Genomic DNA, 144,179 nt, shown 5'->3' on the forward strand with positions numbered 1-144,179 from the left:
TGCTTTGACCTGATTTTTCTGTATCATGGCTAAATAACTCGGTAATGAATACCTATTTTCTTGAGTTTCATAACTGGAATTTACATTTACCTATCTATCATTTGCAAATATGTTTATTTTTTTTGTCTCTTTTGGAAGGGGGGTCGGGGGGGGCTGGGGTAGATCTATTGTGGCTTGCTGGAATTGAGTGTTAATTTTTCTCTTTTTAAGTATTGCGAACAAAGTAAAAGTAGAGAACCTATATTGTGTAAAAAAAAAAATACAATACACTTAAAGTTTCTGCCTATGCATGTTTTATAAAAATCAAACAAAGGAAATAGAAAATCTGAATACTTTGGCTGTGGAGGCCTGTTTTGAAACGTATTGCGCTTTAGTGAACATATACTGGAAACGTATACCTGCATCCTTTCAATTAACACCATGATGCTCTATGCCTACAACTTCTTTTGTAATTGAAGCATTTAATTATCTAAGATGGATGAGGAATCCTATTTTTAACCTGCGCTTGTAAGTGCACACAGTCCAATTAAGCATGTTTGACAATTCTTGTGAGGTGTGTGGTTACATGTGTAACTCAAAAATGCATGATTAGCTGTTTGTGTCATATAACAGGTAAATCGGTTTAGTTCTGTTTTGTAAATGTGCCACAGAAAGTGTAATTTGATTATTATTATTATTATTATTATTACTATTATTATTTGGAACTCTGCTTTGTATATCAGTTACAGGTTTGATACTGCTCAATACTTTAAGATGAAACAAAAAATAACTTTGATCTTTTTTAAGAACTGCTTAAGTGCCCAAGTAATTCACTACACGACATGAAGCCTTGCTTTTGTAATTTAACTTCAAAACTGTTGGCAGATGAGGCATGCACTTGCAACTATGAAAAGTATTTTATATAACTGTTCAATAAAATTGTGCATGAATTGCAACTTGAAATGAGTCCGCTTCTCGTGTGTGTGTGTGTGTGTGTGTGTGTGATATTATAGAGATAAGTGATTGTTTGTGTTTTCCAACAAGATTACAGGAAACACACTCTCCGTCACCCATAATTCTAACGTGCAAGGAAACCACCGACACAATAGAGTCACGATATTTCGTTTACACCTGTGACAACAACAGTTCCTGACACACCTCAGAGGTTGAAGGGGGGTGGATAGATGCCTGAAAAGAGCTTTAAGAATCCATACACTGCTAGGAGTTCAGCCTCTGTAAATGAGTCTTGGTGTTTTTGCTCTGCTGTTGCAGTTCCTCCCAACAATTTGGCATTGACTTGACAGAACTGGAGCTGGGAAAATGCTGTTTGGCTGTTTGGCAACAAAGGTGTTTCCTCTTCATCAACCTTATTGACTTCTTTGATTAAACTGTGAAGACCAAGCCAAGATTTCACAAGCTACACACAGCAGCCAAATGTCTGCAGGGTTCCTCCTTTTATACAAATATGGCATTTTCATATGTGGCTAAGATGTTTTAGATAATTTTTATTGGTTTAAATTTGTTTTTTATACAAAGGCACCTCTGCCTCTTAGAAATGAACATCCAATCTTTATGCACGGGAGTATACGTAAAGATCGATCAAGCTCTCATAGTTGGCCAAATAAATAAGATACTCAACATAAACTTACCTCTACAACTGAACTAAGCAGCCTACGTTTTCTTGTCCTTGGTCTCTGAAGTGTTTCTCTTCAGCTGAAATCAAACACAATGCTCAAATGAAAGGAAGTAAACTCTGGCATCCTGTTTTTTTCGGGAGGGCCTAAAACAACAGGAGCTAGATTTTGTAGCCCCAGAGGGATAATCTGAAGACTAACTAAAACAAAGACAGTGTCGAAGGGCGATTAACATAAGCTAATGCTCGGTGGCAGAAAACCCGTTGTTGGTGTCGTATCCACGGCGTCCAGAACTGAATCCAAATGCCATGACAGTCATGGACAGTCAAGAAATACCTCAGTCACATTCTCCAACTCATGAACAGAAACTCAGTGCACCAGTCGGCATGGAGACCCATCTGAGGTCATCTCCATGCTTTCTGGAGGCTCTGTCACATCAACAATGACTAATAGTAAAAAAATGTCCCGGCTGGTATTTGAGCCGGCCCCACTGTCACTCTGATGAAATCTGCACACACGTCACGTGGTACGCTCCATAGGGTTTGTCACGTAGTGGCCCCGTGCGCTGACGTGCACTGACATGTGCAAGTGGCACGGTAACTGGCCAATGAAACATGATCATTATAGCGTTTCAAGCGGGCTCTAAATCAAACACAACTATGCCACACAGCCGACGGACGGGACGCAGCGCTCCACAAAATACAAAATATATTGCATACTTATTGCGACATTTTCGATATATTGCGATGACGATATTGAGTCGATATATCTTGCACCCCTAAATCATTGTTAACAAAACAAACGCTTTGTAACATTTGTTTTGTTGATGAATGCATGGGACAGGGTGAATCTGAAATGTGTGGCTGTCAGCGTGTGTGTGTGTGTGCATGTGATACAAGTGGTTCCTTCTCCTGAATCCCTTATTCCAAAGTACTTTAATTGTTGCTTATCATATAATTACCCACATACAGTTCCTGGATGCCATTTTGTTTATTTAAAGCTTGGTTGACATCTTTCCCCTGAGTGATCACAAATGAAATTGTTTTTGTACCAGTGAGTACCAAGTCTCCCAACTGGTCAAGTGGTGTCAGAGCAGAAAAGAAAAAGAAGTGATGGCCATTACTCAGGACTGAAATTCCTGTTAAAAGGACATTGTACCCACTGGCTGCCTTGTGCTGGTCTCCACAGCCACCCACTTTTACGTCAGCAAGGGAAGCCATTGTATTTCCTCCCCTTCTTTATCTAAAGGAAGTGCCAAAATAAGCATCAGCAGCGGAGCGCCCAAGCACCTTTTCCACTGGCCACTTAGTTGGGGTCCGAGGAAGAAGTCGGGAGGTTAACAACCGCAGAATCACCATGAAGACCATCAGGGTTCTTGTCCTCCTCCTGCTAGCATCTGTCCATGTCTTCACACAAGGTAGGGGAACCATTGGGACTGCATTTGGCTGGGATACATGGCGTTAGATTTAACACAATCAGAGCTGAGGGCCCTTAATATTCCAAAAAAAAACAGAAGACTTTTACATCAGTGCTGCCCATGGATGTTTGTTTTTGATCTAAAGGAACAGTAGATGGTGGCGAGAATCTAAGCTCAAAGGTTCCCTTACTAATCATTCAAAGCTTTCAACTACAAGCTCTGAATTGTTAGGAAGTGCAACTTTGAGCTTAAATTTCATTCATCAAATTTTACTTAAGCAGTTTGTTGAAGAACTGTAGCGTGAAGAGCCTTTTGGTTGCCCCCTTAATTCAGCCAGAACTGACCAGGGCATTGAGAAGACTGGAATTTCTGCCAAAGGATTTAACATCCCACAGGAAAGAAATGCATACTCTAATCCTGAACAAGCACACTGGTGTTTACTTTTTAAAGGTCTTTGGTTTTCTTTAACTAAGATGAGCTTGTTTCAGTCTTGTTCTCTTTGCATTGTCAGTGAGGGGTGGTGGGGGATTGAAAAAGTAGATTCTATACTAATGTGTGAAACAAATGTATCTTTGTATCTAATATCTTATAGTGTCAAAACATTTCCTATCAAGCTGATTGGCCCCACTGTAAGACAATTACAGCACTTACTCATGTTTTATTCTCATGTAATATATTTTGTTTTGTTTTGGTATTTGCAAAGATAAAGATCACAGGGTTGTTCTAAGGACACTCTTCAAGTACCGTACCTTGGAAACATCCACTTGAAGAGTGTAATTTCCGTTAATTCAGTCTGAGATAAGCTCTCTGTGTGTGTGTGTGTGTGTGTGTGTGTGTCCGTCTGTCTGTCTGTCTGTACGTGTGTATGTGCATGCCTTTAGTTGTCCTTTGTACTAACAAGTAAGAAAAAAGTAGTTTATTATTTTGCCATATTTACTCAAAGTGAAGGTAGAATATATTTTATGAGCATAAGATAGCAAGCACAAATCAAAACCTCAGGAATGAAAAGACCCAAAGTGCCAAAGTGACATACGAGTGTCTCTACGTTGAAGGAAAGGGGGAAAAAAAGGGTGGCTCTTGATTCGTTTGTTTTCCTTGTGCGGGGGCAAAATAGCTTTTTATCTGTTCTGTGCCGGGCAGATAGGTGATCCAACAGCAGATAGCCAGTGGGAACCAAGCTGCCTTCTCTCTCACAGAGACAACAGATCATTGTCCTGAGACTGAAACGTCCCAACTGGCAACAAATCTACTTCCAGCGTTTAGCAGTAAACATCTGGAGGAAACACCCCCGCCCTGGCTACTTGTCACACGGCTGAGGCATTTTTCCGAACCTTTATGAGCTCTTTTTTTCCACAGCACATAAAGCAAAGCAATGACAAGAAAATTAACAAAGATTTCTCTTAAGACTGACATTTCAACACTGACTTGCAATACTACTCATGGAAAAAAACCAAAAAAAAGACATGCAACTTGACTTGAACTTGCCCTAAAGCTCGATGGTGTTTTAAGCCTCAAACGTCTCCGTCCAGGCAATGCTGCGACTGTTGACTTCAAGGCACCTAACCTCAACCCTAACCCTAACCATTGCCTAATCCTAGTGCAGTGCATTGGGGGGTTAAAACACTGATAAACTGCCCAAAAGGACTAAAGACATGACTTGAGGCTTTTATTCAAAGGACTTAAGTTGACTTGGAATCATCTCTATGACTTACACGGCAGGACTTGTGACTGACTAAGATTTGCTTCAAGACTTCCCGGTCAAATTACGTGAAGGACTTGAGACTTGACTTGTGACTTGCTCCAAAATACTTAAGGCATGGCTCGAAGACTTGTCTGGAATGATTTAAAGGACTTGTGACTTGACTCGAGACATGCTCCATAAAACTGGAGACTTAACTTGGACTTGTCTCTATGGCTTAAAGGACTTGTGACTGACTTGAAATTTGCTTCAACATTTCACTATCAAATTAATGAAGGACTTAACTTGCTCTGAAATACTTGAGGCTTGACGACTTGTCGAATTATAGGACTTGTGGCTTGATTTGTGACTTGACCTGACATACTGAGGACTTTGTTTGGCAAACTCAATTTCACTAAGGGCCACAGTGGAAAAAGAGAATCACATCAAGGGCCAGACATGTATAGTTTATTGACATGCTTTTATTTCATCGAAAAAGTAAAATATCTTTGACTCAATTATTGCATGTCTCATATAGTCATCTCACTTACAGTTTGGTCCACATAAAGCCCTAAAAAAGTGAGCAAAAATGTTCCAAAGCCATCCTAGAATTTAGCAAATCAAGCAAAACAATGATTACATTTTCTAAGTAGGCTACCCCACAGCTGACCCACAACAAGCTGTTTCACAGCCTGAATATGCAAACTCTCTGCTTCTGAGTCAGCAAATTGGCAAGTTTCCCATGTTTTTGGTTTGGCGCACAACTAGGTGGGCCAAAATATATTGTGATCCTAGATTGATATGCGGGCCGGATCAGAATTAGCGAGGTGGAGGATGGGGGTGTGGCCTTGACCAACTGCCACTTTGCTTGTTTGAAAGCCATGATGTCTTTCTCTCATGGGTGGGCCAAATTCTCTGGGTGGGCAAAGCAGAGAAAGGGGAGGTAACCTTGCTCCTTATGACCTCATAAGGAGAAGATTCCAGATCAGCCCATCGGAGCTTTCATTTTCTCAAAGGTAGAGCAGGATACCCAGGGCTTGGTTTACACCTATCACCATTTCTAGCCACTGGGGGACCATAGGCTCATAAAGTGACATTTTCATGGCATGGGACCTTTTAAGGATATCGTCTTAAGAAGGGCTGCTTTTTCTTCCTGATGACTCTGATGACTGCCAGACAGAGCAGCATGTGGTCGGTGCTTTCGGCCATTGGTCTGGGGAGAAATATGTTGAATGGGATCATAATTGGCAGCAATGAAGACAGGATGCTTGGCAGCTTAGGTCAGGGGACAACAATAGTATGTCAGGGACAGGATGCAGCTTTCACACTCTTGCAGTGTTTTAAGAAGAGGATATCCACCTCAACACACCGCGACCCCCAACACCTTCTTGACTTCTTATCCCTAGTCTGACACTTGGAGCGATACGCTAGGCTTTAAAGCCGTGCCAAACAGGAATGATGCACATATGCAACTGTGAACCTAAAATAGAGTATCTGTCTGAAGAAATATTTTACGTAGACAAACTGATTGTGGTGTTTTCGTGATGAAAGCATTCTGAATTCCTAGACAGCACATTTGGGATTTTTTTATATTGCGCTCTCACCTCAGACAGTGAGCGTGTAAAGCGTAAAGTGTGGTTTAGTGATCGTTGGACAGTATCTTCTGGTTACTGATTTACCCTGTCACAAACAAAAAAAGAGTGCTCAAATAGTTGTGTTTCTGCTTTAAATTTTCATCATCAGATCAGCAAAATCCGACGACAGCAACAGCAAACGCAAGTAAGTATAGCATTAAAGTAATCCTTCTACAATTGGGGAAATACATTTATTTGCCTTCTGGCTGAGAGTAAGATGAGAAGATTGATACCACTGTCCTGGAGCAGTAGGCTATCGATCTTCTCATCTAACGCTCCGCCAGAAAGCAAGTTGGTTTTAAGCAGTAGACAAACAGCTCCAAGGGAACTTTGGGCTGGGTCAAATTGTAAATTGAGATCTCTACAGATCTTATGCAATTCAAATGCCAATGCAAATGCAATTTAGATGTCAATGTCTCTCCTTTTTGTATATCAACAGTAACACCAACTGCACCAACAAAAACACCAGCAGCATCAGCCTCAACAACATCACCAGCAGCCACATCAACAACCCAAAAGTCCTCAGCAGCATCAACAGCAACACCAACAGCAACACCAAAAGCAACATCAGCAGCAACATCAGCAGCAACATCAGTAGCAACATCAGCAGCAACATCAGCAGCCAATGTATCTACCCCTGCTCTTACTGATGCCACCAGCCAAACTACTTACAGTGAGTGTGTTAAGTGGACTGCAAAATAGATGGATAGATGGATAGAAAGGGTAAGTTAGGTTTATAACCAAAATAAGTCCTAAACTCACATTGAAACTTAGAAGACTTTGAAGACCGGGTGCTGGATTCTTATTGTGGATAATAGCATGTAAAGGTAATTTGGACAGCACTCCAATTATAACTTTTTAAATTTTTTTCTACACACACGCTTTGGCACAGAGATGATGTAAATGAGCGGTTTATTGAACTCTGTTTACGTCAACAACACAAAAAGAGTTGGTGCAATAGTGGCCGAGTGAAACATGTCTTTGTTGCACCATTGGGTTCATTTTGGTAAAATTAGTTCATCTAACGTCCATCCATACATCTAATTATGCCTTACATCCTGTTGGGAAGATACAGGATATAGCCTATATACTAAAGTTTTCATTATAATGAAAACTTTACAAAATGTTGCAGACCAGTCAAAAATTACAACAACAAAACAAATGCCTGAGATTTGTTATATTTACATGAGATTTTTTTCTTTTGTCCTAGCCCCAGAAAATAAATCTTTGGACCCAAGCTCTAACCACTCTGAGTCAAGAAACCACTCTGGGACCCAAACTAATTATAAAGGTAAGAGGAGATTTAGTAGGCTACAAGTAGTACATCATCAGTAATGAACAAGCTTTTTATTTTTTTTAATGAGACAGATGATTACAGTTTGTTAAACGTAATACATTATGTATTTTTCGGGCATGAGAGCAAGGCTGGATGCAATCTCTTTTCAAATCACAACTGAACTAAAGCGTATTGAAACTGGTTTGAATTTTGTCAGGACCTGAGGACACTGAGAAACCAAACATTACATGTACATTAAATTCAAATGAACTTCTTGTTTTCATGACCGCCCTTAAAACCATACCAAGTGATTAAAGAAGTTGTTTTTAAGAAATGAATGTATACATAAACAGCAAGTTTGACAGGGAAAAAGGCAGTAGCCGGCGGTGGAGGTAGAACACAAAAACACGATGAGAAAAAAAAAGGCTAAACTATGGGAAACTCAGGACAATAACTAGAACTGGAGATAGCTGAATAATGTACAGGAACGCAAGTGATAATTATGTGGCTGAAACAATCATCTGGCGAGGACCGAAAGCAGACCTCTCCCTAATATAGGGAGGGTGGCAATCAGCCCCAGGTGCGTGGACTGGTGCAGGTGTAGTAGATCGTAGTGATTGCAGCTGCCTTGGTGCCGGGGTGCCTTCAGTGGTAGTGGGAACTCAGGAAACCGAGGAACAAAAAGAGACGGACGGAGACAAACAACACAGACACAAAAAAGGGGCAGAGGTAAGGGAGACACACAAAAGGGAAGGGGAGACAGCTCAGGGAGGTGGGGCCCTGACACTACTCCTGCCTCAGGGACATTATATTATTAGTAAACATTTTGTCTTATATAGGACAAGCACTTCTCTTTCTTATTCATCTTTTATTCTTTATATTTATGCATTTACATCCATATATACAAATGAAATGCCAACATTACATGATATATACAGTACATATAAATATACATATATAAATAATAATATAAATATATATATATATATATATATATATTTTATATACATATATTATAACATATTTTATAGGATAATGAAAACTGCAGACCTGTCAAAAAATACAACAACAAAACAAATGAATGAGATTTGTTATATTTACATGAGATTTTTTTCTTTTGCCAGAAAATGAATCTTTGGAACCAAGCTCTAACCACTCTGAGTCAGGAAACCATGATTCTGAAGGTAAGAGGAGATTTAGTAGGCTACAAGTAGTACATCATCAGTAATGAGCAAGCTTTTTTTTAAGTTTAATCAGACAGATGATTACAGTATGTAAAATGTAATAAATTATGTATTTTTCAGGCATGAAAGCAAGGCTGGATGCAATCTCTTTTTAAATGACAACTGTATTTTATTTATTTCATTTAAAAAATTAAACAACACAAAAAGAGTTGGCCTAATGGCGGCAGAGTGAAAACTGTCAAGATGTGCTTTGTTGCACCATTGGGTTCATTTTTGTAAAATTAGTTCATCTAACATCCATCCATACATCTAATTATGCCTTACATTCTGTTGAGAAGATACAGGATAGGGACAACTTTACAAAATGTTGCAGACCAGTCAAAAATAACAACAACAACAAAACAAATGACTGAGATTTGTTATATTTACATGAGATTTTTTTCTTTTGTCTTAGCTCACGAAAATGAATCTTTGGACGGAAGCTCTAACCACTTTGAGTCAGGAAACCACAATGAGACCCCAACTAATCCTGAAGGTAAGAGGAGATTTAGTAGGCTACAAGTAGTACATCATCAGTAATGAGCAAGCTTTTCATTTTCTTTTTATCAGACAGATGATTACAGTTTGTAAAACGTAATAAATGATGTATTTTTCGGGCATGAGAGCAAGGTTGGATGCAATCTCTTTTCAAATGACAACTGTATTTAAAGCGTACTGAAACTGGTTTGAATTTTGTTAGGACATGAAGCCAATGAAACACAAAACAAAGGCAAAGGTATCTACATTCAATTCAAATGAACTTCTTGTTTTCCTGACCGCCCTTAAAACCATATCAAGTGATTAAAGTAGTTGTTTTTAAGAAATGAATGTATACATAAACAGCAAGTTTGACTCAAATGAAGGTACTGTCTTCATTTTATAATTGTCTGCAGGTCCAACTACTCCTGCCTCAGGGACAATATATTATTAGTACACATCATCTTATTCTTCTTTTATTATTTATATTTATGCATTTTCATCCATATATACAAATGAAATGCCAACATAACATGATGTATAGATATACATATATATATATATATATATATATATATATATATATATATATATACACACATATATTTCTATATACATATATTATAACATATATAGTTTTTAGTTGATACACTGTTTTTGAGGAGGATACTTGTACTCAAACTGTTTCACATTTCCATGAATATCTATATTTTAAAGTGCATCATAACTTAGAGCTGGTACCCTTAAAGTATTTTGGTGAATACATTTATCTTCTCTATCTCATCTTATCTGGGTGGATAGTATTTGGATTGTGAAATAATTAAACCCGCAGATTTACAATCTTTGTAGACTCCTTCTGATGTGTTGATGTCATTTGACTTGTTTTATTTAAGTAATTAATTCATTCATTTCAACATCATAGAACCGCATCAAACCAATGAACCCGCAGTGACGCAAAATGGTAAGTTATACTGTACTACCATTCTGTACTGTATATGGTTATAATGAAGCCATGAATGAATGAAATTTCATTTATTCCATTTCATTTAATGTTTATTTGACAGGGACAAATGCATAGAACATTGCTTTATAAAGAATACAAAGTAGATGCCATGCCTACAGGTTTCTAGCCATGACTAATTTGCAACCCCTGTCCCTGGTTAGGCTTTTAAAATTAATTAGGCTTTTAAAATTAATCATAATCAATTAATCATAATCATAAGCCATTTGAAATCATACTGTTTAGAATCAAGAGGCAGCAAACTAATCCAAAAACACATTGTTTTGAAAGGTCGTCATGCCGGCAGTGAGGAAGTCTCCCCCAAAACAGGTAATGTACTGTACTGAACTGTACTGAACTTGTCAGTCATACCCCACAAACCATTCGACTAACACGTATTGGTGATTTAAAGCAGCACTATGTAACTTTTAGCTGCAGCTGTAGTTCCGATGAGACAACCTGTAGGGGAACCAAAGTGGGAAAAGTTACATAGTGTTGCTTTAAAGACAGATGAGGCTAACAACGCACACTGTTGACAATATGAACATGAAACCTTTCGACGTGGCGGGTTTTGACACTACAATGTGGAGGGTTTAAAGTCACTGGACTTGATTGTGAAATGGTCCTTTAAAGTTAACTTTGGGGTGCTGTGACTGCTGCAGTGCCCTGCTACGCCATGAACTACTACAACTACTATTTCTAATCATAGTTCCATTATCTTTATTGTGACTATTATTGCCACTGTTCATCGTACCCCCAATCGGCACCGCCAGACACCTGCCCATCAAGAGCCTCGGTGTTACCGAGGTTTCTCCCTAAAAGAACGTTTTTCCTCGCCACTGTCGCACTAAATGCTTGCTCTTGAGGGAATTATTGGAATTGTTGGGTCTATGTGAATTAGAGAGTGTGGTCTAGGCCTACTCTATCTGTAAAGTCTTGAGATAACACTTGTTATGATGTGATACTACAAATAAAATGGAATTGAATTGAATATATCACTGGTCTGCCAAATGAATCTTTCAGAGAAAAGTCTGAAGTTGATGATGAATTTGACCCTCAGACAAAAGGCTGTGGTGGATTGCGTTGCCTGCCCTCCTGGTTGGAGCTGCTGCTGCCATTGTGCTCAAATTCAAAAGCAAGAAGATCCATGATCACACAGGTACGTACGTAAAGGCTGGACAATGTGCTCACATTTATCATGCAGGTCATGTAAATATCCTGTCAACTCTGATTAATGTTGATATTGTTTGATTTTGAAATGAGAAGATTTCTGACATTGAATGAGATCAGCAGAACAAATAAGTTGTCTTCTCTTCAACAGAAACCATTGACACTGGAACTGAGAAGTAAGTCTGAACTTTGTAGCTATGGACTGTATTTGAAAAGGCGTGTGAACAACTAAAGTATCCATCCCTTTGTCTCTCTAACTCTCCACAGCGCATCTTTCCAGAGCAGACCCGAAAGCACTAAAGATGGTGTCATGCTCCTCGGAGTGAAGTCATCAGACGGAGACAGGGCCTGCCAGATAGATTTTTGCGAGAATGTTGAACATTAAACACTTATTTCCTGCATTCAGGTGAATTTGTATGCACCTATTTCTACCTTTTTCTGAATCAATTTATGCTGGAAATATCTTTATGTAAAGGGAAACATAGATTACAATCCAAATATAAAAACATAATAGAATATATTGCAGTAAGGCTCTCAGGCATTCTGTATTGCTTTCATCTATTTATTCTCCTGTAGATCAGCTTAATTATATCTGAGTCAGCACACATGTAGCCTAAAATCATTTAGTCCTCCCTCCTCTTTTGCATCTTTTGTTGAGGAAATGTTCTCTGAGATTTGGAGGAGTCATGATATTTCGAGAAAAATAAAGTGATAATAGGCTATTACAAGAATAAAGTCACCATATTTCAGAAAATAATCCACTTGCACCGTAGCCTGCTGTGCATTAGGTTATTGCTCTGCTGATACGGTAGATCTCAGACCTTCTGACAGACACAGAGCCCTACAGAACTAAATCATTAGTTTGAAGTTGTCCCCCAATTAGGAAATGATCGACAATAATCATCAATTCAATCTAATAATCAGGTTGACAAGTAAACGTGCGGCTGAGGGGGCGTCCTAGGATGATAATTTTTAATAACCATGTTTTATTTCACTTGTTATTCTAATTCTATTATTAATGGGAAGTAGACCTAAGTGTGACACGGCGCCCCCAGCACGTTTGACGCCCAATTGGGCAATCGCCTAGTTCGCCTATAGCAATCGCCGGCCCTGGGCGGAGAAGAAAATGGTGAACTACCCTTCCGTCTATTTCCTGCGAGAGCCGCTTCCAACTTCATTCTGTTTGTTCACTATTCCATCACTTGGTAAATCTGTTTCTCCAGACACAGACTTACAATGATTCCAGGGAAGTTACAGGCTTTTAATATCTCATTGTACTCTACTGGCTTTTGGGGCTTTGCTGGGCAACAGAAGGTGTTTCCTGTGATTTTGCGTCCCCCCTCCCTCTAACAAGCAGCAGGGCTTGAAAGATAGGGACTTCCCAACATAAACACAGATTATTTTGGACAGGAGCTATTGTTTGGTCAGTAAATGTCAGTGTGGGCCAGACGTTTGTCTGTCCGGTTTTTTGGTGGGGTGAATGCATGTGCGCATGTGTCATATATGGTTTGTACACAGACTGAGTACCCCTTCACCCCACCCATGAAAAAAATAAATAATCTGGGCACTAAATGTCCTACCTTCCTTCCCTCATAATCAGGCCTGGATGACTTGGCTGCAAGGGTCAGAGGGAAATGGAGTCATGCTTTAGGAATTTTGCTGAGGAAGAGCGTGTTTATGTTGTTACAACTACTGGAGATTTCTTTGGATTGTAGCTTTACAAATTCTTATCTGAGTGCAAAACGTGTTACTCATACATACCACACTGCGCAGATAATCCCACACTCAAAGCTCATTAACTTTTTTTTTTCTGACTTAATAAAGAGAAATCAATATCAGCAAGTATCACCATAAAAGTCCTACATCTAATGTATAATGACTTAACAAAAGTTTGGCTTCAAGAAAATGTACAAATGGTTTTCTTATGGGTCAGAGAGCAAGTGGGAAAGTGTAGCTACATTACGTTGGTACCTCTTCCTGTATGTATGTATGTATGTGTGTATGTATGTATGGTAACATGCTGTCCTGTTCTGTACAAAGTCAGTGCAGCACCACCGTCCGGTGTTGCCTTAACAAAAAGGCACAAATGATATTCTCAAAACAAAATTAAGAGCATTTTTTAAATCATTTTTCAAGTTGAAGTCTATTTTCTTTGATCACACAGATGTGGTTTCATCACTTGCCTCTGTTGTTATCTATGTTTCAGCTGCTGCGAGATAAAAAAAAAAATAAAGAAGAAGAAGGGCAGCAACATCAAGATCAGCCAGCTGATGAGTCACACCTGTCGCCCACACACGGAAGGTCTGGAGGAACTGTTTAGATGTTTGTGAATTCTGTGTAACATTTTGTGAGGCAGAAAAGTATGATGATGTATGTTAAAAGCTGTTTTGTTTGCAACATCATAAATCTCAAAGTAAGTGAACATATTTTCAACCCAAATAGGTTCCTACAGGCTTAATAAGTACATCTCTTTGAATTGATAGCATAGGCTACATTCTGTAAGGAGATGAAGCATTGTCTGTGGAATATATTTAATGAACCTAGTCTATGCACCCTTTTTTTCAGTATACTGTTGACAAATAGACAAACCTAATTACAGCTGCATAGCTCATCTCCATGTTGGGCCAAACATGTTCTCTGTACAGTGCACTGACCTCAGATATTTATCACTGTTCATTTCATAGTTTTATAATTATCCTTTGGTTGTGTTGTTACCAGGGGTGTAAATCACAAGTTGTATCACGATACGATTTTAAATCAATTCTTTGGACAACGATATGATATTTGCTGATGTCACAAAGTCTGCCACGATAACATTATGATTTGAAAACAGTTCAGGGGCCTGCGATCGAGATGAGCCGATATATCATACGTCCATTTAACACATTCAGTTACATTTATATCAACTCACAAAACGCAACTAAAATATGATTTGACAATTGGAATACTGAGCTGAGCTTGCATTTAAAGGAAAAACAAACTATTCTTTTTAATAAAAAATAATAAATATAAAGTTGGAATTTTAAAATAAAATTGATATTTTCACTTTGTATCGATATTGGATCGTTGATCATTGAATCGATATATGGATCCAGATCGATGTATTATTACACCCCTAGTTGTTACTCACCATTTATGTGCCTTGAACTATTTTGTAGAATGTGATGTTTTCTTTTTGGGGGGCTTAAAGGGGGGGGGGGTATAAGAACAGGCTCTTTTGTACTCATTTTTACTTTTCATGTATCTCAGTTAAGTATTTCTTAAAAGATTGTTAAATATTCTTCTACACTTTTTCAAACCAACAATCTTTCCTTGCATGACAGTACTGTACATCCACATGCATATAAAGGAGGATTTCTTTTTTGTTTGTTTTTTGTTTTAGTAAATATAACATCCAAGCACAATAAATAAGTAAAGGAGATGTATTGAAAGACACTGGACCTGCTTTATGGCTGATGTGTTGCTCTCAACCTCAATTTCCTCAATAAATCACTAGAAAACAGTTTGGTTGTAGCAGCTTCACTTCATCAATATTATATATATTATTTTGAGTTTTGAAAGCTTCACTCTACAAGACATTGTAGTAAAATCATCCGTCAACAGCTTCAAAATCGTTATTTTCAGCCTCTATATTTATCATTAGAAGTTTTTCTTATGGTACGCCACTGAATTCAGTATTTTTGCCAGATTTAAACTGAGAAAGTTTTGCCATGTTGTTCTTCTTATTGCTTGTAAAGGTGGTATAATGTACTGTACTGTACTGTACTGTATATGCAACATGGATCAGCACCAACAGTGTCAGTTCAGTGATTCACCACTAGAGGGAGCAGAAGTGCAACACAAAGCAAAGAAAGGAACCATGGTCCCCACTTTGTATGCTAGTTTGTTGCAGAGAGGTTACATGAGGTTTATATGACAGAGGAGTGAGATGTGGGAAACCGGTGTCAAAATCACACTCTGCTCGATAGTCATAACAGCGTTCATACAGTGCTGGACAGATACGCTCATAACCAAGATCTGTTGATCACTAATTAATTAAATGTCATTAATTCCAACGACTTTTGCCATTTTGTAGTCATGAGTCATGACCTCCATTTTGAATTGATTCACACATGCAGGTCCGGCTCTATCTGTGGCCTTTGTAAGCTGAGACTGGGCAACAGCTTTGACTGTGGGCACATTTCCCTCAAAGAGACAGTGAGCAGATTGGCAGAAGGCCCATCGCACACAACTCCAATGTCAGCTGTGGCATTGGACTGAGTTACATTCAGGATGCCTTTCTCCTTCAGCTTCACTCAACAACTCACTCGCATTTACTCTCCCTCTTCAGGTCATCTTCATTTTCTATTTTAAAGTGGATCTTAAAGTGTTTGATGGTGAAAAATCAATATAAGAATTCATTTTATTTGAGTGCCTTTTTCTGTTGTTAGTGAGGGAGCCTCGCTGAATATTGCCTTAGTAAGGCAGTAGCCTTATTTATTGACAACTACTGCATGTTTCAGAGAACTAATGACTGGGTAAGTTCCACATATTAAATCTCTGAATCAGTAATATTTGCAGCACAGCAAACATTACATATTAAGAACATTAAGGGAAAAACATAAATGACTTATTTAACAATTTCCATCAGAAAATGGGATCCTCAGATTGTCTTGAACTCATGAAGTGACTAATAGGATCAAATGAAAGCTGAACATTAATATTTTAGTACTACGTATTCACTTACTTATTTTCATTCGTTTTTACTTACGGAAGTCCTAAATTAGACATTTCATTAAATGTGGTATTATTGCAAAGAAAATGTCTCTAAATGGAGCCCTTGTGTTTGTCAATTAAACATAGTCCACGGGCTTCAGGTGGCCTTTGGTCTATTCTATTGCCTCATGCTGCTCATGTGTGCCAAAAATACACAGCTGTATCAGCTTCCAAAGTTTAATTATTCCAACTGTAAGATATCATTACACCAAAGCTGCATTAAAGCCAGCTGTTAACAAAAGCAGGGTAGGGTTGCAGGGACATCTTTGTACAATCAAGTAACAGTAGATGCTCCTTTTCACAATTTAGGTTATGAATAAATGATGACTAGGTGAATATTTTGGGTGTTGACTGTAACAAAGGAAAACAAATTATTTTTACTTTTACTTGAGTGAACTTCATGTCAGCTGTGTGCAAGGCTCTAACATGCACGAAGAATACTCCTGCACATGCAGCCAGCTATCTCCTGTAGAGAAGTGCAACTCTCTCTAAGTGCAAAAGATTTTATGGGAGGAGGGTTGCGGCAAGAGGCACGTTTCACTGAGCGGAGATTGGTGCCAGCCTGGCATACCGGGCGTCATGAAGGGGATAACAGAAGGTTTATGGATGGCTTAGTAACCTGAGACCCAACACGTCTTATCTTTTGCCTCACTAAGGGAAAGGAGTTGGCACATGGGAGAAATTCACAAGCAGATACTGGTTGACTGCCTTACAAAGAGGGAGTGACACATGCTTCACACATTAGTCTGGTCTCATCTCTTTTACTATCTGTCTATATGTTACTGTCATGGCAAAGATTTATTTTACTTTTATTAACAGGTGAAATCCAACTGAGATTAAAAGTTTTTGCCAGTGTGACGGGAGCACAGAAAACCACAGACAGATCGGGCCACACATAAAAAAAAAAAGCAAAGTTAGTATAGAGGCAGAATGTAATACATCTGAAGCACTGATAACAACAAATGGATTGATCTTCCAGAGATCTGACAGTTGCTGTACACATATTGGGTCTCTGGAGCTTTTAGCTGCAGAGTATTATTTCATGCATGAGTTCAGAGATCATGAAGACTTTCTTTCTGTTTGAGCTGTAAGGACAGTCAGAAATATGGGACCCTTAAACAGTACTGAGCTCCGTACTCTCAATTGTAACTTTCTCATTCTGCACACTTGACTTATTCTCAAGATAGCATGTTGATCATTTCCCAAATGGCTTTTAGTTGTATGAATCTGCTGCTGCAGTCTTTCACTTCTTAACATTGGGAGTAATGTTGCTCCCACATCTAAATAAGGTCATTTAATTGCCCTGCATTTATTGCTTTATAAATGATTGTATGCATGTTGCAAATTACGACAGCATCTGCAGATAAGAGTTGGACACTTTAAAGACAGGTTTCAGGCATTGTCTCTACTATAAAAAAGTACTTTTAAATGTTGCAGTGGAGCTAACTCTCACGATATTATTATCAACTTCACTTCACTGTCCTGCATAAATGTAATTTTAAACACATTTTAAAGACAACAGTTTTTATGATACAGGGTAAAATGTAGGTCAAAACCTCATGGAAACCACATGATAATGAGAGCTAATGACATGCATTTTGAGCTGTGGCCTCACCACCTGATGACCAATCAGCTAGTCAGTATGGTATTATTGATTTTTCAAACAGAATACTTTTGAGGAAACTGGGTGTAAAAATTGTGTCTTGAGCTTTCATGCCTAAACCCTTGATTTCTTGGCAACAGCAAATGTAAAAGCTTTTTCAAGTGTAGTAACATGACAAAATATCCCAACAAAAATGTCAACAAACTTTTTCATATTTTACATTTAAACTTTTTTCAAAAATAAACTATTAAGATAAAGAAATATATTCACATTAAAAGCTGCTCAGAGACCCACACTATGATAAAATGTATCAAACAACCTGCTTCCTTTTATTCCCGGCTGCTAATATCGAAGCCTTTTGCACGTAATTTAAACAAAGCCTTGCTTATCCCGCACTTTACACAGTATAGGCCTGCTGCATCCACAAAGGCAGTAACACTAGCTAAAGCATGTGACTTTTTTTTCTGAAGCATATCTAGTTCTCCCCATGTGACTGGAGGAAAGCACTCTCTCTCACTCTCTCGCCCACTGGATTCCATTACCCTTTAGCCAGCAGAACTGCTGGGGGTAAGAGGGGCAGCTCCAGTTACTGGGAGAAAACGTCTGTTGAGACAGTAGATGATGAGGGATAAACTACTGATGAGCTGAACAACTGTGCTCAGTGTTTACCTGCCAAATGTACAAACGCATACACATGCAGTAAAATCAGACATCTTGGCTTAGTACAGCTGGTCAAGCAGAGGCTTCCTCCTTCTATATGTAAAATAGGCAACAAATGTCTGTTTTGATTTGTTTTAGATGTTCATTTGGGGAAATTTTTTGCTTACTTTACACATAATTAGATGCCTTTCTGAGGTAAAAGCCACTCAGAATAGATTTAATTATCTGAGTTTCTATTTGGGAGTATTTTTTCATATGACAACTGCTTATAATGCTTGATTTTGCTGCAGATCCCTTGGCCCATGAGGTTTCAAGACCAGTACCATGTTTTCATCTGCTGAAAATGCTGTAATGCTGAAAATGGAGATTGTTGTTTTCAACAATTCAGTTGGAAGAATAACAGCATTTTGTGTATGAGGATAGTTGTCTAAGCAAAGGTGCAGGTAGGAAATATGAACAGTTTGGTTTAAAAATAAAAACAATTCTATCAGCAAGGCTGAAATATATTTTTGAGGGTTTTGTCTATAATAAACCCTAATAGATAGTAAAAAAAAATACTAAAAAACAACATGACTCCTGAAAGTGACACAAGATTAAAATGTTTCTTTGGCCATCATTCCATTAAAATCATGGTCAAAATTGTATATTCTAGGTGGATGTTGCATGCATGAAAATAAAAAGCAGGGTCAAAGTGGATTAATCCACAAAATCCGTTTTTTCAAAGCAGATACCAAACTTCACTTCACAAACTTCATCTAGTATGTTACCTCGTCCGTGTAGCAACACAAATATTCTCCGCAAGTATTGGTCAATTATTTAATTCAACCACTATTTCACAGCCAATCAGGAAAGTTTTACGTCGATAGGCGTGTTTTTATTGGTCAAACCCTCGGGTCAGCTGAGTTGAGTAAGGTATAAATAACCCTCAGAAGTTTGTCAGCTCAGCTGCAGAGTGTATGTCTGAGTACGTGTGTTATTCTTGGAGATAAAACGGCGTGTGTGTGTGTACATTTATGAGTAAACGTCTAAAACTAAATTAGTTTGCACAAATTCATATTTAAGGTAAGTCATTTGATATTCCGAACAAATTGCTGTTCGCTAGAACTCAACATCTAAAGTAACGTCAGTTAACTTCTGTTTAGTAGGGGGCGGGTAAGTTGTGTTCTTAATGGCTAACGTTAGCTATCTACATTTGACAGTTTAAGCGTTCACATCATAACTCTCTTAATAAGCCACCAGTCTCTTAATGAGCTAGCTAAACACAACCCGCTTCGACTGTTGCCCTGACGCTGCTACGTCGTTTTTCAGTCAGCATTGCCTTTAAACCAGAAGAAAACAGCCTGGAGAACTCAAGACTGTCACCATGGTCGCCACAAGCACATTGAAGACTAAAAGCAGCGAATGTATTTCCGAATTGGTTGACCGAAGATATGATCAGGCTTGCATTGAGAAAGGTAAGCGTACTGGCTTTTTCGGTGTGTTTTTGTCAGTGTAGATAACCTGCTAGTTGCTGGATACTTCCAGGTGTGTGCTTGTTTATTACCCGTGTGGTGCATGGCTGCAGCACTGGAGGGGAGGGGTGCGGGGAGAGGGAAGTCAACAGAGGATGAAGTCATCCCTTCAGCCTGTCTTCACAATAGCAGCCTGTGTATAATAGCCAATCTAACAGCAGTTTTTTTTTTCATAGCAAAATTATTGTATGGCAAAACTTATATTGTGATTGGTATGATTCATATCTTAAGGTTTTGGACAGTTGAGCAGTTTGTGTGATGACACTGCAACCAGAAGGGATGCAAAAGCAGATTCCCTCACTTAATCATTCAACCCTTTATTTAAAGGTCCCATGACATGGTGCTCTTTGGATGCTTTTATATAGGCCTTAGTGGTCCCCTAATACTGTATCTGAAGTCTCTTTTATATAGGCCTTAGTGGTCCCCTAATACTGTATCTGAAGTCTCTTTTATATAGACCTTAGTGGTCCCCTAATACTGTATCTGAAGTCTCTTTTATATAGACCTTAGGAGCAGGATACCCAGGGCTCGGTTTACGCCTATCACCATTTCTAGCCACTGGGGGGACCATAGGCAGGCTGGGGGAACTCATTAATGTTAAAAAAAAAGAACTCATAGTGACATTTTCAAGCTATGGGACCTTTAAGCCTCAAATAATTGAAGTTTCCCTCATTTGCAATGATGTCAAGATGCAGAGAAATTCCGGTAAACAATTTAATTATTCATTTGTAGTTTAGGACTGGTCAAAACTAAAAAACTAAAAAAAACACATGTGCTTCGTGCATGTTTTTTCAGACTGAAATGGCCATTTATTGCCCTGCTGAATTGATCCCTAAATGTTCAACTTCCATCGTTTTCCCAGAACTGGATTTCTGGGATCACTGTGTGGCTGAACCCCAAAGGAATGCAGATGTTACTGAAGACAGAACCTCTCAACAGCTGGCCAAGATGTTTGAAAACTGCCTGTCACGAGCCAAGAAGACAACGCTGCACTGCTCCTCTGTGCTGGTACCAGAGAAGCTCACAAGGAGAATAGCTCGCGAGGTCCTGCGGCTGGCATCTTGCGAGCCCTGCGGCCTGCGCGGCTGCGTACTCTACATCCACCTGGAGCTGGACAAGGGCTGCAAGCAGCTGGAGCGCATCGTGTACGATGCCACCGTGGTGCCCACATTTGAACTGACTCTTGTTTTCAAGCAGGATGGCACCGCCTGGCCCAGCCTACGGGACTTTCTTTTTATGGGAACCTGCTTTGCCCCGACTTTCAGGCATGTACTTAAACTGAGTCCAGGTTTCCGGCTTGTCAAGAAAAAACTGTACTCCTCCTCGGCTGGTACCGTGGTAGAGGAGTGCTGAACTATGGGAGGGATTAAAGTGGGATATGGGGTTTCCTGTGGTCAAACGCACTTCTGCCCAAATGTAAGTGACACTCCAATGGTGTCATTTTTGACCGTGTTTTTGCACAATACAGTTTTGTCAATTCAACTAATTGTAGCCAGTCAGTTCAGTTTGGAACTTGGGATGTAAAGTTAAAAGCTGTTGAATAAATTACCCTTATTGTTCTGGGTTTGGCTTCAGTGTTTCGAAGTGAATTTTTTTTATTGGCAAAATTGTACAATTCTGGAGGGGTTTTTGTAATCGAAGAGTTTGTTGCTCAGACACAATTTTAAATTGTACATTTTAAAGATGAATGTAAAACCATGTTCACAATCAACATGTTTGAGGGACATACTGTGGGTACACGTTGGTTAAAGACACTAGCCACTTTGATGCATCTGTGTTTCCAGATGTGTTCAGCAGCAGTAAACCTACCTGGGCTTGAATAGGAGACTGGAACATAGTCTTTGGGGGCCATATGTAGCTTGTTGTGGAATGCTGTATTTAGGGCTGTGGATGTTTAAAGACTTGAAGACTTAATGTCTTGGGAAGATGCTTCTGTGATGATGTGGGCTTCTCACACTAGGGGAATTTGGATGCCTTAAATGTCATATTTTTTTTTTTTTTTTTTTTTCCACTCTGAGCGATGCTTTTAGTGTAAACGTTTTACATTTTTATACCCTCTTCCCAAACACACCTTTTCAATGCAGAGCCTTTGTAGATTATTAAAGGGATGGTTCACTAAAATGTAAAAGCTTTTTGTTTTTTTATTTTTAAATGTAATTTTGTTAACTCAGACATGCAAAGAAATGTTACATCTAGTCATTTGAGAAGTTTTTGTTTTTTAAATGCCATCAACTTTCTTTTGAAGGAAACTAGGTCTTGTCTATTAGACAATAAAAAACTGAAACTTTTATTTTATGTTTTGTAGATTTGATTCAGTGCAATTTGCTCAAAGTCAAAATAATTGTTTGTTCAGTCACAGAACATTACGGTGTCCAGTCTGGAGCCATGACCAAGACTGGAGTGGGCAGACAACAGTGGTAAAATGCAGGCTTTCTAAACTGGGACAACAAGATCTCCACAAGAAAGTGATGTGGTTATTATGCATGGTCCTGGCTAGTCTGACAAAACAAACTTCAGCGTGACCTCATGGATGCCACCAGCAATCAACTCTAGTACAACTTTGTAGGCATCCTGTTATTTAGCATAACTACTAGAACTTAAGATGATTCAATTACTGCTCTTGGCACTATCCTTTTGATTTTGTGAGTCATTACACTTGTATTTATTGATCCCATCTGCTCCTCCAGGCCTGTAAGATTGCATATAACTAGCAGTTTGTGCACTGCACACACACTGCTGTAGTGTTTATATAAGCTCATTAGCTGCTTGTGGTGCAACCCTGCACAGTGTGTGTGACATTTCTCTCACGGTCTTTAATGGAGGTGTCTCCATAGTGATTGTGTAGGCCTTGGTTTGTCTGCTACACAAATGAGATACAAATGAACTAAAGAATGTAGCGCTTGCGTGGGACATTCAAGGGATGACGTTTTATGCTGGTTACCTTTTATCTTCAAGTTAGCCGCTTATCTTTTTTTGTAAATGCATGATTTAAAGTACCTAGGCTATTGATATAATGGTGTGTACTACATGTTGATTGCATAAAGGTTTTTCTCTTTTACCAGTTCTACTGTCATTCATGCACAAACAATTGAACAGGGTCATGTGGTTACAGTAGTTTAATGACCGAAGCACATGATCTTGTGTAAGATGCATCACTGTCATTGTGAAGGCACAAAGCACCAGTGATCCTTTACTTGGCGTCGCACGTACAGCACAAAACCCGGCCTGACCCCTTTCCCTTGCTGTGCTAATGTGGGCCAGCAATACCACCTCTAGTTGAGAATGTACAAATAAACTATTCCTTTTAAAAAGCACTTGAGTGTTTAACCCAATCTTCCAGTTTCTGCAGCCAGTAAAGAAAAATTGGTGTAGACTCATTGACACCCACGCTAAGCCTTCTGATAATTGCTGAATTTTATCAGCCTACTAAACCTTATAATCTTTGTTAATAAAGTCCCTTTTTTAAATGGGACATTCACAGTATGTTAGAGCCTAAGTTCCAAATGCTCCTCCCGAAGGACACCGACATGATTAATCTAGCCTCTTGGAAAAATACTGAAGGCCTTTGGACACTGCTACAACCAAAAGTATCTGAGCTGCGCTGTACTTGCTAGGCAGCTCATTCACTGGAGCTCATAATCTGTTGGCGGTACTTGAGATTCTCAGTGTCAACATGATTCATCTCGAGCCGCACAGTGTGGGTTTCAGTGACAGGAGCGTGTTGTGAAAGGGGGTGCGTGCCTCCCTGCCACAGCTGCAGAGTCAGTCACACTGATCAGAGTGATCGCACATTCCCACTGCCTACACATCACATTCTGCAGCCTTGACAGCCTACAGATGTTTGCCAGCTTTGAGTCCCTCTCCATCCCCAGGGGAGTGTCCGAGTCACTGGATAGGCCTGTTTGTTGCCGAGATGAACTGGCCGTGATTCCATGTTTCCTCCTGACCAACAACCTCTTTCTGGGAAGGTGGAAATCTGATAAACATGGCTTAAGGGTGCATGGGTGTCACACTGGGATCAAGTGTGATCCAGATACCATGTTTATCTGTCTCCCGAGTGTTTGTATATGATCTATGTAAACTATGTTTTTTTTTGGCTTTGCATTATCATCTTCTCTTAATTTTAATTTACAAGATATTCCCAGCCAGTGTCAGACTTGGCTGTGTATCTATCTACTGTAGTATATGTATGGTAAAAAAAAAAAAAGTATAGTGGATATAAATGGATATAGAAATTAGATCCTTGTTTACCCAATTCACTATTTCCATTTGGCATCAGGAAACAATAAGGGACTGATTTTGGACAGTCTATTGATATGCCAGCTGCCCTGTGAGACTGTAATGCTCATTTCACAACAGAGAAACAATTTTTTTTATGTAATTGAAATCCAAATTAAAATGTATTTTTTTTCGTCAGGTCACTGACAAATCAATACACATACACACAGACCCCTAAACAGCAGAGAATGAAGTCTCCATCCAGACAGAATGGTGGGGTTGTTAAATATGAGCTTGCTGTTTGCTCTTTACTGATGTTATTCCTGGGTATTGAAATTCAAATCTTTCTAAAGACTGTTGCAGTTGAGCTGGCACCATGCAATGTTGGTGAGTGGAATTTAAAATCTTCTTTGCAAAGCCAAGCAGCAGAGAAGCACGTAGGTAAACACTTTAGCACCAAGGACAGTCTGATAGAAGACACAAGCTGAGGGACAGTGCAGTGTATCACTGTAGTCATCAGTAATAATTTAAACAGGAACACATGCTAAACGTAAAATATTGTATTTCTGCTAATGTTAGCATGATAGTCACATGAGGCTGGTTCTGTGCCATTGGTAACAAATGTTACCAAACATGCTGATATGTTTTAGTAACTGTAGGCTATGTTCACAATCTAAGTTTAGGGTGAAGGCTAACATTTCAAAAAGGAACAAAAATATATCTAAAAGAAATACAATTCTACAGTATTTTACGTTATGCTTGTGTTAATATGCTTGCATAAAAAAAAACACCTGTTGATGTTATGCAATACAAGGAAATACCTTTGCAATAAAGCTAGCCTACTACAGTGAAGTGTGTTTTTAGGCTGAGTTAACTAAGTGTTACAAGTTTACATACACGTAGCTTCTGATTGGATAACATAACATCTCTGACACACCCACCATGCGAGAGAAAGCATACGAACTTGTTGCACACATACACACCGTTTCACAACGTAGTAAAACGGTGAACCGCTGAGGTTGAACGCGCCCCATACCTCAAAGTCCGTTGCGCGGTTGGACACCGTTTCACACCGTTCCGTTTTGAGATTGAACGTGCCCCGATAATGTTAAGGCCAATTTATTGCTGACAAGTTGGACATCAAGCCGGGCGGCACTTTTACCCTTCACAACAACAATAACCTCTGAGCTAGCAAAGCTAACTTTAAATGCTGAAAATGGCAAGTTTTGACAAAAGTTTGAATTGTGCAATTAGGCAGGTCTGGTTCTTTCGGTGAAGGATTGTAAAGATTTACAAAGAATATATTTATGGCATTTAACTGGGACGATATGGGGACCGATTGACCGGCGGGAATTGCTATGGACGAAGTAGGCTAACCAACGTTACGCGCAGCAATGCACTGGTAAGAGCACATTACATTTAACCATTTACCGTTATCCAGCTAATTTATAACAGCTCATGTAACTTACTAGCCTGGATGCCAGCCGAACTTAGCCCCGCCCACAAAATTCGAGGACTAGAATCTGAGTATGACCACGTCAGGCTAGTAACTTACTGTATTGTGTGAACATTTAACTTTTACATTTTAACTTTTAATTTCTTCTTCTTCTTCTTCTTCTTCTTCTTCTTCTTCTTCTTCTTCTTCTTGTTATGGCAGATTATTACTTTTGTATTATACCGCCACCAACTGTACAGGAGTGTATACCATGAACTTTTAATTTCATGTGGCGTTTTTCTTTTACGGGCTGCAAAATGCTCCACCAAAACAAAGTTACTTCTTTGACCAAAACAATTTCCATCCGGTTCCATCCAGGTTCCATCCGGTTCCATCCCGAGGTTGCTACATCCGGAACTCTCCGCCCAAGACGATTGTGATTGGTTTAAAGAAATGCAAAAAAAAGAAATGTTTTTTTTTCCTCCTATCCCAGAATGTATCCCAGAATGTATCCAGACCAAGGGGATAAGCTTCGCTTCAGAACTCGAGCCATCTATGGCGCCATTTTGTTGCTAACTGGCCATCACCTCCTGTTAGCATTCCACTGACCGCCATTTTTTTTTTACATCACTTGACTGCGAATAACTTTACATCAGAAATGTTTGAAGACTCTATTTGTCCGTTGTTTAGTTCCAAAGAAACACGACAATGTATTAAAGGCTCCATTACCTTGTACCTCACGTTATGGCTCCGTAGCAGACGTTTTTGTAAAAATAAGCTAACGATTGTGTCATAACCAAGTGACTTACTGTCGCATAGTAGAGGAATTACCGTATAGTACAGGAGAAGTTCGCAGGCAGTTTCGACTTACATGAGCTGTTTAGGTTTAATTACTAATGTTAACTAGCATGTTAATTAGCCTGTGCCCATGTTATCTCCTTACATACACCTACAGTCTCCGTATCTGTAAGATTGGGAATGATTGAGATTTCTCTTGGCACAGCTACCAGAAGACTTCCAACTTTCAGACACGTTGCTCACGTCACATTCTCTCAGTTGGAGGCTGCGCAGTAAAGCTGGCCATCACCGGAAAAGTGCTTCTAATAGCCTTCACTGGTCTCCGTCCAGAGCAACGGGGTCTATTGGTCCATTATATACTGTCCATGATCCAGACCCAACTCCACAGTGCGGTGTGAAGATAGGTCTAGCATTGTACAGTAGCCTACATGAGATACAATACAAAATCAGTGTGCTTTCCTCACAGCCTCTTGCACTTAACAGCCAATGCAGCACTTTCAAATGATGCTTCATGAGCTGTTGATCAACTTGATATTTGAAAGAAGTCTGACTACCCAGCATCTAAATTTACAGCATTCAAATGTTTAGGAGCACATGATTTAAAATTGATTGCTGCATGTGGTCATAGATGCCTTGAGGTCCTGAGCGTAACAGAGTGTAAAGTACAGGCAGTGCCTTCCCAAGAACTTGGTGTCTCTTTTTATTTTCCGTTTCATTGGCTCAAGTAGTATGTTTTGGTTTTGAGGGTTGATCGTATAATAATAACTTGAGTAGGACACATTATTTTGAGTAACTAAGTCAACAAGTGGATGACGTTTTTAAATAAACCATTACGTCTGTGTGGAATGGAACAAAATAGCCCTAACAGACACATGATGCACATGTTTAACAGAAGTGTATTCCTAAAAGAAATAAGGATATTTTGAGATGTTGCTATGCTATTCGCAGCAGTGTGGATAGAGTTTAGTTTAAGTGTCACTGCAGTGTTTAACTGGCTGGTGTGTGACCTTCGCAGGACGCTGCCTCTGGAAGATTTGGAGCTGACAACTCCTCCATAACTAATGCACTGCTGGCTACAAACACGGATTTCTCTGGCATCTGACAAGTGGGCGTTGTCTCACTTTTGACCTTTTTATGGCGAGCTGCTGGAAGTAGGTTGTTGCCTGGGTGAAATCACCTTCGTGACAATGGGCCCCTTGCATTAGTAGAACTGCTCCAATGGGTTTGGTTGGAAATCTGTGCCAAATCATGACTTTGGTGCAGATATATGGCGCATGACATTATTTCTAATAAGCGCTAATGAAAAGAGCAAGAAGCTTTAGCATTCCATAAATTCAGTGCCATTGAGTCATTGTTAACAGAGGCCCAGTGTACTGTATTGAGTCATTCATTTTGAAATGGAGCATCTTTTCTGGCTCAAAAAGACCTCATTGTGACAACTCTGCACAGTCCAAAAAAGCCTCTATCATGCAAAGGGAATGTTTGTATTAAGTGTATGTGCCAAGACGAATCCCTCAGGAAAACATCAAAATAAGCAGCCGGTTTGACCCTTGATGTTAAAGCAGATTACTGGTGTCAATCTCGCTGATCATTTCAGCTGGGGTGCACAGAAACTCTGTAACTAAAACAGGAAGTGCTTTAGGATGACTGACCACGTTTCTTTTGCACTTTATTTTCCAGTGACATGTCAAAATATAGTCATGAAACTGTCTTTGTCTTCCCCTGTAAAGCATGATAACAGCTCTGTGGAAACTGTGACCTTTTATGACAAATTGACTACAAACAGGGCACCAAAGGAAGAGGCACATTTTGTTATGTTTACAGTTAGAAGATTAAGTTGCAATGCTTATTCCACCACTTAAAGGTGCTCTAAGTGATGTGACGTGTTTTTTAGGCTACAACATTTTTTGTCACATACAGGAAATATCTCCTCGCTATCCGCTAGCTGCCTGTCCCCTGAACACACTGTAAAAAAACACGGTCTCTGTAGACAACCCAGGCTCCGCAAACAGCAACAAAAACAAACTGCGCCAACCTGCCCCAAAAACCATAACAAACAGTGTTCCAGCCAATAACCGACAAGAAGGAGGTGGTTGTGTCATGAATACGCATTGTGGAAGTAGCCTACGTGCTAGCGCTGCTGCAGTGATGGCTCAACCAGCTCCTTCTTGTCGGTTATTGTCTGGAACACTGTTTGTTATGGTTCGTGGGGCAGGTTGGCACAGTTTGTTTTTGTTGCCGTTTGTGGAGCCCGGGCTGTCTTCAGATACCGTGTTTTTTTACAATGTGTTCAGGGGACAGGCAGCTAGCGGAAAAATGTTGTAGCCTAAAATAGGCGTCAAAACACTTAGAGCACCTTTAACTTGAAACAGCATCTGCAGCACTGGATAACTCATTGTGACTAAATTGTAATTGCAGACTTGATTGCAAAGAATATAAATTATCATTATGAAGATATGTAAAAGCTCATTTAATTGTTGCATGAGTGGTGAAGTGGCCATGACCCATTTAACACTTCACTCTTCATTATCATTAATTTAGTATCTATATTTATTCCACTTCAGTATTCGCCTAATTAACATTCCAAATATCCCACGTTCATTCATTATACAGAAGAAATGACACTGAATGTGTTCCAAATTGCCATTCTTAGGATGCTCTGGATCATTTTTTCACTGATTATGGCACTATAATCAAACCAGATGTCTTTTACAGTGTCAGTCACAGTGTTGTGGCTCAAGTCCTTCATTTAATGACTGGACAACTGGTTAATTTTTGAAAAACCAGATGGCTGCAATTTATTGATTGCAACCTTGTGGAATGGCTGCACAGTGTACTCTTGATTTCCAGGGATGGCGGTTTGGAGTCTCACAGCCCAGAGATACCACTGACATCTAGTGGAGAAAAGGAATACTTGACATGTTACCTACAAAAAAACAATTTCCGTTTGTTGATACGGGTACTAAAAAGGAGAACTCATTTTACTACAGATAATTCAAATGTGTTTTATTTTTTGTCAAACAATTTGGAAACCGAAATGCTTTTGTTTTGAAAGTTAACAGGAAGAGTAATTTATCACTTTGGGAAACTTGACGCTGGTCATAGATATAAACACATGGACGCTGTTGTAGTTGCGGTTGCCAGGGGCAACACAAGCTCAAGGCGACGCTGGCCGACGATTAACTTGCCGTTTTAACTAACGTTAGCTTAAAAAGATTGTTACCTTGATAACTTTAAGACTATTTTCAATGTTATATATATATATATTTTTAATGTAGATAATTGTCACTAAGTGGAAATGCCACCGAAAGCAGCTAAAAAGGGCTCAGCCAAAACTGGAGCCGCAGTTGTCAACAAGAACTGGGAGGCTGGTCTCACCAGGGCACAGTTTGAAGAGGTTTGTTAACTTACTGACGTCTTTCTTCGCTTTAACTTTATTCGTGTGTTCAAAGCACATCTTTCATCACACAGAGTTAAACTTAAGAGCTCTTATTGCCTGGCACACGGTAGAGCCAACTTCTAGCTAAAGGTTGCCAGTAGCTAGCTAGCTAGATAACGTTAGCGAACGTTACAGTGTTTTACTCTTAATTTCAGGTAACATTAAGTGCTTAACGTTAAAAAAGATTTAAAATTGGGTGTTATCCTCCAAACTGCTCATTAAGGCAATTTCAGTTAGCTAGCTACGTCAACAAGGTCACTAGCTAGCTAGCTAGGTTATTCGGTGAAAATGTGTTGCCAAACGTACTTCCTGCGTAATTAGTCACCATCATTTTTAGACATGTAAAAAAATTGCATTAAAAAAGTAAACATTTATTTTGAAGGTAAGACGTCCAAACCGGAAGTCTTAGTTAATTGTTGATGGCACCTCTCCAAGTAAAACTTGATAGATTGTACTGTGACGTTGCAGCTTCCTTACATTGCAACATGTTAACGGTATTTCTGCGAGTAACGTTTATTTTTCTTCTTGACCTAGCTAGATACATAGACAGTAAGCAAACTAGATATGATGTGATGTGTAGGGGTTTCCTGAAGCCTTTTTTTTTTAGTCCACGTAAATTCACCTGTCAATTAACTGTAATGGAAAAAGTGAGAAGCGTGATGTGAAACCTGTGGTTGTCTACTTGGATTATGTACCTGTACTAGTATATTATCCGATATTGTAATGCCATTTCCAGGAGTCATGGCAAGTCTGTGTGTCTTTGGTGGTTGGAAGAAGTCCAGAGGATGAGGAACTGACCCAGGCTTTGTCTTTGGCCGTACAGAAACCACTTCGCAAAATTTTTAACTTGTTGACCTGGGAAAGCACCATTGCCAAGGTATTCTTAGTTTGGTTTAAGTTCTTTTTATTAATAGGTTTTCCTTTATTTTTGTAGAGCTCTTATTGCAATCATACATTGCCTAAACTGTAAAAAAGTTTACTAGTTCATATGAAATGAACTGAACTTGGCACTGTTGTAATTACTCTGTTGTTTATCTATGTAGCTTTCACATCTTTAAAATATTGAATAAACAAGAAAGGGTGTACAATCTTGTGCACAAAGTTGGAAACTAATGTTAGTCACAATCTAAATATCTCCATGTATTAGGCCTAAGTATTCCTTAACTATCTTTTTCTCCTAGATCTCAGATTTTATGGTAATTACCATCTTTGGTTGTCCTTCTCACTGTATTGACAATAGCATGAATGGCCAATTTATAAATACTCTATATTATTTGTCACAAATTGATCTACTGAATGAATTACCGGAAATAGTGTCAGTGCCGCTCTAATGCCTTGTATTTTGTATTCTGTCCGACCTTATTACAGATCCATGAACTGGGGAACCCAAAAGCAAAAAGACCTGATGACGTCCCCATGTATTATGAGGTAGGCCTGGGAATGAGTTTTTTTTTATATATATATGTCATGTGTCATTCTATCAGTGTCTTCTAAATGTCTTTGTGGTTTATTCTTCCTGTGTAGGCGTTGTGTCTCTCAGCTGGCTTTGTTCTCTGTGTTTGTGTCTCCTCTAGGTTACAGAGTCTGCTAAGGTTCTGCTGGATGCAGGAGAGGAGATTCCTTGTGACCTGATGGCTAAAATACTGAAGTTCCAGCTGCTACAGATCAAAGCCAATGATCAGCAGAGGAGGGAAGCTGAGGTGAGTGTTTCTTCATACATCTCATTCTTTGTGTGAATGATTAGAATTTAAGAACCGTGTTGAACTAGAGTGGATTTTCACTCGGGTTGCAGTATAATGACATGTTTTGCATTGAATTGAACTTTTGAATTAGTTATAATGTCACTCATAGTTGAATAGAAAAGTTAATGGGATAATGAGTAGGAAGAGTTAATGGGACTTTTCTAAGGTTTCTTTTTGTGCAATTTTGTCATTTTTTAAAGGATGAGGAGGAGAAGGCAAAGGGCGGTCCTCCCTCTGCCAGCAAGAACAAAGAAGGGGCCAAGGTCTCTGACAAAAAAGGAAAGAGTCCGCCCCCACCTGTGGCACCTTCCAAGGAGAAGAAGACCAAGCTCCAACGCAGGGATGATGTTGAGCCACCAAAGTTCATAGGTAAAGACTCAAATTAAAGCCAACTCTGTCTGTGGGCTATGGAGTTTAAAAAGTTCAAATAGTGATAAAAACTGTTAATGCACACAGAATGGTAGTGTGTCTGGGTGAGAGAGAGAGAGAGAGAGAGAGAGAGAGAGAGAGAGAGAGAGAGAGAGAGAGAGAGAGAGAGAGAGAGAGAGAGAGAGAGAGAGAGAGAGAGGGGCATTTCAACAATGGAGATTATTCGTGGAGTGCTAAACCCAAAATTCAATAGGCATGTTCCAAAAAAAGTGAAGAAAAGGTAGCACATTTCAGGTTCCCAAGTTAAGGAGGACAAAATACTGTCATTGCACTTTTTCAATTAGGCTCACATCACAATAAATCAACGCAGATCAAAATCCAAGCCTTTTTCAGAGCGTTTGTGCCGTTACGCGTCAGCATTGATTTATTGTGATGTGTACCTAATTCAAAAAGTGCAATGACAGTATTTTGTCCTCCTTAACTTGGGAACCTGAGATGTGCTACCTTTTCTTCACAAGTTAGACATTGTATTAGATTCATTCACTCTGTGTGTTTTGTGTTACGTGTCTGCACATAGATGACGAACCGCAGGACGGTCCTCAACACTACATCCTGCTGCTGGGCTTCTACCAGCCCCACCTGATTGGGGAGCTCGATGCCATAGGGGTACATGTTGCCAATGTCATTAAATTGTGTTCGGAGCGCACACAAACGCCTGAGGGACAGCAGCAACAACACCCCTGTGAGGGAAATGAGCAGAATCTGAAAGCTTCTCCTGTTTTGGATGCAGGTAACAGGCCTTCAGTATACAGCATGCACTTAATGAGGCAAATCCAAACTAATTAATAGCTTTTACATAGATTCAATCTCATCAGTATACCCTTATTTTTTTTAAATATGTATTGTATGTTGTTATTAACATTACGTCATCCTTTGTGTGTGCCAGAAGCAGAGGTTCATGGTAGTGTAGAGCTGGCCAGGACGTTGGATCTATTCTGGTCAGGTCTGAGACCAGTTTTGGACAGCGGACCATCACACTCCAAGCTTCATGATGTAGTTCAGCTCAGCTACACTGTCCCAGATCTCTGGCCTCCGTTCCACACCCAGTACCCTGAGGCTGAGGCGAGTTGGGCCTGACAGATTGGTTTCGTAGATCTATTCTCATTGAAGCCTGCTCTGTGCCTCTGATCTTGCACTGTTTCCTGGAACCAGTCTGTGTGCGTGTTGTGAGCGTGGGTGTGTAATGTGTGGTCGGATAAATATTTAGAAGTTTTGAAATTTGGCCCTTATTATCTCATTGTGGATTTTCTTGTGTATTGTTATTTTGTCTGTTTGAAAATTCTTAAGGTCCTTCTCTGTCTGTCTTTCTCACTGTCTCTGCCTAGTAATGTTTGCTTATCACTAAGATTCACATTTCTGTGACTGGATTTTGAATTTGAATCCTAATCTGTGTGTGGGTGTACTGTGTGTCCAGCTGGAGATGGGAAGCCGAATCTTTAAGGGTGTGGCCAATATCATCTATGAATGTCTGAGCTGGCGCAGGCAACATCAGCACTACCTGGACAACATCAGACTCATCTGTGTACCCACTGTGCACTCACCGGTGGATCCACAGCCTGCAGAGGTACGCATGCATGCATGTCAGTCAGTATAACGGCACAATTATTCTTCACCATCGTAGTGATTGGTACATGAAATTATAACCAAGTGTATTCATTTTCATACAGCATGGAATATCATAAACTATCCAACAACATATTCTGTCGCCAAAGAATAGTTAGAACTTACCAAGCGTTGGAAAGCCCAACAGTGACTCCTAGTGGACCCAAACAGAAGTGGCACATTTAGAGTGCCTGTTACCTCACTCTTTTGGGTATATCAATTAAATATCTTAAAAATGTGTGTATGTTTCTTGTGCCAGGTTTTGCCGATGCCTCTCTCCATGACTCCAGGCTCCAAGAAGAAATCAGTGCGGGAGGAAAGCCCACCAGACCAAGGTAAAACCTTTTTTTCTTTTATCATGTATTTTTGGGACATCATTGTGTGTGTTTGTTTGAAATGCAAACTCAAGACTAGGATGACAAACCTAACCTCCTTTCCTTTCTGTCTTCTCTACTTTGTGGACAGAGGTCGAGCAGCCTTCTCTCTCTACAGATATGGACATGCGTTACTATAGCAACCTACTTAACCTGGTTCCCCCTGAAGCCTGCTCTGTGTCTCTAATCATGCACTGTATGCTGGAACAGGTCTGTATGCGCATTGAGAGTGTGAATAAGTAGTGCGTGGTCAGGCTGAGAAGATGGGTACATTTTTACATAAAAAACCTGGGTGGGTCAACACTTTTGTCACATGTGCGTTTGTGTTGTTTAGGTGGGGATTTCAACAGAGCAGTCTTTGTCCGCACTGTCCCATGTGGCTGAGGAGCCCAAACCTCATAACGGTGCTGGGTTAGACTATGAGCTGGTCAGCTTTATGCTCCAGAGCTTCCTGCCTCTGGTATACACACAAGAGGAGAGAAGCCACATGTTAAAGAGCTTGCTGACTACAGCACAGAATGAAGAAGACAAGAAGGTATAGTGGCCACACCACACACACACACACACACACACACACACACACACACACACACACACACACACACACACACACACACACACACACACACACACACACACACACACACACACACACACACACACACACACACACACACACACACACACACACACCTACCTTTAGAAATGTACCGTTTAACATGTGCTGTGTATATGATAGCCAACAGAAAATAATATTGAAACACATACTGTTTTCCAGGACTCACTTACAAAAATGTAGATGGTGTAGGGGTACATATATGCAGCATTGGTGGTTCAGTGGTAGAATTCTCGCCTGCCACGCGGGAGGCCCGGGTTCGATTCCCGGCCAATGCAGCACAATCTTTTAGGCAGGAGAGGGTGAAAGGAGTGGCTTGTATTTCAGCAGGCTGGGCTAGTCCCTTTCAGCCAATCCCTGCCTTCTCCGCTGTCACGCTGAGAGTGTGCTAAAACACAGACTGGAGGATGGGCTTAGATGTGACGTGGCCGGGGGAGGGTGTAATTCTTTCTTTCATGAGCGCTGAGAAAGCATGTAAGAGGAGATGGGTTTGTCCTTTCGTTTGCTGTTTTTTTTTTCTTCATATTTCATCATACAACCCCAATGACTGTTTTCCACCATAAAGAGCATGATTTTTAAACATGAGACATGCTGTATATTTTAGTGATAAAGTTCCTGATTAAGTTAGTTCAGCACAGAGAAGCCTGAGTGAAAAGAGAGAACACGGAGAGAACAAAGTGAAAAGAGAGAATGCTTGTGGGACACAAAGCATATTAGCAGAGGGCTAGAGAGATGCAACGCAAATGATTGAGTTGTGTCAAAAGCAGCACTGAGGTCCAGTAATAGAAGCACAGAAGTGGACTCTGAATCTATAGTAAGCGGAAGAGCATTCGCCACTTTAGTGAGTGCAGTTTCAGCAGAGTGACAGGCCCTGGAAACAGATCAAAAAGGTTCAAAAACATTACTGTTGTGTTTACTATGTGGCCCGAAAGTTGCTGTGACACAACTCTTTCTAGTCCTCTTGAAAAGAATGGAACTTTAGATCATTATTTACAGCCCCTGGATTTAGGTGTGGTTTCTTGAGTAGAGGTTTAACCCCAGCAGTCTTAAAGTTAGTGGTGTTGGTGCCAGTTGGACGTGATAAATTAATTATTATCCGCATTGGAGGTCCCAGAAATGTTTAGCTGGTAGGGGGTTGCAGAGGCAAGTAGTTGGTTTAGAAGAATATTTCAAGACAATGTTTCAAGAGAGAGTCTAAACATTTGTAAGGACAGAGACTAACCAGGATTCAACATATGAATATTGCACAACTTATATTACAGAAGTAGCTGGAGATGAGAACTTTCAGTCTGTTTCTTGGCAAAAAAAAAATAATTGTAAAACAAATCATGAGCTGTAAAGGTCCACAGGTAATCCCTCACCAAGTGCAGGTAAAGTTGGCGGACCAGTGTGGTGAGTAGTGAGTAAGGACAAACTAGTGTCGCTTCGTAATGTATTTAGAAAGGGATCTGACACCACGGATGTGACAGGAGAGAAGATCAGAAACAGAAAAACTAAAATCTCATCATGAAATGCTTGTTTCCCACTTTTTTGGTTTGTAGCGTTATTGTGAAGAATAATATGATTTTATTGCATACTACCACATTACCTACATATACTGTGTAGCTGTAACAATTCCATTTTGCTGTACAGTTGTCTCAGAAATTATTGCGATTAACAATATAATTGCCTCTTTCAGTCACATTTAAAAATATGTATTTCTGTATTACTTTGTTTAAACAAAGTTTTAAATGAATTTCAGATACATCTTTTGGTTATTCCACTGTTATGTGACCCATAAAATGTAACAACACAAATACACAGCCTATGAAGTAAACTACGCCTCTTTATTATCATAAAACTGATATAACTGTATTCCCCCTTGCTATGAACGTGTATAGGCTTAAGTACCAACAACTGAATTAATAATACACATTTATAGTCCCACTAATCATCACTTATATAATTACAATATGGCACATCTAAACAAAATCAACAATTACCAGTCATACACCTTAAGACCTAAGCTAATGTTAGCAATTAATTGCAGTTAAACAAAGAAACTGCGATTATGTAAAATAATTGACAATTAGACAAGTATGCAATAGCTGTTACAGACCTAGACCCCTGGAATAAAGCGTAGCTGGGCCAAAATACAAGTCCAGCAGATGGTGCTATAATCACAGGAGAGTAGCTAAAATACTGTACAGTAAAGTCCTACAAAATGTGTGAACATGTGAATCACTGAATGGGATTTCCTAAATATGTATGTAATTTCCTTACAATGATCAATGGATTATGACTGGGTTTGGAGACTGCGAGGGTTTCAGTACTGTAAATGTTATGGTGTGTATGTGTGTGCACCCTGTGACTCCTGAGCGTTCGGACACACGCTTCACAAAATGAATTATTCACTCATTAGTCTCTGTTTTATTCTCTTTTGTGTCAGAGGCTAGTCGAGAAGTTTGGAGCAGAGGAGATGCAGAAGAAGTCTGAGCACCCTCTAGTCATCAGATGCCATGATGAGATGGCACTGCGCTTGAAGGATATCAGTGCAAGTAGATTTCTTTTATTTTTACAGTTGTGTATAATTGATTTTTTTTTTTAAGTGGAATTGTGCCAAGTGCCAATTTCTGTCAAGTATACTGTATAGTTTCTCTAATCTTGGCCCCATTCTGACCTATTTTTTATTTGTGTGTGTGTGTGTGTGTGTGTGTGTGTGTGTGTGTGTGTGTGTCCATGTGTCCATGTGTCCCTCTTAGGCGGTTCAGGGTTTTGATCCAGCCGAGGTGGAGTTGTCCATGATGAGGCGGTCTCCAGTGTGGGAGCTGATCCACTCTGTAGCCCAGCGGAGGAACAGCAACTCCTGCTGGATGGCAACCAAACAGCAGCTCCAACACTACTGCACAGATGGTCAGAAACCAGCGGCCTTTTGGAGGCACACACCTTAGCTCAATATACTGTATACATGCAGTGGTGGAATGTAACTAAGTACATTTACTCAAGTACTGTACTTAGCAGCTTTAGTTACTAGTTACTTTTACAAATTAAGATTTTTGCACACAAAACACATGTAGTTTATAAGATATGATGTTCTATTATAAATGAAACAACCCAACAATATATAGGCCTACAAGTCCAGCTGAAATGATTAGACGGTTAAACACTTAGTTGATTGACAGAACTGTTTTGATCCTTTCCAGTTTCTAAAATGTGATGATTTTTCTCCATGGAGTACTTTTACTTTTAAAACTTTAGGTACATTTTCCTGATGACACTTACATACTTTTACTTAGGGCGTTTTCACACATACCTCGTTTGGTCCGGACTTTCGGACTTTTTAGTTTGATCCGAACCAAAATTACAGGTGTGAAACCTGTGTGACCGCGGTCCGGATCAAAAGACCAAAATTTGGTCCGATAAAAAGAGGTGGTCTCGGTCCGGACCAAACTGAACCATGGTCCAGTTCGTCTTGTGGGCGGGTTGGTTAGTCTATGTTTCTTGGGAAAAAGCTCTTGATTTATCAGCATTAAGACGATATTATGATGCCATGATATCCCACAGATGTTGTGTCATGGCTGGAGGTGGAGAGATTAATTCATCAGAGCGTGTTTGAGAGTATGCCACTGACCAGGCTGGACCAAAAGGGTGTACTACTGAATGCTCATGGACAACTGGGAACACTGGAACCAGCAGAGCAACAGACACCCACAATCATCCCCTGGGACAACCCGCTATCCTACGCTAAACAGCAGCTTAATAACCTACGGACTAAAGGTCTGTTACTACGTTGGTTAATTTCATTACTGTGATGTTGTGTGCTTACATAAAGTATATTACACAATACAAATGACTTAAGAAACTTGATTGCCTCTCTCAACAGTATGATGTTATACAATTTACTCAACTTAAGTGCCATACCTCATAATTTATTTCAACTTTAGGTCTGACATTTCTTACTGAAGATCCTGGTAACACAGAGGTATTGTTTCTATGTTCATACCACTGTAGCTGCTTACATTTTTGTATGCTATAATAAAAGAATGACAACCATTTGTTCTTATTTTCTTCCCAATAATGTTGCATGTTATTTTTTTTCTCCAGCAGATCAGTGGGAGAGTGTGTTGCCAACTGGACTTATCTGACATTCAGAGTTGTAGGCTGAGATCTCTGTTTGACTGGCACTATGCCGAACACCACAATGCCTCTATCTTCCCACAGGTGACCTGACTAATCTTGTCTATTAAGGTTAAAACATCATGACGATCCTTTTTTAGCTAAAATATATGAATTGTTATATTGAAACCCCTTTATATATTTTATGTTCTTTCAATTTTACACATACAAATTACTTCTTTTTGTTTCTTTTTTTAATTTTTTATGTGTAGGTACTCCAGTTAGCCTCAGAAGACTACTGCTGCTTTGACACCTTCAGAGGAAGTCATAACAACATCCTGTACATATTTTGTCACAATCCAATGAGCCCCTATCGCCAGTGCAAGGACTTCTGGGATGTAGCCCTTCACACTGATGTCAAGTTCAGGTGAGAATGCAAGCTCACATTTTTAGGCATTTCCTTTCCACAGGATATGAATAGTAATATGTTTTTATTCTATGTGAGAAAGCAAAAGAGTGTTGCATAGACTTTATTTGTCATTATTACCTTCTGATAGGACGTACCTGGAGCATGTGGCAGATAGAATTTCAGATTGGACAAAAGAGGAAGAATTAAAGAGAGAGGCAATGCAACTCAGAAATCTCAGCCCAGCTGAGTCTCCAACAGGTAATGTGGTTTGTCAACATAAAGCACTGGCAACATGAGTGTATTTATCACCATACAAATACAATGTTTTTTGTTTTGTTCCTGGACTAGATGAAAAGGCTACAAATTCTGCAGAGGAGAAGAACACTCTGGAACCGGTTATCAGAAAAAGCTCCCTTAAAGTTAGTACCATCTAAAACATGAACCTTCACTTTCACAGTCGGCTCTGTTCTGGCCTTTCGGCAGCATTGCAGTAACTCTTTGGACCCTTTACAGAAATCTGTAAAACTACCATAAACCTGATCCCTCCTTACCTGGTGATTTGATTTCCTCACAGAGCTGTGGAGATTTTGTTTTGTCAGTAGTTACAGAATCACATACCCAAGCATAATTTATAGAGCAAGCCACTGAATGCATCCATCCATTATCTATAACTGTTTATCCTAGAGGGCTGGAGCCTATTCCAGTTGACATTGGGCAACAGGTCAGCAATGGTACAGCAATGACTCTGGTGTATAGTAATGTGTGCATGATGTTACAGGCCTGGAAGTTGGAGCAGGAACAGCTAATGGAGGAAGACATGGCCAAGAAATCAAAGCAGGACAATACACCGAAAGGCAAGCAGCCAAAGGAGGAGGTTATATCGAAGGACATCAAGAAAACTTTGAAGAAGAGCAGAGCAGAGACAGCAGGCAGCTCAGCCAAGACTCCCTCAGAGTCCATTACTACCACAGCGCCCCCTGTGGAGGAAAACAAAGAACTGCATTCGACAGAGGAGCTCTTCAATGTGAGGAAACGCACACAAAACCATGAATAAACTGAGTTTACGTTTGCTTTGGAAAATGACCTGCAAAACCTAGATAGCAGATGATCAGTTCGTTCAGACAGTATACAGTGTAGGAGGTGTAACATAAGTCCATTAATACCGGCACATCCAATCAAAGAGGGATGCTGAAATAGAATCCTTGGGGTGTGTGTGTGTGTGTGTGTGTGTGTGTGTGTGTGTGTGTGTGTGTGTGTGTGTGTGTGTGTGTGTGTGTGTGTGTGTGTGTGTGTGTGTGTGTGTGTGTGTGTGTGTGTGTGTGTGTGTGTGTGTGTGTGTGTGTGTGTGTGTGTGTGTGTGTGTGTGTGTGTGTGTGTGTGATTTTGTAGGGTTTCACAGGCTACAGTATGGATGGAAAGTTGATCCATGTGTCAGGTCGTTGCCAGTACCTTTTCCCTTCAGATGGAGGACGCATCACTGTGGAGAACGTCAGCTACATTGAAGGTATTGAGACAAAGTTGAAATTTCAACATTTACTTACTTACATTTGCCGTGCTGTGTAAGTGGGAAAGTCAGTCATTGTAAGTTCATGAAAAAGCAAAATGCAACTCAGCTATTTTTCACTGATACTTAGTGAGTTATTTTTCCCCTGCGCCCATGCATTTTGTACTGTTTTTGCTCCAGGTTCCAGCCTAATGAAACTGGCTGTGAAGAAGGATGGGCATCATTTCAACACATACATCGACCAAATTGTTGTTGATCCAGCAAAACCTCTCCCTCAGCCCCAAGACAAAGAAACCAATGGCAGAAAAGAAGATTTTAAAAGTAAAGATGCTGATCATACCACAGACATTAAGCAGCACCCTCTGTCCATAGGGCCCGTTGTGTAATTTTAGGATTCTTTTTATCCATTTTGTGTGTGTGTGTGTGTGTGTCCGTCCGTCCGTCCGTCCGTCCTTTTCAGTGTCAGAGCCTGTGGAGATGAAAAGAGTGAAACATGGATCCCTCTCAGCAGTGTTAGACAATGGAATCCACCTCTCATACAGTTTCTATGGTCCCACAGGAGAATACAGAGGTGTTGCACTTAAAACACATACGACTTTCAGCCTTTGTGAAGTTTTAATTTCTATAAATTATTATAAATCTTTACTTAGCTTTGAAAACCGGTTGATTGTGCTTATAGACTGACCGATCTCAGTGCTTTGGATATTCTTATTATTTTGTCTGGATTAAACAAGCTACAAATGTCTTTAATGTGCAGGCAGTTTTAACTGTGTTTCTGTTTGGTGATGTTCTAGTGAGTCCCCAGGAAACAGAGCAAGGGACCCATGAGACCTCTACCTTTGCCCCCATCCCTCTCTCCTCCTCCACCCACCACTCCAAGGGGACAGACCTGGTGTCAATTCCCTCCAAGACACACAGCTCAGCTCCAGAGTCCCAGGTTCCACAAGACGCACAAAAGCATACAGTGGGGGAAGTAAGTACTCAAACAAAGGGTCCTCCATTAAGTACTAAATACATTTCAGTTAGCATGTCATTCCACTTTATTGCGCATAACTTTTTTTATGGATTGGAATGTTACGATGCATTTCTCTGTGTAGTTTTATTGAGTTAATACTAGAGATGCACCGATAGACCAGCCGGTGACCGGAATTGGAGGGTTTTCACGTGCTCGGCCATGACCGGTGACGGCAGGTCAGTCTGACATATGCAGATTTCATGCCGGTCAATGCTACAATTAACTGACAATATAAGTTATACGAGTTACAGTTCTCAAGGACGCACACACACACGGACGCGACGGCTCTTTTTCCTTTCTCTCAACTTCTCCGCAGTGTGTCACGTGTACCCGCTCGCGGTGTGAAGCGCGTGTCCGCACTATTCTCGCACATGTAGGGAACCTCGTGAATTAAACTGCAACATGTCAGCTGTTTGGAAATTCTTCAGCGTGTGTGCAGAAGATAATAAGTTTGCAATATGCAACACCTGCAAGGAAAAAGTAGGGCGTGGAGGGACGACACCAAAATCCAAAATCACATTTTTTTTGTTGGATATTGGATGTGAAAAGAAGGAAATGGTTCTAACACTGCACTTTAGATGTGTGTGAATTTCCCACCCCAGGAGTAGTTTATATAGTTCTATATTATAGTGATCCATTATCTCTTAAAAAAAGTGTTCTATGTTCTGTGCAAAATGTTCTATTAAAGAAAAGATAGAAAATAAATATTTGCGTGTGTAAAGTGGTTAGAAAAAATGAAATCGGTATCGGCTGGCCTAACTCAATGGAAATCGGAAATCGGAATCCGCCTATAAAGTTGTAATCGGTGCATCTCTAGTTAATACCATTGTCTGGCCTAAATTGCAAGTGAATAGCTGCATTGGAAATATGTTTGATGAAATAAATGTTGACGTGTTGAATAATTATTTCCACCACTGTACATGTTAACATTAGGGCTGTCAAAATTGCTCAAAAATGACGTTCGAATATTCCCTCTAAAAAAAAACACCGAATATTCGAACTATTTGAACATCTGGTAGCGCATGGATGCGCATTTTGTCAATGACGCGCATTACGTCAATAACAGGACAAATTAATACAAAGAGACATAACTACTTGTATAGGTAGTCTATTTAAGTTCAAACATATTTGACAACGTATTACCTACACAAAAACAAGACGATGCAAGATGTCCTCCAGCAATGCTGGAAGAGGACCCGATGTCGCCGCAGCTGCACTTAACGTTGCCGTGTCCAGTATTACGGCAGCAGCAGCGCGGACGGCGCCTTCGAGCAGCCCTCACCGGCCAGCTACAGCGCTACTGCGCCGCCGGGGAGCTTCAACACGTTAAACAGGGCCAATGAAACCACTCATGAACTATAAGTTGTGTTTAATGTCGTTCAAGAGGATGGCAACGTAGCAAGCAAACACGATCAAATGAAAGGTAAACACCCTTGAGAGTGCTCTAACGTTACAGCAAGTCCCGTGGCTAAGCGGAGGTGGCTAACAGCAGTGAAGCTAATGACAACTTCACAAAACAATTCATTTGGATACAAGTGTTACATTATGGAAGATAGACAGGATTTTGAACTGCGATGCCCACGCTAAACCCCCCCACACACACACACACACACACAGCAGAGCCGATGTGTGTGCGTTACTTCACGCAGCACATGCAACTGATTTGAAACGATAGCTACAGATTATACCTTATTTACTTCTGCTGTCGGATAAACTAACGCTACACTCGTTACTGTAAGTAGCCTACAATAAACTCTCAATGATTAGCTAATTAGTCAATACTTATCAGTATACCCACCTACCTGTTGTACAGGCATAAACATGTAGAAACCGATATTTCAGTCTGCTTTGTCTGCGCTGTCCACTCGCAAAGCAGACAGCCTCTGCTACCGTGAGCGTTTTTTTCCCACTTTTTTTTTTTATTTGAATATTCATTTTTACCTTCGAAATTCGTTTTTTAAAAACTATTCGAATACATATTCGAATTTAGAATATTTGTTGACAGCCCTAGTTAACATATACAACATTTTAAGCATAACACATTGTTGAACTGTTCTTAAACCTCAATATGAAATAACAAAAACCATGTGGGGCCAAAAGTACCTGTAGTTTTAAGCTTATGGTGTTTATTGTGATGTTGATATTACTGTTATTAGTGTATTGCTCATACATATGTTCATTTTTGTGTATGATTGTTTGTAGTCTAAGGTGTGTGAAGGCCGGCCAGCATTGCTATCAAGTCCATTCAACAGTCTGAACCTGTCTGTTCCTAATGGCCTGCTGCTGCAATTTCTGAGAGAAGATACACAAGGTCAGTGATGATGCACTTTCTTGGGAATGTACAAACATGCTCATGCACAAGTGCAGTTTAACAAAACTGCATGTGTGTTTTGAAGTGAGAATAACAATCAACTGATGACCTTTGACACTCATCTGTACATCATACACTCAAATTTAGCTGCTCACACACGTAGGCAGAGGAGGATCTTGCCACTTTGTTAAGAATCTAGCTGCAGGCAGGAAGAAATGAATGAACCCTCTTTGAAATTTGCGAATGGTTTTTGTGTTTTGTGTCCAGGAGTGTCCTCAGAAGAGCAGGGTATGTTGGTGAAACAGGGCTTTCCTCTTCATGGTAGGGGAGTTGTAGGGCAGCTTCAGGACCCTTCCCTCTCCAAAGAACTGTCCCGCATTGTCACCAGCAAGGGAACTGTGATCCGGTACATGAGAGACGGGTCCACAGAGGTGAACATTCCGTACACACACGTTCGTATAGAGGATACGTGCAGGATACATGCGTGCCACCAAATTCATGACTTCTTACTCGAAAATGGAGACTCAAACTCTAAAGACACACAAATCCCATGTGCACTGCAGGTTCTGTTTGCAGATGGCTCAGTCAGTTTCAGCCAGGATTCTGGTCCGGTGTGGGTTCCTGACTCTGAGATTGAGGAGGAGAACACCTCTCAAGAAACTGAGGACAACAAGAAAGGTTAGAGTGCAGCACCACTGAATACAAAACACCTTCTGATGCAAATTCTCAATCTTTTTTAGTCAACCCCATCATTTATGTTCCTTTTGGAATGATTTGACATAGCCTATTTTTACACCTCACATAGTCTTAGGTATGTGAAACAACACCATAGAGAAATGTATAAGAAATTATATTAGACATGTATTAAACATATTTTCAGATTCTAAGGGTTATAGATTTGTTAGATTAGAACATAATCTGTGAACTGTTATAGATTAATATTTTAAATGAATGAATCTGACCACTTTTGACGGAGCCCCTGGCAGAGTGCCCGGGCCCAACCTTGAGAAGCACTAGTGATGGGCGAATAAAGCATTAAGCTTTGGAGTTTTTGTTGTTTTTGTGCCGACATTTTTTTTATGCTTTGGGGCTTTAAACTCCAGCAAAAACAGTGACATCTGGTGGTTTGCAAAACGTAAGAGCAGCCCTTCAAGATGGGCCGAAGCACTACAACACCTCTCTGATTTGAATAGTTTTAGTCTTGTATTTGTGCAATTAAAGTTCAACAAGCCTGCGTGTATTATTAATCTGTAATACTTTTAATTAGCAGTGCTGCATTAGGCATGGGGGTGGTGATGGCCCAGTGGATATGTCACATGCCTTTGGTGTGGGAGACCTGGGTTCGATTCCCACCGTGATACATCTACCAACATGTCTCTGAACAAGGCACTTAACCCCTAGTAGCTCCAGAGGAGTGCGACCTCTGACATATATAGCAATTGTAAGTCGCTTTGGATAAAAGCGTCAGCTAAATGTAATGTAAATGTAGATACTATTGTGCAATATGTTACAGTACTTAATTAATTAATGCACTATCCAAAAATCCTACACCTTTTTGCTGAAACAAACCTTAATGGTATACCTTATTGGCATAGTTTAGTCTCAGTATCACTGTGGGCTCACGTGTTTTGACTTCAGGGTGGATATTTATGTAACATTTCATATGAATGACAATGTGATATGATTTGAGAATGCTATTCAATACATTAGCTTATTAATTTTATTACCTTTTTTACTTGGTATCAAGGGGAAATGTTCTCATACTTATGATTATGTCTTTAGAGTACATCGACCTATTGGTTAGTTATTCTATTTAGCACAGTAACATAGTTTAGCAGCACAACTTTAAAAACAGTCAAACTGAATAAAGTGCTTTCCGAAGCCACGTGGTTTTCCTCATTTGATACAAGCATGACAGCATATTGAAACAGTGCGCTTCACCAGAGTGAAACAAGCTCTGGAGCTTCAATATAATTTGCCCAACTCTATGAATAACTGTTTTAATGAACACGATGGGCCCCATGCTGTAAAGACCATTAAGTATCACTTTCAGTGACGCACAGTGTCCACCTGTGTGTGTCTATTTACAGAGCAGAGCTCAGAGAAGGAAGCTGATGCTCATAAAGGCTGTTGGTTAACCACGACTCCATCTGGAGCTCGCATCTACACTGTGGGGACCACACATAAACACATACCCACCACGCCTCTTCTGGCCTTCAAGGCTACAGACCCCATCACCCATGAGGTAAGAGAGCCGTATTACTCCTGACTGTACACAGGTTACCTGTTTTCTCCACTATAGAGTTATTTAGGTTTCACAACTAATTTGACAATTATATTTTGATGTTAACATTTCAATATATTGTCATTGTCAGAGCATCTCAAAGTTTGTGATAGAGTCTCAACAATGAGTGAATTGGTCCCATTTTGAAAACGCTTGTTATTACTGGGAGTAACCTCCTAAGTTTGGCGTATGTTGCTGTATCAGGTGATGTTGAACCGGGAGGATCTGGTGGTTTCTGTCCAGAACCCAGACAGATCTATAAGTGTAGAACATGCAGACGGAACCAGGATCACCAGTCTGTACCAAGACAGACCAGCAAGCACACAGCAACACATACTGCTGCACACAGGTGAGCAGCATACAGTGCACAGATGTTATGGTAAATTCTTTGTTCACATGCACACACGGCAACCAGACAGTTAGATCTGCACGTGTTCTGGCATAGCCTCGGGTGTAGCACAACATTCTGGGCCCTGTAGAAAGGCATTATCTATGGGCCCCTCCCTGCATCCACAGCTATTCATTCTAGCATCTTTCTGGGCCCTCCTCACATGAGGGCCCTGGGTTCTCAGTCCCTTTTCCACCTCCAGTCCAACACCCCTGCATAGCCTTGGACAACACACAAGCATGTACACATGGACTTCATCTTTGAATTAAGTTGATTTTTTGGTTATCTTATCTGAGTTCATGTGTCTGTTACCTTTCCAGGGGAGCAGTCTGAAAGTGTGACCCTTAAATCAACTCCTGAATGTGCATGCGGCTGCACTGAGTGTGTGTGTGTCACGCGCTGTGCAGACAGCTTTAATGAGAACGTGCACATCCAGGACACTTGTGACAATGGAGAAGAGCTTAGCGGGGACAGTGCATGCAACAAGGAGGGTGCTGGACATGCTTGTACAGCGTTGAGTGAGTGTGAGCATGAAAGAGAAACTAGTGTGTATAAGAATGGCGAGGAGAGCATGTTTGCAGAAGACACGGCGGCTGACAATGGTAAGAGGAGTGGATATGAGAGCGATAAGGGGAGTGTGTTTACCAGAGAGCGGGTGGTGTTGGTGGAGAAGGAGGGCTGCGCCACAGTGGTGATGTACCCAGAGCGACACACAGCTCACGTCTTTTTAGCAGATGGAACTGTCATCACTGGAAACAACCAAGGAGCCTATCAGGTGGGTGGTAACAGCAAATATTGCATCTGTGTTTTAAGTTATGTGTAGGGTTTTTATGTGATTACAGTATCTTTGAAATTTGTCTTCCAAGGTGTTCCCATCCAGTGTGGGTCTCCTACATATCCAAAGTGATGGAACATGTGTGTACTCTTCCGACCCACTTGTAACCCCCAGTCCAAAGTGTGGCACTCTAACAAACCAACCAGGAAGCTACACCATGAGTCACACAGACACAGTGGCCTGTGATATTACAGACCCTGATGGGAACCACTTCCAGGTTAGGATTATAAGAAGATGGGTTAGTGTTATAATGAAAGTTTTCGTAGAGGGCAATGAGAGACTGAGAATTCATGAGAGACAGTCCATAGTCTCAAAGAAGCAAGCGCACAGGGAGATGTTGACACGGTTTACCATTTTGTAAAAAAGTCCAGATAAAACTTCAGTGTCAGGTTTTCTGGTGATAAATAGATCAAATGAGTCCTTAAATAGTCTCTGAACTTTGTGTCTGTGCGCGTTACAGGTGATGGAAGATGGGCAGTTATCAGTTTTCAACTGTAGCCCTGCTCCAAGCACACCTAAACTGGACGAGGAGGAGCCAGAGGAGGAGGAGGATAGAGCAATGGCCAGGATTCATGTAAAACACAGAGAACATTGTCCCAGGTGAGCCTATTTCCACATTTACAGTACTGCACTATTTATTTGTTATTGTTTAATACAGGAAACTGAAAATGTCTTTGAGCTGTATTGTCAAATGTTGATGTATGTACAAAATAATATTTGCTCTGCATGAATACAGAGTCAGTAGTATTGCAACAATATTTAAACATTAACTGCTGTTGTGGATGGCCACATCACAGAAACTCTGTAAACATCATCTTGTGTTCCAGGCTGTTTCTGGTGCATGAGAACGGCTCAGGTACTGAACTACTGAGCTCTCAAACTGTAAAGGAAGTGCTCTACCAGGCGTATTCTGACCCTACCATAGCAGTGCTGAAGGAACCACTGCCAGATGCACAAGGTGCCCTGTTGAATATCTTCAAAATCAAGAAACATAATACTCATTAAATATAATTTTAGAGGGGCTGACTCAAATACAACCAGGGTGCGATTTGCTGGGGGGATGCATGGGATTTTCCCCTTTCTGGTCTACATATCCCTGCCTATGCTGAATTATTTTTATCCCTGGTGGGGACAAAATGTACCCCCCCCACCCTCAAAATGATCTATGCTATTTCACCAATAGACCATTATATACCTAAAATTGAAGTATTTTAAACTAAGAAAAGAGCTATAACGTGAACAGTCTAAACTGCGATAGAACGATAAAATCCGAGCAGCAGTTGCTGATTGTATTTAGCTGCTACAGAGCTACAGAGCTCCAGCTACCGGCTACCAGCGGCAGTTGTTTAGCCGCCAACAGGTGACTGTGAGCCGGCTACAGGCACCACCTGATGACGGTCCTTTCAGGGGCCGTGGTAGTGGAGTTAAGCCAGAAACAGTTAGCGTCATGCGGTGATGACAGTTAAGTTTAGGCAACATAACGGCTGGTTAAGTTTAGGGAAAAGATTGTGGTTTGGATTAAGAGATTCCAGAGGAATGAACAAGCGTTTCCTGGGTAAAAGTATTTTGTTTTTGCCGCAAAGTGAACTGAGGCTTGAAAGCGCTGTATTTTCCATTGAATATTGAAGTGCATATTTAAGTGTTTGGCATGCCTGGCCGAGTGGCACTATATCGATGGTTTTGCAAGGGGGATTTAATTCTTAATGTTTTGTTTTGTTGTGCATGATCAAAAAACATCCCCCCCTTCTGCTTTTTTCACAAATCACACCCTGAATACAACCATCTCATTATTTGATCTAGCCACATCTTAGTTAAAAGCATAATATTTCTCCATTATATATACTTAATTAACTGACCCTTGAGTTGAGCACATTTTTCTCATTCTATTTTTGAATGAGGTAGAGAAAGCCATCTGATTCTACAAAAAAATATAAAGTTTGTGACTGTTTCAGATAAGTTTGGCATTACCATCCTAAAGCCCAGCCACCAGAGTGTGTCGTCCCAGTGGTTGCTCGGGAAACAGAAGCCTGACATCACCCCTCCCAACCTCAGAAACCGCAGCTGGCATGACTTCCCTAGACTAGAGGTACAGGTGTGCACATATACACACATAAACAACTCACTCAGGGCCAAACCCTGCCATTTTCCTCCCTCTGCCTTTCCCTCTATTCCAGAAAAAGAGCCCAGGTCCTCCGTTTGGTACTGATATTGGACGAGGTTTGAGTCTGAGAGAGAGGTCTGGTGGTTCTGAAGCACAGCGTCAACCTGTCAGGAGCTGCCCTAAAGTCGTGGAGATGAGGGAACTGTACCAGCACCGACCATTCACCACACCAATCAAAAATACTGTAGACACACGACTGAAGGTAAAACAAACCCACGTCTGTGGTTATATGGGTTACTGTGTCATACAGTCATATGTCTGTCAATGTTTTGCTAAAATAAGCACTGTTATCTCTTTTACGGTAAATAGTAATGGGGGAAATGAAGCTTTCTGAAGTACTGAAACACTATGAAGCAATGGAGTTGAAAATGGTTCACTGTTTCAAAGCATTTGATACAGGGCCAAGCCCTTGTTATTGCATTTGTATGGCTGGATTAAATGAAATGAAACAAAAATGACCATCATTATTTTTTATTGCATTTATTTATTTTCAATAAAGCTTGTATTATAAAAATGGATCACTTGAAATCAGAGTCTTCAGCTCTGCTTGTAAAAACATAGGCAGATTGACATCTCGTATTCAAAACCAGCGCAACACCTCTCTGAAACGAGCGCGACGTAATAAGGCCCCATTGTGGCGGTTATTTGATTTTGGGCATGGTGAAGCAAGGCATCGTACACATCTTGCTGCGATGCCTCTGCTTTGAAAGGTCAATGCTGTGTCAACAGGTAGTCTACTCTGTGTGTAACATTACATTTCTGAATGATCCCGACAAATGTTGGCATGTGGCTTTGACTGCAGGAATACAACGAGACTTTGATGGAGAGGGAGCAGCGATCAGAGGAGATGAAAGTCAAAGACCCGCGCACGGAGGAGGAGAGTGTTAATGCCAGTGATCTACTCAATCTGGTCCTGGTCAGCGCACACACACACACACACACACACACACACACACACACACACACACACACACACACACACACACACACACACACACACACACACACACACACACACACAAAGAAGATATTCTTGATGGATCTTTACCCACTGCACACTGGAATAGGAACTTTGTTAAATAATACAATTATGTTACAATATTAATGTAAATTATTAATGGTTTATTTTAAAGTCTTTTGCAGAAGAAGAGGATGCAGGTCACACCTTTGACAAGAGGACTTCAGGTCGGTGACTGCTTTTTACAGTTGTATAGGCTACAAGTCCACTGAAATAAAAGTTCCATTTGCAGTTCCCTGTTTTCTTTTATTCCAGTTTAACTAATTAAGCATACATTTAATTTTAATTATTTTGTCAAAATAAAATTCACTCAGTTTGTGGGAATGTTAACATCAAGATCAGATTCACACTAAAAGTGACATGACTTTTAGTGTGAATCTGATCTGCATGAGGTTATTATTATTGTTTGAAAAAGCATGTATCAGATGCTGTACCCAACTAACATACAATTATTTATTTTTTTATTAATGTTTCAAGTAAAATATTTAGTAGTTAAAGTTAAGTACAATAGTACATGTATTTTAGTTTTGGTTTGTTGTTAGGGGGTTGAATGTAAACTTCTTCCTTCTGTGTGTATCCACAGTGGACATAGCCAATCAGTACAGCCAAGGAATTGGAGCCCTAATTGAGCAGTCAGACGTTTCAGAAGACACAGCCACAGTAGCTAGTGACAGGTTGGAGAGATGAAAATGGCATGCATTAATAGATAATGTAACGCTCTCTAAAGTGACTGTTCCAAGCATTTAAATAAGTATGTATTAATATCCTTTTTTTCATTCCCCTATCCAGTTTTACTAAGGGAAAGGAGTCAAAATGGACTGAAAGACTTGAACAGTATAGGTAAATATAGGTCTCTTTCTCACACGATTTTGTGATTCTGTGTGAAGAACTAATGACTACCTTGACAAGTGTACTGATTCGATTTATTCCACCAGGATAACATTTAAACTAAGTGTTTTATGAGTTTTACACCGCACGCTTGCCTGTCACATTGGTGTGTGTTAATTGTGGAAATTGCTTTTAACCCGTCATTTTCTGTATGGCTGCTGCAGTGCTTCTCCTTGTGAAGGGAATTATTTGGAATGAAATTACAGCAATTACTGCAGCAAGACTAAAAGAAGGGTGTAGGATAGATACAGGACAAAAGTGTCATGTTGTATTTGCTTTGTATGCTTATGTAATGCACTTTGAATTGCCTTTGTGTATGAACTGTGCTATATAAATAAATTGCAAAAAGTGGGAAATGATGACCACAAGTACAGTACATTACATTTGCACTGATAGCCATCAACTCATCAGTAATTTTCTCTGTGTGCATGTGTATGCCAGCCAGGAGATGTGTGAGGAGCAGGCTTATAGAGAAGCTCTGAGGAAGAACAACATTGTTCCTTTTTTCCACCCAGAAAATATTCTATTATACCAGGTACTGTATGTGTTCACTTCAATATACTATACATGTATTTAAATAAATGTTCTTACATTTTCGAAACAGTATTATTACGGGAAAAAGGCTTAAATTTTAAACACACATGGAGTCACCATTTCTGACTTTACATAGAAAAATACACAATGTACAGCAAGAGCACTGTTGCTTGTTTTCCAGAATCTGCTACAGCACCAAACACCAGACATGAGGAGCCTATCCATGGATCTCCCTCCGATCCCCAAGTCAGACAGTGCTGAGGCCTTCTTGAAAGATGCCCCACAGGAGAACAGTAAGTTATCTTACTGTCAGTATTAACTAGGAGCTACTAAGATGAAACTCATTTTAAAGGGTCTCCTGTTGGGAATCCGTACAGAGAAACTGAGGCTTAATAGACATGTTTCTACAGCAGACATTTTGGCTTGTCATAGTAGGAAAAGCAGAGGTGTAATTGATAACATTGCCATGTCTCTTTCGATAATGAGATTTTGATCTCAATGGACTTCCTGGTTAAATTAAGGTTTAAAAAAACCCTGACTGCATTTCATTCAGGTGCTAGCTCCATGTGAAGTCTTACTGAAACCGAGCCATTGTTAACAAAATTGGTTCTACCTCTATTTTTCCAAAACAAAAGTCAAAATGTCTTAACTTAGTAACTGTAGAGGTGCATACAAACCATTAACTGTAGATTCAGTAACATGCATTCTGTATAATATGCCGTATTTGTGTTTGTAACTGCAGCCCCACGGCCCTTAAACCCAACACCCTCTAAATCTGCAAGGTAACGAAGAGGATGCTATGACCTGCTTTTTCCTGTGTTTTATTCTGCTTTTAACTTAGTTGTTGTGAATCACAAAACCTCTGTGAACATACATTTGTTATCTAAATTATGTTTACATTTGCTGTTGGAACACAGCTTGACCTCTGTTGGTGTTTTTGCTCTCAGTCATGCAGGAGGAAGTGACAGGATGCTTAAGAAAAGGCCCACCAACCCCACGCCTCAGACTGCTGGTTTGTTCCCCACCTTCCTCTGTTTTATATTCAAATGAATTCCCTCATCAGTGACCTCAGCAATAATGTAAATGGCAGAATGAACTCAAAACACTATTTTTGAGATTAGCAAGAAGCACAGGGAACAGCATAATCAATCAGGAACACCATCTGAATATTACAGGGCCATTTAAATAGGGACATTCTATTTAAAGCATCATCAGGCAATAGAGTAAATTAACATGTCCCATTTCTTGGTGGCATGGTATAAAAACCTACAGTACTAGCAAAACCTACTCTCCTGGTCCGTTTGAGGGTGTTGATCATGATCCCAAAGAATAGTATATGATTCACTGTCATTGATTTCCAGATAATTTCCAATCTGGTTGATATTCCGGTTAGAGAGATTGAGGTGTGTGTTTGTGTGTGTGTGCCAGTGCCAGTGCCAGTGCCAGTGCCAGATGAAAGCAGTCCTAGGGATTCATCTGGGCAATGTAAGTCAGTCCAGGTGGATGTGACTGGAAAACTCAGGAGGACTAAAGTCAGACTACCAACCTCTATCCTCAGCTCTAAGCCTCGCAGCGTACCAAATCAACAGGTACCCGATCATTCACATGACAAAATGATTCTGCAATATATCATTGCATGGAAAAACTTGCCTAACAAAAACGAGATTGCTTATGAAAAACCTGTTTGAGAAAATGCAGTGGATTAATTTGATTCTAATTTCTTAAACTAATCTATTTAAAATGTCTTATATACAGTATTTACCAATGAGTAGTGTGATTATCATGGAAATAACTTCCTACCCCAAAAGTTTCTTTTAATCCACTGTTTGCATTTAAAGTGTACCTGGTCAATATAAGGAAACGTTATTTACATTAAACATAATGTAAAAAAAAAAATGAAATTGTGTTTTGCTTTATCTATGTAAAATGTTGTGTTGAAATGTTCCTAGGTTTGACATGTTATCTATTAAAACATGTTATATATTAAAAAGTATCCTAAGTCAATTCTAGAGGTAGTGTTATGCCACTTTAGAACATGTTGGAAGAATTCAGTGAGTTCATTGTATTTCTGCTGTTCAGCACATTATTAATGATGTGACCTATTTTGCCCTGAATATCCTGTAATCATGCCATTTTTTTTGAAAAATGTGGGTTCCTGTTCCACATACGGACAGAAGATTTATTTATTTATATTAGGACAATGCACATTAATCAACATTTCTGTAAATGCGCCAGTGTTAGCCAGTTGGCTAATTTTCAACTGTAGTCCTAGTTGCATGCAGCAACTACCTACTACCTACCTATACAGCTACCTATACACATGCTTCTCTCTGCCGCACACATACTGTTCTCACCTCACTCTGTCTGTGGCACCTATTCCAGTACCTGTCAGTGGAAGAGCCAGTGAGGAGGAAGTGTCGAACAATTTCTCAGACTGATCCAAATGTCATAGTGAGGGGATTCCAGCTCCTACCGTCCAGTGTTGACTTTGGCACACTGCAGGAGGGCACCTCCTCGGCCATTACTGTGGTGATGAAGAATGTGGGTGTTGACACCTGCAGGTAAGACACCAGAAGAGGGATAGATGAAGGCGTGGATAAATAGATGCAGAGGCAAATGTAGGCTTCAAAACCAGGAAATAATGAAAATAATGAATAGTTTAGTTGCAGCTTAACAACTGGTTTCAAATGTCCTTTAATATGTCGGAAAGAAATGAGAAAATAGTGCTTTGGATAGGTGCAGGTGACATGTGGGTCACCTTCAAGTCCAAAGGGAAAACTTTGACCTGAAACTAAAGTATGTGTGGTTTGTTTCGATCTGTCTCTCTGCAAGGTTCCATGTGAAACAGCCTCCTCCTGCTACAGGCCTCCGTGTCATCTACAATCCTGGGCCTGTAAGTTCCCAGCTGGATGTAATGATGTTAATATTTACATTTTTAAAGTTATCTCCCCCTTAGTTGTTAAGAAACTATATTTAGTGTACTGTATGTCTGTCTAGGTGGCTGCAGGTTTGCATGTTAAACTGCAGATTCAGCTGTTTGCCATGTGTGAAGTCCAAGCAGGAGAGGTAGAGCCAAAGAAGTACAGGTCCCAGGATATCATCATTCACACTGAGACAGACATCCTCTACCTTCCTGTCACTGCTAATATCCTTTCAACACCTCAAGAAGGGTTTCACTTTTGAAGGCACATTTTGCTTTATAGCCTTAGTTTTTAGAAGCAAGTATTCTTAATCATCACTTCTTTCGATACAACTCACATCAGCTAGTAATTAGCCTGTTTGCATTGCCTTTGTATGCCAATATTGTTTGCCAATATTGAGGCGTAAATACTTTATGAAATCAAATGTCAGCATACCTTCATGTAGTCTGGCACAAAAATAAATGTGGGTAAAGATTTAGGCAGGTTAACGACTGGTGACATAATAGAGATGATGATATTTCCTCAGAGGAAGGAAACCGTGAATGAATAATGTGTAATTGAAGACAAAGTGCAGTTGTTGTAAGATGTATTAGGTCTGAGTGTCTCACTCCGCTCTTTTTTGAGGAAACGTACAGTAATGTTTGTCCTTAAATAAATTCACCCATCCTTTCTGAGAGGTTATATGACATTTGGCACAAGGACCACACCAGCACACACAACAAGAAACACTCCAGGGTCCGTCAACTGTCTTCCAGCCTACCAGTTGGACGGGGGCGCGGTACAGCCACACAGACGACTCAGGCCACTCTTGACCAGTCCATCAGCAAACATGGGTCGGTATCTTGTACTCGTACTACTCATAAACATACAATTTCACATTTGGATAGAAGGCAGTCACAATACTGAACCAGTATTTGTTTGTAAATTTCAGGACACGCTAAATCGTACCACTCTTCTGTGTGGAATCATCCTCATCCTATCACACTCCTCTTTTATTCCACAAACATTCAATATTTTAATGGATTTTTATATTCGCCTCTGTTCCAAATAAAATCTTTATCAACACTGAAATTAAGGCTTTAGTGAATTGTGTGTGTGTGTGTGTGTGTGTGTGTGTGTGTGTGTGTGTGTGTGTGTGTGTGTGTGTGTGTGTGTGTGTGTTTTAAAGACAGCACACCAGACATATTTAAAAATACCAGTTGTGTGTTGCGGGGTTGGATCAGTTGGTAGAGCAGGCGCACATCTATAGAGGTTTACTCCTCGACGCAGTGGCCGCGACTCCGACCTGTGGCCTTTTGCTACATGCCATTCCCCTTCTCTCTCCCTTTCATGTCTTCATCTGTCATGTGGAATTAAAGGCCTAAAATGCCCCAAAAAAATAATCTTTATGAAAAAAATAAAATAAAATACCAGTTGTGCCCATTTTAATTTGGCAGGAGTTTTTAAGAAACGTGCCTGAGAGTGTGTGCGCGTGTCTCTCCACAAGGGGGACTCGTGCGTGTGCTGTGCTCAGGTGTATACATGATGTTGGTAAATGACGTCAACGGAGACCCAATGCAAGGTGCAACAATGGCCAAAACAAAGTTGAATAACGACGGTCATCCTCGCTGTCGTTGTATTTCGATGCCTTGTCATCGACGTATCTCACACAAACCTAATACCACGCTTATTAGGTTTGGGCTCACGAGCGTCTCCCTTCATTTGTGTAGCTGCAGCATGTGAAATCCTTGGTTGGCTCTCCTGCGCTGTCGGTGACGCGCGCCCACGTGCACATACGCACACTCGTAGCAGAGCATCATAGAGGGAGAAGCAGCGAAAAGCGGTTTGGAGGGGAGGGCGACGGGCTTCGACTTTGGATGCTTAGTCACATCTTGCCTTGCCCTGAGAGGCGAGGGATGGAGCGGGTAGAAGAGAAACACTGAGCGGGTCAGCGGGAGAAGAAGATACGGAAGAAAGCAGGGGGTGCCGCTAAATCTGGAGTAGATGATGCTTAAATGCCGCAGGCCCCGCCATCGTGAAATTGGATACCGACTTGCGGCGGATGGGGTGACCGAGCTTGCTGCTCCGCCGGGGAGGTCCCTGCCTTCGGACGTTACCGGGGTGGGAGCTGCCTGTGCCCGGTTCTAAGGAAGGAAGGATTGGCAAGCGGGAAAATGCAGACGGAGGAGGAGACGGCCACCGCAGAAGAGCCCATTTTGGACGAAGGGTCAGGACGAGACCAGGTAAGGAAGGACATTATTTTTTGTCTCCCTTTACTAGTATACAAGGTTGTTTATGCGTGGATAGAAAGAGTTCAGTTAGCGTGAAGTTGCGCATATCGTCATTTTGCCCCTACAAGAACCTGCCTCTATATGTCATTGCTGGTCGTTCCCAAACAACCCGTGACTTCTACATCATGTATGCCATTCTGTAGACTATGTCGAGTGACTCCTGGTCTTTCATTGACAAAAAAAAAATGCCTGTTGTTAATGCTTTGTACAAGAGCAAGGACACGGGACAGGACCTTGGCTTTAATATGAATGGAGATGAGGCTGTGTTTTGGGTAAACAGAGAGGGGAGGGAACACTAAAGCCCTGTCTAGAAAAGAGAGCCACAGATGTGATAGGCTTCGTCTCTCAACGCTGTGGTGTGTTTCTCATGGGAGAGATGGTTTAGTCTTTTTCAGTATAGTAGCGTATGTTCATTTACCAGCTGACACCACAGAAATACACTAGAGGGTGACATCACAGTTTAGCCACACACCCACCTTTCAGCCAAAATTACGCTGACACAACGTGATTGCTGAGAACACAGTATAACACCTCCGGACAGTAAGTTTGTTTATTTTTAACAAACAATGTTTTACAGGGATTTACTAGTTATAATAATAGGATATACCCACTTAGCAGTGTGTTTTTCTTTTTATGTGGCAAACTCCTTGATAATATAGGCTACCCATCTCCTTAGCGGATATGACTGTCCTTATACACATCTCCCCAACAGTACATCTGCTATACCTCCTCAGAAGTCCTTCTCTGTTTCCTGAACCAATATAATGAAAGACCTTACACAGTGAAAGTGCATCTTGTTTACACATAGGCTACAGTATGATGCCATGAATCTGACTTAGTTTAAACCTTGCTTTCCCACCCCATCCGCCACACTCGCACACATCTTTAGCATGTAACCTCTTATCCTAAGCAATTCACCACTTCCTCTATCTGGGGCGGAACCAGATGTTTCTGCAGCTATTTGGACTATTTTTCAAGATTTTTTTGATAATACAATGCCTATAAAAACATGATAGCTGCCAAGGTAAAGAATCATCATGAAGAGCATACATCTTATTATGTATCTAATTGTTCTCCGACTGTCTTCATCATTCTGAAACCAACACACAAATGTTGAGAATGACTCATTTTTTATTCATGCCATCTAAAGAGAGGTTAAACTTGATGTTACTATTCTTAAATTGCATAACATAGGTAGGGTAGGACTTTGGCGTAAACGGCATTACTAATCTTCAAACCTTTTTGTTACACTATGCTGGAGTAGGGTTCACAGAATGAATGTTTAATTGACAAATTTGCTATTCTGCTAATTTGATTCCATTCCATAATAATCTGATACACTTAGGAAAGCCTGCATGGTTTTTGCCCCATACTGCATGGGATTATCATGATGTGGGCATATCTGTAAAGGTCCTCTACTACCACTCTTGGGAAGCAGCATCATTTATTCGAACACATCATCTGTATAGTAAAAAAACAAGAAAAATAGAGTAGAGCTTTGCATGACAAAACAGTACTTGAGTCAGTTGCCAGGAAAAAATAACCATGGATAACTATTCTCACCACCATTTCCGCCACTTAACATGATAACAGTCCATACCCCCTAGAGAAAGCGAAGAGTTGTGTGTTCATGTGGTGTAATGGTATATAAGGACCGGGCTATACTGCTAATGAGGAAGTGAGCAATATCTATACAGGTGTAATTTACCCCGTTAGTTTGACGACGCAAGTACCAGTGGCAATGGGTTGGTGTCACACTAGGTACCTGTTCTGTAGGCTAGAGACTTGGTCACACCTTAACATCTGCTAAATGTGAGCTTTAGGGCTGCAACTAACTTTTCATTGTTTTGTTATATATTTTTATTTTCGATGAATTTCTTGTGTATGGAATGTCAGAAAATGGTGAGCAATGCCCATCACAATTTTATTCAACTCATTGAAAGTGTTGAGGGGAGTTTTATATCTTTATTGCCCGACTACCTTTTTTTTTTTTTTTTTTTTTTTTTTTTTAGAACATATGCAACTGGTTTAAAACTGACAGAATTAAGCATTTGGCAATTGGCTAGTGGTCATTTAAAGACCTGGGCACATACTATGTAGAGTTCACTTTATTCCACCTCTCTCATCTGTCTTTTTATCCATGCCTGCAGTGCAGACAATGCAATGTAATGCAATGAATTCAGTGATCTGTTCTCTTCTTCCATTACTCTCTCTCATCTTGCCCTCTTGGTCTCCTTTTTAGATTTGCCTGCCATGGAGTATACAGCGCTCTTTCTCTTTCTCTCGCTCTCTCTCTCTCAAACATTTGCACACTCATGTCTTACTTAACTTTATTCACTCTCTGGCCCACATTGGTAGGCATGCACACTCACACAAGCATTATCACAAATAAAGTAGAGCCACTTGATTAATATTAATTTATTTAATTTATTCATACCTACCTCCATGCATGTATTTCCATTAGCAGAGAGGTCTGTTGCATCAGAGCAAGTAATCCAAATTGGAATCTGTGTGAGCGAGACGTTATGCAAGTTTCAAAGATTAACCAGAACAAAATCAGAATCAAGAAAAAAAACATCTGGTGATGGAAGAAGAAATAAATGTATCAAACCTTCATTCTGACAGAAATTCATCATCAACTGTACAAATGAACTCCTAATTCTATCTCTTAATTGCGCTTGACTCTCACTGTTATGGCTGTTTTTGTCATGAGATGTAAATGAGATGCAAAAATGTACCTACCAGTGTGACTTTCTTTTGCCATATTATTTGGTAAAACAATGACTTCTCACACAGACGGACAGTAGACTAATAGATTATGCTGCAGGAGTTGTTTGAGAGTTTTTTTTGTGGATGTTTTGGTCCTTTTTTTCCACTTGTCACCATTGGCCTCTATAGTAATGTAACTGGCATGAATTCAAGCTGACATGTAGGCTGACTGCTGCTTTCAATGATATATGTCACGGCAAAACTCAATATTATCGTTATGTGTCTAGGCTTCCAAAGTCTGGCTGTCCATGCATTTTAGTGCTTCGGCACTCATTACTCGGTAAGGATGGGTACCAAATTCAATACTTTTTAGGTACCGACTGAATTGCCTCTATTTAAGTATCGAGTATCGAAAAATGCCTCGTCATTCAGTACCCAATTTCAATACCTAAGGAGTAAATCTCATCAGCGTCAGTGAGCCAATCCGCATGCAGCATGCTGATACCAAGATCTTATAATGTTTGTGATTGGCTGTCTAACGTTACATGTCGCAGAGGCAGGCAGGAAAAACACCACGTTCCGCACAGAGACGGGGCTCACGTAGTAGGAGCTGAAAAATAAATAAAAATATTTTTATTGTAATTTCTTTTTAAGGTAAAATTGGTATCAAAAAAAGTATAGGAACCGGTATTGAAGTCACGGTATTTGTATCAGTACCGGTATCAAACCTTTTTGAACGATACCTAGCCCTATTAGTCGGTGTTCCGTTGACAGTTCATTTGTAGACATTTAAGATGCGGACAAAATGTTAACATAACTTGATGGGGAAAAAACTAAATTAAAATCTTCCTCACAAGATTCAGAAACACGTTTCTCTTTCAAAACCGCCTGTCCCCCTCAGTCTTCTTTACTTCCGCTTTGTAAGCTCTGACACAGGTAAGCCTCAGCCACGTCAGCCTGGCAGTAGGCCAAACAGCCAATGGGAAAAAGATTGTGCCTTGACATTTATATCATTTATAAATGAATGCAATATCTTACCTGCTGATAATTGGTGTTGGTGGACAATTAGTCTTAATTGAACACTCTAAAACTAATTATTTGTAATAGAGGAATAATGTTTTTAGCATAGTGACCATATAATAACACATGCATACACTTATATTTCCTAACACACCAAGTGCTAATGATTTATTTGTTGTTGCAGCATAGGTAATAGAAACATGACTTCCTAAATGACTCCCTCCAATCATGTTGAAATGACAGATCAATTTTAACAGTGTACTGCAGTCATCAACAGCACATTTTCCTGTTCTCACTTCATTTGCCACCCACATGCTGGGATTGCTAATTATAGCTGCTCCAGTCATACCTAACCAGCTGAATCAGTATGGGCAGAGACCGAGGGAGAGAGAGGAATGCACGTTTTCTACTAGACACATTAGTTCTGTACAGAAAAAGCATCTCTGCAATTCTGTTTATTATAAAGTGTTTATGTATAGGTAGGTAAGGTAGGAGGGATTAAAAGTTTCACGTTGTACTGTAGACAAAATGCAGCCCTAGCTACTTCTACTATTGAGGCATATGTTGTCGAGTGAAACAGTGAATAAGAGAATCAAATTTGACCTGTGCGCGCACATAAATACAGTAACTAAGTACAGTATGTGGCAGAATTGCTCCGTTGCAGCACCATATTACAGCAAATGCTACAAGACCATTAACCTGACTCCGCCAGATGGATTGCTTTGCATTTGCTTGGCATATCCATCTGGGAACTTTCCGTTGGAGAACTTTTGGGAAGGGGCGGAATACTGGTTATTTGATTGGATGAACCATCTGTCTATCACCTATGTTGGTGATAGACGGGCCAAATCAACCAATCAGATCCACGAAGCGTATGAAAATACAACCACAAGCCCGCCCCTGCTGCTGCAGGCAAAGCATAGCTCGTAAGCTCAGCATGCAAGCAACATGTCGGTAAAGGATATTTGCCATTTGTGTAACGAGAATTTAGGAATAAAAGTCACCATTTCAGGTTCCCGGACCATATTCCAAAAGAAGGATCCAAGAGAAAAAAAGCATTAGCGAGCGGCTAACAGAATTAGGGCTACCGCTGGCTGATGATACTGGTTAGCTGATCGGATAAACCATCGGTCTATCACCACCTAACCCACCTCAAAACCAACGCTGATTGGCCTGGTCGTTTGGCTAACGGCTCCAAATTTTCTCTGCCTCAAGATGCCAGACTGATCTGCGAGTGGAAAACTGGAGCTCGCGAGATCAGGACGGTCTCACGAGGCTACAAGACCATATTATAGATCAATGATTGAATTTGGAGACATTAACGTACCGAAGCAAATCCTATTAATAAAAAAGCTCTGTCAGTCGCAGTTTCAGTAGCGGCAGGAAATAACCACAGCATGGCCAGGATCTTCAGAATCCAAGCAATGCTCTAAAAATGTCTCTTTGAAAACAAAGGTGTGTGATGTGTGTCCAAAAAAACAAAACCTGTGGTCCATGCCAGCTTTGTGGGCTCTTCTTCAGATGGTTGTCTCTAGTGAGTGTTGTTGCATAGATAGATAGATAGATAGATAGATAGATAGATAGATAGATAGAGATATAGAGAGAGACAATAAGTTAAAGTACAAGCATTTTTTAGCCCAGCAAAATCTTGTTGGTTGAATGCTGTGTTTTATGCAAATGCAGGCAGAGTTTTAGTCATTAATGAAACATTAATGAAGAATGTGTCATGTAAGTACCACCCTGTATCAACCCTCTCCAAAAAGAGCTTGCAATAAGGGTGGTGAAAGCTTTAAGTATGACAAAAATGAAAGCGGACACCCTCCAGGCTAGGCTATATAGATTTCTTTTCATTATGATTTCAAGGAGAGTGAGCTTTGCCTTTGATCTGTTGCCGTCTCGGCTCAACAGAGGCAGCTGAAACAGAAAGAGAGGATAAAAAGACAACCAATAAGCTGCAGAGTTTTGCACCAGGAGGTGTTGTGTTTACTAGAAGCTACTTATTCGGCTCAAAGTGCATCTCCATTGGTCACTAGTTGTGGTCACACCTTTAAAGAGGCGTTGTGATCAGATCAAAACTAGACTGGCACACACTATTCCAGATGCTGAGCTTGATGTAGACACGAGGGAGTCCAGAGCCAGGAGCTGACACTAGCAGGGTAACCTGAACAAGAGATGGTTTCTGGTAGGGTTCCACACAGCGAAACACCACACAAATTTCGGCCAGCGAAAGTTTGCCTCGGGGGCATGGTCGCGAAAACAACATGCAACACCGCAACATTCTTTTAAATGTCCCGGCCTGTCAGAAGACAGAGGGCGGTAAAAATGCACAGCAACAAACCATCGGTAAAATGTTAGCTCATAAATGCTCTGGTAACCTGGCTATGTAGCCTAGCTGCCTTGCTATGCTTACAATGAAATGCAATGTCCAAACATGCTAGCTGTTGACCTGTTGGCTAGCTGAATAATTTTGAGTGTTTAAATCTACAGTGGTCTATTTGGTGGTGTGTTTGCCCTGTGGTGTGCGACATATAAACAACAATCCGTGTTGCTACAAGTGTCAATGTTCGTGTAGAAACATTTTAATCACATAAAATTTTTCATTCATTCTACAGCGCTGATAACCTCCACCATCTTTGTCAGACTTTTTTTGTAAATCCCGCTTCCAAACACGCAAACCTGATTGGTTCTCGAGTGGCCCTCATTTGAATAAAGTTAAACTTTCGTCAACTTTATTTCGCTCCCCTCGGCGATTCGCTCTCATCTCGCTCAATCAGGGCAAATTTCGTCTCCATTCAACCTCAACGAGAGTAGAAACCTACCGTAATGATAAACCACCACAAATCTCAGTTGCGGCCCCCTGTTGATGCTTCAAAACTCGGGCTGAACGATTAATCGTTTTCAAATCGGAATCGAGATTTAAAAGAATGCGATTAGCTGTTCGTGAAGACCATGATTACTCAAATGTGCGATATTTAGTTGATGTACATTTTTTATTCCTCTTTTTACTGTTATTTTTCATAAGATAAATGCTGGAATAATGTTACATATCACAGATTGTTAACAGAAATGTCCTATTTTCAGTGGAGTTTTCATTTATTTTTTTATTTCTTTATTAACATGATCGTAGAAGGTGCAACATGTAGATGCTGCTATTAAACTGAAGCATATCAGAAAGTTCAGTTTACAAGAGAGTACCAATATTTTTTTTAATTGGAATAGTTTTTGTTATTATAACTTTAGCTTTTGTGATAAATATTCTGTTTGTCTGTTCAATGTTCCATGCTTATTAAAAGAATAACACTTTATTTCTGGCAATTCATATCGATGTTCTCATCCTTGCATAAGAATATAGAGCAGTTTTGATGGTGTCTCATGTTATAATGCTCCATGACATGTTTTATCTGTTGCACAGTGAATATTTAACTAATTTTTTCCCCCCAAAATCATCACTGGTCAAGACGTTCTTTACTTTCTCACACGTCTTGTACTAATTGTTAATACTGATCTCATTAAGCGGACTATTGGCCATGACATGACCAATCCACAGTTTCTTTGTCAATCCCTTTATGGGAATTCTGTGCTTTCGTTTTCAGTTACATTCATTCACTCGGAGCGGGCTGCCAATTCAGTTTTTAGTGCAACAGCAACCCCTGGACTTATGTAAAAATGATTCCAGTGTGTACCACTCAGTGACGTATAGAGATCATACAGTAGACAAAATCTGGGAAAAAGAGAGCACTGGTATTGGCAGATACTGAGTTGAGGTATCAGGATGAAAAAAAGTTGGATCAGCACATCCCCTAAGAAATAATAATAATGACATGATCAAAAGAAGGTTTTGGTGGGATTCTTTCTTATTTCTGAGTTGCTTCTGCTCCATTATTGAGATTCAGTCTCTTGAGCAAAACAGATCAGTCTGCTGTTTACTATACCATTTGATTATGCTGTATGTGTGCATTGTTACTGGATGTGGAACTTGACCTTCTACAGTATTAGCTACTAGGCAATAAACCAAATGGCCCGTTAGTCTCTATCATCTAGCAAAGTCCTATTATAGTAAACTTCCAGCATCATTTAGAGTTGAGGTTGGGCATGTATGTGGTAGCGTGTGGTATCTCTGTAGGCCCACTAGTTTATGAGCATCTCCAGGCTCCATCTCTCAGTGACGGAACATTTTAGTCTGGTCTTTACCTGTGGGAGAGAAAACTGCTCGTGTTGACAAATTGGCGTAAGTGCATGCAGAAATCATTTGACTCCTGTCTTAGGGCTGATTTCCTCTCACTGGGCACACAACAGCTGCAGAGTCTTGATGAAAATGTCAGCCGAGACCCATGCAGGTTTTTTTTTTTTTTTTTTTTTATCGCTAGAATAACCTCTTTTTTTGGCAACATTTATTTGCACAAGGTAAGAGGAAAAGGACAGGAGAGAATTGGAGCCAGCAAGACAAAATGGGACAGACAGAGCGGGAGGGCAGGAGAGGAATGAGCCGGATGGATTTTGGCAGTGGAGTTCCCTGGAGAAAGGTGCAGTCCGTCACTGCTGCTCTCTCTCTCTCTCTCTCTCTCTCTCTCTCTCTCTCTCTCTCTCTCTCTCTGTCTCTGTCTCTCTCTCTCTCATTTTGCTTCCTTTCATACTTGCATTCATGAAAAGTTCATGACCGTTACTCTGTCTCTCTCACGCTCCTCATCCCCTCTTTCCCTCTCTTTCTACACTACACTTTTAGCCCAATCAATCCACTTACAGACAGACTTTCAGAGAGGATGTAACCGAGGAGACGTGGGGGTGAGGACGAAAGGAAAGGAAAGGGAAGGGGAGACTGATATGGGATTGGAGAGTAAATGCTTCGAAGGTGGGAGGGAAGATTCAGGGAAGGAGAAATAAGATTACGAAAGGAAAGGATGGAGGATGTGGTGAGAAAAGGCAAACAGAAAGCAAAAAAAAAATCAAATTTTTGGATGTGTGCAGTTGGATGTTTTGCTCTTGCAGAGAGATGCTGGACTGGTGGCGTGTAGGTGCCCTTCACGCTGCCTTTGACTACTTGCCCGTAAAGGAACAGTAGTAAAAAAAAAAAAAAAAAAAAAGAGAGAAGCAGTGTGTGTCGCAGCCAGCCAAATATGCAAGTGGAAAGCAAATTGGGGCTGCATTGAAGGAGTAAGAGATAAAGAGGGGGGCAAAGGGGGGGGGGGCGGTGATGTGCTGACAGGACAGGCAGACTTGGTTAAACGAGGAGAGACACTGGTGTCATCCCATTTTTTTTGTCATCAGCTTTGTTGCAAGTGTAGACACAAATAAACACACAAAACAGTACAGGTGTATGTTAACTCCCTCTCTTTTCCTGTTTCTATGATATACACAATTTTTTTTTACACACAAGCCCTCTATCCATCCCTTCCTTATTCACACACACAAATTGAAGCAGCAGTGTTACGCTGCTGATGTTGGAGCGGAGTTAGCAAGAGAACAGTCTAGAAGTATCGTTCTCATCTAAATTATTCACATACTCTCCGCTGGCTGCATTACGATGCTGAGAAGGTGCATGATGGTGTGTTGCGTGGATAGAGCGAGATGACAAGAGAGAAGAGGGGCACGTTACACCATCTATGTCTGCGCTTCTAATGCATATGTGTATGTTTGAGTGCACTGTAATATGATGTCTTCTTCACAGTGCAAGGGAGGCTGGGCTGTGTCAAAGTGTGCACTTAGAGAGAGGCAAAGGCTGTGTCTGTGTAGCACTTATCCTGTGATGGGTAAGGGCTGGTTTAATGCACTTCTTTGTTCAAGACCTCAGCTTACTCATTTGCACTGAAATACAACACTGTTTACCAAACAGGATGATTATGATTATCAAAAACTCACATGGCGGGGGGGTTACCAGGTATACAACATCTGTCGCTTCCTTAACAAACATTTTCTATTACCATCATAGCTGCAATCATTTTCACCTGTCAGACATTATTAAATATTAACATTGTGAGGCATACTGTATTATTTATTATAATCTTGACTGTCAACATGAGAATGTAGAAATTTGTCAAATCTAGGGGCACAGCTCAGACTGGTTTCACCACATTTGTGGCCAAGTTTAGTATTAAAATAGCTACATGTTACACATCTCTTATAGCCTTAGGATAGGATAGAATTAGCTCAGGACCGACTATTAAAGATATTTAATCATGGCATTAAGAGCTTAAAACAGAACTCTAATGGGAAGGAACATTTAAAGTCATAATATAAACCTGTACCCAAGTAACCTAACAAGTATCATTCAAATGAGGCAAACTAGTTAGCGCTCAAAAGAGTGTTCTGGTGATTTAATGTTGCACTTCCATAATGTTGGGGGCACAGAATGAACGTCTATAAAGGTCTACAGCCATGCTAGCGACTCTGTGGGGCTGTACTTAGACAGAGTTATACTTCAAGCTAAATGTTAACATCCACATGCTAACATTCTCACAATAACAATTAGGGTGATATGCTTTTGCCCCGATTTGATTCTTTCACGATACATGGGTTTGATTCAATTTGTGTTGCGATTTTCATTTATTGCGATTCTATAAGTTTTGCGAGGATGTCTACCATCTTAGCTTAGGGCGTGGGTCTTCAACGTTTTTGAGGCCAAGGACCCCTTAGCTGAAAGAGAAACCGAGCAGGAACCCCCTACTACATATATTGTATAAAAAATAAAATGTTGCAAAGTAAACTGGGCCAGATGGATGAATATGGATGGATGGATGGATATTTATATATTATTTAAACATCATGTTTTAATTTTAAACATACATGTGGAAGGCACAGTGTATCCTTAAGCTTAACTGTATCTGTGGATGGCTACCTAATGGCTACCTTACTTAGTAAGAGTATCATCGTTGTGTAAATTCAATGTTTTTTAGTTTTTTTTTTTTTTTACAAATAGGCTGATTCATCTTTGCTAATAATGTTGTATTTATGTTAATGTATGTTTTCAGACATATTTACATTTTTGAAAGACAACAACTTTCAAACAATAATTTGGCACCCCCCCGCAGTAACTCTGAGGATCCCTGAGGGGTTACGGACCCCCTGTTGAAGATCTCTGGGTGTTAGCATGCTAACATTTGTTAATAGCAAAGACTGTATATAAAGATGGACAACACGTCTCAACTTCCTCCCACTGTACAAAAGTGAAGCCAAAATATCCCGGCTATGGGCACTGCTGCCATCCTGTAATTTTAAAACCAGAGTCTGCGCAGTAGTGATCGGGCGGTGGAGCCGCGGTATCGAAGCCCCGCCCATACACCCACCTGATCATGATAATGCATGCTTAGATTTTTGTCCATGTCCTCTCCGCCAACTTGGAGAGGGCAGGATTTATGACCTATACTGCAGCCAGCCACCAGGGGGCGATGGAGATGTTTTGGCTTCACTGCATCTGAATCAGCCGCCGGTTAATGAGCATAACCATACAAAGTACTAAGCCTAGTAGTGCTAAGTAAGCAGTGCTGAGGATGATGGGAATGCCATTAGTTTTGCAGGTATTTGGTCCAAAACCAAAGTATTTTGACCTAATGAGGGGGGGGGATCACCAAAGTCATTAGGATTCATCCTGTAAGGCATGTGATTGTCTGTAACAAATTTCATGGCAATTCATCCAACATGTGTTGAGACATTTCACAAAAACTCAAAGGCTTGACATTCATGGTCATGAATGTCCGTGCCGAATGTTATGGCAATCCATCCCGCTGTTGCCTTTTTTTTACAGGTTTTCTAATCTTTTAAAATGTCTCATTGGTTGCATGTTTCTTAATGGCCTCCTCTGTGCGGGCAGTAGCATCTTAACATGTATTCTCTCCTCTCCCTTTGGCTCCACAGCAACGGCCAGTCCAACAGTCTCTGGGCTCCTCCCTGTGTCGGGAGTCCCATTGGAAGTGCCTCCTCCTGACCCTCCTCATGTACGGCTGCTTTGCCACGCTCGCCTGGTGCGCTCTCTGTCGCGTATCCGTTCTCAGCTCTTCCATACCTCACGGCGCTGACGGCGATGCCACCTCGGCGGCCTACTATAATGACATCCTGCACCTGGAGAGTCCGTGCTCTAGCGGCTACGTCTACATCCCACTGGCCTTCCTGGCAATGCTGTATGTGGTTTATTTGGTGGAGTGTTGGCACTGCTTCTCCAAGACGGCAATGCTGGCTCATGCTGAATTCCAGGTCTGTGTGAAAAACAGTATTAGCATTGCCGTGATGATTGCCGTATATGAATTTAGCATTGAGCAAGAGGGTCTAATAGCTTGAAAAAAGCCCTACCTAAAGCCGACACCTTACAGACTGTGGAGTCTACTGCTGCAATTGGAGTCTATGAATAGCTGTGTGACCTTGGCTAAACAGCAGGATCTGTTTACTCATTGAAATCTGTTCATTATGATAGTGTCAGCAAAAGGCTTTTAAATAAAAAGGGTTCAGAAAATAAAATTTAAAATCAGCGATGTTTTTTATTTATTTTTGGGGCATTTTCAGCCTTTATTTTTAATAGGACAGCAGAAGACATGAAAGGGGAGAGAGAGGGGGGAATGACATGCAGCAAAGGGCCGCAGGTCAGAATCAAACCCGGGCCTGCTGCGTCAAGGAGTAAACCTCTATATATGGGCGCCCGCTCTACCAACTGAGCTATCTGGGCGCCCCAGTGATGTTATAAATGTCTGCACAGGAGAAATACTAGATAAGTTTCATGCAGTTTAATAAGAAGTATTAACATTTCATGAGGAGAGAACACTGTTGTACTCTTAATTTCCTTCTTTCCTAAAATAACACTTATCCTCTCATATGGAAATGAGCTGACCTGCAGGCATCAGTCTATCTTTTGTCTATTCTGGTATGCTCTGTCTATTATCAGGAATTCCATGAGCACATTGCTCCAAAAGCACAGTGGCAACTGTTCATCTTAGCTAATGAATGTAGAACTGCCAAAAACTAAATAGTTTTTACATTAGTCCAGACTGCCAAGGGCCCATATCCTATGATTAAGACAGCCGTAAATAGAGATAAAAATAAAACAAAATCAAAACACCATAAACAAACCTTGGCAGGGCCGGACTTGCACCAGATTGCACAGACTTAACTATGCTGTATGCACATAATAGGAACTTAATTGTGTGTTATTGCTTGTACCGCCAAGAACTGCTCAGGCAATGTTGCATCTTTATATTTTAGACTGTTGACCCTCGTTTTAACAGGTTTTAACAAGGAAATCTTTACAAAAAAGTTCTTCAAATAATCTAAGTCAGGTGTAGAAACTGACATTTAAATGTGACATTGATGAAATGATTTCATTATTCCTTCATTCTTGGACACAGGAAGTGTATGAGCGTGTGCAGAGACTTCAGCAGGCCACACCCTGCATTTGGTGGAAGGCCATCAGCTATCACTACGTGAGGAGGACCAGACAGGTGACAAGATACCGCAACGGAGATGCATATACCACCACACAGGTGAGGGGAGCTCTTCTTAACATCCATACTAACACTTTCTCTCACGTTCACTTGTTATTTTGTTCATAGCTACACTGTAAGACATATTTATTATTTATTTATTTAGTTATTTTAAACTTTTAAATGTACTTTAAACTTTTAAAGTGCTCATATTATGCTTTTGGGCTTTTCCCCTTTCCTTTATTGTGTTATATATCTTTTTTTGTGCACGTAATAGGTTTACAAAGTGAAAAAGCCCAAAGTCCACCCCAAAGGGAGTTACCATCTCCAACAGAAAACACTGTTCACAAACTGCTCCAAACAGCTCTGTTGTAGTCCAGCCTTTACTTCAGAGACAAACATGAGTCATTTTGCGTCACTTTGTAGCACACGTTATAATGCTCGCCTAGCTGCTAGTGTGGCACGACCTCGAACCAAGCTAGTTAGAGCGGAGGCCTGAAGATACTAGCTACTGCGCATGTGCGACTCCCAACAAAGATGGAATATAAGTGAGATGCCTCACTCTGTAGCTAAAACGGAGAGCTCAACACACAGGGTGAAAAGAGGAGCCGCAGCAAATATTGCGGGGCTGTGTGCAAGTTAGAAAAATATTCTCTTTAGTAACCATGCTTTATTGATGATGAAACATACTATATGAAATGTCTTCCGAATAAGTTGATTCTTCCTTTCTCAAACATCCTATCTGTTCTCTTTCCTCCTCTCCCATCTCCCCTCCATCACACTCTTTCCCTCCATCCATGCCCTGCTCCTTCCTCTCTGCAGGTCTACCATGAGCGGGTGAACACTCATGCCTCCAGTTCAGAGTTTGACTATGCCCGCTATGGTGTCAAAGACGTGTCGAAGGTGCTGCTGGACCTGCAACTGCACCCTGCTGTTCGCCTCCGTTTCACCAAGTGTTTCAGGTTCGACACCCATCCCCAACACCCAAACAACAACTGGCCAAAAGACATGCTAGGGAAGATTATTATTTTGGATGGTAATCGAGTTATTAACTAACATTTGTGCTCTTTAGCTTCTCCAGTGCACGTGCTGAAGCTGCCTACCTCACCCAGGTAAGATATAATATAAGAAAATAACATATTTAATAAAGGTAATTCTGTTATAGCAATGCCATCATTTGAATGTTTTATATGTGAAAAATGAATTAAGCTTTTCTAGTCACTGCACATATGCAGTTATTAATGAAAAGGATGGCAGGTTTACCACTCAAATTTCTTTGTCATTTTTGAAACAGTCAGTATTTCATTTGAGGTAGAGATGGAGGAATACAGGTTTCTTATTTCTAGCCACTAAGCATTGATTTTACTGTCTGAAATGACAACTGTCGCTGGCAGATTGACCTGTAGCTAGTAGGGGTGGGAATCACCAGAGGTACCACGATACGATATTATCACGATACTTAGGTCACGATACGATATTATTGCGATTTTAAACATATTGCGATATTCTGCAATATATTGCAATTTATTACCTTTTTTCCAACTTCATTATTATGTCCCCAAAGGAAAACTTTGTCAACATCTGTTTGTTCATCTCACATGAATTTTATTGCTGTAAAATGTGACTGTCAAGCTGACTAACTAACCAGCACTTTAATGAATATGTTATAAATGTTGTATACACCTGGCAAACTGAACTGTTTGCATTTTTAATTAAGGTGGACTAGACTGTAATACCAACAGGTATGCACTGCTGTGCTACTACAGGTATTTTTTACAATTAAAATGAGTACAAAAACGGCGCGACGGAGTCATGTACCTTGGTTCCGGTGTTTTTAGCAAGTGACAAAATCCTTCATTTTCCACAACGTTGTATGGACGCAGGTCTTTGCACATGAAGTAGGCGATGGCTTGAGTTATTTTCTTAGCTCGCTCTGAATTGGGAGGTAGCTTTGTCAAGCTAAGTGTGTCCAGTGTTGGTTGGTTTTTCGGCGGAGCTGGTTTAGCATTAGCTTTACCGTCCTCGGCTAACGCTAACTCTGGATGGTGGCGTGTGAGATGAGCCCTCATGTTTGTGGTATTCCCTGAGTATTTTATTTGCATACGACACTCCTTGCAAATCCCATGTCTCATGTCCATCTCAGTTGTCCCCTCCTTGTTAAAAATCCGAAAAAAGTCCAAACACTTGATTTAAACGCAGATGGTGCATTTCTGATTTCTTTCTCTGACGCTGCCATGTTTATTTTATCTACATCCTCCTGCACGCTGACAGTCACCCCGCTGACCTCACCAGAAAACAAACAGCGCCATCTGGTGGACTGAATAAGCAATTGATTTCATTATTATACTACCAAAAAGTTAAATTCTGATGTGCAATTTAAATAATAAAAGATCGATACTTGGCGCCTGTGTATCGATACAGTATTGCCACGAGAAATATCGCGATACTATGCTGTATCGATTTTTTCCCCCACCCCTAGTAGCTAGCTAGCTAATAAAAAAACAAAACGTCAGCCCCATGAGTTTCTTGAAAACGCTGTCTCCAGCTGACTTTTCACTGTTTACAGCCAACTTATTTTTTTTAATGAGAACTCCTTAAAGGACCAGTGTGTAGGATTTAGTGGCATCTAGCAATGAGGTTACACATTGCAACCAACTGAATACCCCCTCCCTTTCTAAGTCTGGCCTTTAGGTAACATTTCTGCCAATAGATGCCCCTAAATCCTACCCACTGCTCCTTTTTAAATATACTTGATGGCAGGCAAAAAGTTATGCTCCTCACCAGCTGATGATCCATTGTTGTCGCTGTCCAGGTCCGGCTTCCACACTGTGGGGTAATAAAACACAATGGATGTACTAATTGGGAATGGCACTTTCTTAACATGTACTGTAACCCCACACACTTACGTAGTTAGTTAAAGATATGCTCCTTGGCTTTGGAAGTAATGCTCTGTCAATTGTTTTTCGGTTCTAATACTTGCATATTCCCTTTCCGTTGTTCCAAGCGAGCGCGCTTCTTCGGAGAGAACGAGGGGCTTGACGACTACATGGAGGCCAGAGAGGGGATGCACCTGAAGAACGTAGATTTCCGTGAACACATCCTGGCGTTCCCAGATCCTGCCCACCAGCCCTGGTTTTCTCGGCACAGGGTCTTCTGGCTGGCTTCTGCTCTCCTCTTGTCATGGCCGCTGCGGGTTGTGTCCGAATATCGCACAGCGTACGTCCACTACCATGTGGAGAAGCTGTTTGGGGAGGACGAGGACGGCGGCGGAGGAGGAGGTGGCGGAGGACGAGGGGACGGGGTTGAAGGAGGGACAGAGAATGGAATCCACCCTGGGACTGGTCTAAATGGGAGTTACAGAGCCATCTCTCGCGTCAACACGGTGGACATGACAGAATTGGAGTGGCACATCCGCTGTAACCAACAGATGGTCCCGAGCTACTCCGAAGCCCTCCTTATGGACTTGGACATAAGCGTGGGGACTAACCCTACCGCGTCTACGCCCATCTCTGGGCCTACGAGCTCCACCCCCAGCCAGGGCACTAACCCTCCTCCTCTAGCTCTGCCTGTTGTCTTCAACTCGGCTTACCTCCTCCAGAGCTGCCCCCGATGCCGGAGGACCACGTCCAGTTCCAGTCTTCCCTCCAGGCTAAGGGCCCCCATGGGAACCACAGCCCTCCTGAACGCTACCGTGGCAGGGATCAGGGCAGTGGGGCAGGGGGGTGGGGGTATAGGAGGAAGGCTGGTGCTCAGTCGGAGCGGATTCTCTCTGGGGAGACTGGGAGGAGTGCGCCAGAACAGCCTGTTTCATTCGAGAAGCATGGGAGGAGGGCTGGGAGGAAGTAGGGAAGATGGAGGAGGAAGTGGTGGAGGTGGGGGAGGTAGCGGAGGAGGAGGTGGAGGATTCCTTGGGTTAGGTTCAAGACAGGACAACGAGGAGACCAGAGGAGTGCTAGAAGGAGAAGGGGAGGAGGAGGAGGAGGAAGAGGAGCAGCAGCAGCAGGAGGAGGTGACGAGGAGGGAACAGGGAAGAGGAGGCAGAGAGAGGGACGAAGAAGCAGAGCAAGACGGTGGAGGGTTAGGCGAGGTGAGGGAGGGTGACGGGGGAGGGAGGGAACGTCCGCCGTCCTACCAGGACGCATTCTTCTTCCCCGTCCTCATCGTACACGGAGAGGAGAGCTGCCACGCTGGAGACGACATGTGACGGTCAAAAGAGTAAACGCACCGCAAGCGAGAACGTCGGGGCAGAGGCCGAGGGAGATGAAAGAAGACGCCGAACACACAGAACAGAGTGGATCAGAGAGGAAGTGGATGAGTCCAAATTAGATATAATAGGCCTGAACGATGATCTACCAACCACAGAACAGAAGAGAGGATTCAGTCAGAACAAAGCATAAGAGGTAAGAACAGTTTTGTGACCGACAGAATTACCAAGGAAAGACCAAGGGCATGATGGAGTCAATAGGGAAAAGAGAATGTGCTGTAAGAGGAGAGGAGTGCATACCGTAAAAAGCCAGGAAACACACTGGTTCAGAAGGAGATGAGGGCTGATAGGGAGTACAGCAGCAAAATAATATGGAGTCTGAAAATATGACACTTGTAGACTTTGCTACATTGCGAGAGAGAGGGGGACCAATCCAATACTGAAAACATGGGAATGACTATTTCCAGATATATCTATGCAAGAACAGGAGTGGGAGGAGTGTCAAGTGTAAAGATAGCAGATTGGAGAGCAGCGGAGAGACTCCAAACCAGCTGAGTGGTAGTGGGTATTTTTTTTTTTCTCTCAAAAGAAACAGAGGTGGAGGATTTTGCAAAAGAGTATTTTAAAGGCCTGAAGCTTTGGTTTTGCTAAAATATAAAATGCCTAGTGGAGGACTAAAAGATATGGCTCATTAAAAAAGATGAAATGCAGGAAGAGGAACTCCTAAATATTTCAGACGAGGGAAGAAACCAATGAGATCACAAAGAATTACAAGATGCGATGTAGAGAGGTAGAGGGGGAGAAATAATGACACGCTTTTGGCAATGTGGAAGAATGGCAAGGGAGGAGAGTGTAAGTGTCAGAGCACAGCATAGAAACAATAGACAAAGGGAAGAAGTAGAATACAAAACTGACCATGACAGACAAGATTACCCTAAATCCTGTTTTCCACTTGACAGATAATTCATGTAGGTTCCTTTTAAAAGAAATCAAAACAGAGTTATCAAAAAGATCAACTCAAGAGGAGGAGGGAAATAAAGAAGAGACAGGATTTTATCACAGAGACAAAACACCTTAAATCTAATCAGGGAATCAAATTCAAATTTTCAAACCGGTCCCAATAACAAATGAGGTCTTTCTCAGGTCTTTTAAAATTGACTATACACACACTTAAGGATTGGGCATCGAGAACCGGTTCCAACTTGGAATTGTTTCAAAAATTGAGATTTCATTGGATGTTTTTTTTATTGGAATCGTTTGCTAAATTTGGTTTTGAATACGATCATCGGCTAAAAAAAATGAACCCACCCTTTTTTCTTTTACTTCCAGGCGCTTGGTTGTGTTGCAGCCATGGGGCACAGTAAGCGCCGCTCTAAAGTGTGGCTTTGTCATACATTGAAAAAAACAGGTAAATCACTGTTGAATCAAAATGAAATGTTCCTCTTATCTGTGATATAAGCATGAGAACCGGAATCGAAAGGGAGAATCGGCATTGGGATCAGAATTGTTAGAATTAAAACGATGCCCAACCCTACACACACTGCATCTGGCCAGCAACCGTTAACAGCATAATAAACATTGATTTCCTCCCTCCTCTTCATGCTGTCTTACTACTCCTTTCACATTAGCGTATGCACCACTCTATCCATTACTGATATGGAGCTGATAGAAAAAAACTCCATAAGAGGAGCAATTGCTTCCTTTACCTCTCCTCTTTTCTTATGCTCATCTCGCCAATTTGTCACCTCTTCTGTTCTCCTTCCTCCACCCTCACCGCTCCGTGCACTGAAGTTACAGGTGCAGAGGTCTAATTTGGAGCAACACATCTATTGCTTTTTAAAAACACGACTAGTTAGTAGGCCTGTAACAATTATTACATAATTGTCTAGTTGTCGATCTTTTTACTTAATCGCGCATTCTTTGTTTAACCATAATTAATTGCTAACATTAGCTAAGGTCTTACGGGCTAAGCCTGTTGATGGTAATTGTTGATTTTGGTTAGATATGCCAAATTGTAATTATATAACTAATTATTGGTCGGACCGTTGAGCTAAAGCGATGTTAGTTGTTGGCACTTGACCCTCCCTATGTATACAGGTTCATAGCAACAAAAATGACAAGGGGGACTACAGTAAGAAAAACTGTTTTATGATAATAAAGAGGTGTAGTTTACTTCCTAGGCTGTCTACTTTATTTGGGTCACATAGCAGTGTTCCCCCCCAATCCTAAATAAATATATTTAAATTTGACTGAGAGACACTTATATTGTTAATCGCTGTTATTTCTGAGGCAATTAATTGTACGGCAAAATTTGGAATTGTTATTGCTCTACCAGTCAGCTGCAACATCTTTTGCAATTAGCACGTGTTATAAGTGAAGTGAGAGGCTGTTAATAGATAGATAGACCAAAATAGATTTCACTGCATCCATCATTAACTTCTCCGTCCTCTATTGCTCTGCCATCTTCTCTCTTCCGCTCCTCCCTTTCCTCTTTTTTTAAAGTGGTGGTTATGTGATGCGCCTCTCTCTGCTCAGATCACATTTCATCTCCGCTCACTCCGCATATCACATCGCTTCTAGGCGCAGGTTTCTCCTCCAAGATCAGATTTTATGAACCAGATATTACCTACTCATTTTTTTTATGACCTCTCGCTATGTCTGTATATTGTCAAAGAAACAGAATGAGCAAATAATGTGGGTGCTTTGATCAGTGGATTTACCCAATGCGTAGAGGAGCAAAAGATAGACAAAATGGACCTTTAAGGATATTGAAAGGTTGCTAACACAGTAAAATGTTTAGAAATGTTCCACCAGTTATGCCTGTGTAGTTGTGCTCTAGTTTTAAACGTTTGTACCCAAAGATAGGCTAGCGCAATATAAAGGGAAAAAAATTACAATAACCAGTAAACCTTACTCGAATATCAATATACTATATATCACATTATTCTGTCTTCAGGCATGAAAAATCACCTCTTTATCTCATTTATGTCCATAATATTGGACTGCATGGGAAGTAAAACTTGAGCTGTCAAGCTCAGCTGGCATTCTCCTAATAAAAATATAAAAAATCTGACTTTTGCTTTACAATATTAAAATAAAAGCAACTAAATGATCACAATGATCAATAACGCCCAGCCCTGTGGTAGACCAAGTCTGGCCACATTGTGCCATACTGCTACCTCCTCTTGAAGAATCACCTGCAAATAAGTACCAGTGCTCTCTGAAACATCGCCTCCCTATAAAATGTGTAAAAGGTAGCTGGCATAGAGATGCATGTAACTTAATAACAGCTATTGTGCAGGAGCTACTAATTTAGACATTTTTAGACACACGTTGGCAAGGGGACAGACAAGAATCCATAAGGATTCCTAGGACTCTCTGTCCTACTTTGTGAGTTGGTATGTTTTTGTGGAGGATCAGTCCAGGGAGAGACAACACAACCATCAGTGCATATATTTTACAAAGCACACAAACACTGCTACAGTAGCAAGAAGCAGTTTTGAGTAGTTAGCCGAAAACTTTCTTAACCTTTCCTGCATAGTGAGAACGGTCACTTCAGCCACTTCAGTGATGTTGGAAGGGTCTCCCTCGTTCTTTATCTGCTTATTTTGGACACAATACTGAGAAGCACACTTAAATAATGAAGTTGGAGAGAAATCTAAAACAAGAGGAGTTTCCTGAAAATAGAGCAAAAATGATACTTGGAACACTTCATAAATGATAGAGATAATAATGGACATGGTAATCAGCGTGCACTCAAATACGGATACTGTAACTCCAAACAGCCAACCTGGATTCAGCAGAGGCAGCAGGGAACGTTCTTTGAATGAAACTTTCTGAAGGGACAAAGTAGAGCACGAGTGCTGACCTGGTTTGGTGTACAGGACACACACGCACACACTCTGACACACATTCACACACGCCGATTCTGGCTCGCAGATCTTCTGTAGCTTTGGGGGACATCAAGCTGAAGTGGGCACAAGGAAACGAATGGACGGAAATAATTAACGGAAGAAAAGTGACGGAGAAAATGAACAGCAACATGGACAGGTGTTTCTGTATGACTGGAGAACTGGACAAATGACAAAGAAGAAGAAAATGTGAGATTAAAAGACAATTCTTTTTTTACAGCTATTTATCATCTCAGTCTCTTGACTTGTGGATAAAATTGTCTCCATTCATGTCCCTTCATGAGAAGAAGAAGCACTGACCACACTTCTGCGTTAATTTGATTGAGTTGCTTTCCCAAATTTTCAATCGCTCACTTTGTTATTTGTATGTATTTTTTTGTTCATATCGCCAGTCAGACACTTAAATTTGAAATCACATGTAGTGAGCTCTAATTTTAAACATGTAGTGAGCTCTAATTTAAAATGTAAATGCTTTGTCACCAAAAGTGACAAACCAAGGAAACACAATTCAGTCTGTAATTTGCTACTTTTATATCATCTGCATACTTGAGTAGCCATTATTTCAGGTTGTTGTTGTTATTATTATTATTATTTCAAATGCCTTTGTAAGCTTCAGAAATTTCTCATGTCTTAGCTGCTGTTGTTTTTTTGTATTTTTTTTTTTTTTTTTTTTTTTGTAAAACGGACAATTGGCTTCCCAATGAGCTTTGATTGGCGAGCCTCTGGTTCTGATTTGCGTAGGGTGCTTGGACCCAGTTCTACTTTATTTTATTTATTTTTTATTTTAAATAGACAAGTGTATTTCACTCATGTGTGTTGGTACTGGATATTTATACTGTGTTTTATTATCTCAGAGTGTGTCAAAAGCGTGTCCTCAGCCGCTTCAGGTGTGCCAAGAGAACTTTGTGCCCATGATGTCTTACACACACACACACACACACACACACTCACTTACTCATGTGCGCTTGCATGTTTAGCCACAGCGGTAAAGCAGCCATTATAAACAGCTTCTTTTAGACTAGAGTTACATTCATCCAATACCCATAATAGCCTAACACATGCAGATTTTTAACATGACCATGCACACACAAACTAAAAGCATGGGACTGTCCTGCTATGTTGCCTTCGTGTCCGACGTTGCCAACCTTTTTGCTCAGGATTTCAGTTTTTGCTGCATTCCTGCTTCAACACGAGCTGTCTTTCACACATAAACATCCGTCATGCCAAAGCAAGAAGCATCACAGAGAAAATGCCTGAGCTTACACACACATGCACATAGACAATTAGCAGCTGGTACAGGTGGTCTACACAATGTGCAATAGTACAATCTGTGCTGGTGGACTGCTCCAGCACCAAACATTTACACGAGGTGACAAAAGGGTGGGTTTACTCAGGAGCAGAAATAACAAATGCCTGTCAAGTGACCTTTATCGGCAAAATGCACAGGTGCGGCTCGCGTAAATCCACCCAGAATGTGTCTTTTACATTGTGGTATGTTTGGCTAAACCCTGCAGGCTGTGTTTTTGCCCACTAGGTAGCAGCAAAGCCTTATATATTGTGACAACACAGATGTGGTGTTCTGTATTCAGAGGGTAAAAAAACAAATTGAACAGGGTAGAAAACAGCTGCTGTCCTGCTCTCCGTGGGTTCCACATCTGCACACACCCCAGTCAGTTATCTCAGACAAGGTACGTTGTCTTCAGCAGCTGATGAAGAGCCCCTGCTATGACATCACTGATAGAGGTCTGGGCAGAGGTGCAACAAACCCAAAAGTTATAACCTGTGGAAAGCAGTGCAGTTGTGTATGTGATTGTGCATTTATCTTCATTGATCTTATGATTTTCCTTTACCTGTGACTGAATGTGTTGCCAAGCATTATTGCCCACATCCCTGCTTCGTGGCTGGACTTGTAGATGTTGCTAAGCAGCTTTCTGAACTTATAACCACAACCAATGGGTGCTTCAGTCATCGAAATGGCAGCACTGTTAGATTAAGGCAATTTTGTGACCGAGCCTCCATTTCCACTGCGTAACTCATTATCCGGCTGTGTTGCTCTATATGACACAAACTACAAACTGATAGAAAGGAACAGGGTTTGGTCTGTAATGAACATGCTCTATCTTGAAAAGACCACCCTAAAATACACATCTGTTTACTTGTGCCCACATCCAGTTTGATTGTTCTGCTCTCATTTTCCACTCTTTTTATCAACATCATCACGTGACGATCTTATGAAATGCTCTAGCTATTATGACCGATGTATTGTTGTCAATACTGTTACTGTTTCTCTTGTGGTCATGGGAGGAGTGGACTAGTCATAACAAGTTTGTCAAACACTGTAAAGAAGAAAAAAACATGTTTAGAATTGGTTTGACTTGAAATCACATGAATTCCAGCTGCATATTTATTTTTTTTTTTTTGATTTCCAGAAGTACTTGGGTTAGTCTAATGTGGATACTACAAACTATCAGGTAACAAATAGAAACGTGTGATCCAGTGACTGTTTCACACAGTTATTCTAATTTATACGTAAGTAAAAGAAATTGACCAAAAATAGAATCCAGGGTATTCCGTTGACCTCAGACACTTTAATATGAATTTGTGTGCATTAACAAGTCTCCCTCAGAACTATAAACAGCAGCTAATATTTCTGTCTGTTATTATCCACAGACATGTTAAATGCTGCTCTTTTAATAATGCATAGTAGCAGTTTCCCATTGTGCAAAAACTGTATTGTAGCTATACTGAGCCTTGTATGATACACTTACCACCGCCCTTTGTTTTTGCACTGAAATAATGAGCAGCTGTGTGTTGCCGCGTATCCTTGATGCAACATGACATGATGACTGTATGTAAAAACTCACAGCATTCTATATGACTGTAATGTGTCAGAAAGAACTCTAAGTTTAGGGCAATACATTAGCGTCAGTATAATAAGCCTACTGATATTCAGTGTCTGGGTCAAGGCTTATTTTATGATCCGGGTCAGAGTCGCTGTTGATTTAAAAAAAATAATATATATATATAAATAAAGAACAAAAAAATTGTGGAGATGCAGGAACTAATCAAGTAACGCCTTTGCTTAAATATGTGCTGTGTCGCCTGATTGTTAGTAGAGTATCACCATTGGACAGTAAAGCTATAAAAGCTATATCCATGTTAAAACCTTGAGTCCACAAAGTGTGACTCGGCTTGTCAACGCAGCGGGAGCCCCAGCTCTCTCAGTTCCAGAGATGATCACGTCACATTGACATTTCAGGATACTCGTTTTCTTTCCTGCTAAATATTTAATGCTGCTGGATTACCTGTGAGCTGTCAAACACATGGAACTGTTACCACAATGTAGTTGTTATGTACATGCAGCCTCTATGGGGACAATAATGTCACATACAATGCATTATTGTCTCTTACACAGCGATGTGTAAAGCCAGGAATGGGCTTTCTGTTCAAGCACCGTCGAGCAAAACGTCCTCAGTATTTAAGCTAATTAATATGTAACTGATAATGAGATTGTCAATATCACACCAGATTATAGCTGTTGTCACTGGCCTGTTTAAGATAATGTAATTATTTCATTTGAGTGGATAATGACAGTGAAGGTAAAGGAGCTGGTGGCAATAACACTGTTAACTGATGCGGTCCTGGCGATGATGATGACGATTCATTATCATGGAAGATACAAATAAAGTCAATCTGCTTGGTATACCAGGGTTTGGTCTTGTGGGATTTTTTTCTTTTCAACCTAATGATGTCTTCACAATTTTAAAGATATTATTGGGCAAAAATATATTGTTTTGTTTGTCTGACCTCTTCAGCTCTTTTGGTTAACCATTTGTGATATATTTGTTGCTTGCTGAAGCAGTTTATGTTAGCTTATATTTTTTTAGACAACCAGGATATGTATGAAATAGCTTGATTACACAACTAATGTGCTATTTAATCAAGATTTAAAATGTTTAGTGTCACTGGTTATACAAGTACAAACATGTGAAATGCTTATGCTTGGAGGCTCCATTTAAGAAAAACAGGTAAGTAGTAAAGGTGTTTGTGTGTGTGTGTGTGTGTGTGTGTGTGTGTGTGTGTGTGTGTGTGTGTGTGTGTGTGTGTGTGTGTGTGTGTGTGTGTGTGTGTGTGTGTGTGTTTTATTTAGAAGAGAGCTCATGACCGGGAGGTTGTCGGTTCAATCCCCAGACCGACAGGAAAAAGTCTGGGTGGGGAAAGTGAAAAAGCAGCATATTGTCCCTCCCTCATTACCACCACTGAGGTGCCCTTGAGCAAGGCAACTGCTCCAGTGGAGCTGCTCAGTGGCCAGCAGATCAGACTGTGGTTGTACTGGGCAGCTTCCAGGTATGAAGGTGTGCAACTGTGTGAATGTGATCAGGGCAAAGAGAGAGGCTGCCTCTCAGTGAACCTCCCCTGAATAAATAAAGGTTACATAAAAACAATATTCATTGGTGATACACTTTTGACAGCTAAAGCATTTTTCTAGATTGAAATAATGCAAGCCTGCTGTTAGAAAAATTGAAGGTTTAGAGGTTATTAAATATATTAGGTATTTCTGTTAATTCCAGACCTTAAAGGGGCCCTCCACCAATTTTAGACATCCAGTCATTATTTTTACCCAGACTGTGAAAACAGTTGTATATGTCTTCTCTTGCTCTGGGGGGAGCTCCCCAAAGATTGAAAAAAAAATGACGAGTGATATCTTCACAGCTTGGACTTGGTGGCTACATATTGTTTTGATGGATAACGTTACAAAGTGAAATGAATGTGGGCGTTTACTAGGCAGGCTTATTATTATCCGTGTCAGGACTTAAAACATATCCGGCAGAGTTTAGTAACTTAGTTACTTAGCTTCAAATACTTAAAATGCTTGGAGGCAAATTCTAATGTGACTAAAATGTTCATAGAGTAATTAATATCTCTCTGTTGAATTTACAGCTTGTGATTTAGCCAGCATTACTGTAACATCTTAGTTTAACAGTAATTTATCGTCATATTGCAACAACAAAGGACACTATAGAGTTGCATTATGGGAAGGGTAGGATCCGGGATTTTTGGAGCCTGACTTCATAGTCGTGAGAATGAATCACGATCATTAGGTACTACAGCTGACCTTTCTCAGTCTAGTAAGTTAATCTGCTGCACAATAGATCATCTAAAGGGACACCATAGATAGATAGATAGATAGATAGATAGATAGATAGATAGATAGATAGATAGATAGATATATGCTTTATTGTCTGGCCCAGGAGTGTGCCATCAGCGTGTCCTTGTGTTGGTAATTTTGGGTGTCTCATATATTGTCAAGCATCAATCTCAGGTGGGTTTACTGCACATGCAATATTCATAGAGATTATTACAATTTCTGTCATTCACAGGCTGTGATATACAATATATTGATGTTGTTGTAAAGGCATGTGTTGTGTTTTGTTTTCTTCTCTTTGGCCTGCATATGTGTGTTTAGGGAGAACTCATCCGAGATGGATTGAGTCTTCCCACACATGCTTCTTGTATTTGTTTCATCATCTTCACAGAACCGCTAACACTACTGAGAGCAGGAACTCAGGAGGGAGAGGAGTTCAAAGCACCGTTCGGCTACATTTAAAGTACCTGTTTACCCCTAGTGGTTATGCACTTGTCATCTGATTTGTATTCTATAGGTATTGACAACAAAGTAATTCCAGCAAAAGCGTACGTCAACTCAGTTATGTAGGGAGTCAGAGGACATTTTAGTAGATTTTACTCATCCCATGGGGACCGTCTACACGCTACACTTCATGGTTCCTCTGTTTTCTCATAGGAATAATCAAAACAATGTTCTGTCATGTTTGTTGAAGTCAGGAGTTGAGCCCTGGATCAATAAACATCAGAAATGTATTGTTTCAGACTCTGTATCCTATGTAAGCCAAACTTCACATCAAATTTTCTGCTGCTATACAGGACTGCAGTGCTTCCATCTGATCTCACAGTGCAGGCTAGTAGGTTAGACACTAGATGGCAGCAGAGCATTTGCATCACAGTGCTTGTTTCTATATCAGGTGAATTTAAAGTCCCCCATCCATTTAAAATGGGTTATAATATCTGTATTATACCTGTGCAGATTGCACATCGACATCACAGCCAGTTTGGAAGCCAGTCGGGGTCCAACGTGCAACTTGGAAAACTTGAAACTTCCCCTTGAAATACACTGAGAATGGACTTTTCACTTAAGTAGACAACACCTTGCATTTAAAATGTTTGAAATTAAACACATTTGCCTATTCAATGCATATACAGTCTAGAGTTTTCAAAGAGGGAGGAGTAGACATGCTTTTAAGAATCTGTAAGTCGAATTTTGTGTGGTGGATCAGTCAAATATCAAGTGAATATTAAAGGTCCCATGACATGAAAATGTCACTTTATGAGGTTTTGTAACATTAATATGCGTTCCCCCAGCCTGCCTATGGTCCCCCAGTGGCTAGAAATGGCGATAGGTGTAAACCGAGCCCTGGGTATCCTGCTCTGCCTTTGAGAAAATGAAAGCTCAGATGGGCCGATCTGGAATCTTGCCCCTTTAATTATGTTCTAATGATAAAATACAAAATGTGTGTTTTGAGATTTCCTGCTACATTGGATTGATGGGTTTTCGGACCACTTTGTAATTAGCATTTAAATAGTGATACGTTTCTTGTACATGACTGAGCAGGACTATTACAGAATAAATTGCACGATGGTCTTGTGTTTCAACCAGCTTGGACTCCTTTGACCACTTGGTGGCACAGTACATCCACTGCTTTAAACAAAGCCCCTAACTCAGTTTAAATCAAAAACAAGAAAAACCACCGGAGCTCCACATCAAGGCTACAGCTCTTGATTTCTCAGAAATACCCATAAGAGAAGACAGATTAGCAGACATTTGGAAAAGTTTATTTGAATAAAGCTCACTTATAATTGGTAAAATGAAGCCCCGTTTTACAGGCCTGGATCATAACAGTACCCAGTAAATAGGGTGGAAAGGATGTGTGTGTGTGTGTGTCTGTCAAAATCTCACCTACAATATTCTCTGTGAATTATGTAATTCAGGGGGGGGGATCAGAATATGTGTCTGAAATGTATAGTGCAGAGCCTAAGAGCGCTTTTTAAGAAATTAGGACTTAATTGCATTGAATCTGTCTGTGGTGAATGTTAAGCCGAGCATTTGGAGTTTGGGGAATGTTCCTCAGTTTCCAGAGGGGGGTCTTTCAACTTTGGTGAAAAAAAGTAATTGGCGCAAATGGGATCTGGATTTAATGCCATGTTGAAAATACAGTCAAGCTGGTTTCCAGACACATCTCTCCTTCTTTCTGTACTCTGAACTTTCATTCAAAATGCATCCAATGCATTAGGTAGCAGTGGAATTAGTCTGCAGTCACAGAACAGCAGTCAGTCTTGGAAAGAGGAGAGAAAAGAGTGGAGGCAATGGAGAGGAAAAAAGGTGTTGGATGGAGAATCGTACTTTTAGCCTCACACACACACACACACACAGACAGACTGGCGGCAGCAGCTGCTGTGGAGTCTCTTGCTGAGCAGAGCCGAAGACAGTCGAGCGAAGGATGAGGTGGATGGAAGGAGTGAGGGAGTGAAAAAGTGAGGAATACATAACAAATCTGAAGTGGCAAAACTGGACATGCTTTGGCTCACCTCGAAATAACACACTGATCTCTCCCTCCTTTTTATCCCATCTGTCTGCCCCAACCCCCCCCTCTTGCTTTCCTCACTGCCATCCCTGTCTTGCCCCAGCAGTTTCTTTACCTCTTCTTTTTTCTTTCTTTCCTTCATTTCCTTACCTTTTCTTTCCTTAGCTACCCCATAAAAATAATTTTCTCCTTTAATATATCACTCCATTGAATATAAGTTTGCAAGTATCCATGCAGGCATTCAAGCAAATATTCTCATCCTCAAGCTTGGTATTGGTACTACCCCCCCTCTCCCTCCCTTCTCTCCTCTCCCTACTCCTCTCTCCATTCCTCCCGCAGGCCCCCCCGGTCTACCTCTCCTCTCTGTCTAATAATAGCCATAATATGTTATGAGTATGCGGCCTGTCTCGCTCGCAGCAGATCTGCACTCCCCTCTCTGTCCCCCCCATCTTTTCACTCCTGCAGCTGGTCCTGTATGTTATCTTTCTCGCCTCCCCTTCCATCACTTCTCTTTCTCACATTTCTCTTTCCCTTGTCTTTCCATATGATCTTAGCTGTTGTTGTGCTGTGATGGTGTTATCTCACCCCCTTTCCCTTCATTTCCCCCCCATTTCTTCACTTGCTTATCCTTCTCTTCCTCTCATTTCCGTATGAACATGGTGTGAACATATGTCGTCTTCCTCACCCTCCCCACTCTTTGGCGTCTACCTCTTTCACTCTTTCACTCTTTCATCCTGACTCTTCTTCTCCTCTTCCCTGTTTGCTGTCCTGCTTGCGTAGGCTGGCTCCTTTAGCTGTGCAAGTATGTGGTCCTCAACTCCCCACCCAACCTCTTTCCCTCTCTTTTCTCTCTCTGTCGTTCGGTCTCTATCACACACACACCTCCCCTCCGTGTGCATCTCTCCCCCCTCCCTTTCTTTTGTGGTTTTCTGCAGGAGTGTGTACTATGCAGGCTGTCTGCCATTTCTCCCTATTTTCCTCCCTCATTCTTGCTGTCTCTCTTTCTCTCTCAAAAAACCTTGCAAGCCTGTCTCATTATATTTCTGCATTATGTTGTATTTGTGTCAATGCATGTATCTGCTGATGTCTAAATTCTTTTTTTTTGGAAGTGTGTGTGTGTGTGTGTGGGGGGGGTGTGTGTGTGTGTGTGTGTGTGTGTTTACCTTGCTAACTGGTTTTGTATTTCCAAAATGTTAATGTCATTGCACCACTCAACACTGAGAAAACACACACACACACACACACACACACACAGATGAAAGCAAGGACATTTTCTGGTTAAATTCTTAGTGTTACCGTGTGAACCTCATTACTGCACCGATGAAAGAACAGAGCAGACCCAGAACAACGGGGAGAGAGGCTGGATGTCTTCCTTTTCACACAATTAGACAGCCATGCAGACAGATGGGCTCTCAGACAGACACAGACTCACTGGAACCTAGAAATAACATAAGACACACTTTAAGCCACTCTCTGTGAACCAATCTCACATCTTTTGATTTAGATTTATTTAGTCAAGGTCGTTTTTGTACTTGTTTGGTAAACTGTGAGACTATCAGGCTGAGGCCTGCCACTCAATGTATGATGAAATTATTCTTTAATAAAAATGCTTTTTTTTTGTCATCACCTCCTGACATTTTGATGATCAAATTAACACAAATTAACTTTTGAAATGAACAAACTTGGGATTTCCAAAGTTGCACAATAAACCCTAGAGGTTGTTAAATTTGGTTGAGAGACAAATTAATCTTTAATTAACCCCAAAAAATTGTAAGACCCCCCTATCTTACAATAACCTGACTCCGCCAGATGGATTGCTTCGCATTTGGAGCTCGCGAGATCAGGACGGTCTCACGAGGCTAATCTTACAATGCATGCTGATTAGATGGATAGATAAGCCCAATTGAGCTGACCTTGATTTAGCGATTCACAATATTTAATCTCATTTTCGTTTAATTCCATAAAATAAATCCATAAAAAAGGTATACATACATACATACATACATACATAATACCTTTAGCTCAGGATCTATATCCTATCTCAGCGTTCACATCGTAGCACAGAGTATTTTGGGACTCAAGTAGAAAATTGAGCGCAATATGCAAGCTTATTCACGCAGATGCGCGTGCCATATATCCTCCCCTCTGCAACGTGTATCGAACGCACCCTCTGAAATGGCTCGGTGTATTTAAATCGTCACGCACACCTGTTCGCTAGTACCAGCTGCACTGTGTGCACTGTAATCACTCTCCCCTCTGCCCATATGTTCGTGTAACATTTTAGAAGCTAGCTCGTCTTAAAGTTAAAAAATGTCACTTAATAAGACACCGTTGGCTTTGTAGAAGAAATAGCAATGTTATTGCCACCCAGTGCTGCTCCAGGAGTCCCGTGACTATGTTTGTGTGGGCTTTCACTTTTGGTGTTTTGCTGTCCCAAATGAAGGCGACTTTTAAGCCAGGTAAGAACCGCTATCACGCACTTATCTATACACACACACTCAAAAATGGAGGTATGAGGCAAGAACATTTCAGTAGGTAGACTTTTTTTTTTTTATATGTTCCCTTAAGAGTACAGTATTGTTTTTTAAGATGCCAGAACTGTACCTTTTGACTAAATTAAAGAAAAGGGCACAGAATTGGGGACATTCTAAAACGCTTATAGGCTGCCTCTCCTGCGACAAGATTTGTACCTTTTTTTTTTTTTTTTTTTTTTTTTAGGTACACATCGGTACTTCTATTTTTGAGTGTGTAGGCTACAGTTGACTCTGTTTCAGTATGAGGGCGCTGGTTGTTGCTGTCTTGCAAATGTGCTAGGGCAAATATGTCGCATATGCTAACGTGTACGTTAGTATTTTCATTGCTATTTAATTGGGAACTGGGTTCTTGCAGTTTGTTCAAAATGTAGCCTACGTCATGATGCTTTCCATGTTTTCATGTCATGTTAATGCAGTGTTGAAATATGTGTGTTACATGTTTTTTTTAATATGTCATGTTCTGGCTTTTGTTTCAGCCAGTTTGCGGTTTTGTTCTGGTGGTTGTTAAGGCATAATAGCCTACTGTCCTAGAATATTGGTTTTAGGAATAACATTTCTAGCACAGGCCATTTCCAACTGGCTTAATAGGGGAACTCGATGGCTTTGTACTTCAGCCTACTATACAGTGGTTCCCAAAGTGGCACTTGAGGAAAGCAAAAAGGGGAATACTTACTCTCACTATAATTTCATCCCTAAGTAACACAATGGCAGACTGAATGACTTTTGATCATGGGGTTCATACACTTTCTGTAATAAAACACTAAACGCAAAAATGTAATGAGGGACCCTGGGACAAAATCTTATCAAATGGGGGTCTGTGGTCTAATTTGTGTCAGTTTAGGGGTCCTTGAAATGGAAAGAATTGTGAACCCCTGGCTTAGTAGGTTAACGTGTTCTCCACATAACCTATATTCATATACAGCTTAACATAACATAATGTCTCAGTATAAGTAATGTGTTTGTGTTTATGCTTATCTCTGGTTATGCTGATCCTATATACAGTATGTTTAGCCCCACTTGTTGTCGTCCAAGATCATCAATGTGTTGATGGATCGTCTGTTTCTGTGTTTATAAAGACTTTTTTTTTTTTTTTGCTGCAATATAGATATTTATCAGTTTGTATTATCTGCTGCAAATCTGATGTCTCTGTTGCGTAATCAAGTGGATTATTGTCTCCAATCTCTGCTGTGCTAACCTGCCTGTATTCTTGAGAGGAGTGAGAGTGTGCATGATTGATTTGCATGAGCTACTTTGACCTGGTTCAGGAAGTCAGCTTGTATGCACTACTGCATTTAATGTACTGCTACATGCATTTATGATGTACTGTAGTAACATAATGCAGCCTGTAGTTAGGGCTGAACGATTTGGGGTACAAATCTAATTTGATTATTTTTCTGCCAGATATTGTAATTACGATTCGATTTGTGATTGCGAACATTTCGATTATTTGTTTTAAAAAGTTTAGCAAAAGTTCAATATTCACTGTACAACCGATAAAACATGTCATGGAGCATTATAACATGAGACACCATCAAAACTGCTCTATATTCTTATGCAAGGATGAGAACATGGATATGAACTGCCAGCAATAAGCATGGAACATTGAACAGTCAAACACAGAACATTTATCACAAAAGCTAAAGTTATAATAATAATAAAAACCAATTGCAATAAAAAATATCAGTACTTTCTTGTAAACTGAAATTTCTGAGTAAATAAAATAATAAAAAATAAATAAAAAATCCACTGAAAATGGGACATTTCTGTTAACAATGTAATATTATTCCAGCATTTATCTTATGGAAATGATTTATCTTGTGAATTTTAGACCAAACATTTAACTAAATATTGCACATTCACGGTCTTCACGATTAGCTATCTTTTTAACTCACGATTTCAATTTGAAAACAATGAGTCATTCAGCCCTACCTGTAGTAGTCAAGAGTATATATCAGTCCTCTGTGCTCTTCTCACTTTATTTCTATATCATGCCAACTGCTGCACCGGTCACCTGGAATCTTTGCAGGGCTTATAAAATTGCATACTGCAACTCAACAACATACTGCAATTGCAACTCCACGCCCGTAGCCTCTGAGCATCTGCCTGCAGGATCTAGTTTCCCTTAGGGGAAGGGTTATTGTGGGCAGTCTCCAATCTTTGCTGTGCTTGGTCTAGTCGGCAGGGAGTGCTGAGGTCAGAGTATAGACGTCTGGAAGAACTCATTCCTTTTCCCCTCTACACCTTTGTGTCTTTGTGCATGAATGTACATTGTTTATTATTAGCAATGCACTCAGCAGTTATGATTGGTAGGCAATGTTTACTTGAACCTTGTTCTGCATGGCTGTTTTTGCTGTTAATTGGTTGTCCTTAATCAGTTAGTGTGCTCTGCTTGGCTGTATTTGTGTTTGGTAATGTGGTCAAATTGTAATTGCACTCTGCTGTGTGTGCACTTGTGAGTCTTCAGCAAGCTAAATTTACGATTCACATGTTAAATTCATTCAGTTATAAGGTATATATTCGTCACTTTCCCCACTGAGAGTGTGTGTGTGTGTGTGTGTGTGTGTGTGTGTGTGTGTGTGTGTGTGTGTGTGTGTGTCCAAAATAATGTCTGTTAGGACACATGGAATGATGCGATTTGTCAAAATTAGGAGTGAAAGATAAGCGGTTATGCCCCCTTTTTGAGATTTAACCACTGCCCATTAAGATGTGTACATCCTTGTTTGGGTGTAACACTAGTAGCGCTAGTAGGCACAGGCAATTGGACTGAGTAGCAGACTTGGCAGACAAGGCAGTTTAAGGTTAAAGCAGTCTTTTCTTTGTTGGTAATCAGGGTTAGATGGCAACAGAATGTCAGACAGATCCAGCAAACACAGCCAAAGGGCAAAGGCAGACAGGCGGTTAATAAAGCTGCAAAGGGTCGTCAAAACTAAGACATGGAGGAAAGACAGGAACAAGGCTGTAGAGCTATGGGGACAAGGTAACAAACGTGCTGACAGGTTAGTACTGGGATTGGGATATTGGGAACGGATAAGTAGTCAGGTGAAAGGCTTAAAATGGTAACTGCATGCTGTTATGTTAGAGAGACAGACATAAGTTGTGTTGTATATGGGACAAGTCTCAGTCGTTCAGCCTTGAAGGCCAAGCTGCTAAGAAAGAGATGGCCCTATTTTGTTTTATTTATATGCGGTCCGTATGCCAGAGAAAATTAGGTTTTTCAAGAGTGCATTTGCCCGATCCCAGATGGATGTCCATTTACAGTGTATCAATATTTTAGCAGCTACCACTTACTATTGAGCTTATTAGGAAGCAGGCCCAGCAGATGTAGACTAAACATTTATGCATTTGACCTGTTACATATTCCTACACAAGCACTGCATTAGTATGCTGCTTCTTTTGATGAGCTTAATTTAAATTCAGCATTTGTCCCATTCTGGAGTTTTAGTGTTCTTTTAGGGTAGATTTGTTTTTTGTTTTATATATTTTATATTAAGTCAGCCAGTTTGAAAAGCCAAACATTCCTTTATGCAGGAAAGCCCTGGCTTTGGAAACTCAATGTAAAGACACCCTGATGGGGCACAGATGAGAAAAGAGCGAGGGCTGAAGTGGATTCAGAAATACGGTCTAAAGTATCTTTAAGGTGACCCCAGGTTCTGTAGCTTCTTGGCAACGTTAGGGATTTTCTGATAATGATAGGGCTTACATGCTTTACTGTTGCTCCCTAGTTGCATGTATTCCACTGATTTGCATTGCAATCTGTCTGCTGAAATGTCACAGATTTTTGAGTCCGAGGTTTGCAGCCATCAAAATGTCTTGTTGTCAGCATCTAATCTATTGCAATTTCTATGCATCTGTTAACTCACAGTGATTATGGCACATAATATATATACCCTACTTGTGTATGTGTGTAAACAACACAAAGCCTTGACAGTACTAAAGGAGAAGCATGAACATGTCATTTAGTGTAAGTGTTGTTGTGAGTCGGTTGTCAGATTTCGGCAGCTTTCCTGTTTGCATAATGGACCAGCAGGGGTTAAGTCACCTGAGGGGCCCAGTTGAGGAGAAGAATACTTTCATGATTCAGGTGGCATCAAAAAGATTTAAACAAACACAACAGTAGAAAAATGGAGTATGATGCTAAAGGCGAGCAAAATGAAATATATTTTATTTGCTGATTTATATAGCAGCAATTGCAACTTTAACTCTAAATATAAATAGATTAAATATTCTTGTCATTTTTTTTTTTTTAATGACTGCATAGGATTTCATAAAAATATATAGAGTAAATACTGACTACATATCCCTTTGTCATTTTGTTAGCTCTTAAGTTATAATAGCAACATGTTTTACCCAAGCAGTTTTCTTCAGTTTCTCTTGGGGGATCTGCTGCTGCTCCCAGTTAGAGGAAGCTGGAAGGCCTGCTGTAAATTCTACAGGGTCTATTACGCTCTACCTAAGCCTAAATATGAGACCTTCTTCCTTACCTTCTATGTTGATGATTATATGGAGAAAGTACAGCTTGTTGTAAAAAGATGATGCTGTTCTTGGACCCTTGTGGTAACTGATTAAACGAAGAATTGACAGAGTCAATAACCAACTAATTGTTGTTCGGGCTCTGAAGCGGCTTTTAAGCTTAGTCTTTTGTAATTGCCATGTTTGCACTCTTTCTGCTGTTTGCAGATGTTTGTGTGATGGGTTTTGACACTGTAATTCACACTGAATGCATTACTGTTCAAGCCAGGGACGTCGTTAGGCCTATTTTAGGGGGGCTGTAGCTATCCTAAAATGTTTCTAACCCCCCCCCTCCCCCCAAATAATAATTAGATTAGATTGAGATTATTTATTTTTTACAGTGCACTCTGTATTAATGTTAAATCAGTTTTCCTTCACCATTCGTCGGTGTGTAGTGTGTCTGTTTCATTTCTATTTCATGAACTGTCAGCTGGTGGAAATGGCAGAGGCAGCTTTCAGAACGATCATTCATTCATTCATACATACATACATACATACATACATACATACAGTAATCGTTACTCCAAGTCTTTTATTTCTTCCGCCATCAGGTTATTACATTCAGACAGTAACTACTTTAAATAGGATCCTTATCAACAGCTTACATGATAAAGTATGTAACAATGGCTATTTATTCTTTCTATTGTACTGCTATTTGTCATGGTACACTGACCTCTGTTTGTCTACTGATTTGTGCTTAACATGACATTTTTTATGTTGACATTACACTCTGATTGAACCAATCTACAGTGCAGTAACAGTAAGTAGTGCAATTAAATTATTCTTATTTTGACCTGCAACATGTCCAATAGAGGGAGGAATTCAAAATGGTAATACTTTATCACAAATTTACAGGAGCAGACGGATAGCATTTTATGCAGCTTTGACGTGTCTAAAAGCTAACATTAAAGTAACTTTTCTTTAACAGAGGAGAAATGGAAGAAGAGAATATGTCTGTCGCTTTTGACTTAACATGTTTCTTGACTGGTTGTTGACATAAGTGTAGTTCTAATACAGTAACAAAAGATGCTAGTGCAAAGATTTTGAAAGCGCAAGTCTTGCAAAGCTGGGTGCTAAGCCCCCCCCCTGTCTTTCAGTCCTGACGTCCCTGATTCAAGCATAGCAAATAAGAGAGACTCCTCAAGTAGAAAAGGATGCACTGGCCTCACCAAGCGACCGTGCAGACAGGAGCACCAAATTTATATTTCCTTTCAAAAAGCAACATGGCACAAAGAGAGTATGAGCTTTAAATTCAGCTATAGACATTTAATTAGAGTGAAGACACCACATCTTCATTACTCAGCCCTATTTCTTGTATGGTGATTATAGTGATCTATCAGAAATGTGCAGCTGTTGGCTGTATTCAAGCACAGCTTAAATGAGTCAGCGACAAGTAATCATGTTGATTTTTAGAGCCTAGTGCTCTTTGCATGTGAATTTCCATTTTCTTAATCTTTCAAGATTTGATTGAAACACATTAGGTCTGTTTAATTCATGCAGCTATCAAATCATAATAAAAGATGGTTTGCAACCAAAGTTAAAATTAACAACATTGCTAGTAAAATTGGAGAAACGATAAGCATCACAAACTTTATACTCCCCCTTGCGTGTTACCAGAGAAAAGAAAGCAAATTGTCACATTAAAAAGGCTATAATTGCTAAAAGCAGCTTATTCTTCATCATGGTGTCGCTTTCAGTCCGGTAGCCGTTACTGTCCACCAGCTATGCCTGCTGTGTTAACTGATTTGATTATATATTCAGGTGGCTGATGGTAAAGGAAGCTAACACATTTTAAGTCAAGGGAGAGTATTTGATCCAATCTGACTCAAATCTCTGATGTTTTTGGAAGGTTTAGAAATCCTCTGTAGCAGAGGCTGAATATCAATCTTTGTCTGCTTGATCCTCAGAGAACAAGCAGTACAAACACAGCAACAGAGCGCAATACCAAACAGCATCAATGCATCCTTGGAGTCCAATGTCTGTGTAGAAGTTACTTCTCAGAGCAGATGAATGATTCTAAATTCTGTCTTCCCTGCTCAACACAATTGCATCATTCTCAGCCATGCCGAGCGTACGTCAGGACAAAACAATATTGACAGTGTTTTGGAGCCAGAGTAATGGAAAGCTGTCTTGGATGCAGTTGCAAATGAATCATATTTACATTTGCTAATGTGGCCAATTAGATGCTGTTCCGATGCATATTCACATGGATTTTATGTTTCCTTTTTTGCTTGATCTGAAAGGTATGTAAACCCTACATTGCATAAGACTCGCGTGTTGATCCTTGAATCGGCAATGTAATACAGGCAAATATAGTCTTGGAAACCGATATTGCTTTGTTGCTTATTGTCAAATGTCTCCATCTCTTTACTCAATATTTGAGAAGTGGAAATGGAGCATCTCTTGAACACTTAAAGGAACACGCCGACTTATTGGGACTTTAGCTTATTCACCATAACCCCGAGAGTAAGACAAGTCGATACATACCCTTCTCATCTCTGTGCGTGCTGTAACGCTGTCTGACGATGCTTTTTTCAGTTGGAAACTATTACAAGGTGCTTGTTGTGTTCTTTTGTAAAGCAACACATGTTGGAGCAGCATGTCTTTGAGCAGGGCCTTGCAGGAAAAAAAGACAAATGGAAAGTGATTAAAAAAAGGCAGAGAGGTGCGCAGGGAGACAAAGATGGATCACAAGAGAGGGGACAGGATGACAAACACAAAGCAGAGTGTGTGAGAGCGAGAGAGACCATGTGTCACCTTAGCTATTTAGAGGACTGCACCATAGCCAGAGAGGACCCAAATGCACTATGGGCCAGATCTACGTACATTTGCGAATGTAGCGTTATCAGCGCCATTGGCCAACCCGCAGAAAGCGCATCGTATTTACCAAACATCCAGTTCATTGGGTAATCGGCGCCTTTCTCTGCCCACTATGCCGTAAATTGCACTGTAGCAAGTACTTGCGCTATGATATGGCTGAGTGCAGACTGCGATATTCTCACTGCTGATGCTATGACTGTTTGAAATGATCCTGATGCCAATATTTGTAATGTAGCGAGGAGTTTAACAACTGCTGGAATGGAATGTGAAAGCTGAGTCGGAGATTCAATGTCATCTTTGATTTCTTCCAGTAACTGTAATATTGCATGGCTGCTTAATCTGTAACACTTAATTATTTTGTGTTCACTCAACTGAAAAAGTGTGATGCGTGTGGCAAAAATCTTTTCAGCTTGGCCTATCTTCGTCTTGCTCGGATTACTGCTGCCATTTCCCCAGGAGGCATATACGAGGAAACCCGCTTGTGGCTGGTTTACACCTGCTTTTAAGAGGTGGAGAATTTCCCCCGCAGAATAGAGGCGCGCTCTTACTGGTCTTTGGAAATACCGTGGAATAGATAATTAGGCGCACTTTACGCGTATCCTCCCACCTTTTTTGGGTGGAACTCCCACTTTCCCCATGACCCTTAGCCTCGTGAGACCGTACTGATCTCACGAGCTCCAGTTTTCTACTTGCAGATCAGTCTGGCATCTTGAGATAGAGAAAATTTGGAGCTGTTTGCCAAACGACCGACCAATCAGCGTTGGTTTTGAGGCGGGTTTAGGTGTGACGCAACGAGAAGCAACTGTTACTCTAAACAACGTGGCGGCTTCCACGGATGAGATGAGCGTAGCGATCGCGCAAGTTTTATCCGAATTAGAAAGTATTCCTTCATTGAAAGAAGAGCAAAAAACAGCACTGGAGGCTTTTCTCGGAGGAAAAGATGTTTTTGATCTTCTCCCGACTGGTTTCGGCAATAGTTTGATCTGATTGGTTGAGATAGAGAAAATTTGGAGCCGTTCGCCAAATGACCGACCAATCAGCGTTGGTTTTGAGGCGGGTTTAGGTGTGACACAACGAGAAGCGTCTATCACCAACATAGGTGGTGATAGACGGATGGTTTATCCAATCAGCTAACCAGGATTTTCGCCCCTTCCCAAAAGTTCTCCAACGGAAAGTTCCCAGATGGATATGCCGAGCGAATGCGAAGCAATCCATCTGGCTGAGTCGGGTTACATGAACACATATTGAAAGCGCAACTTCTCTCTTCTCGCTCATGTGGCCTGCAATCTGCGATTTTACCCAAGTGCGCCCTGTTTGTAAATAGCCTGCATCGGTTAAGTCATGGCTTGTTTCCAGGCGAACAATTAACGCCTGGAAAAAGGTGCAAAATGGCTTGATAAATCTAGCCCTTATGTTGCTTTATCTCGTTTCCTGCCCTCAAGTTTGCTGTGGCTTCAACTCTTTCTCTCCCCATTGTCATTCCTCAACAAAGCCGACCCTCCCACGCAATCTATTTGCAGTTGTAAACACCTTGCCATGCCCTGCGGAGAACTGCACGTACTCTATGGAAGACAGCGTGGACATCATGCAAGGTCTTTATATGTTACTCCAACATCTGAAGTGAACCAGGGAAATGTAGCATCCTGTATTGTTTGTACAATTTAGGATGTTATTTTTTCTCCAAATCCACCACAAGGACTGTTTACATGAATTACTTAAAATTGCTACAAACTAAGCTAAAGTAAACTAATACATAAATATTTCCATTGTAGAAAGCTAAACTACCCTGCCTTCAGAGTGTGAGATAAAAATGGGCCCTTTAAACAATTTGAGGGATAGGACAGCAAGTGGGATAGACACTAGTCACTATTAATGTAATCAGATTACTATAATCGATATGTTTAACTGAAGAGATTTTGATAGTGAAATACTGTACAGTTTCACTGTTTGTCACATCTTCCGCTTCTCCCTCTGAGTGTTTGCAGATGGTTTTTTTTCTTTTTAATTTCATCATCCAAGGGCCACTCTCCTCCCACCTCAACTTCTTGTGCTAATATTTGTTTTTCTCACTGCTGCAATCATTATTTTATTCTTCTTCTACCCTCACTTCTCCCTTCTTCCCCGAGATTAAAAATAGTAAAAAAAGATTCATCATAACATCATTCTCAACACTGTGTGTGTGTGTGTGTGTGTGTGTGTGTGTGTGTGTGTGTGTGTGTGTGTGTGTGTGTGTGTGTGTGTGTGTGTGTGTGTGTGTGTGTGTGTGTGTCGCTTCCAAATGGGACCATGCAGCATTTATGGCTTTAAATGCACATTTCATTATATGTGAGCATATACAAAACTACAAGTAACTGTGTATAAATGTGAGCATTATACAGTATGTGATTTTGGAGTATGTGTACACCCTTTCTATTTTAAGTTAGGCATTTACTGTGTGTGTTTGTGCACCCGTGTTATGCCGTGTTTGCATGAGCTCCGTTAGCACTAACCAAGTGGAAATGACACTAATTAACTATATTCCTGTCTTAAGTGACCTAGAAAGTGGCCTTAAGTGACCTAGAAAAAACTTGTCAAATGGAAATAATTCCTCTTACAGTGCTGTAATTTTAATGTTTCCTGTCACGGCAGTCTATGGATTCAACTGGAGACAGCAGCACCGGAATGCAACATGCATGGTTTTTTTTTAATGGTACATCCTACAGTCACCCATTCAGGTTACACCATGGTGCTTCAAAGGCCAGTGTTGATAGTGCACCTGTTTCTTTCCTTTTGATGAGCTGACGGCTAACAGCTGCCTGACCCGGCCAGCGGCTCTTACACCTTCAAAAACGTCTATAATACAGTGAAATGATATGATGGTTATAACTTTTAAATCTTTTTTTTAATGAAGAAAATACTTACATGTGTGGTTTTCTTCATTTGGTCGTGCAGCATTAGCCGGCATCCTGTCGATGATTCGCAAGGATTTCTAATAACACTCGCGCTTTTGAGTGTGCCTGGAAAAACCTCTGTTTTAAGGGACCTATAGCACGTCCACTTGGCCCTACCCCTCTATCCCAACAAGATTTAGGGCACTTCGGCCCCTTCATGGGAATGTACAAAACAGAGGGGTTGCGCTTAGTGGTAGGTACAAGTGGTGCATTGGAATTAGCCCACAGTATGCTTCTGTGCTCCAGGTTGCAGCATGCAGCTACAGACGTGAATGCTGAGCTTTTTTACTCGTATTAATCTTTGTTGCGGATACATTTGAGATTAAGCTTACTTTGTGTAATTGAGGTCCAGCACATAACGAGCCCTTAATGAATAATTGACCTTGCAGCAATATTCAGTCGTGATGGTGCAACATGGTGTAACAATGAAAAGGAGGAAACCACTTCACCTTTCTGTTACACCGTGTCTACACAGGAGGCGTAATGTGAGCAGCATGTTAGCAGAGCAGCAGCTTTGATGCGTTCAGGCACAGTATTGAAATGTAGGTCACCTGTGTTTTTGCAGTGCATGCACGCATGTAAAATGGAGGGAAATACTCTTGAAGTGTAAAAGTAGGCCTTTGTTTGTGTTTAAAATGCGAGTTGTTACATAGCCTAGTCTGTGTAGACCGCTGGATTGAAAAAAGAAGAAGCTTATCGGTATCTGTTCCGTCAGGCGTGTGTAAGATGGACGACAGAATAACGCAGCTGAAATACTGTACTTTTCTGCGTAGACACGCCATTACAGCTATCATGACTCTAAAGGTGTGTTCACATGGCCACTGGTGTAGCCAAAATCACTTTGTGCCTTTCCATAGATATGGAAATAACCAACCGTGATGCTATGGAAGTGAAGTACAGAAATGGTGCACTCAAGTGGTCGTCAGTACCTTTTGTAAAGTTGAAAATGTCTTAGTTTTTGGTAAACTCAGATATTTAATTTTTCTGAGAATGTTAGTGTCCTGATTGTCTGGATCCACTCTGGCAAGAATTCAATGCTGGGGGAAGCACTAAATGAGTGTGATCATTTTGGATTTTTAAACATAGACATTGACTAAATAAGATTATTTATTATATTAAGTCTATTGGCACAAATCACTCTCTCCACTCTCTTCTAAATCCCATCGGTTTGTAGAGGCAGTGAGATCTAGATTAGGTGTGAGGAATAAATAGTTCCAACACTTTCCAGAAATTATCAGTTTTTGCTCAGTAAACGTTAAGACAGAAGCAATAATCAAGCTTATTATTCTAAAACAAACCCCCACTCGTGCTCTATGATATATGATCTATAAGCATGTTTCAATACTAACTTATTGAAATAAGGAATAAGTGTTGTTGATAGTGGTGTAATGGCATGTCAGGTTCTAAATGAGGGAATATTATGGACTGGAGATGGACTTCTTTAAAGCATTTTCTTTTAAAGGGACTATAACTGATATTTTACGCTAACCATGTATCAAATGACCACACAGGTGGCCGAATAAATCAGTTATTGCAGATTTGAGAGCGCAAATTCTTGCAGATGTTTATGTCAGTTCAAGAAACAGTTTGCAAATGCTATTATGTTGTATTGTGTGCCAGGATAGTGTGGGAAATGAGTTCATGGTTCAGATAATTACAAGCACCTGCTCTCTCCTCTGTGTGAATATGCAGCTCTCGTGTGTGTGTGTGTGTGTGTGTGTGTGTGTGTGTGTGTGTGTGTGTGTGTGTGTGTGTGTGTGTGTGTGTGTGTGTGTGTGTGTGTGTGTGTGTGTGTGTGTGTGTGTGTGTGTGTGTGTGTGCTACTGTTTGGACGGTTATCAGATCTATTTGTGAAGTTGTGTGATTAACTGGGACATTTGTAAATGATGATGCAGTGATAACATGTCTAAACAAGATTTGCATAAGCTTGTTAAGCTATAGATTTCCCATCATATTTTACAAGTGACCAGTTTTATTTTTAATAGATGGTTAATTGTAATGAAATATGTAATAAATGTAATTAATCATAGTTTAATCACATGTTGTCCTTACGAACACTAGAAGAAGAAATTTAATTTATCAAACTTAGGTACATTACAGACAATGCATTAAATAATTCTATGTTTAGGTTTATTTTATTTTGTAATGGCATGAACTACAATAGGTACAAAACCTTTGAAAAATAGGCAAAATTAAAACTAAATGCCTACCCTAATATACTGTATAAGTTAGTAAGCAGTACTTTGATACAACTATGTCTCTAAAAAAGGGCTAAAAATCCAGAAAGGTCAACCTGACAGCTAGCTTGATGAAGAATTTAGGACTTGGCGCTTGAGCTGAGCCTTCCAGGCAGGCAGCACCTGTTTCAGGTTGTGTTTAGATTCGGCCTTGTTAGCAGGTGATCACCAGTCTAGTAGGAGTAGACACTCCATCAGTGCGAAAATTCAGAGCAATAAAGATCTTTTATAAACTTGACTATGACCAAGCAGGCGGATGTGTGACTTTGCACAATATTCTGTTCTTTTCTTTTCGGATTTTCCAACCAGCGGGTGAGTGACTGAGCTAAAAGCAAAGTGTTGCAGGAAACGCAAACAGACCACCAGACCAAACATTGCTTTTCTTTTTCTCTTTACTGTCTGTTTGTCTGCTTCAAGTAAATGACTCGCTGTCATTTTTGTCTTTTTTTTTTTCATTCTTGTGAAGCAGTTGGCTTGCCGAGTGGTTGAATCAGGCATCCAGTTGTAGTAGAGTCGGTAAAGTGTGAACTTAGTGATTTTTTTGTAACTGAATTTTATTGTACACATCTTTACATCTGTTATCTTTTGCTTTGAAATCTGACACCTGATAAGTGTGTATATAAATAATCTTCCTTTTTGTGTGTGTGTGAGGCAGTTCCAAGTGCTAGATGAGGCTTCTGTATTGCCAGACCCTCCTCCACAGCGCTGCGGAGGAGAGTCTGGCCCAACATCAGAGAAAAACGGCACAAACACCCAGTGAAATCACTGACATGCACATACATTAACATGTCCATACACACAGCTACTCTATCTCTAACTGAGACTTTCACTCACCGCACCACACAAGTTCTGCACACACTCACTAGCACACACTGACACACATACCCTGCAGCTCAGTAATACACATGCCAGCAAGCTGATGGGAGTGGAATGGCCTTACTCCATGTTTTATGTGTTTCACTTCGGCCTTCTAGTTCACTTTGATTTGACCCGGCAGCTGAAACATATTGAGTTTATTCGTACACATTTTGAAAATTCATCTCTAGACTATTCCTCAGAAGGAAGGCCTCCTTGAATTCTGTGTGATCCGTGCCATGTTAGCTTGTGCTGCATAGCAAGATGAACGTTGAATATTTCATAGAGGTACACAGGTACTACAGGTACACTTGAATTTAGGCTAACTGTCTTAGGAGATGTGCAATATGTATGTAGTGTGGATTTAATCACCAACTGGCACAGCAGCAAGGCCCTTTTATAAATAAAACCTAATTTCCCATAAATCCCATTTTTGTCTGTAACACCTTGTCTCATCACCTTGGCTGTCACTAAGTACTTAGACGTTAGCTTTCCTGGCGAATAGATGCTGGGACAGTACCAGGAAAACTGACTGAGCTGAAGTAACTAGTAACACTTATTTGAATATGTCAAATAAGTCAGTTTGGGTAATGGTAATCTTCTTAAGTTTGTCTTGGTAAGGGCTGCAACTAATAATTATTTTCATTATTGATCAGTCTTTCAATCTTTTTCTTGGATTAATTGATTAATTTAGTCCATAAAATGTCAGGTTAGTGACAAATGCCCATCACAAGTTCCCAAGGGCCAAGATGACATCTTGTAATTGCTTCTTTTGTCCAGTTCTGACATTTAATTTACAATAATATGAAACCGAGTAAAGCAGCAAATGTGAGCAATTCAAAAGCCGTGAATATTTTTTTTCTCAATAAAGCACTGTTAACCAATTAACAGATTTACACAATTGTTACGTTTCTGTCGACTAAATCCATGAATTAACTAATTCTTCTTCATTATACATTTCTTAGAATAAACATGGGAATGTCTTGTTGATGAAGAATGCTATACATAGAAACTTTATGATAGGTTAATAGGATGTAAGTGATAGTTTTGCAATGAGAAAATGTCAACTTTGAAAGAAGTGCAAGTGAAAAATATGAGACCAGCAGAAAAATATGAGACCTGCATGAATAAAAAACATACTGACAGAAATTAGGACTGGAAGCCAACAACAAATAAGCATTATGTTATGGTGCATGTCAGAAAGAAAGATGTTACTGAAGTTACTCTTCTCTGTCCTTTTCGTTTGAGTGTTTACACCCAATTGATCTCTCCTCTTCTTATAATGCAGACACATCTGAACCATGAAATGTCTTTCACTGCCAGTGGATGGCTCTGCACAGCATCACATGCTCGAGAGCAGACTCCCTAAATTGTTTCTGGCTTATTGGAGAGACTCGCTCATACCTACATCCAAACCACACTGCTTCAAGGTCAGAAAATCATCTGTGCACTCGGTGTCTTTTTCTTCACAAAAGCCTAAACGTTGAACCGAGAATCTCTGGGTACATCTTTCTCCATCGACCCAGCCCGACCTCTCCTCACTGAAATTATTTCGCCATCTACCTCTGTATTAATCTGGCTGTCCCCTTATCGTCTCTCTCTCTATCCGTCTGTCGCCTCTCTACATTCCGCTCTCTTGATCTATCTATCTGTCAGGACGACCCTTCCTCTGCTGCATCTCTGTTTCTATCCATCTATCTGAATCTCTCTCTCTTCGGGGGACATTGGCCTAGTCAAATCGATCACATCACCCCAGCCGTGTCCCCCTCGCAACACACAGATCTCGCTCTCTCCTCCTCCTCCTCCTTGTACACCTCTAGCTATATAGACAAGACCATCCATCAGCCTTTCTCTTTGTCTCTCAAACACATTCACAGACTTCTATTTTGACATACAATGGTGTTCTGCACTGCGTCTGTCCACTTGTCTCTTGTATCTGTCTTTTGCATCATGTACTTCTGTCTTTTTTCCCTGTCTGTCCATATATCTGTCCATCCATCCGTCTGCCTCGATCCAAACACATCCCTGTCTGCTGTTTGTGTTTCCAAGACGATGCCCTAATACAGTAATGTTCCATCTCTGTCGTCGTGCATGGCAACGCTCCACTGCTTCATTACCACGGCAACAGAAAACTGTCCCCTTTCATTACAGAGCTTATTAATGCTGCATGCACATATGAGCGTGTACACACACACACACACACACACACACACACACACACACACACACACACACACACACACACACACAAAGCTAAAATGGCAGGAACAACCTATATGTTTAGGCACACACACAAAGACACACAGCCATGGTTACTTGCAGAGGAAGAGAATAGATCATTGGATACTCACACACACACACAGAAATTAAAACAGACAAAAGAGTGATGCTCCGACTCAAGCATGAATATCAACTTGCTCTATAATTGCCTGGCCATATTAAACTGGGCGCTCCTCCTCCAGTATGTTAGACATTCAACATACTGCAGGACACGCACTACTGGGTTCAACTTAACAGCATTAAGTGCACTTCACTGCCTGGCTAGGGCCTCAACAAACGATACACACTGCATGCACTGCTGAGTCTAAACCCGTGTTTCTCAACGGGGGCGGTACCGCCCCCCAGGGGGCGTTCAGAAGATGATGGGGGGCGTTGGAGCAATATTTTGGAAAGGGGGCGTTGAGGTGCCCTTGGGGGGCGTTTGTAAGAAAGCTAGTTTAAACCAAAGATTCACAATAACAATACATGTTTACACTTAAACTACTAAAATCGGAAGTCTGTAACATTAAAAGCTGCCAGTTTACAGCACTGCGACTGGACGAGACCGGTATCATAACTCTTCTTCTCTTCTGTGCTTCTGTCAGCTTTGTTTGGCGCAGCTCCGTGCTGCCTTCAGGGAAACGGGACGTAAGAGCATCATCTTAAATGAGCTCTGTACCACGTGAAGCTGCGTTCAGATTTAAAAAAATAAATAAATAAAAGCAATCGCCGCAACGTCCTGTTCTATTCTTTACCCCCTTTATAGACTCTTCTAACCTAGACTCTTCTAACCTAGACTCTTCTAACCTAAACTATTCAAAGCATCAAAAAAGGGCTCTCACTAACTTTCAAAGGTTGTAAACTTATTTCCATTCGGCAGTAGTTGGCGTTCTTCAAGTCGTTTGTCATCACCAAAGTGTGTGTGTGTGTGTGTGTGTGTGTGTGTGTGTGTGTGTGTGTGTGTGTGTGTGTGTGTGTGTGTGTGTGTGTGTGTGTGTGTGTGTGTGTGTGTGTGTGTGTGTGTGTGTGTGTGTGTGTGTGTGTGTGTGTGTGTGTGCTTCTGCTTTTACCCCTTGATAAGTGCCAGCTTGTTTTTCGTTGGAACATTTAGATTTGAATGAAAAATAGATTTGAATGTTAAATTGCTAAGCTGTTTCTGATTGGCTACTGTTAGTGTTTTTAATAATACATTTTATTTAAAGTGCCTTTCATGACACCCAAGGTCACTTCACAAACAAAAAAGGACATTCAAATTATAGTCATCTTCTAAAGGTGTTGAGGTTCACACCAGGGACATGCAGCAGGTCTTTTGTTAATACCTAATTATAGTTTGAATGTTACATATCTAGTCGTTCTGATTGGCTGCTGGTTTTTAATTTGAATGTCAAATGGTTGCATTTTTTTTAAAAACCTGTAAATATATAACATTTCTATTTACATGGCTTTTTTGATACATGGGAAACTAATACATGTGTTTGTCATTCAGTTATTTGATTTTTTTGATTATTTTTGATAACAATAGTAACAACAATAATAGGCCTATATCAGGGCGTAATCATTAATATTCGGGGCAATTAGCCTACATAATATTTGATGGGGGGCGTTAGGGACCTGGATAATGGATAGGGGGGCGCTGGCACAAAAAAGGTTGAGAACCACTGGTCTAAACTAAAGGCACAATCTGGTACCTAACCACAAGCTAAAGCAGCTCTCACACAGCAGGCTTGACACACAAGGGTTGTTTGTCTTTGAGAATGTCCTGAATACAGAGGATGCAATATATGAAAATGTAGTTGGTCAATCAAAGACAACTGGGTAAAGTCACATTTAGTTTCCTGTAATTTTGAGCCGTCAATCTTTTTAATTTTTAAAATATTTTTCTTTGTGTGAAATATCTTACATATTAATTTCTTAAAGTAGACGTGACAAGTTGTTTTAACTCATGATTTAGCTTATACAAACGAACAAAACAAAAAAATGTAAAATCACTAATAACTGATGCAAGTTATGTTGTCTTGATGTCGGGTGTGTTTTTCTCGATAAGGTGAAACTCCTTCAGGGTGTGTATTAAGTTGATGATACCACTTTTATACAACTCAGTGGTCAAGTCAGTTGTCACTTTTCCCCTTATGCTTGGCTGGGCAGTATGAGCCCAGCCAACAGAAATTGGCTGAAAACCGTACCTACCGAGATTACAGGTGTCAAACTACCTCACCTGGCTGACAACTGTAACAAGCAGTCTGTCAGAGAAGCTAAGGCAGCATTAAATCCTCCCCCTGCATCTTATTTTTGAAGGGTTAGAGTGACCCTTAAGGCTCACATTGAAAAATGCCAGGTCCAACAGGAGGGTGAGGCTATACTAAATGTGTAACATACAGACCGGTGACAAATTAAGGCAACAACCTGAATAAATGAATGGCAAAATATAACAAATCCACATGTATCAACACAGGGCACAAGGGGTCTTTGAATAGTTTGACGCATATCGTTTGCAAGATGAGAGAGTACCACAGACTTTTAGAGTCCATGCCTGCGTTTTAGAGGCAGGTTTTGTAGTAACTTCAGTCTGCTGCTGGTTCAAGTTGTTTTATTCAGTTGAGTACAAATCTAACTAGGCCTATACTGGCACTGTTTATTAGGTTAACAGCTCAGTGGCCACACATTTGCGACTGAGTCATCACATCATGATTCTTTCAGATTTTATTACGTTTTTAATGAGGAAGTAATGCGTACTATGGCTGAGCTGACAACGGTGCTCTCAGCCGCCAGTGAGGGGAGGTCAGTTTAAGCATTCAGTGCTAAGACTCTTTCATACATGTGCTTAACACCTCTAGTTATGGGTACCAAAGACGTCACTTCCAACATGCCCGCCGCCATATTTGTGTCAGACATAGTAAAAGAGCTACATAGAGCTAGGCTACAGATACGCAAGTTTTTAGATACATGGCAACAGCGCATCTAAATGAGACAGAAAGACACTGGATATTAGTTGTGATCCATATTTATTATCTCCAACTCTATTTTGTCCCTTAAAATCTATGAAGTCTCTGCCCCAAGTTACCTTTCCTTTTCAAGAGTACATATGCATGTCAATACGCTGTTGCAGGATGGGTGAACAACGGCAAGATATGGCAAAAAAAGAGATATATTTTTGATAACAGGACATCAACCGTGTTATTTTGGTGGTGGTTATTCTAAATTGATCATGCTAGTCCCTAGCGAGTTGCTAGTTAAAGGGCTAACAGCTGGTTAAAAGTACAGAGTTGAATCAAAACTATTTTTGAAACATTTGTGTGAAAATAAATCAGGACAGGGACAGGAAATCGTCTCTGTTGATTGAAGTTCGCAGATTTATAGTAGCTAAATTATCCATTAAAAAATATTGTTTTCAGCAGATATCTTAGTTACAACACTATTGAGCTAGCAAAGCAGTTTTGTGTTTATATGGATGGTATTTATTCAGCTTATATACAATATGCAATACTACGATCTCTACAAAGCTAACGTTAGCTTGAGTTGGCTTGCTGACTAAACAGGGATCAGAAATTGTCTTTGTTGCTTAATGTTGGCGGACAAACTTTCTCCTTGAAAATATAAATAATAAAGGTCATTCACCGCCTGCCCTAGATGTACATAGGTGGGCAAATGCATTTTTAATCTCAGTGCATGCATTGTCTTAGTCTGGCAGCGCCACAGCTAGCTTAGCTTTGCGTAGTGAATGGAATCGTTTGTTGCTAGTTAGCATGTTGTGAGCCAACAACAACAAAAAAAAACTAATTACTTCTTGTGGCCTGCGTATTCACGAGTACAAATGGCAATGCAGATTAAGACTAGACGATTTCCTAGGCAGATATGTTAAATATATATGACTAGATAAACTAGATTGACTAGATAAATTGGACTATATTGGGTTGGAAGTATAGCCGAAGCACTGCTACTTGGGAGCAGAGATCTCACGCAGCAACTGTGAGTACAGGTCTAATATGGATCGATCTATCCCGTAAAATAACCAATGCGTCATGTTTACAATAATCACTTACTCTGTGGACAGCTGTTTATTGGGTGGTCCCTATGAATTCTATAGTGTTGGGGTCCAATAGCAGGTTCTATTTCGGATCCTTTTCCTGTTTGGAAAAATATCAGGATTCCCTTTGACACTAAGAAATCTCTCATCTCCTTCCTCTTTTTTTTATAAACAAAGAGCAATATAGAAACACACAAACATATCACTTGAGACAGCGTTGATTCCTTACGGCTTTCTGGTTACTCTGCTCTCTGCAAGCCAGTGTCTGTATTCGTCTAAAGAACATTTGTAAAGGAAGAGAAACATTAAAACGTAACCACAAATGACTGAGTGTTATTGCAGGTCAACAAGACCAACAGGGATTTGAGAAAATGATTAGATACTGGATTACGTAACTACTACTGGATTCAGATTCCATAAAATGCTCTTTTCATTCCTACTCTATGCATTTTCATCCTTACATTGTCATGGGGATGATTTGTTTTTATGCATCCAGCAGTTTTCAATGGACTTGGCTGCACTAGACCTGCACATCAGGGACAAGCTGTTCAAACAGGCCCTGATACAAAGGATAACAGCATGTGGTGAAAAGTACTCTTTTCTTTTTAAAAAGGGTGACAGGCAGAAATAAATGTTTCTATGGTAGAATCCGTTACCTGAGCCATAGTACAACCTTGAGCTAAAGCATGGCATTTAGGTCTGTCGAGATAAGGCACTTTCCTTCCTGAAATAAATTGTAATCGATACTGACACAGACTGATAGAACCGGTCTGCAAACAAAATGAATCCATTTACAGCACATCTCGTGGTTTTTAAACCGTGATTAGTAACACTAACCCTAGTAAAAAAAAAAAAAAAAAAAACTAACTAACTGGCCAATATCTGTATGGTTCAATGAATCTGAGACCCACTGCAGGCCAGGAGACTTTCCAGGTTGCTGGTTGAAGAATCTGGGTCATGGGCTTAAAATATTTAAGTACCCATGTCAAGAAAAAATCCCAGACTGAGGCTTTAATAGTAACTTTAGTATCACTCCCCCCCCTCCCTCCCCCCCTGTGGCTGACCAGGGCTTCATGCCTGCTTCAGTTCCAACTGGATGTATTCTGCATCAGTGGATTGCCTTCATTGAGATACATCTAATATGGCTGTTGCATGGTTCCAGCCTGGATTTCAGGAGATTTATCGCTCTGTGGTTGAAAAGGGACTTGTGTTATGTTTGTCTTCCAGCTGGGTGTAATTCAACATCGATAGCACTTATCTGCGCTCTGCTGATATTCCCTGGCACTGGGAACCGACGGGGTAACCCCTCTCGTGTGGCACTTCTGGCAGGCAAACCTTAACAGTGGCTGGAGCTGACCTCAGAGAAGAAGTTTTCAAAGTTTGGGTACAGACCAGAGAGAAGTGGCAGAGTAAGATTAGTCCCAGTTTTTGAGTAAATCCAGTAAAATGAAGAAAAGTATTTCCAAAGCAATGTAACACAAGGCAGAGTGCATGTTTTTGGGTTAGTAGATTCAAATATGAGATATGTGTTAGATAAGCTTTATCGACCTGACCAATCACTTCTGCCAACCACTTCTGACAAGAAAATAATGAGTTGGAGCGCTAAATATTGGAAAACCGAAACGGTGCCTTCTTATTTGTAGATTTAGTCAAATGAAGGTTTTCTGCTGAGGAGTTGACATATACGGCTGCACTGCTTTATGCCTGCTGTTATTAATATTATATGGCAGGTGTGAAAAACCCATGTCAGCCATGAGTTAAAATTGAAATAAAATAAAATATTGCCATGTCTCCGGTATAAAGCACAGAGCTACCAGCTTCATGATATTCATGAATAATTTTATTATCCTGTAACAACCCATATCCTTAAATTATTCTTTGGAATGCTTTCTCTCTCAAACAAACACATCTATTTCTTTCCGCATTATGCTTTTGAGGCCCTTGGTGGTTGTGTTATATGGGAATTAACATCTGGCTAAAGCATTTCAGGACAGTGGAGAGAGAAAGTGTTTGAGACAGGACTGGTAGGTGGAGGCGTGGGTGCAATGTGCTACCAGTGGCCTTGCTACTTGCAAAAGAACAGCTGGCCATGGAAAGTGTGTGTGTGTGTGAGTGAGTGAACAGTGAGGGTATTTATACACTAATGCAAGACATTTACTCTTGCTCGGTCACTCTCCTTATCTCTTCTTATCTTCCTCTGTGTCCTCTAAAGTCTCTTTGCCTTTGCCATGATGTCTGTAAAACCTGCTTCCATTGCCCACTTGCCCAGGTGTTCTGGCACGATAGCGCCGCTACCCGCCATTTCCCCACTGCCCCAGACCTAAAAACTTCCTCCTCCCAGCGGTCCAAAACTCCTGTGCTAGCGGTGTAAATATCAACACTCACCCGATGCGTGTGCTGAGCTAACTAGCTGACGGTAGCTACAGTTAGCCATTAGCTTTAGCACAAAACACTTTAGCATAGGGTGACCAGATTTCCCGGAACTAAAACCGGGACACTGTGCGTGACCGTAGTGCTTGTGCACGCACACGCTTTTTAACATGAACATGTGCCAGCCCAGGACAGACATAGACACAGACAGATTAGACAGTTTTGCCAATAGCACACACAGGCCTACTTCTCTCTCTCTCACACACACACACACACACACACACACACACACACACACACACACACACACACACACACACACACACACACGTACACAAACACAGCCTCATCACCTCTCCTCTTCCCACCACTCATCCATCACAAGCTTCATCCCTCACTCTGTTCACATTGTAGTCCCTTTCTCTCCCTCTCACATTTCCCTCATCCAGCCCCAGCTCTCTTCTCTGTTCTCTGTAACTGCTGGCTCTCATGCCTATCGGTCTTTTGTTGTCTGGCAAAATGAGTTGAGAGCGTTATCCACTACACACACATGAACAGCAGATTAAAAAAAGACATAAAGACCATAAAAAGACAAAGGAAAATAGTGGGTGGATAAGAAGAACCAAGGTTTGATTTCAGTAGTGATGTAGAGATAACGAATAACAAAGATCAAGCCTATTTTCATCAAATAAATTGTTCTTCTTGTTCGGGGATCGGTTTTTGTTAACATTGAGTACAACTATGTATAGAAAGTCAGAAAGATTATGGACTAAATTCTACTCCCATTGGCATTAGAGGTCTCTGTAGCAGCAATGATAACTTAATTAATACTCCGTTCCAGAGAGAAAGAGAAAATACTTAGTGCTCGTGAGACAGAACACTTTAATAATTTGTTAAACATTAACAGGGTATGTTTTGTTTGGGGTAAGTCTCAGCACCTGAGGTACACTAGCAACAAAATATAAACATGGCAATGCAACACTGCTTCAATATAGATGCTGTTTGCTACAGGCATTCTTGATTCAATAGCAACAGCATTTAAAAGCAATCCTCAAAAATGATTACAAGCATTACTAAAAATATTACAAAAAATCTTTGAAGGGGTTGACCTCCCTCAACTGCTCCCAGACCCAGGGGAAGAAGCTAGCTGAGGGAGGTTTCCACCTGCTGGTCCTTCACCCTTCTGGAACAACCCCCAGACCCAACGGGAGGGTGTTTGTTCGTGGGTGGAGGTTTCTGTATTTTTTTTTTACTTTTCTTGCGCAGTTAATAAGTCTTTATTTTGTTTTTCCTGTGGTGGCATTTCTTTCTGTTCACTCCCGTTCAGAGCAGTTATTTGCCTTAAAGGAACACGCCACCGTTTGTTGAAATAGGGTCATTCACCGCCTGCCCTAGATGTACATAAGTGGGCAAATGCATTTTTGTCTCTGGTGCGTGCATTGTGTTAGTCCGGCAGCGCCACCGCTAGCTTAGCTTAGCGTAATGAATGGAATCGTTTGTTGCTGGTTAACATGTTGTGTGTAAAAGTGAGCCAACAACAACAAAAATCAACCGCATTACTTCTTGTGGCCTGCGTATTCACGAGTACAAATAGCAATGCAGATTAAGGGGAGAGGGTGAATAACCCATTTTCAACGGTGGCATGTTCCTTTAAGTGTTACACTCAGCTAGTTGGCTGCAGTACCACTCTAAGCTCTATGCTTTAGAATTCTGCCTTAACATTTCGATACATGTCTTTTTAAAAGTAGTACAAGTCAGGTTTTTTTATGACTCAGTTTGGTGCTTTCATGTTTGTGGCCTCCAGCACTGCAATCGTCTTGTTTTGACAGTCGGTGCATTAAACAAATGGATTCTCTTTCTCTGAATTTCATGAGCTCTTAAGATGAGTCTTGGGTTCAAGAGGAGTCCATGAACCCAGAGAGCCATGTTGAATTAATGTTTTGATTGGTCGATCATTTCCAATAAACAATACCTGTCGATCCTCTTACGAGTGGATTTTTTTTCCCATTTATGGCAGATACAAGCACACATTTTTTTTATATATTTGATGATAGAATGCCTAGAAATCTGTACACCATTTGGGAAAAACATGATAGTTGCCAAGGAAAAAGAATCCTAGCCTACATCCTGATTTGTAATTGTTTGCCAACTGTCTTTCATGAAACCTACACACGACGAATGTTGAGAGTGACTCCTTTTCACTCCTGCCACTTATAAAGAGGCCAAAATTGTCTGATGTTACTATTTTTAAGTTAGGCTACATAATCTATTTTTGTTGCATTGGAGTAGAGTTCACAGAATGACTGGGGATATTTCCCCAGTAATAGAAAGTTTGTTCCACTGATTCGACGCTCCAGTCAGAGGGACTGAGTGGAAAGGGCACAAAGTTTAAGCTATTTTAAAAACCAAAAAATTATTTGGGACTTTTGAGAAAACATTCGGGGCTGGAGCCCTAGAAGCCACCTCCTCACTCCGCTCCTGGTCTGAGGGTATTTTCAGACACACGGATGATTTTGGCATGCTCTGATATTGTTGTTGTGTGAGCAAATGTAGGCAGTATTTTTAATGTAAAATGACTTTTTTTCAGCACTACCATGCATATGCACATGGTCTTTTGAGCCAAAAATCCAGAGACATTATAATTATATTTGCTCAATGTGTCATCATTGTGTGCACTGACATTTTTCTGAGTAGGAGTGTGGGAAAAGAAGGTCAGGCACAGTGGGACATTGGCACAAAAAAATTAACACATAGATTACGATGTACAGTAAAAGTAAGTAGAGAAATAAAAGTATTTTTTCTTTGACTTCAACTTTCTTGGGCTTTTAAAAAAAAAAATAGTTAAATTGTTTGTGGCACAGCAGCAGGTTGAGGTTTTTTACCGTTTTTATCCGGCACAGTGACAAATAGTCATTCGATCAGAAGAGGACTGTTTCTGCGTCAATCATCAAAAACCTATGAGTCACAGTCACTTACTTTTGAGGCTGTCCTGTCAAGAACACTAACAGTATCGGCTATTTCAGCATATGCCCCAAAACAATATATGTTTATGTTCATGTGGCAAAGCCCTCTAGTCGCTGTACAAAATGTGGCTCTTCGGGAGCAAAGGAGGAAATAGTGTGTGGTTGTTATAAATCAGAAAACGTTTCTGTGTCATTTCAAGGGTAGTTATAAACTATGCATGAGTTTACAGTGCTATTGTATAACAAATGTCAACAGAAGTAACCGTTACCTTGTAAATAATGTGCTTTTAGAAGCGTTAAGCAATTTCTGACAGCATGGGTGGCAACAAAGACTGCAAAAGAAACAAATTTTGTTAAGTTATTATGACATTTTTGCCATATGACCTGAGCAATAAACAAGCTATTCTTTAATGTTGCCAACTGTCGTTTTGTGCACTTCTTTTCTTTCTTTTTTCCTTTTTTTTCTTTGGTTCAGGCACCATTTAGGCACCGGCACAGTTTTAAAAGTATCGCTTTAGCACTGGTTTTGAAAAAAACAAAGATACAATACCCAACCCTAACATACACCCTAATGGCCTACACCTTTTATTAGCTGGGTCATCAGGCTATCTTAAAGTCTTCGGAGTAATTTCTCCCTAGGGTCATTTGCACCATGACCTCGAGCCAAACAATCCCCCAGAAGCTTTTTTCACCTGGGTTGAACATTGGGACAGTTAGCGTTATCAGCTGAATAGCTTAGTGCAAGTGCTAATGGATCCAAGAGTGTATCTTGTACATTACCCCACTAATAATGCCCAAAATGATACCAATTCTACACTAGTAAAAATAGGTTATGTACTCCTAAAATGATGGATTGGAAAGTTTGTAAGTACACCAGGAGTTTATTTTAAAGAATCTGTGTTTGCTAAAGACCAAAAGCAGTGGGCTGATGATATATGGGCTAAGCCAAAATTGCGTATTTTTGTAATGATAAAACCAGAATATGGCACTGAGAATTATGTTGTATATAATTTGTCAAAAAGGCAAAGATCCTTATGTGCTCAAGTGAGATCTGGTGTTTTGCCTTTGACTATTGAAACAGGACAATATGTTAATGTAGAAGAGGAAAAACGTATCTGTCCTATGTGCTGTTTGAATGAGAAAATGAGTTCCATTTTGTTTTCTATTGTCGTTTTTATTGTGAGCAGCGTGATTTTTTTGTTTTCTAGGATAAAAGCAGAGATTGATTTGGTAAATATGGATGATGCTCAAAGATTGAGATGGCTGTTCACATATGAAACATATAGATTGGCTAATTATTTAGATAAAGCCTGGCAGAAGAGGAAAAAAGCTCTTTATCGAGTGTAGAGAACTAGTTGTTTGTGTGTGGTATGTGTGTACGTGTATATGTATGTGTATGTCTATATTTGTATTCATGTATTTGTTTGAAGGATTTGTATATGCAACGGGAAGATGTTTGTTGAATAAGTGAATTTGTGGTGTCTTGTAATCCCATGTGGGATGGGCCAAGATGTTTGGCATGACACAGAAATAAAATATAACTAACACTTGCCTGCTGGCTTCTGCTCTCTGCTGCTGCTGCTGCTACCGGCAGTAAGAGGAGTGCTTAGGGATGTCTACAAATTGCAACACCGAAAAGAGATACAACCAAAATATTTATTAATTTAATGATTAAATAAGGTAGTGTCTCCAAACTTACCTCACTTATAACTTGTTTCCTGCTAGTTGTACTACAGCACTTTTAAAAAAATAAGTTAAATTAATAAATATTTTTGTTATGTCTTTTCGGTGTTGTAATTTGTAGACGTCCCTAAGCACTCGTCTTACTGCTGGTAGCAGCAGCAGAGAGCAGAAGCCAACAGGCAAGTGTTATTTAAAATAAACTCCTGGTGTACTTATAAACTTTCCGATCCATTGTTTTATGAGTACATAACCTATTTGTATTAGTGTAGAAGTTTGGTATCATTTCGGACATTATTAGTGGGGTAATGTACAAGATACACTCTTGGATCCATTAGCACCTGCACTAAGCTATTCGGCTCATAACGCTAACTCTCCCAATATTCGACCCAGATGAAAAAAGCTTCTGGGGGGGGGGTTGTTTGGCTCGAGGTTGTGGTGCAAAGGACCCTAGGGTGAAATTACTCCGAACCATTACTTTAACTTGGCTGTTTAATTTACCAGCGTCGATACTAGCCTGCAACTTTTCATGTCCATGTGTGCTGTTTCGGGTAATGTGTGTGCAGGCATGTGTGTGTGGAATGTTGAGTAAGTGTAAGCACAAGGGAATGGCATTTGTTGGCATTCAGTCCCCTCGAGTTATCTTGAGCTTACACAAGAAAGCAATGATCGAAAATCAGATTTTTAACATTGACCCTGACCCGATAGTTATTCAGCTGGCAAAAAAAAATAAAATTGGATCTGGCTCTCCACATTTCACCAGAGACTAGCCTATGAAAGCGGATCTAAATTATGCCAAGGTCTTTAGCAAAATGCTTTTTCTTTTCAGTTTCACACAAAATACTTGACCACCATGGCCATATTTACAGGAGGGAGAATCTGTCAGGTAGAAGGATTTGGAGATACAGGGTTGTATTGAGGTTTCTTTCCTTTCTTCTTTCAATTATTTCATTACTCAACTTGGTTCTCCTACTTCGAAGGAACACTGCATGTTCCTTAACAAAATACAGAGGAATTGGCTCAAAGGTCTTGGCATTAATGCTGTGCACCTTTTACAAAAACCTAAATCTAAACCATTGTTCCCTTAAGTTTCAAATAAAACAAAAAAATGAAATGGGTGAAATATACCAACACTACCTGTTAAATGTCTTGGTTTAATCTTTGACATTGAGGCTGTAGCCAAAAAGTTGTTCACACTGTGGCCTGGAGCATTCTGTGTTCCAACACTAGAAGTCTTAATTCTCAGGTTCAAAAGGTTGTGCAGTCATGCTGTCTAAAGATTACAAATTTAGATTACAAAATGGTTTAAAAAATTTAAACCATTTGTATGCCCTTGTCTTACTCAAAAGCTATGTCCTCGTTAAGTGTGCAGCCTGACATGTTGTATCTGGTGTCACATTTGGCCTCACTGTTATTCTGAGGGTACTAGTGTTTGGCCCCTAGGTACATTTCTAACACCTTAACCCCCTTCAAGACAGACAGCACCCTGAAGTCTTTGGGCAGAGCCCTTCTGTCTGATTCAGTCGTGACTGCAGACCAAAGGAGACCCATTTGAGTCAATGAACTGTGTGTGGATCAACCCGTAGCTGAGGCTAGAAACATTCATTCACTTGGTTCTAACTCTCTGTAAAGCCTGGTGCTTCTAAGAGATTTCTTATTCAGTCTTTCCAAAGGTTTTCCTCTCTACCTAATCAGTGGGTTGCATCTAATACATTATCACCACACTGAATTCTTTTATATCAATGGTAAATGTATCATTTCCCAGTCAAAAAGATAATTTTTATATTTTACTCGGGTGTAGGCTGCATTTAGAAATCCATTCGATAGACCTCCAATCGATCCAATCATCTGAAAGCTCTCAATAAGTGTGCAGCTCAAATGGCTGTATGTGTGTTATTTTATATTTTTATTGAGATGTGGAGTTTGTATCGAATACCATGGCTGGCTGAATTTGTACAGATCTGGATTAATAACAAGGTGTTACATCTCGAAATGTTTTATAATTTGAGGTTGAATAGGTATTTTATCACAACTAAAGCTTTCCAAAAGGAGATCATTTGTGGATTTTGTTCAACACTTATACAATACGAGCATGTGTGTATGTGTCAGACTTCTTCTGTTAATTTAATTTTATGTATTTTTAGTGTCTCTGTACAGTCCCTGCACTGTAGGCGTTAGCATGTTGTAGCTGCTACTAGGAGCCTGTGTCGGGGAGAAATGACTCACAAGCGGTCACAGTATTCTGCACCACTGTGAGGGAAACAATAACAATTGTATGCAGAATGAGAAATCTTTAATTGGATTTTTAGAAAGTGGTGGAAGTATCAGTTTCCACAAAGTTAAAATTTGATTATAAATCTAAAAGCAATAATTCACAGAGGGATGAATCAATATGCTTCATTGATTGGTATTGTTTGATATAGGCTATGCTGTGTCACAGTTTCCTGAGGTCTCCCTGCATTATGCATGCCACATGCATATAGTGTGTTCATCATCAAATATTGAGACTTTGCATGCAGAAACTTGAGATATAATGTTGCTATTCTGAATTACCATAGCAGACACCAGTAACTGATAAAAGATACTACAGTCATTTGCATTGTGTGAGTCACTGTACCTGAAAGACTTAATTTCTCCCTGATCAGGTTAGACAATCAGAAATGTACGAATCTCTTCTATTAGATTTGACTATAATCCAATGAAATACAAAGGAACTGGGACATTAAGTCACAAATCAGACTTCTCATATAATGCAAAACTTCAAATGTAATAATAAAGTTTACCTTGGATATTGCTTCAAAGTAGTAATTCTTATTACATTACCATCATTTAGCAGACACATGGAGAATAATCATATTGTCAGTAAGGGTTAAAAGGTCATAAAACTATTGGGATTGGACAATAAACCCAAGATATTATAAATATCATCCTGACACTAAATTTACTCACGTCACAGTTTTGAAGAAAATAAATATGAATAAATATCACATGAACTGAGACTGTCTACAATAACCAATGCAATATTATGTGATTTGTTAGTTGAACCACTATTGAACCAACAATCACCCCCAAAATCCAGTCCAGAAAATGTAACCAACGTAAAACGTAAGCCAGCAGGAGAAAGGAAATATAATATACTGATGTACCCCTTTATTGGCATCAAGATACGTAAAAATCCATCATGACTATGATTTTAGATTATATCACCCAGTCTTGGAAACCAACCATACTTTGCATACCTAACCATAGGTACAGTATGCAGCAATGTTTATGCTATGTCAACACTGCCATTAAAATGAGGTCAATGTAAACCCAATTAAAATATCCCGCTCCCTTTAAACAGAGCAGGATGCAATCATAAAACCACATGTGAAGAGCAGACGGTTTAATATTTACTGTAATGTCCCATAAAAGGAAATGTGTTGCGGTCAGACAATGGGCCAGTCAGGCTGCCATTGAGATGAAATTCCCAATTAAAATGAAGGTTGTCTTAATAGAGTAATAGTGAATTGTTTCATCCCCAGTCCTTTTTACAAGGGAGCAGTATGGCTGGAGCCAAGAAATTGCGTGTAATAGCAATAATGACCGACCATTACTTTCCATTATTGCTTTTCTGAAACGTTTTCCCAGTGAGTTATTTCAGTGAAGTGTTGTATATCATCAATCTGTGATGCCTTCTTGGAGTTATTTTGTGATGAGATGTTGTTATTTACAGCTATTTTTGGATCCACTTGAGCCTCACCTGCTTCTACTTAAGTTGTTGATTTGCCAGGATGACTTCTGACATCTCTCAGAACTGTTGTGAACCTCTTCTATCCAGCTGTGGATGAATAGTACAGTGATAGCTTAAGATTTTTTCTGGTCTAACTTAAAAGTTCTGTATAAAAAGAAGAACATAGAAAAGAAGACGTTGTGCTGCGTGAGGTACGGAAACCAAAACCAGACATTTACTATTGATGTTTTTCACAGCTGAAAAATGTTCTGATGTGGACATGTCATGCTGTCAATGCGAGGACAGTAAACCACAGATGTATTATTTTATAGTGACAGTTTAGATTTTTCCTTCACATTATGTTTTTAAGAGTGTTCTGAACATAACCATGTTTTCCAAGGTCACATTCAAAATACAATACAATAGGTCTGTCATTATTACTACCATCTCAACCTCCTCTCTGTTTTGGCATCAGTACCAACAAATATTGGGTGTTAGTCCTCAGATGCAGGACCAGGTGGAAGGGAGGCACTGTTGTTTGTAACTGCAGGTCATTAAATGAGGCATGAACATTTAAGCATACAAGTCATGTGAAAAAACTCAAACATTTTTGCTTTAAAATGTATAAAAGAAAAGGAATTAAGTGGTAAACATTTTCACAATTAATTCTTTGGTGCTTGATAACTTAATTGTTTCATCTCTAATTACAGCTACCATCTTACAAACTGTGACAGGCTAAGACTGGTTCCGAAATGTTAATGTCAGCAGTTTACACCTCTGTTCTGTCATTTCTGTCACCACCTGCCCTCCATATTTACTATCAATAGCTGAATTCGCGATTCAGTTGTCATAGTTTTGTTTGTGTTGTTAGATAATTGCAAAAACATAAAGCAGTGATTTAATTGCAGCTAAACAATGAATGAATATGTAATTTAAGATTAAGATGAATTCACATATAGCTAAATTCTTGCACAGGACAGAGCTGGGTAGGTAGAGGGAGCTAAATTGGTTAAAGCATGCAGTGGAGTCGCAGTGAGGATGTAGAACTCACTGTTTATGACAGAATGAGCACCAAATGTGTAAACTGGTATGTTTAACATTTGAGTATGAAATGTTCTCCATGCCTGCCTGAGCTACCCCGAGGCACCATAAATTCAAAAAGCACCATCTTTTGGCTGTTAAAAATTCCAGCTTAGTGATGACAGTGGAATAGTGTTTTCAGGTGTAGCTCCCAGACCTTTAAGTCTGATCTTGTAGCACTGCGATTGTAAGCTGATACTTGCCACAGGTGGAGCTCTCAGGCTGCCAGCACAAGTGCGACTTCTCACATGCTCAGCCTGGATTACCAGATGTAACTCAAAGCTGCTGTCCTTCAATGTCTGTGCTTGACTATGTGCTCACATATGCTAGTTTCAACCCTGGACATATTCCTATTTTCCCCTGTCACTTGCCGGACAGAAGGTGCATTGACGTGTTTTTGTGTAAGAGAGAAGCTGAGAGTTATAAAGAGTCTGCTCGGACTGTTTGTTCTTTTGGAACAACGTGCTTTTTGTTCTGAACCCACTTGTTGCCACGGTAACAAGCGGGTGGAATATTCTGACACCAAGGTAGAGAATGCATATGCACAAACACACATCTGATGATCGGCACTGTGTCTCTGACGCACATGAATATAAAAATGAGTGATCCTCTCTCTTTGCTTTCTAATTCCTTAATTCCTGTCTCGGCTGTGTGCCGCAGTCTGAGCCGCTCTCTTCTCCCCTCTGTTAGCTCGCTCTGCCTCTGTCGCATTGAATCGTCCCTGTCTGACTGTGTGTGTGTGTCTCTGTTTCTGCTCTTCAGCTTCCCTCTTATATTTGATGCAGTGCTTTGATTCCAGCTGGAACACTATAAGCCCACAGTGGCAAAGAGAGGTCACACTTTCAGACACGCAGTGTTGGGAAAGGTTACTTTGGAAATGTAAGAGGTTACCAATTACAAGTTACCCTTAATTACTTTTTAAATACTTTTCTATTGAATGTCTTCAACTGTTAACCAATTTCGAATCTTTAAACCAGTCAGTGTTAACTTTACAGCAGTACTCAACCCTGACTTCTGTCAAACACCTTTTATAAATCCTTTGTCACATTAATTAAGGGGTTAGGGTTATAATTATTTATAATAATAATAATAATAATAATAATAATAATAATAATAATAATAATCATTTACTTTTCAAAAATAGCCACCATAAAGTCAGACTTCAGCACCTCTTTTCAATATGAGATAATTTTGTGGCCAAAGGTTTAAAGGTGTGTGTGTGTGTGTGTGTGTGTGTGTGTGTGTGTGTGTGTGTGATCATCCCACATACCAGTATTATTAAAGGAGAAAGAACGTTAGCTGTACATTTTGTAAACGGATTCAGAAGTGTAGCATGGCTTGGCAAAAGAGGTCTTTAGCCAGCCAGCTAGCTAGCATAGCTAACTTCTTATAAATGGCGATTAAATATAATATATATAATATAATACTACTGGATAAGCACCAAGCAAAATATGGTGCTTAAATACGTCTTCATTACACATCATTACCAATCCTGGTGTGTATTAAAAGCTATAGTGCGTAGTTTCTGTGACCCTCATGTGGAATTCTAACTCATGACAACAAGACTGTCAACAAGGTCGCAAGCCTCCGGTGGTCGCACACCACTCCCACCCCTCCCTGAGTTGCTAGTAGCCAAGGAGGAAATGGTGGATTAAAAAACATAATGGACTCTTCAGAACAGGTAATTATCTTGCAATTTATATGTCCTCTTTGTCTCCAAAGCTGACCGTTGCTGTTGCTCTTTCTCAGCGGTGATGTAAAACGCATTAATCAAGCTAATGCGCGCGACTGTCGCCGGACTACACCATTTTGTAAACCTAGCCATACTGAGAAATACATAGTTTTGTGGAGCTGATAGTCTTAATTAGCTTTGTAATCAACTCATTTGGCAGTGGCTTGAATGTAACGGACGTTCATTAATATAAAATTGTTGCGCACTATAGGTTTTAAAGACTGCTTGCAGTTACTTTAAAGCTAACTTAACTTACATACCTGCAGATGTTTCCTGAGGTTGGACATCGACATTTTCGACGTTGATAGGAGAACCAATCAAAAGCATCAGAACAGCATCAAACTTGTCAAAAATGGCAAAAGAAGACATTGTGCACAGGAAAAATATGCAAAGCAACAAAATTAATATTATTCAACATATAGCCTAGCTTTTTACAGAAAATATTCAGACGTAACCCCCAATGGAATCATGAAGATTTTCATTGATAACTGTAATTTAAGTCGACATAACGGTAATGGATTACAGTTAACTTTATTTTGTAATTAAATTACGTAACACTGCAGGCACGCACGCACATGCACACACTTGCACTTGAGCACAAAGGAGCACACACTTTAAAGCCTCTGTGTGTTTAAAGTAGAAAATGCATCAGTGTGTGCATGTGAGTGTTTTTTTATTTTATTTTTTGCCCTTTCTGACACCCGGGGCTTAACCAGTTCTGTGGAGCAGTTTCAGTACTTAATGAGTTGTCTCATCACATACACACATGATATATAAACACTCTATCTCTTCCTTTCCAGTATTCCTCTCTCACACACACACACACACACACATATATGCTTGCATCAACACAGATTGTCGATAGCTGTAGCATCAAAAGGGCTTGAGATTGACTCTGGAGGGGCCATAAGAAATGATCCATGTCTTAGCTAGCTCCTGGCCATCATTTGATGCATTCATCAGATTGAATGAAATTTAATTTGTCAGCACGCAGCATTGGTCTGTCCGGTTAATTTATGTGTGAATTGTTATCTCGTAACGTTGCCCATTGGCTTTGTGATGCGCTGCCATGCTGCCAATAGTGTTTAATGATGACGTTGAGCCTGGGGAAGTGAAGTACAGGCAGATAGTTTCCTGTTTCTCGCTTCTTGTCATTTAAGCGTGCCAACATCCCAAACGTTCTGAGGCATGCGCCCCTGCGAATTATGAGATCATCACATTAAGAAACTGAGCTGAGCCAAATGCCGGCATTACATGAGATGTGCCGTCAGGGACATTTCTGTGTGGACATGCAGGGTGGGAGGATTTGCTGCCCTGCAAGCCCCTGGCCCCTGATTCTCAGACAGGTGGAAAATTGTCCCCACAAGCAATCTTTGAACAGGGAGTAATGGAAAAGGAATGGAGACGGCAGTGGACCACACCTGCTGAGCGAGTGCTCAAAATCCCTCATTTGAAAGTGATGTGTGTTTGATGCTGTGCTGCTGATTCACTGGGTGTTTTTGACATTGTAGCTTTTAATTTTGTTCTTGCTTTTACACCATGATTTTCAGTATTTATCTGTGCTTTTAAAACATCTATTGGATTTGCTCAGCATTATTTAGCATCCGTTTCACATCTCTGGCTTATTTTCAGCGATTAGAATAATTCAGTTTGATATCTCAATCTTTTTTTGTGGAGAGTCCAGAAAAAAAGCAGTGAATTGGCAGAGCCTGTGTCTGGATGGATAAGATCCTGGTTTTGCTGATTGACGGGAAGCTTAGAGAATGACACAGCCGTCCATCCTGTCTGTCTGGGACACTATGTAGCCCCACCTCCTCGTCTATGCTCTCTTTATTCAGGCAGGAAGATTACAGCAAAGAAAGCAGCAAAGCTAGCAGTGAAGGGATTATCGAACAGCAGCAAAGGGATTAGAGGGGAAAGTTGCACCTCAACAGAGGAGCGGACCCCTGTGGCCCGTGTAAGAGACTCATACACGGGTTATAAAAAGTTGGCTCCTCGGCCAGCTGCTGCCGCACGGCTCTGCCAGTATTCCACAGAGCTTCTTCAGTAGGTGTTTGACACGCCAAGTTGCCAAGACTTCCCGGCTCTCCCGAGTGGGTATTTACTGTTCATTTGGACAGTGGCAAATCAGACAAAGGGATGAGCAAAGAGAAAGCCACAAAGGGGATTTGAACTCTGGCACTCATGTATGGATTAGAGGAAGGAGTTATTAAACAGTTTCAGTCTGAGATCCAAATGAGAAATTTGGTCTGTGAACTCAGAACCCAGGGAAATGAAAACGTTTGCTTCTCTTGTGATGTTAAGACTCCATCTAAGCAGGTCCTTGACCCATTTCGTCGAGGCACATTGTCAGTTGAAGGAGGCAAAAGCTACATAGACACACAGTTTTATCTGGTAGTGGCCAAATGTCCAAATGTTTGACACAGAACACTGTAGCTTTTTATCTGAGCAGCTGTTGACTTTTACTGTAGCTCAATTATCTGAAGCTCACACTAGCTTTAGCTTTGATATGACATGAGTCATGGATGTTAATTCACCTGTAGACAGCAATGTTATTAAAAGGCAAGGTAAAAGGTAGCAGTCCATCCATCCATCTTCGTCCGCTTATCCGGTGTCGGGTCGCGGGGGGTGCAGCTCCAGCAGGGGACCCCAAACTTCTCTTTCCCGAGCAACATTAACCAGATCCGACTGGGGGATCCCGAGGCGTTCCCAGGCCAGGTTGGAGATATAATCCCTCCACCTAGTCCTGGGTCTTCCCCGAGGCCTCCTCCCAGCTGGACGTGCCTGGAACACCTCCCTAGGGAGGCGCCCAGGGGGCATCCTTACCAGATGCCCGAACCACCTCAACTGGCTCCTTTCGACGCGAAGGAGCAGCGGCTCTACTCCGAGCTCCTCACGAATGACTGAGCTTCTCACCCTATCTCTAAGGGAGACGCCAGCCACCCTCCTGAGGAAACCCATTTCGGCCGCTTGTACCCTGGATCTCGTTCTTTCGGTCATGACCCAGCCTTCATGACCATAGGTGAGGGAAGGAACGAAAACTGACCGGTAGATCGAGAGCTTTGCCTTCTGGCTCAGCTCTTTTTTCGTCACAACGGTGCGATAAATTGAATGTAATACCGCACCCGCTGCGGCGATTCTCCGACCAATCTCCCGCTCCATTGTCCCCTCACTTGCGAACAAAACCCCAAGGTACTTGAACTCCTTCACTTGGGGTAAGGACTCATTCCCTACCTGGAGAAGGCATTCCATCGGTTTCCTGCTGAGAACCATGGCCTCCGATTTAGAGGTGCTGATCCTCATCCCAACCGCTTCACACTCGGTTGCAAACCGATCCAGTGAGTGCTGAAGGTCACAAGCCGATGATGCCATCAGGACCACATCATCTGCAAAGAGCAGCGATGAGATCCCCAGCCCACCAAACTGCAACCCCTCCCCACCCCGACTACGCCTCGATATCCTGTCCATAAATATTACAAACAGGATTGGTGACAAAGCGCAGCCCTGGCAGAGGCCAACCCTCACCTGAAACGAGTCCGACTTACTGCCGAGAACCCGGACACAGCTCTCACTTTGGTCGTACAGAGATTGGATGGCCCTGAGGAGAGACCCCCTCACCCCATACTCCCGCAGCACCTCCCACAGTATCTCCCGGGGGACCCGGTCATACGCCTTCTCCAAATCCACAAAACACATGTAGACCGGTTGGGCATACTCCCAGGCTCCCTCCAGGATCCTTGCGAGAGTGAAGAGCTGGTCCGTTGTTCCACGACCAGGACAGAATCCGCATTGTTCCTTCTCAACCCGAGGTTTGACTATCGGCCGAACCCTCTTTTCCAGCACCTTGGAGTAGACTTTACCAGGGAGGCTGAGAAGTGTGATACCCCTGTAATTGGCACACACCCTCTGGCCCCCCTTTTTAAAAGCCCTGCTACTAGCATGGCCTGTACACATGTATGTTTCCCATTGATTTACTGCACTCAAGCAGTAGTATACTTCATGTTAAACATAAATATATACTGATTTGATTACAGCAAAGACGTCGGCAGTATTGACGGCAAAATAGGCTACAGAATATTTCGTTCTGTATTGACAGGTGCAATATTTGAAAATCGAGAATTATTTATTTTTTTAAATTACATTTATATCTGCATTATGTCAAAACCTAGAGACTTTCAAACATCAAAATGTAATTATTCAAAATTACATATAAACATCTTTTTGTATTCTATTTTAACTGGAAATGCTTCCAACACGCTTGCATCACGCAGGCAGTGTGCAAGCTCTAACCTGTTAACGTGGGAGACGGACACGCCACGCAGCTGACACGCTGCGGCCTAAAGCTTTATGTGACATGTGCCACCATCAGAATTGTTCAGTAAGATCAGCAAACCAATCAAGGCCATAGCAGGAAGACTGTAATCTTCCACTTCTCTATTCAAATATGCAAATGTGATTATGTTGTTCTTAATTAAAGCTGTCACTCAAGTCATCTGACAAGTGGGTCATAACATCCTTTGTGCCACCCCTGTGATCTAATATGATGATGAAGTATCAAGCTATTCTTTCATCCCGGCACCATAGCAACATTTCCTCTCTGGTCAGCCCAGTTTCCAAAGTGGTGACAAAACATGCCGTGCATGGTTTAGGTGATGCATTGGTCAATATGTGAGCATGAGAATGTCAACTAGCACCTGTAGCCAGCATTTTTTATTTTTTGGACATACGATACTGTGACTTTTTCAACAAACTACACTGACGTTTTGGGGATTTCAACATACTATGCAATGAGTTTTTTCAAAATATTATAGTATGACTTTTTTATTATGCTATGAGGTATTTTTGCCTTTTTTCGACATACTTTGACTTTTTAAAACTTTTTTTCAACATACGATACTATGAGGTATTTTTGCCTTTTTTCGGCATACTATATACTATGACATTTTTGGCTTCTTTCGACACTATACTAAGATGTTTTATGACTATTTAAAAAATACAATGCTATGACTTTTTTATATACTATAACGTTTTTCAACATACTATGACATTTTTGACTTTTCAACATACTATTCTATGAGTTTTTTGGCATTTTTTGACATACTATAGACTATGACTTTTTGACATACTGTACTATTACTTTTTTATGACCCTATAATATGACTTTTATTACTTTTTTCAACATACACTATGATTTCTTTTACTTTATTCAACACACGATAATGACATTTTTATGAATTTTTGGCATACTATGGCTTTTTTCATCATACTATGCTATGACTTTTTTTTCGACATACTATATTATGGCTTTTTTCACTTTTGTCGACACACTATACTATGGCTTTTTTATCACTTTTTTTGACATACTATACTATGGCTTTTTTGACATAATTATGGCTTTTTCATCACTTTTTCTTGTCATATACTATGGCCTTTATTTACTTTTTTCAACAGACTATACTATGGCTTTTTTTTTTTTTAGACATGCTATAGTATGACGTTTTACGACATACTATGCTATGGCTTCTTTATTACTTTTTTTGACATACTATAACTTTTTTTACATACTATATTATGGCTTTTTCATCCCTTTTTCTTAACATATACTATTCTATGAAACTTTTGGACATACTGCACTATTACTTTATTCAACACACGATAATATGACATTTCTTATGAATTTTTTGGCATACTATATGACTATTTTATCACTTTCTTTGACATGTTATACTATGACTTTTTTAAACTTTTTTCGGCATACTATACTGTGGCTTTTTTTGACATACTATACAATGCCTTTTTTCCTCTTTTTTTCAACATACTATATTATGAATTTTTTCCACTTTTTTCGACATACTATGACTTTTTTTTCCCAATTTGTTTTTGGCATACTATAACTTTTTCCTACTTTTTTCGACATGATCTACTATGACTTTCCACTATTTTTGACATGCTATACTATGAGTTTCGATATAGTGTACTATGACTTTTTTTCACATACTATATTATGACTTTTTCCACTTTTTCCGACATATACTATGACTTTTTTACACATACTGACTTTTTTTTTACATACTATACTGAATTTTTTCCACCTTTTTTGACATGCTATACTATGACTTTTTTCTTCTTTCAACATGCTATACTATGACTTTTTTTCACCTTTTTTCGACATATATACTGACTTTTTTTCACCTTTTTTTTCGACATGCTTATGGCTTTTTCCTCTTGTTTTCGATATACTATGACTTTTTTCTTTTTTTGACATGCTATACTATGATTTTCGACATACTATGACTTTTTTTGACATACTATACTATGACTTTTTTTCCTCTTTTTTTCGACATGCTATATACTATGACTTTTTTTCGACATGCTATGACTTTTTTCACCTTGGGCCCCCCCAACCAGCTTTGGGGGGGCCCAGCTTGCAAAAGGTTGAGAACCCGTGTTCTATACTATGACTTTTTTCTTTTTTCAACATGCTATACTATGTCTTTTTTTCACCTTTTTCGATATTCCATACTGTGACTTTTTTCCTTTTTTTTTCGACATACTACACTGACTTTTTTTCGACACGCTATACTATGTTTTTCGACATACTATGACTTTTTTTCCCTCTTTTTTCGACATACTATACTATGACTTTTTTCAAAATACTATTCTATGATTGTTTTTTGACACACTATTCTATGACGTTTTTGTGAGCTTTTTCGACATACTATACTAGGATTTTTTTTTCCCCGACACTGACTTTTTGTCACTTATCAACATACTCGTTTTTTTTTTTGACAGACTGTTTTTTTTTACTTTTTTCAACATACTATATATAGTATGACAATATTAGACAATTATGTCAAAAAAAATGTAGCTGGTTTCTTTTTTTTTTCTTTTCTAAAATGCTATACTATAACTTTTTTTAATCACTTTTTTCAAGATACTATGGCTTTTTCTCACTTTTTTGACATACTATATTTGTTGGAACTCTAGTATTGCCCTCGTCAGATGGTACAAAACTCTCCATTCCAGGACCAGCAGGCTTAAGGGTAGCTTGCTCCCCTTCACCTTACTGGACTCTGCACTTCAGTGACATCAATCATACCCACTGTTAAAACTGTTCATACTGTAAATATCATATATATTCACACCCCTTACCATTTATTCCACATACTGTTTATTCAATGTGTTCTTCTGTATACATGTTGTACATTCTCTTTTGCACTTCTGGTTAGATGCTAAACAGCATTTCGTTGTCTCAGTACCTGTGCAATTACAATACACATTCATTGTGCCTGTACCATTGTCTACTATGTTTGGTGTAATGGTGCCATTGTCTGTTTTAATTAAAATGTGAAGTTGTGTGTTTTGGAAAATAAAGACTTGAATGGCTTTAATAATCATTTAAAAAATGTTTCTTACACTTTACTTGCAGCCATCAAGTAGTGCTCATACATCCTCATTATTGTGTGTCATACATTAAATACACATAGAAGAATAAACTTATCCAGCATATACATAGCATTTTATTGATGTTTACAAGACATCAGACAAACCGGATCAAGCCAGAAAAACTTTCTCGGTGTTCCTTTCAGCAACGTGGACCTTCAGGTATCACAAAAATCAGTTGATCTCATAAATGGCATCCTGAGAAAAGTATATAATTGGGTTGGACTTATCACATGTAAAAATAAAACAAACCAACACATTTTATTTTATATTTTCAGCAGCAGTTACCAAATGTTTGTAACATGTGCTCCAGTTTCTGTTAGCTCTGGGTGGAATAGCGGAGTGTATCGGCAACAATATTTATTGCTAAGTTCTTTGATATGTGCAAAACCCAAAATAGAAAACACTGAGTGAGTGAAAGAACAAAATAACTTTTCTATAGATAACATAGTATATCTAAAAAAAGTGATAAAAATGTCATAGTATAGTATGTTGTAAAAAGTCACAAAAACATCAAGGATGTCCAAAAAAAGTCAAAAAACATGTGGAAAAAATGTCATAGTATGTTGAAAAAAGTCACTAAAGTCATAGTATAGTATGTCAAAGTGATAAAAAGCCATAGTATAGTATGTCAAAAAATGTGAAAAAAGTCATAGAATAGTATGTCCAAAAAGTCACAAAAACATAGTATAGTATGTTGAAAAAAGTAAAAAACAACATAGTATAGTATGTTGAAAAAAGTCTATAGTATGTCGAAAGTCTTTTTTTTTGACATGCTATACTATGATTTTCGACATACTATACTATGACTTTTTTTCCTTTTTTTTTTCTTCAACATGCTATATACTGACTTTTTTTCACCTTTTTCAATATTCTATACTGACTTTTTTCGACATAAAAAAAGTCACAAAAACGTCATAGTATGTCAAAGTGCTAAAAAGCCATAGTATAGTATGTCGATAAATGTGAAAAAAGTCATAGAATATGTCCAAAAAAAGTCACAAAAACATAGTATAGTATGTCCAAAAAAGTCAAAAAACAACATAGTATAGTATGTTGAAAAACGTCTATAGTATGTCGAAAAAGTCACATGACTTTAAACATCACAGTATAGTTTGTCGGACAAAAAAAATCAGATTATATTTAACTTTATTGTCATTGTGCAGAGTACAAGTACAAAGACAACAAAATGCAGTTTGCATCCAACCAGAAGTGCAATGTGATATTAAAGTATAGACAGGTGGTGCATAGGCAGGACAATAAATATATTTCAGTGTTCTAAGAGCAGAATAAATATGGCTATGTAATATGAACAATGTAGTTGTGCAGGATGAATATAATGAAGAGCAGTAAAAATATGGCTATGTATAGGTGTAATTACAGTATGTACATTTGTAAATAAATATATAAATAGAACAGCATGGAAGGGATAGGGTAGTGAAAATTGTCCGGGTGGGCGGGGGCTTAGTAGGTTAATTGTCACCGGGATGCAGAGTTAGAGTTCAGTAGGGTGACAGCCGCAGGACAAAAAGCTTCCTCTGAACCTGCTGGTTTGGGTGCAGAGAGACCTGAAACGCCTCCCACAGGGGAGTGGGGTGAACAGGCTGTGGTTGGGGTAAGAACGGTCTTTGATGATGCTGCACGCCTTACGCAAGCAGCGGTTGCCCTGGATGGCCTCGATAGAGGGGAGTGAGGAACCGGTGATGCGTTGGGCAGTTTTCACCACATTCTGCAGTGCTTTCCGGTCATGGGCAGAGCAGTTGCCATACCAAACTGTGACACAGTTGGTGAGGATGCTCTCGATGGTGAAGTTCACCAGGATCTGAGGAGGCAGGTGGACCTTCTTGAGTCTCCTCAGAAAGAAGAGACGCTGGTGAGCCTTCTTGGTCAGGGTAGAGGTGTTGAGGGTCCAAGAGAGGTCCTCAGAGATGTGGACACCCAGAAACTTGAAGCTGGTGACACGCTCCACCTCAGTCCCGTTGATGAGACCGGGGGTGTGTGTGCTAGCTTTAGACTTCCTGTCCACAATGAGTTCTTTGGTCTTCTTGGTGTTGAGGGGATAATGGTGTTGATTGCTGAACTAAAGTCAATGAACAGACATTCTCACAAAGGTGTTGCTATTGTCAAGGTGGGACGGGACAGAGTGAAGTGCCATAGAGAAAGAAGTCAAAAAATATAGTATGTTGGAAAAAGTCACAAAAACGCCATAGTATAGTATGTCAAATAGTCATAAAAAGCCATAGTGTAGTATGTCGAAGAATGTGGAAAAAAAAAAGTCATAGTATGTCAAAAAAATATATATAAAAAGTCATAAAAACATCATGGTATAGTATGTCGAAAAGAGATATTTTTATTGATTCCAAAAAATGGGAAATAACTGTGTTGCAGCAGCAAAATATCAGACACACAGCACACATACAGATAGATTAAATGATAGTAAACAATATACATGAAATAATAATTGAATACTACAAGAGCAATATTTAAAATATATACAATTTGGAAATAAAATGTACAACTGTTTAAATAGATATAGATAAACTTAATGTGCAAGTTGGGGAGCAAAAATGACTATCACTAGTAATGATAGGATGTACATAAACCTATTGTGCAAGGTGCATTCAGTGCAGTTGTGATGTATATGAGTCTTATCTCACAAGTGTTAAAAAGTTGAATTGCCTGTGGTAGGAATGATTTCCTTTAGCGGTCCGTGCGACATCGAAGCTGTCGGAGCCTCTTAGAGAAGGAGCTCCTCTGTTGGACCAGTGTGGGGTGGAGAGGGTTGTCGGGGTTATCCATGATAGATAAGTTTTCCAGCCTTCCAGTGATCAGTTTTGTTCATTGTTGTTTTGTCATAGTATAGTATGTTGAAAAAAAGTCCAAAAACACCATAGTATAGTATGTTGAAAAAAGTCATAGAATAGTAAGTTGAAAAAAGTCATAGTATATGTTGAAAAAAGTCACAAAAACATCATAGCATAGTATGTCAATAAGTGATAAAAAAAAAGCCATAGTATACCATGCCGAAAAACGTGAAAAAGTCATAGTATGTCAAAAATGAAAAAAAAACATGGTATAGTATGCCGACAAAAAGTCACAAAAACATCATAGTATGTCGAAAAGTGATAAAAAAATATATATATATATACAGTATCATACAAAAGTGAGTACACCCCTCACATTTTAGTAAATATATCTTTTAATGGGACAACACTGAAGAAATGACACTTTGCTACAATGTAAAGTATTAAAGGAACACGCCGACTTATTGGGAATTTAGCTTATTCACCATAACCCCCAGAGTTAGACAAGTCGATACATACCCTTCTCATCTCCGTGCGTGCTGTAATGCTGTCTGACGGCTCCAGCGGCATCAGGCCAGCACAGAACATGCAGGTGAATGGTTCCAGTAATCCTACTGCTCCGAATAAGTGACAAAATAACGCCAACATGTTCCTATTTATGTTGTGATTTATAGAGTCACAGCGTGTACAAAAAACAACGTAACATGAGACACAGCCGTCTTCTAACTGTAAACAAACCGGGAACTATATTCTCAGGTGGAAGAATATAGTACTTGGGCGGAGTGATATGCGCGCAGCAAGCCTGTCTGAGAATATAGTTCCCGGTTTATTTACTGTTAGAAGATGGTCTTCAACTGTCCAATTTGGATGAGCTAGTGCAAATTGTAGCCTCATTTTCCTATTTTTGTGGAGATGAGTGGTACCCGGTGGGGTCTTCTGCTGGTGTAGCCCATCCGCCTCAAGGTTGTGAGTGTTGTGGCTTCACAAAAGCTTTGCTGCATACCTCGGTTGTAACGAGTGGTTATTTGAGTCAAAGTTGATCTTCGGTCAGCTGGAATCAGTCGGCCCATTCTCCTCTGACCTCTAGCATCAACAAGGCATTTTCGCCCGGAGGACTGCAGCATACTGGATGTTTTTCCTTTTTCAGACCATTCTTTGTAAACCCTAGAAATGATTGTGTGTGAAAATCCCAGTAACTGAGCAGATTGTGAAATACTCAGACCAGCCCGTCTGGCACCAACAACCATGCCACGCTCAGTCGCTTAGATCACCTTTCTTTCCCATTCTGACATTCAGTTTGGAGTTCAGGAGATTGTCTAGACCTGGACCACACCCCTAAATGCATTGCAGCAGCTGCCATGTGATTTGTTGATTAGATAATTGCATTAACAAGAAATTGAACAGGTGTTCCTAATAATCCTTTAGGTGTTTTGAAAACCATTAACTACAGCTGGCCTTTAGTCTTTCTGAATTTATTCTTGCCTACTGTGTATAATATGCAGTTCACACTAACACATTGCAGATTGTTATAGTTAATTTTATTTGTAAGTACAGATAGAACATTATTTCTTTCCTTTCTTTGTTCACGCCAGCTCATCCTTCCTAGGACTTAAAGTAAACTACTTCAGTAAATGAAAAATGATTTAACTAAATATTAAAGTAGGATAATTTAGAAATGAAAGGAAATTTGAACGATGATAGAAATTCTATAAACTATGAATCTGCAGGTATTGATGTCTGCTAAACTTGAGAGTAAACAGTTTTTCATAAAAATAGAAAACAAATGTCACAGACCCGATTTTTTACTTACTCTGCGACAGTTCACCTTTTGAGTGCGAGCTCAAGAACAGGTCATTGTTATATCCCTTTCTGAAACAAAACATTTTCCAGCTGTGTATACTTTTTCTCCAATTTATTCTTTTTTTCCCCCAAGACACTGAAGAGTAGTACATTGTCGTAAGCATTGTGTTATATTCACTGCTGGCTAAGACATAGAAACAGAGCGATACAGTTTACATTATCGCATGAGTTGATGCGGTCATCTTACATGTGCAAATTTACACTGTTGAGAGAAGGGAAAGGGGAATGGAGGGATGAGGCAGGAAAAGCAGCTAGACAAGGACAGCCAATAAGGAGAAGAGGAGGAGGGAACTTTACATTATTGTGCAACAGCTTGTCAAAAACACACATTCATACAATCCCTTAGTTCAACTACATCTCGTTCAAAAGATTTACAGATTGATAAAAGCAGGGGCTATAGTGAACAGGGGTGAGTGAGGAGAAATATTGGTGTTCTAATTAACTGCAGCATCACTGCTCAGTATTGATGCATAGTTCAAAAGGGGACTCATTCTGGGAGGTAATGGAGCACAAATGCTGAAAACAATCCAGCCAAGTACAAACTTCAATTTTTGTGTTTTGCTTAATGTATTCGGTCACAGCTGCCCACTCGTTTTGGGAAAGGGACCTGTTGTAGGGTCTTTTCTGTCTCACTGTCCCAAACACTTCATTCACTGTATTACAAACAGATTGTGACCCTTCCTTTCCTACTTTGATATGTGAACTAGGCAATTTTTCCTGTCTACTTTCACTGGTCAGGGTGGCTAAACATTCAATTCAGCATAGATCACTTTCAGGTTCAAGACCTTCAACTAGATTAAAAGGCCTGGCATAGCTAGATCATCTGACAGCTGAGTAAGGGTGCCGCTGCATTGCTGTTAAATATTTTGGAGATAACCATACCACAGTGAGGTGTATTTGGCTTGGTTTGCTTTTGATCCAGGCAGCACTCAAGGGCTGGGAGTGTAAGCGTGAATATTTTTGCATCAGTGTGTATGAAGATTTAGACTGTGTTCTCAGCTCTGGATGACTTAGTCTTAAAAATTTGCCCTCCCACACACACTAGAAATATAAAGCTGAGTGCGGCTACTAGAAGTCTCCAGAGTCTTTTATTAGTCAAGCTAATTTCACATCATTGGGCAGAATTAATTCATAAATCAATCAGTGGAGCCTCAGAAAATGCCACATGCCTCCAATACGCCACCATGTAATCCCTTTTGCACCTAGCATTAAAATCCCCATAAATTCAGAAGACCATTCACCATACTCGCTGCCTGCCTGGAGCTGCTCCACTGACAACTTTTCTAACATCACACCAGAGACACCTCAAGACTCTGACTTTACACCTCTGAAAATGATCCACGTGGGCCACATGTAAACCAACTATAACAGAGGTACTTTGTAAAAACACAAATCACATCTCTAATCCTGTTTGGTGTCTCCAACATGGCCTACAGCTTCATTTCAACAATGTCACTATTTATGGTTTAGGGATTATAAAGACAGGTGAAAATGGGGAAACATTTAACACCAGCATAGATCTTTCAAAGAATAAACCATCTACTATTACTGATACAGTAACATACGGTTTTTCTGTTGTGCTACTCTTCTTGTGAAAATATTTTTAAAAGGTTGGACAAAAAGATTGTGATTTATTTTCTTTAGCCCCCTGGGTAAACATGTTTACTTTGTTTTAACTATGAAAAAAAGCTAGTTTAAATGCTACCAGTGAAACTAATGTGAGAGATTGATAATGTCTTGCATGCTACAAAAATATTGTTTCTATTTGATGATCCTCAAGTCTATTCTTTTCTGTCTGAACCCTGCTGATTAAGTAGTCATTAATATAAAGTTTCACCTACGCACTCTAAATATATTAGGCAACACCAACAGCATAGAAATGGAAATTGTGGCATTTTATTGCAAGTAGACCTGTTAGTGTTATATGGTTAGCTCATCACGTTTAAGACTAGCATTTACTTAATGGAATGTCTTTCTAAAATATGTTATTTTACACAAGTTGACAGGACATTAATATATGTACTGTTTTGACCTAATCACCACACCTAGGGAACTAAATTGTTTCATTTGTGGTTCAATTCAATAAGGAATTAATATATTATTTAGGATTGTCATTATCTACTATTTACACCATTCAGGTGTTTGGATATGTGCTTCATTTTGTGTCCCTAGCGTAAATGTACAAATGGGGAGCCAAAATGTCTTAAATCCTCCCTATTCCTCAACCTCACCTCCCTCCCTCCCTCCTCTTTCACACTACTCCTCGATTTCCAGTATCAGGTCATCTCCCTCCAGGGAGGTGTCGGCGGTGACATAGACAACCTTAACGGTACCGGCCACCGGGGAGTTGACCACGGTCTCCATCTTCATGGCTGAGAGGACACACAGCGGCTGACCCTTCTCCACCTTTCAGGATTGTAAAGACAGTTCACAGAGCATTAAAACCATGAGTCAAATGTACAGATCACTGAATGAGCACTGGAGTCAAAGTTCAACTTCATTTAGAAAAAGGTGCTCAAAGCATCGGCCATGAAGGCTGTTTTTCTGGATAAACGTTAGGAACCATAAATGCAAGCCTTACCCTATTAGAGCCAGTAACACTTACTGTGAATGTGAGTTTCAATTTAAAGTGTATGTTAACTCAAATTACAAACATAGCTGTATGCAGGAGGTGAATGGACTTTCATTTGTGGTGCTCAAAGCACTGAAATTGACAGTGTCCCTGTTGAACTTCTGAAAATTTAAATTTTCAGTGTTGTGAGCACCACAAACAAAAATTCAATTAATCATCTTAAAGCTGGGTATTGGACCGAGTGTTGGAGGCTGTTAAATACTGAACGTTGAATGTCTAGACAAATTCATTCTCTACTTTGATCAGACACTTTCTGATTTAAACCACACGTTTACCAACAGAGTACTTAGTTGAGGCAGAGTTCTTGTAGAACTGCTTGTCTTCAGAGGTTTCTTTTTTGTTAAATTAAAATTATCTTCCTCAAAGCACGGTAACTAAAAAGCCAAACTTTACATTTATAAAATTCAGTTTGAAAAGTATATTTTAAATGTGGAACTCTGATCAAAAAATAAATTGACAAGATTACATAGCAGAGCTATCTGCAGGGCTAGCTACTAGATGTCAATCCAATTTGATAAAATATTTAAAAGAGGATAAACCGGTTAACCATAAACTAACCTTGGATCCCACTTCCACTTTGATCTCCAGGACTTTTCCAGGCATGGGTGCTCCCACCTGACCCTTGATGGACTTCTGAGCCTTGGGATGGAACTTCATTTCCTGGGGGGAGACACACGAGATATTTCATGCATCCGTCTGTCTGTCCAGTCAATCATCCATCCAAGTCTTCCACACACACCTGCCTCCGTTGATCCACTCATCCAGCCAACCATCCATCCATCCATATAGTCATTCCCATTGAAACAATTGTGCCTGCTGAGCCTCCATCTACCTCTTACAACCATTTGTTTCTATGAATACAAATCACCTGGGATTGCCAAGAACATCAGTAAAGAACCATACCCTTCCTCTTTCTCCATTTATTTATCATTCACCTGCAGTCATGTAGTCTTCTCTCACGCCATCCTCTCACCCATCATTTACTCATCTACCAACATAGACCTCCCTCCATCCCTTCGGTTTACCTTCATGGCGACAGTGTCTTTAACCAGCACAGATCTCAGCTGTCCATTCAGCTCAAAGAAGACCTCTCTCTGGCCGGCCTTGTTCAGGTCACCCAGCGCCAGCGCCTTGATGTGGAGGATCTTTCCTCTCTCCAGTTCCACCTGAGATCAAACAAAGCCAGCGAGACAGAGGAGGATCAGAACAAGTGGGGAGGACAGAAGAGAGAAAATGGAATAGGAGGGAGAGTGTGAAGTAGGAAGGCACAGAAATTAGATTATGTTAGAAAATTGAAATTAATACATGGGTGCCTAGCTCACAAGTCCAGCTAAAGCAATAAGAGAGACTGCAGAGCTTGGTGAAATTAAAAAAGAAGTTAGTGGAGCAAGACAAGCACAATGTTTCCTTCTATTCCTTATTTCTTTTTACCCTCACGCTGCCCTGGAATGTTTCCCAGCATGCACTTGTTGGAGGGCAGGGACAGATTCATTAGAGGAGATTCATTCACTGTACCACTGTAATTAAACTGCTTAATAAATAAATCAAAATAATGTAGCATCTTATGTTTGTGAGAATTTAGTATTTTACACTTATGCACGCTATTGCATCACATTACATTTGTGAAGGTCTGCTTTTATCGGCTGCCCATTTGGGTTTGTTTTTAATGAAAAAGGTGGAGCTCCTTAATTGGCCTTTTTCACAGCACACATTTTGACTTAGACTAGGAAAAGCACAGGTTTTACTAATAACATTAGTAAGCCGTGAGAATTAGATGGATGGTAGAGATGGGAATGATTCACTATGAATAAACACCATATCCATTAAATATCCATATATGTTTGGTTTTCAGGCACTTTATTATTAAAAAAATATTATTACTATTATTAAGTGCTAAGTTGCATATATCAGTTTCCCAGCTGTCAAGACTTGGACGTTGACATGAACATGACAGTGATAAATACTATGTGAACACAACATGAATGGGTCTATGCTGTATCTCTATCTGTGTGTTTCCACCAGACATAATAATTCTGACATCAAGTAGAGAAGTGGTATAGAGATAAAGAGACAGGCTGGCAGGCTGGAGGATGTAAAATAGTTCCCCAGCCTTTAGTAGAACTGTAAACTCTGTGGCTTTACTTGCCACCTGTAAAGTGTCATTTTAAGACAAAGACATTACTCTATCTCTCTGTATCAGCACGGGACACACACTCATATCAATTCTGATCACTGCTAAGTTCTGCCCCCCGACACCGGCCGCTGTACTTCTTCATTTATCTCACGCCTGTCCTCAAATCTCTCATCTCAGCGGTCGGAAACTCGTTTATCCGTCTTTCCATTTGTCCAACTTCCTCTGTCTGGCTTTCAATCACTCTCTTTGTCAGTCCTCCCATGTGTCACAGCTTTCCATTTTGGATTGTTATTTTGCTCCCCATTTCCGGGGTTCACTCTGTCTCTCCTGCCGCTGTTCATTTCCTTCATCTGCCTCTTTTGCTTCTCTTTATTCTGTCTGTGGCTCTCTGTCTTCCCTCTGCTGTCTATCCACCCCTTTTCCTTGACCCTTCCCCTCTCATCCTTTTTGTTTCTCACATTGCCATCTCAGCTATTGAGTCTCCATTGATATTCCAAACTAAGTCTCAGTGCGTAGATGAAAAAACACGCTGCTGCAGGTATGTATTGATCTCAATTTCATTCTGCCTCTCTCTTTCTCTGGCTGCCCTGACTCTTCATCCGTTTCCCTCACTCCATATTTGGTAACAAAACCTTTCTTTGCACTCAGTCTTCATTTCCCCATTTCTCTCTCCACCCTCCTTTGCACTGAACTTCTCTCCAGCTTGTGCCGTTTTGTCGGGCTCTTTGCAGCACTTTTGCAAAAACATAAATAAAAATAAATTATATATATGTATGCCTTCCCCTTTCCAACTGTGTGGCTTCAACACTACATCTCCTCACAACTGTTCCCATGAAAAATACAGTATGTGTCTTCTTTGAAGAGTTGCGAAAGATTTATGAATCTCTTGAAGATGATTTTGTCCAATATGTAACCGTGTGTATGTACAGTATTCCAGTTTTATACAGAGCTAAAAAGACAACTTAGTGTCGACATCAAAAATACCAGATGCATCAAGACTTTTACAGATTAATCAGACAAGCCCACACACTCACTACTTACTGCTTACTCCTAACTGCTACACTGATGTTGCTACCACCTCCACTGCCGTTGCCTTCAATTATCTGCTTTCATTTTTAATCCAATTCAAGGTAAAATACCAAGGCTCATAAACGTTCTGTCCCAAACATTCAAGCAGTTATTCAGCTGAACAGCAAATAAGGATGCAAAAATAAATTCTCTTTTTTCTACAACGGCCTTCTGCAACTAATGAGACAATATAAGTGCATGCTAATTAACAGATCAAAACCGTGTCTCAATTCCATACTATAAATTCTTGCTGTATATTGTTAGTGTATAAAATGGTACCTTACTGCTTTGTACTTACTTGAAATGATGCAATACTGTGATACATTAATCAAATTAGATGTAGTTTCATTCAACCCGAATACGATACAATAACCGGAATTAATTTGCGTTTCCAAGTAGCTCCGCTCAAAAGAAGAAATGAAAAGAGAAAAATACACACAGAGCTAGATAACAATAACACATACAGTAGAAAGATGAAGACATCAACAGCCATGGCAAAGAAACATGTTTCATGATATCCTCGGATCCAGATCTTAATTGGTAGCACTCAGATTTTGGTTTAGTAACAGGATAGACTGATGTATCTAAACCAAGGGACTCTAAATCGTCTGTTGAAGTTGGTATTCATAATTTAAAACACGTATGGAGTTAAAAGAGATGTAGCTAGCACGTCTGAGCATGCTCTTTGTGGATTGTTTGAGTGTGCAACAGGTTGACCAATGATCTTAGCGCAAACTTTGAGTTGATTGTATAATTTAGTTTTAAGTTTAGCAGATAAGCTGCTTAGCCAGGCTGTGCTGCAGTACAGCATGACACTCTGAATCACTGAGTTATAAAACCGAGCCATAATCTGGCTGCTCGTTCCATAGAGACCTAAATGTTTTTCTCACGATTTTGCATTTATCTTTTTGTTTTTAGAGATCGTCCTCAGGCTGCCACACCACCATCCACAGTGCAATATTTGTGGCAAAGCACTCACAGTGAAGTTAAGGACTACAAGTCGATTGCTTAAGCATCTATCCATGACTCAAGTCAAAGTACAGACATTATACAAAAGTGTGTTGATACCAGTTACTACCAACGACTCTTCGTGGATTCATCACTTGCCCTTTAGGGTTGCTTCAGAACAATTCACATATCTAGGAATAGAAGTAACAAAAAAGTTTTCCAATTTAGTTAAGGCTAATTTTCAACCCCTGTTGTCTAAACTTAAATCCATGATCAAGTTCTGGAGAACGCTTCCCATTTCTCTTCTGGGTAGGGTAAATGCAATTAAGATGATATTTCTCCCACAATTTTTGTACATGGTACAGAAGATTCCCGTATTTTTGCCCAAATCTTTTTTCAAAAAATTTGACTCTATTCTGGTTCCTTTTGTCTGGGACTATAAAGCCCATAGGATTTCTAAGCAGCACCTATGTAAACCCGAAGTACAGGGTGGGCTCGCCCTACCTAATTTCCTCTATTACTATTGGGCGGCAACCTGAAGGTTTTGACTTCATGGATAGATTCTACCATGATAGACGGGGAGAGCTGGCTGAGGCTGGAACAGGAGGAATGCCTCCCATATTCTATTAACGCAATTCTTCTATCACCCACAGGTATAACTAATTCACTTTATAAATCATAATTCTATTCGAATCTGGAAACAGTTAAAGGCACATTTTATATTCATCCAGATGTCGTTCTTGCTGTCTATTTCAACTAATCCCTCCTTTCGCCCTTCAATGTTAGACAACGCATTTTATATTTGGAAAAATTTTGGGTTACGAAATACAGGGGATTTATATGTGAATGGAAAATTTGCTTCCTTTCAGCAGCTGTGTAAGAAATATAATATTCCTTCAAATAATTTTTTTAGGTTCCTTCAAATTAGAGATTTTGTAAAATCTTACATTCCTAATTATGTAGATGCCACACCTATGTATCTGGATACATTCTTGGAAAAGCGTCATAGAGATGGTAATAGCATCTCCTCTTTGTACAAGGCTTTAGAACAGGTGAAAAGTCCTTCGATGGAGAAAATTAAATCTGCCTGGGAAGAGGAATTAGCGCTTAAAATCCCTAGCGAAATATGGGAAAGCAGTCTTGGAACTTGTTCACAAGTGTTCCATTAATGCAAGACATTGTCCTATTCAGTTTAAAGTGCTTCATAGGCTTCATTATTCTAAGTGTAAACTGAACAAAGTTTTTCCAGAAGTGTCTCCTTTATGTGACAAATGTCAAATCATAGATGCCAGCCTGTCTCATTGCTATGTTATGTGTCCAAAATTACAAAGTTTCTGGAATAAGATTTTCCAGGTTTTTTCAGATGCACTGGGCATACATTTTGAACCAGATCCTATTTTAATTATACTTGGAGTTTCTGAGGAGTTTTTGAGACTAACACTGGTGCAACAACATTTTGTTTCATATGGTTTAATTTCTGCTAAGAAACTTATTCTTTTGTTTTGGAAGAAAAAGGAAGTTCCAACTCTTAAACTGTGGCGGACAGAGTTGACTGGTATACTACATTTAGAATTAGGTATGCTCTAAAAGACTAGATTTTGTTATTTGAAAAAACGTGGTCCCCTTTTATTTCTTTTTTGCAAGCTAGTGATTAATCTGTATGCCTTCATTACCTGCATTTACCACTGGATAGCACTTTTGGGTGGGGTTGGAGATTGAGAGAGAGATGTATTTTTGTTAAGTTGTCAGTTTTATGTTTGCAAAAAAAGTGTAGTTGCAAATGATCGTCTGCTGGAATACCAAATAAAAACATTTTGAACACAAAGTACAGACATTATTTTTGATAACTCGTGCTCTGCATTGACTTGCTGGTGCAATCAGTTCATTACTGGGTATGCCTTATCAAAAGAATGCCTCATACAAAATGAAGACATTTTTAACAAAGAATTTGTGCCCCCACACAAACAAACCTACATAAATAAATTGAAAGTTGTTAAAATTCTATTAAACCCAACTCTAACCGCCCAGCCTCCTCCTTTTTGGTTTCTTATTACCATACATGTGATAGCATCTCTGGTGCATTATGTATGTCCCCTATCTCAGTGATGCATTTGCTGTGTTCACATCTATATCGCCCACATTTATTCAGGCTGACTTATGATGTTAAATTTAACTGCTTATGCCTTTTGTGCTATAGTATCTCTGACTGAAACATGTTTTAGTATGCTTCACATCATGTCTCTGATATGACTTTATTAATAATAAAAAATAATAATTGACTAGTGTTGCCAGTGACAGAGTAATGAGGGCATGTGTTGGTGTCTGCACTGACAGGGTGTGTATGACTGGGTCCATGTTTGTGAAAATCTGTTGTTTATATTTCCATCAAACGTGATTAATACCATACTGAGTCATCAGCATAGCCAGATTGGTCGATTTCATTTACCCATGTGTACGTGTATATGAATATGAATGCACTTCAGATGCTAGGAGGGCTTAGTCTAACTCAACATGACTCAAGTTTGTCAGAAATTGTCTGAAAGATGCAACGATGATATATAACTCAGAATCTTTACAGGACATTAAGAAAGTATGATACAAAATTAAAAAATAAACAGTAGTGATTATGTCCTCCCACAACATTCACTGCACAAAGAGAAATCTTCCAGGCTCACTGTTCACTCTGGCTGATAAGGCTCTCCGACTGGATTTGCAACAAGCTTGAGAAAGTGCTTAACAATACCAAATGATTACTGTGAAAGCCTTTCTATCTACTTCCCACAAAATCAACAATTCGGTGCTTTAGGTCTAGCTTGGCGCTCAAAAAGATCTGGTGCTTAAATGTGTTTCCATAAAGATTTGCGCTGTGTGCCTCACACACTAGCTGCCAAGAGCTCAAAAACAGCTCCTGTTCCAAATATACAGGTAATAGTGTGGTTGTGCCTAAGTACAGCAGGGGTCATCTCTGTAAGGACAAGTGCCGTCACTGTGGATTTACCACAAACGCCAACAAAGGCTCACAAGCTCAAAGGCTTTCCGTCTGCCTCATCTTCTGAAGATCATTCATTTTATATTGCAGATCATTTACCAGAAGAAAAAAAAACATTTACTTCTTCCTATAACTATGGTGTCCTTTGTTTTATTAATCCTGTACCAGTGCTGAGACAGGCTGACACTCTACAACACCCACACTGTCTGTGGCATCTCAAAAGGTTCAAAGATATTTAACACTCGCATCAAACTGTCATGGGTAATACATGCACACACCTCATATCACCAAAAAGTCAACTTGTCAGGAATTGAGGCAACTCCATTTTCTCCAGTGACATCTATGTTTTAATATTTTCACTGCATCTTTGACAGGTGTCATATTATTAAT

The 144,179-nt window shown here is 40.1% G+C and overlaps 5 protein-coding genes and 1 non-coding gene across 13 annotated transcripts in view; 5 read left to right on the forward strand and 1 right to left on the reverse strand.

Moving 5' to 3' along the window:
* Positions 1–2,863: 2,863 nt before the first annotated feature.
* LOC114546078 (HAM34 protein-like) lies at positions 2,864–14,414 on the forward strand. 2 transcript variants are annotated; one of them, XM_028564740.1, is made up of 13 exons: positions 2,864–3,030; positions 6,452–6,487; positions 6,782–7,015; positions 7,553–7,633; positions 8,743–8,802; positions 9,257–9,337; positions 9,542–9,577; positions 10,241–10,279; positions 10,610–10,648; positions 11,379–11,477; positions 11,640–11,664; positions 11,756–11,894; positions 13,695–14,414. In XM_028564740.1, the coding sequence occupies exons 1-12, from the start codon at positions 2,970–2,972 to the stop codon at positions 11,871–11,873; spliced, it is 909 nt and encodes a 302-aa protein (XP_028420541.1). In that variant the 5' UTR covers positions 2,864–2,969; the 3' UTR covers positions 11,874–11,894; positions 13,695–14,414. The 2 variants fall into 2 exon arrangements, with proteins under 2 accessions (XP_028420541.1, XP_028420542.1); XM_028564741.1 differs by lacking the exon at positions 9,542–9,577 and having other exon boundaries at positions 2,865–3,030.
* Positions 14,415–19,430: 5,016 nt separating this feature from the next.
* LOC114545647 (DNA damage-inducible transcript 4-like protein) lies at positions 19,431–23,075 on the forward strand. 2 transcript variants are annotated; one of them, XM_028564064.1, is made up of 3 exons: positions 19,431–19,568; positions 19,815–19,960; positions 20,880–23,075. In XM_028564064.1, the coding sequence occupies exons 2-3, from the start codon at positions 19,870–19,872 to the stop codon at positions 21,368–21,370; spliced, it is 582 nt and encodes a 193-aa protein (XP_028419865.1). In that variant the 5' UTR covers positions 19,431–19,568; positions 19,815–19,869; the 3' UTR covers positions 21,371–23,075. The 2 variants fall into 2 exon arrangements, with proteins under 2 accessions (XP_028419865.1, XP_028419867.1); XM_028564066.1 differs by lacking the exon at positions 19,431–19,568 and having other exon boundaries at positions 19,839–19,960; positions 20,813–23,075.
* Positions 23,076–29,615: 6,540 nt separating this feature from the next.
* On the forward strand, positions 29,616–56,082 carry spag17 (sperm associated antigen 17). 5 transcript variants are annotated; one of them, XM_028564499.1, is made up of 49 exons: positions 29,616–29,865; positions 30,644–30,784; positions 31,276–31,335; positions 31,482–31,607; positions 31,850–32,018; positions 32,596–32,808; positions 32,965–33,140; positions 33,493–33,642; positions 33,940–34,015; positions 34,146–34,264; positions 34,389–34,589; positions 37,099–37,203; positions 37,412–37,562; positions 38,214–38,426; positions 38,594–38,631; positions 38,754–38,870; positions 39,038–39,192; positions 39,323–39,432; positions 39,523–39,593; positions 39,953–40,198; positions 40,564–40,678; positions 40,859–40,999; positions 41,139–41,249; positions 41,473–41,651; positions 43,896–44,004; positions 44,272–44,435; positions 44,568–44,682; positions 46,095–46,249; positions 46,493–46,637; positions 46,997–47,451; positions 47,543–47,728; positions 47,972–48,111; positions 48,339–48,469; positions 49,464–49,597; positions 49,686–49,874; positions 50,475–50,588; positions 50,806–50,857; positions 51,274–51,364; positions 51,480–51,530; positions 52,020–52,113; positions 52,294–52,405; positions 52,855–52,894; positions 53,060–53,124; positions 53,541–53,701; positions 54,495–54,673; positions 54,945–55,005; positions 55,110–55,257; positions 55,695–55,866; positions 55,965–56,082. In XM_028564499.1, exons 1-49 carry the CDS (start codon positions 29,767–29,769, stop codon positions 55,972–55,974), a joined length of 6,555 nt encoding a protein of 2,184 aa, XP_028420300.1. In that variant the 5' UTR covers positions 29,616–29,766; the 3' UTR covers positions 55,975–56,082. The 5 variants fall into 5 exon arrangements, with proteins under 5 accessions (XP_028420300.1, XP_028420303.1, XP_028420304.1 ...); XM_028564502.1 differs by having other exon boundaries at positions 53,547–53,701; XM_028564503.1 differs by having other exon boundaries at positions 53,559–53,701.
* On the forward strand, positions 34,878–34,948 carry trnag-gcc (transfer RNA glycine (anticodon GCC)). The gene has a single exon. It is a non-coding gene; the product is annotated as a tRNA-Gly (tRNA).
* A 702-nt stretch (positions 56,083–56,784) lies between the features above and the next one.
* LOC114545411 (transmembrane protein 151A) lies at positions 56,785–74,637 on the forward strand. Its single transcript, XM_028563682.1, has 6 exons — positions 56,785–57,255; positions 68,881–69,216; positions 70,359–70,493; positions 71,256–71,395; positions 71,506–71,545; positions 73,438–74,637. Exons 1-6 carry the CDS (start codon positions 57,187–57,189, stop codon positions 74,635–74,637), a joined length of 1,920 nt encoding a protein of 639 aa, XP_028419483.1. The 5' UTR covers positions 56,785–57,186.
* A 59,418-nt stretch (positions 74,638–134,055) lies between these two features.
* The window catches only part of pcxb (pyruvate carboxylase b), a 327,945-nt gene continuing 317,821 nt past the window's right edge, over positions 134,056–144,179 (reverse strand). The window contains exons 25-27 of one of the 2 annotated variants that reach the window (XM_028606107.1): positions 137,676–137,816; positions 137,209–137,310; positions 134,056–136,424 (exon numbers count right to left, since the gene is read on the reverse strand). In XM_028606107.1, coding sequence (XP_028461908.1) covers positions 136,275–136,424; positions 137,209–137,310; positions 137,676–137,816 — 393 coding nt within the window. In that variant the 3' untranslated portion in view covers positions 134,056–136,274. The remainder of the gene's footprint in view (positions 136,425–137,208; positions 137,311–137,675; positions 137,817–144,179) is intronic. The other variant, XM_028606108.1, reaches the window with a different exon arrangement.

Source organism: Perca flavescens, chromosome 19 (assembly GCF_004354835.1).
Source record: "Perca flavescens isolate YP-PL-M2 chromosome 19, PFLA_1.0, whole genome shotgun sequence".
Lineage (NCBI taxonomy): Eukaryota > Metazoa > Chordata > Actinopteri > Perciformes > Percidae > Perca > Perca flavescens.

Coding starts and splice junctions, on each gene's coding strand:
- LOC114546078 (XM_028564740.1), top strand. CDS start 2,970: ATGAAGACCATCAGGGTTCTTGTCCTCCTCCTGCTAGCATCTGTCCAT. Junction 10,649..11,378: donor GGAAGTCTCCCCCAAAACAG/GTAATGTACTGT, acceptor TTTGACCCTCAG/ACAAAAGGCTGTGGTGGATT. Junction 11,478..11,639: donor GAAGATCCATGATCACACAG/GTACGTACGTAA, acceptor TCTCTTCAACAG/AAACCATTGACACTGGAACT.
- LOC114545647 (XM_028564064.1), top strand. CDS start 19,870: ATGGTCGCCACAAGCACATTGAAGACTAAAAGCAGCGAATGTATTTCC. Junction 19,961..20,879: donor TCAGGCTTGCATTGAGAAAG/GTAAGCGTACTG, acceptor TCGTTTTCCCAG/AACTGGATTTCTGGGATCAC.
- spag17 (XM_028564499.1), top strand. CDS start 29,767: ATGCCACCGAAAGCAGCTAAAAAGGGCTCAGCCAAAACTGGAGCCGCA. Junction 32,809..32,964: donor TTCTCCTGTTTTGGATGCAG/GTAACAGGCCTT, acceptor TGTGTGTGCCAG/AAGCAGAGGTTCATGGTAGT. Junction 46,250..46,492: donor CAGACCCCATCACCCATGAG/GTAAGAGAGCCG, acceptor TTGCTGTATCAG/GTGATGTTGAACCGGGAGGA.
- LOC114545411 (XM_028563682.1), top strand. CDS start 57,187: ATGCAGACGGAGGAGGAGACGGCCACCGCAGAAGAGCCCATTTTGGAC. Junction 57,256..68,880: donor AAGGGTCAGGACGAGACCAG/GTAAGGAAGGAC, acceptor TTGGCTCCACAG/CAACGGCCAGTCCAACAGTC. Junction 71,396..71,505: donor CGTTTCACCAAGTGTTTCAG/GTTCGACACCCA, acceptor TGTGCTCTTTAG/CTTCTCCAGTGCACGTGCTG.